This window comes from Equus quagga, chromosome 11 (assembly GCF_021613505.1).
Source record: "Equus quagga isolate Etosha38 chromosome 11, UCLA_HA_Equagga_1.0, whole genome shotgun sequence".
Classification (NCBI taxonomy): domain Eukaryota; kingdom Metazoa; phylum Chordata; class Mammalia; order Perissodactyla; family Equidae; genus Equus; species Equus quagga.
In genome coordinates this window covers 76,181,323-76,299,247 of record NC_060277.1, presented here as the reverse complement: position 1 = coordinate 76,299,247, position 117,925 = coordinate 76,181,323, and the positions used below count along the sequence as shown (strand labels likewise).

Here is a 117,925-nt window from a genome sequence, read left to right as displayed (position 1 = left end):
TAGCTTATTTGTATCTGCGAAGACTCTTCCCAAATAAGGTCATTGTCGCAGGTTCCAGGTTGTGGACGTATCTTTTTGTGGGCCTCCCTTCAACCTCATACAGTGGTGTTTGATGGAGCAGGGTGGTGATTGGCCAAAAGTTTCTGTCCTGCTAGGCTGCCCTTTTCCTGGTGCTTTGGCTGGAGAGGGCAGGCTTTTGTTGGGGCTTTTTTTTGGTCTGTGCCTGTTGGCATTTCCAGGTTGCTGGCTTCTTCAGGCCCAAGTCTGGGATACACAAGACAAAAAGAGAACCCAAGGAATGCACAGTGGTGAGTTCCTTGGGTTTCGAGGTCTCCAGCCAGTTGGCCCTCTTTCAGAATCTTCTTATGTTTGTTTTATATATATTTTCCAGGGTTTTTAGTTGTACTTAGTAGGAGGAATAGGGAAAATACACTAGTCCATCTTCTCAGAAGCATAAATTCTGAAGCTATATAATAGGTTTTAATATCAAAACATAAAAATAGAAGAAGTAGAAGAGACCAAAAGTAAATACAGCTCTTATAAGGAGTTAGCCTGTAGAGGGGAGCAGAGTAAGCATCTGGGTCCTCTGTAAATACGAAGGATTTAGTCCAAGATCAAGAAGTGAGACTTACTCAGTTATTGTTAGCAATAAGCTATTGTGACAACTATTTTTGACAGCAGCACAGTCATTTAGGTCCCTCCTGACGTGGTTCAGAACTCTCCACACGCATATAAATCCATCAGTGCCAGAAGGTGTCGTTCGCTCTGCTCAGATGCAGTGTTGCATTTCGTGTTTCCTGTATCCCGTGTCTCCCGCTTTCTTAGATTGTTCATTTAGTGGAGCGCTTCCTCCATTTCCTAGGAAAGGGTGCCCACGAGGTAAAGTTGTTGAGAAATAGAGGGCTGAAAATCTCTTTATTCCACCTTGCGCTTGGTTGTGACCGGTTAAGAATTCTAGGTTGGAGATCATTTCCCCTCAGATCTGCACGTGTTGCTCTGTTCTAGCTTCTGGTGTTGGAAAGCCGGCTGAGGCCTGTTGATTGGTGTGTTGTGCGTCTTTTCTCCTTGGGAGACTGTGATAGCTTCTCTTTATTCTCCGTCTTCCTCAGTTGGTGTAATACTCCGCTGTGGAACTCACTTAACTGCTGACCCTGTGGGTGTTTGAGGTCGTGACACTGCTTTAAACCCAGTGGATTATGAATTCCCTGAGGTTTTGTATCTTCCATAGCGATTGTTCTCAGCCCTGGCTGTACATTAGAATTTCCTGGAGAGCTTTTAAACACAGCAAAGATTCTGATTTAATTGGTATCAGTGGAGCTCAGGCTCTTTTATTTTCCTTTCAAGACATGAAATGATTCTATTCTAAAGGCAGATTTGGGAGTAACTGCTCCAAAGTAACTAAACGTTGGTCTCCATAGTCATTTTTTGTAAATCTAAATTTATTTTATTTAAAAGACTATCCTGAAATTATCCTTCTTCCTCTTTTTGTACTGTCTGTTTTTTTTTTGAGATTGGCACCTGAGCTAACATCTGTTGCCAATCTTCTTTTTTTTCCTCCTCTTCTCCCCAAAGTCCCCCCAGTACGTAGTTGTGTATTTAGTTGTGAGAGCCTCTGGTTGTGCTGTGTGGGACACCGCCTCAACATGGCCTAATGAGTGGTGCCATGTCCACGCCCAGGATCCAAACCGGTGAAACCCTGGGCTGCCGAAGCAGAGCACGTGAACTTAACCACTCGGCCACAGGGCCGGCCTCTTGTCAGTCCTTTTATAAAATGAGAATGACAGTAGATATTAGGTTTGCTTGTTTTATTTGTAAATCTTCTTATCTGACAAAATAAAAAGTCATAAATTTTTAAAATCTATATTACTGGTGTGGGAAATCCAAAAGTCTGAGATCTCCTTATCCCCCTACATTTCCTGATAGATGGGCATCTGACAAACACTTTTTTTGTTTAAAGATTTTTTTTTTTCCTTTTTCTCCCCAAAGCCCCCCCGTACATAGTTGTATATTCTTCGTTGTGGGTCCTTCTAGTTGTAGCATGTGGGACGCTGCCTCAGCATGGTTTGATGAGCAGTGCCATGTCCGTGCCCAGGATTTGCACCAACGAAACACTGGGCCGCCTGCAGCAGAGAGCACAGACCTAACCACTCGGCCATGGGGCCAGCTCCCTGACAAATACTTTTGAACCAAGTAGTATTTTTCTTTTTAAAAAACAAAAACCATATTCAGTAAAATAAAACTAATTTCTCTCACAAAAGCTTTTATCCCATGAAATTTAATGTTGATTAAAACAAAATTGACCTTTCTGTCTCCCTTCTATTCTAAGGCAATGTTAGCAAACTTGTAGTTTCGTGGGAGAATTAGACTCTGTTAATATAATCTCAGGAGACTTCCATGTTCTTAAAACAGCTCGTGGAAGGAGGAGCGAGCTTATACAATCTAGCTTGTACTTTTTGTCTTCGGAGATGGGAGCGGAGGATTGAAGGTGGCAAAACCGTGTGGTTGCAGGAAGGAGACAGGGATGCTAACCCGGGGTGGGTTACTGTGCCAGGTACCTTGTTGAAGGAGGCGTTTTCATCCCCTTGTACGAAACACGGGAAACAAAATCAGTGTGGTTAAGTGACTTTCTGAGTTTTGAAGCTGCAAAAGCACCAAAGTTGGCCTTCAAACCAGGTCTGTGAACTATCAATTCGTCCATCTCACAACCCTGTGTCCACGCTGCCCTCTGTCCCCAGAACACTAATTTGGGATTAGACACTTTGAAACGTGGTTTCCTGAAACATGAGTGTCTCCCTTTCTGGAGTTTAAAATTCACAAGGACAGGAACAATGTCTGGCTCATTCATCTTTGCATCTTCATGCCTAACTAAGGCAAAAGCCATAGTGGGTACTCAGTAAGTATCTAATAAATAAATAAGGCTCCGTAAGCCGAATTACCCACAGGGCAACCACAGTCCTTCTCCTGAAAGTCCTCACAGAAGAACCAGCTCCCCAAATAAAAAGAGAAATAGGACTAACTTAGAATCCGCCCCGAAGAAAACCTCCGTTGGATTAGTGAAGAAGGAGGGAGCTAAGATTTATGGGACCGCTGTTACATTCCAGCTACTGTACTGGGTGCTTCATAAAGTTAAGTGTCAAGATATAAAAAACTTTTATTGTGATACCTGTATAACTCCATCCTTTCTCTGGAGTAAGAAGCCATAAATCTACCGCAGAGACACATGCCTGTTTAGGGACAGGAGAAGGAAGAAGTAAAGTGACCGTGTTTTGACCCAGGAGGCTTGAGAGAATCCTTGAAACAAGATCTGAGTCTTACCCAACTTCCATCCCTGGTGCTTCGGACGAGTGCTGGCACGTACTCAGTAGATGATCGAATGGCTGCTCGTGGTAGCGTGCTACAAGAGCAGGTGGAAGCTTATTGCATTCTGAAAAAGGATGGGGTAGCTTGGACACAAATAGGATTCCAGGGGATGGTGTGCCTGCAGCTGGCTAAAGCTTTGCCATGTGGTAGGATGGTAGTCAGAAATGGGGACGACAGTAGATAAAATACAGCAGTCCGGGAGATATCAATCTTGTTCCCTAGGACCAGCTTCATAAAGTGATTCATCCCAATCTTAACGTTTGTCTAAGAATGTAGTTGAGTGAATTTTTATCCCTTAAAAATCAACTTTACACTTGTAGGATATAGTACATAGGAACAGAAGATGCTCCAGAAATTGCACTGTAGACTCCATACTGAGAGCACCAGAGTGTACGGGGCGTACTTAAGTGCTGCTGTGCCCGGTACTCCACTTGGCTGGGAAGGAGAATGCATACATGAGAGGTAAGACTGGAAGGATAGATGAAGATCAAGGAGGAAGAGCATGAGTTTTACTCTTGTCAACAATGGGGAACCATTAGTGATAAGATCTCTGCTTTAATATGGTACTTGGTGTAATTAACAAAACCTCATGTATTTCCTCTTTTCTAGGAACAGCATGCTAATTAGATTACTTTAACAAAGAGAAGATATAAATTGAATGTTTTTGAAACTATTTTTGACAGTGAACTTCCTTTTTTTACTTAATTCAGTACAAATTTACTGTGTTCCAAGTTCTGTGCTGGGCACTTAGCCATTCTACCAGGTTCCCAGTGAGAAATCATCTCTTTGAACTCCCTTTTCTATTTTTTTAGATTTAATTTTTGAATCTAAGAACTACAAAAACAAAAAATAGGTAGTACATTTAGACGTTTCAAAATAGCAGTGAAAATCCTCTTCCTCATCATCCTTTTCTTTAGCTATCTCCGGAAAGCAGTTGTTTCTGTGTATCCTTTTAGACATATCCTATTACCCAAGCAAATAGGGCACATACTAGGGGACCAGCCCCGTTGCCTAGTGGTTAAGTGCTGCATGCTCTGCTTCAGCAGCCCAGGTTCATTTGCTAGGTGCAGACCTAAACCACTCGTTGGTGGCCATGCTGTGGCAGCAACCCACATACAAAATAGAGGAAGACTGGCACAAATGTTAGCTCGGGGCAAATCTTCAGCAAAAAAAAAGAGGGCACATATTAATTTTTTAAATTTTTTTAAAAAATGGAAGCACACTAGAAACTGTTCTCTACCTTTTAAGTTATATCTTGGCATTTGTTCCACAAAAACACCTTCCTGATCTCTTTTTCATGGCTGCATAGTATTCTACTTACATGGATGTAAAATTACTTATATAACCAGTCACCTACTGATGACTTGCATCTAATGTGCTATTTTCAACACTGGTAACAATTGTCATTTTACACATTTCAGTTTATCTGTAGAGAAATTCCTAAAGATGGAATTGTTAGGGTAAAGGTTAAATGCATAGTGATTTTAATAGGAAGCACTACATTACTCTCTTTAGAGTCGTACCAACTTATTTTCCCACTAGAAACGTCAAGTGCCCATTTCCCTATTTCTTGCCACCAGTGTTACTAGCAAACTTTCATCTTTAGCAGGTTACATCTGTGTTCTTGATCTCATTCCTTCCTTTTTTTGCTAACTTTTGGCTTTGGTCTTCTCTCTCCTCGTCCTCTCAGTTCACAATCATGCTCAACCTTCACATCCACTCCACAGAATTCTTCCTTTTACTGTCTCCCTCTTGCCCCATTTTCCGCATACTCTTTGTGATAAACTTCTCCAACTCATTTTCCTTTTACTAAATGCATTAAACCTGTTTTCTATCACCTAACTCCCTTGAAGTTGCCATCTTATTCATTTCCATTGTGTTATGGGACTACTACTTCCTGTTTGAAACTCCTCTTGGCTTCTCACTCTGCATATTAGTTCATTTTTATTCCTTTGTACTGCATCACCAGCCAACAGTTACTTCTCAGGCACTGACTTCACAACAGGCAGTTTTCTAGTGGTTGATCTTTCACCTGCACTATTACAGTAGCTTCCCAGTGTAGGGCTTCTCCCCTCCCAAATTCTTAAGAGCCCTGGCTCACGTGAAACAGTTATTTTGTGTCATCTGTGCAGTAAATCTCCAAATGCTTCCTAGAGCCTAAAATCCAAACCCTTAGCATGGCACATAGAGCTCTCAGTTCATGTCATCATGTCACCAAATATCTGAGCACCAACTAAGGCCATTAGGCAGTACTAAGGTCAGTGAGACTGACTTAGCAGTCTAATGAAAAGGTGACGAGTGCTTGAAAGAAATCCTTATAGCGAACTTGGGAAGCAAAGAGGGGCACTCAATTAAAAGCAACATGTGTAGAGGCAACAAGCTATTACTAATAAATAAAGCAAGAACAACTGAATTGTCAACTCTTCTGTAGTGTTTTCCCCAACTCTTCTAGACTTAACTTCAACAACTACTGACCTCATAGAATGTAGTATGTAATTTTATTATACAATATACCATTTTACTTTATAGTTTTCATAGCCCACTCTAGTCTATGAGGTTTTTTTTTTTCGGTGATGAAGATTAGCCCTGAGCTAACATCTGTGCCAGTCTTCCTCTATTCTTTGTATGTGGGATGCCTCCACAGCATGGCTGATGAGTGGAGTAGGTCCACACAGGATCCGAACCCCGGGAACCTGGGCCACCAAAGTAGAGTCCACAGAACTTAAACCACTTGGCCATGGGGCCAGCCCCTAGTCTATGAGCTTTGTAAAGGCCAAGATAAATTCTTTTTCATTAAAAAGAAAAAATCCACAACCAAAGATGTGTAGGTATTAGGCTAACTAATATTGACATTACTCTGAACTATAAACTGAAAAATATTTTTTCTGTATTACCACAAATAATATACTAGTTGCAGCTGATGTTACTAGAAGCAAAGCAGGAGTTCACGTGAACTTTCTTCTCAGTTTCTGGGAGCTCTGCCCGATGGGTGTACTCTTCTGGCTCTTCATCCTAGCCAAGCCAAAGGTTTACTGCATGGATTAACAATGCATCATAATATTAATAAAAACAAAACAATACAGCTTTTATATTATTGAACTTTATGTACAAAATCATTTGATTTCAAATAAACATTTAATGTAAAAACAAACGTTCTTTTAAACTGAATTTTTTTTTTACATCTACTGTACCATTCAAATGTTTTACCATCTTACATGATTTCTTCAAAATCTCTTATCAAGGGTACATATAGAAAAGCATTTTTTTATAAATAGAAACAAAGGGATTTTTTCAGCTTTTATTATAAGATGACATAAAAAGTTTACTCAACAGAAGTAATTTCATTACTATTTGGGGGAGGGAATCACCAACTTTTTGTGCAAACGATGCTAGCCTTCTTTTAAGCATTAAGAGCATAGCTGCTTAAGAAATGACATAAGCAATAATTCTACCCTACATCTCCCCTAAAATAATCTATTTGTACATATGTGCACAGCTTTAGCAAATTAAAGCCCGAGAGAAATGCTCGAGGTCCACTGTCCAGAGGCATGATCCGAGTTCACTGTAACTCTGCATTTGGAGAGCTCACCAATCAAGGAGTCTGTAATGAAAGCTGCAGTTTCCCTCCTTCCTATTTTTTAACACAAAAATCAATGACTAAGAACTTAATACTGGATGACAAATCACATCCACACTATTAGTTAAATAGCCTCACAGTTAAACACATCTTAAAGACCAATCAAATCAGTATTTACATTTTATAAATTTCTGAAGACACCATTAGAAAGCTTATATATCCCTTCATTAAACAAAATAGGGAACTGCATCTGATGGTGGTGGAATGAAATAAAAAAATTAAAAATACCTGTATTTACAGCAGCATTGATCCTTTATAAATAAAGAATATGAAAATGCAATTATCTTTAAGGAGAATAAAAAATCGAGGTGATGTTGCTCAACCACAGTGCTTGGAGCTGGAATAGAAACCTATTGGTGCTTGTTAATGTGCCAGTAGTGAAACCACTTTCTGTTGGAGAAAATCCAACTGCAAATATGTGCAGAAAACACATAACACAGGGCAAAATTGCTCAAAACGATTCAAGTCAGCTTATCTGTATTGGATATTCTAATCATGAAATACATTACAAAGACATCCTTGCAAAGAAAAAAAGTTCCAACATTTTCTGGTTCATTTTTATAGAACATTTCCTCCCTCAAAGTGGCATCTTGAAAATCTCAAACTCATTCTTCCCTTGGTTTACAATCCTAATGAAAAGATGTGGACAGCTGAATTTTCCATGTGATTACCTAATTGATAAAACAAAAACAGCAAAATGTTCAAGTTTAAAAAATATACTGGGTGAGCAATGCACTAAAATTATCCACATAAAAACAAATGGTCAGTAACCTTATAGACCAACATGACACTTCACTGTTGACAATTTGAAAAATTAACATCTTCTCAAACAGGCCTAAGATGAAGAAGTGCTATTTTAAAATTGTAAAATGAACTTATATAATGCAAAATATCTTACATTGTAATTTTTCATTCCAAATTGATAAAATGATTTCAAAATCAAGGATCAAGGTTTGATTGCAAATAATAATGCAACATAATTTCACAAAAAATCTTCAATTTTTAAAAAAGGGAATCACATTCCAATTTTCCCTCCCCAAGAAAATGTCTCACAATTACAAAGTAGAAAAACGGCCAGTCACAATGCAAAAAACATAATTTAAATATATGAAATAACTTCCAGATTATCAATTCAATATATTTCATAAGACAACTGTTGAAGTTAAAAATACTTTCTTTGAAGTATTGCTTTTCATGCTCAAACTAGAGAATGTTTTAATGACATCAATAAAACTGATATATATCTAATCTGCATAATGAAGTGAAGTAGAACCCTGATAAAAATATCCTTGTTGAAATCATTTACTTCATCTAACAGTGCCTGTTTGGAACTTATGATGAAAAACAGAAACAAAACTCTTCCTAGAGGCTGAATTCCCTAGAATGCAATTTCAGTGTTTGTCCATAACATGGGGTTAGGCCTTTTCTTTTCAGAGTTTTTGCTTTTTGCTCTGTTTTGAAACCCCTGAGACACCGTCTGTTTCCAAAGCTTTCTCTTTTGAGTTAATGTCACTAAATCCGTTTGCTGTCCCATTTTGTTCTTCAGTGATTTCTTCATTTGCAGGGGAAGCAGATTCTCCTTTTTCTAATTTTTGCTGCATTTCACGGAGCTTGGTAACAGCTTTATCTATTGACATTATGCTAATAAGATTAAAGTCATGCATGCTGACTAGATGAAGCATGAAGTTTCGACATAAATTCTTCTTAATTATTTTCTGTCCATAGTTTTCTACAAACAGCATACAGGCATGATTCATTTGATTGTCAGCAATAAACCTATTTAATAAAAACAACACAAAACATCAATAGCGATACAAACCATTTTTGTCAAATGCAACAGTGATAACTATTATAGAACAGGAGGACTATACCCAAATCCAGTAAGTGATGATTTAACAAGTAGTAAACTATGGTGACTCTGAGATTCAATCACCTGCGTGAGCTCACCATTTTAGAAATTTAAAGAGATTTAATTTAACCAGAGCTTAAACAGATGTCATTTCTGTTTTTCCTAACGAAATTACATACAGCAGTATTAAAGTATAAAATATTTTCTCTTGCCAGCACCACTTTCATTAACATTTTACACACACCCTAACTATCCCCTTTATTCTCTCCTGTAATCTTGACAATAATTTCCTATTTCAGAAGCAGTGTTTCTCTACATTTTCAGCTCATGGTAAATCTTTGAAAAAATGAAGATGTCACATCAAATGTGGTACAGTGTAGCTGTGTTGGTGGAAAGCGAGTAGAGTGCATATACAGTGCATAAAATTTGAGAACCAAATAGGAGAATGGCTGCTTAGTTACCCACTGAAACTGAGAGTCCAACAGAGTCCATAGGCCTGCCTGCAGATTTTTAGAAACACAAATAGCTTACCCAACTACCTGCCACTTTATAATGCCAGTACATAATGAACCTCAATAGTTGTTATGCTAACAGATTTGGATCAAGGAATTAAAACGAAACTCAATGAAGTAATTTGACCAAAATTCTATCTTGAAACTGGCATGTCAGGACAAAAAGAAAAATAGATTTAACCCAAGTCTCTACATACATACTTTACCATAACTGAGGTTTAATGACTAGATCAGGGACCAGGCGAACGTTTCTATAAAAGGCTAGACAGTAAATATTTTAGGCTTTGCAATATTTAGGCTTTGCAAGTCTATGTGATCTCTGTCATCTTCCTCTTTTTTCTTTTTTACAACCCACTAAAAATGTGAACGCTATTCTTAGCTCAAGGCAGTATACAAAAAAAAGCTTAGGGGCCATGCACCCAGCCATCTGGACTAGAACTTCTGCACCAACTCCTCTTTACTCTCCAAGAGTTAGGAAACAAAAGTGTCCCCTCCCATTTATTTTACTTATCTATAAATGAAAAAACCTTGGATGCTTGTGCTATGGAAGAAGACCTTACATAAGGATCTAATAATAAGGTAGAGAAGAAAAAGTATGTGTATTGACAAGTAAATAGTTCATACAGGGAAGGAGACAGACCTGAGGAAAAACAATGCTTTCGAGCATACTTTTAGCCACAAAGGCACGAGAACTAAGGATTGTTCTATCTTGACCTCTATGAAACAGTAACAAGAAATCAGAAAAGCTACTTATATTTTATTCTGAATAATTATGCAATTTAAAAAAATTGTGGTAGTAACTGTGATAAGTAATTTTCAGGATTTCTAGCATGTAGCACATAGCATATTATTTTTGTATTCCCTGGCAATAAAAAGAATGAAAACTGGGGTCCAGCCCAGTGGCACAGTGGTTAAGTTCGTGCGCTCTGCTTTAGCAGCCCAGAGTTGACTGATTTGGATCCCAGGCACAGACCTAGCACCACTCGTCAAGCCACACTGGCAGCATCCCACATAAAATAGAGGAAGACTGGCACAGATGTTAGCGACAATCTTCCTCAAGCAAAAAAGAGCAAGATTGGCAATGGATATTAGCTCAGGGCCAATCTTCCTCTCACACACACAAAAATAAAAATAAAAAAAAAAAAGAATGAAAACTGGGGCCAGCCCAGTGGTCATAGTGGTGAAGTTCATGCACTCCGCTTCGGTGGTCCAGGGTTCATAGGTTTGGATCCTGGGCGTGGACCTAGCACCGCTTGGTAAGCCATGCTGTCGTGGCATCTCACATAAAATGGAGGAAGACTGGCACAGATGTTAGCTCAGCAACAATCTTCCTCACAAAAAAAAGTAAAGAAAACTGGGTCATTAAAAAGAAAAAAGACTTATTTTAAAAATAAAAACCTGCTATTAGATGGAACTTGCACCTTGCTTACACATTCTTTGAACATTATCATTTTCCTTTCTGCAATTATAATAATTTGGATTAGGATAACTCTTAGGACAGACTTTAACAGAATTTTAAATACATTTGAACACGGGTAGATTTATAGAATGTGAAGCAGCAAAAAGAGCATAAAAGGAAATGCAGTATTTAAATTTAGAAATACCCTACCCATGCTTCATGACATGGAGATTCCATAGTTTCATCACTTCTTTCTCTCCTTCATTAACATCAGAAAATTCCTCAATTTGCTAAAAACGAAAAAAAGAAAAAATATCTATTAAATGCAGAATAAATACAATTGGTATTTCTAAGAAAAAATGTAATAATGCCAAAAAGAGAATTTTTTGTAACTAAAAATAACTTATTTATACAGCAAAGTGGCAATGTTTCTTAAAAACAACTTCTATTTTAGTACTTTTAAAAGGGAAATCCTAAGTTATGAAACAGTTACCAATGAATAAAATGAAAAAGAAAAATACAGTATCATAAGAAGAAAATCTGTATTTCCATTACGTGGTAATTATTTAAGTGACACATTACAAACATTGTGGATTCTTGGGGCTGGCCCCATGGCCAAGTGGTTAAGTTCGCAAGCTCAGCTGCAGCAGCCCAGGGTTTCGCCGGTTCGGCAACTGGCACAGATGTTAGTGACAATCTTCCTCAAGCAAAAAAGAGCAAGATTGGCAATGGATATTAGTTCAGGGCCAATCTTCCTCTCACACACACAAAAATAAAATAAAGATTAAAAAAAAAAAATGAAAACTGGGCGCAGACATGGCACCGCTCATCAGGCCATGCTGAGGCAGCATCCCGCATGTCACAAGTAGAAGGACCCACACTAAAAGTACACAACTATGTACAGGGGTGCTTTGGGGAGAAAAAGGAAAAATAAAATCTTTAAAAAAAAAAAATTTGTGGATTCTTGAATTTCTTAATTTAGAAAAAACTCCTTTACACTAAGTCAAAAGTTTAATTCATATGAAACAAGTTTTCAAATAGAAATCATTTAATCATAAAATTCTAAAGTCACTGTCAATAAAGATAATAATAATTACTGTAATCGTTTTTTCTCTTAGCCATTCAGGATCTTTTTCATCTTCACTATCTACTTCCATTTCTTGTGGACGGAGAGGTAAACAAGTATCACTATGGAAATACAGACGATTGTGTCCACTACTGTATGTTCGTTGCTGTTCCACTTCTCCATCTTCGGATTCGAGAAATTCAGACATGCTTGCTTTTGTTCGTTTTGGCCTAATGAAAAGAAATGCTGATGTAATATTAAGTGACAAGAATACGGTTCTTTATATTTCACACCAGCCAAATAGAGTATATTCCTTTCTTACAAGTTTTTACCTAGATATGCACACACAAACTTCCACTGGAGAGTTCTTTAATCCCCCTCCTGCAGCAGTAATGACATTAACATGTAAAACACAAGGAAAAGCTACAAAAAGGAAGTGAGAAAACCCCTGTAGAAAGAGGAGCTGGGGAGGGTTATAAAGCAGTATACCCCCCAGAGACTTAGCTAATACTGAAATAACGATTCCCACCTAAATAGTGGCTTTGTCTGGCTCCCTTTTGTTCCTCCAACATCATCAATAAAAGTCAGAGAATAAACTTTTGTTGTCTGACCTTTATACTTACCTGCACACTAGAATGTGTGTGATAGGCGTTCTCTTTACTGGTCCATTACGACTAAAAGCAAATCCCGGCTGGCGGTGAATATCCTGAGGATTTCCTGCATAGGAGCCATCGTAACACTCGTTGATAGAAACATCTATCCTAGCACCTTTTGGATGATACTGTAACAAAAATGGCAAGGTGTTTAGGAAATAAAAATATTAATTATCCTACCCCAAATACCTATCCCTCCAATTTAATTAATTAAAAAGTACTTGTGGGTTCTTAATGTTTTGAAAACTAAAATGAGCCAGGAATACTGGCATGGTGCAGAGGAAGTCAGAAGACCTGGAGTCAAAAAGATTTGTGTTAAAATCCTGGCTGTGCCATTTACTGGCTTGGTAACTTTGTACAAATTATTCTTGTCTGAGCAAGAATAAGGAAACTGCAACTTAATTCAAAGAGTTGGTCTGGGGATTATGTGAGTATCTATATAGGTATACTATGCAAATGTATGTAAACTTTGAATCATTCATTGTAGTTCATGCGTATAGCATCCATCTAATGCAGAAATTTTGGTATTTTGTACAAAGTACAATTTTTGAAAGTCAGACTGTTATAATGTATAGTATATTATTGTTAAGAAAAAAATGAAAAGTTACTTACAACATAATTGAAGATAAATCTGCTATGGCAGAGTTTAAGATGCTTGAGTAAACTATAAAGTTTGCGGCAGTTCAGAGTGCACCAAGGGCAATGAAGGTCATCTCTTGCTTCAGTTTGTTGTCTTGTATTGTTGTTATAAAGGAACTTTAAAATAACAAAAAGCAAAAAAAGCAAATCTCCAATTTACACATCTCAACATATTTTATTTTCAATATCACCTTTTAAAAATAGTTAAAACAATTTAAAAGGAAAATCAAATTAGAGACATTCTTCTTATTTAAATATGCCAAAATATTTCAGATGTAACATGCAAAACAAAGGCATTTCATGATTACTTAAAAAAGAAGAGTCAGCTTTGTTTACCTGATAAAATATTCTTAATTTTTGTCGGTTTTCATTTGAAGTATCTTTTTCTTTTCTTGTTTGTAGATCTGTAGTCAATGATTCTTTAACAGCTGAAAATAAATACTTTTATATTTAATACAAATACTTCCTTCTAAAAAGTGAAATAACAGATCTTGCGAAAATAATTAAACATTGAAAGTTTCACAGAATTCTACTTGTGGTATTTAATAGAATCTTTGTCTCACTCTCAACTGATGATCATGGGAACGATCCTTAATCAGCACCTCTAATCAGATATTAAGGTTTGAATATCAGCAGGAGCCATTTTTTTCCTTTAAAAACCTCTTCTGTCCTAAACCATTATAAAAGCAACCCCAAGTAATTCCACGCAGTCACTATATGTCACTTTATACTGTTTCAAGCACTCTGAGGTCAGTGTGTAGTTGTGATTGGTCTTTGTATTCCCAGTGCACAACTGTAAGCAGAGATCCACTAAGTGTTTAACAGAAATTAAATTAAAAATTATTGTATTGCTATCACTCCAAATCCAAAAGATAGTTACTGTTAATAATTTTAGTATATTTCTTTACACATCATATAATTTTATACATAACTTTTTTTCTCAGTTTCTTTGAAACTCTTTTACCTATTTGACTTGCTGCAGAGTATTCTGAGAAGTGCCCAGACCACAATTTATTTGGGAAATCTTTCCCCTGATGGAGGCCATTTCTTTCTCTTTAATCTTACTCTTACAGTGACTTGCACACAAGGAATGGACATGAGTGGTCAATGTCAAAGACAGCTGTCTTAAGCCTTCTGCCTTCTTTAAACAGACTTAGATAAAAACACATGGATGCTTTCAGGTCAAGAGCAGTGTTCCTATCAGGCAGATACAAAATGACAGAACACTGCAACCAGGGCCTTAAATCAGCAGAGCTAACTACATCTGTCAATGTTTTTTCACTTAAAAGTTTACTGTGAAATTTAACCTGGTAAAATTCAGGTTATGATGATCCTCTTCCAGCCCTAAAATTGTAAAAACCCTCTGAAATACTGAATTCAGTTCTACAACATACACAAATTTTTATGTGAATTATAAAAAGCACACAGTGCAAAAGCCCTTAATACCTGCAATTCCAAAATCTAAAAAGCTCTGAAAACCAATTGTTTTCTCATGAGTTTGAGGCAAATTTATTTAGTAGAAAAAGTTGTCTTAAATTGGCATGCGGCTATCTAGAGACCTCATTTGGAAGTGTTATATGATACATAGCATATATGCTATCTTCTATATCACGCTTCTAAAATTGAAAAAAAACCAAAAAATTCCCAGACACATCTGGCACAGAGGTTTTGGATAATGGACTGCTGATCAGTACTTCAACACAAAACTTTACATTTAATATAGGAGAATGTTAATTTACCATTGCTCATAATTTGTCTGTCTTAATAAGTCAATATTTCCCAAAGAATTATTATTGGAGCAAAAGACAAACAAATTAATCTAAAGCCTAAGTCCTAACTCTGCAGAGCATTACTTTGACAGCAATGTTTTCTCACCAATAGTTTGAGTAGGTTTAACTGAACCAGGCTTGTTTTCTTGATGGAGACTCTCTGAATTTCTAGTGGCAAGAGGCTTGGCAATAGGAGCTGTGGATTTATCATTGGTCTCTCCTGTCCAACGAAGAGTGAACTGCAACGTAGGTCCCTGAGAAAATGTTTCAAATGGAGGCAGCCTCTGAAAAAGAAAAGACATGAAAAGAGTGAAGATTTCATAGAATGAATTGAAAGAAACTGTAGGAATAAAAAAATACATGTTTATTATGATAAGTTAGTGTGGATTTGATCTAAATCAACAGATTTTTTCCTTGAAAACCCAAAACACCTCCAGGGATGGCCAGGCAAGTAAGGTCAATGTATGGCACAGACGAGCCTGTAGTACTGGAGAGCTCAGGCTGTCGAAGAGAGGCAGCAGCTAATCAGCAATTGTGATATGTGCAAACACAGGCCCAGTACAGCCAGATTTTCAGATTTTTCAAAAGAAGTCAGAAACCCAAGTTCTCATGGGAAATGTTCCCATTGTTATATATTGGTAACCAACTAAAAAGTGTCTTGAGAAACAACAAAACACAAAAACCCAAAGCCTGCCACCTTGCAACCTCTCTTGGATGACCAATACACTTTCTTTGTGTAAACTGAACAGTTATAGCAATTAGTAATTTTCCTTGATTTCTCTCAGCTTCATTGACGACTGCTGAACTATCTTGGCTTTCCTCCTTCACCTATCATCACTTAAAAGATAACTCTTCTTTTGGTCTCCTTAATTCCTAGCTAACATTTAGCTATCTGCCCCACTCGCTCACTCATCCTCAAGGACTTACCTATTAGGCTGATGATCCCAAATTGATTCTCCATTCTTTATACTAAGCTCTAAACCTGTATATCTCCCAACTGTCTCTTGGACAAAGCCACTTGAATGATATCAATGTCCCTTGAACTAAAATATCTTAAATGTGCATCTATTCTTTTCTTTCCTTCCCAGGTACAATTATTTTTGTTTCCAGCATTATCATTCTAGTAGTGACCCTCAGTTAAAAATTTTAGAATTACATCTGACCCCTATTTTTCCCTTTGTTTCTCTTATATAATCACCTAGTAAAGATCCTTACTACCTTATTACTACAGTATCCCAGCTGCTCTCCCTGCTTCCAGTTTTCACTTCTCAATCCATATACAGGAGACTAAATTATCTCCTTAAAGACTGCTTTCATGCTAGCCTTTTTTATAGAAACCTTCAATGGGCTCCTGTTTACTGCCATACAAGCTGAAATTCCTTCTACATCTTTATTATAAATAATCCTCTTCAAACTATAATTTTAGACTGGAATGAGGTAAAAGTGTGATCATATAAACTGGTTTTGACGCAATAAGTCCATATTTAGGAATTTATCTTATAAAAATACTTGCAATTCAAAAAGATACATGTACGTGTATATTCACTACAACATTTTTGAAAATGTAAAAAAGATTAAAATAACAATTATCCATTAAAAGTGGCATTGGTTTAGTTAGTTGAGACATTTATTTAAAAGAATACCAGAGCTTTTAAAAAGAAGCAAATCTAGGGGCAAGCCTGGGAGTGTAGTGGTTAAGTTCACACACTCCGCTTCGGCAGCCCGGGGTTGGCAGGTTCAGATCCTAGCAGCAGACCTACACAACCGCTTATCAAGCCATGCTGTGGGAGGCACCCCACATACAAAATAGAGGAAGATGGGCACAGATGTTAGCTCAGGGCCAGTCTTCCTCACCAAAAAAAGGAGGATTGGTGGTGGATGTTAGCTCAGGACTAATCTTCCTCACAAAAACATTAAAAAAAATAAAAAGAAGCAAATATATATGATCTGATTTAAAAGGATGCCCATTTCATATTGCCTCAAACAATTTCTTGTGAAAAACCAACAACTCATATATATAATCCTTATTGTTTCATGGATAAACTTTAAATAAGAAATTTAAAACATAAAGATAATAAATACCTGCAGAAAATTCAAACACTATAGATAAGTATAAAGAAATAAAAATTATTTGAAATCCCATCACCGGGAGATAACCCCTATTATTAATTTTAGAAAAAGTAGGAGTATGTATACTATTATATAAAAATTAAATGATGGAAATCTTCTCGTCACAGTATTGTCCTTTTTAAAAACGGCTATCTTTTTAGATTTAAGGTGTTTCCAATTTTTCATTATTTAAAAAATTTTTACAAGACCTGTTACCTACATTTTTTCAGTTAACCAGGTACTACCTTGTGAGAAAACTGTAGAACTGGAATTAACTGTTAATGACTATATACACAATTTAAATTTTTACCCACATTGCCAGTCTGCCCTCGAGTAAGGCTGTACCAAGTTATTCCCAGACTGAAGCATTATTTGGGAGTGTGTCCTCACATCTCCAAATAGAAACCGTCAATCTTTTCAACTGTTGTCAAGCTAGCAGTCAAAAGTAGCATCTCTAATTTTGTTTGCATGTTGAATACTAATAAGGCTTATCATCTTTTTAAAAGGTTGCTGGCAATCTATATTTGCTGCTTTACTCACTTTTCTAATTAGATTATTTTTTCTTATTGGTTTATAAAACTACATATTCATATTAGCCTTTTGTATGTTACAAATATTTTCCCCAGTCCATCATTTGCTTTTAACTTTAGATTTTTGCAGTAAAAAAACGATTCACTTTAATCAGTCATTTTAATTTTTTTAATTTTTTTTGAGGAAGATTAGCCCTGAGCTAACTACTGCCAGTCGTCCTCTTTTTTGCTGAGGAAGCCTGGCCCTGAGCTAACATCCGTGCCCATCTTCCTCTACTTTATACGTGGGACGCCTACCACAGCATGGTGTGCCAAGCGGTGCCATGTCCGCACGGGGGATCCGAACCAGCGAACCCCGGGCTGCTGAGAAGCGGAACGTGTGAACTTAACCACTGCACCACCGGGCTGGCCCCTAATCAGTCATTTTTATTTTATGCTTTCTAGCTTTTGCATCATACTCAGAAGGTCTTTTCTCATAGCAAGATTATATTACTTTTCACCTACATTTTTCACTGAAGTTATGTTAATTTTTACATTTATGTTTATGAGCCTTCTGGAATTCATCAGGTCTAAGTTTATTTCCAGATGGCTACAGACCAGTTCTGTTACAATTAATGAACAGTTAGTCCATCTTTCCCACACAGATCTGACACCAATTCTAAACTCCAAATGTACATGAAACTATTTCAGGACTATGCTTCAGTGATCTACTTATCTATTCCTATGCTTATACCATGCAATTTAAGTTCTTTTAACTTTACAGTATGTTCTACTATCTGGTAAGTAAAGGTTCTTAGAAATTTTCCATAATTTTCCTTCATATTGTTACATATCCCGGGTTAACTGAGACTAATGTTAAAGCTTAAAGAAATCCTTTTGGGATTTTGCTTGTGATGGTACACTGACCAAATATATTTAGAAATAAATGTCAATGTTATTCTGTTGAGTCTGCCTATCCAAGAAATATACACATGCCTATTTATTCTTTTAAGTCTCTTAGAAGAGTTATTTAAGTATGCTTCATCTAAGTTCTGCAGATTTCTTGATAAATTTATTACTAGTCATCATGTTACCTGCTGTTAGTATGAATGGGATTTAAAAGAGCAGTTAACATTTATTGAGCACTTATTTTATGCCAGGCATGGTGCTAAGCATATTTCATTAATTATTTCATTTTATCCATCAATTCTATGCCTCGTTTTAAGAATGAGAAAACTGAGACACAAAAATTTAAGTCACCTGCCAGATGCCACATAGCTAGGAGTAGAGATTTGAACCTGGCAGTCTGGCTCCAAGGACGATGACTTCCATTATATACTATGACTAGGTAATTTTTACTTTACTTTTTCAAAGTATAAAAACAAAGGACTCTTTACTTCCAACATGAATTTGCAATTGGGGAAGAAAACATCAATAAAAAATGGGAGTTCATAACTACAACGTGCTCAACCTTCTAAGTAGTCCATACCTTCCCATCAAGAATAGTCTCCCATGTTGCTCTTTTCTTGCTTATTGGACATTCTTCCATTTCCTGCATGGCTACTTCATATTCCCCATCTAAAAGCTGTAAGCGCCTGTTAGACAAACACATACACTTTAAAGTAACCTGTGTATTATTGTAAGTATACAAACTCTGCATCTTTAGATTGATACTAAAAAGCATTTATTAAATTTATAAACTAACTTATATACCCAACAAGATTTTCTACACTCCATTCCTGATAAAAGCAATTTTAATGATTTGCACTAATAACTATTATTATTAGAAAATTATTTCATCACTGTAGCTACTCAGATATAACTTTAAACATTTAATGTATAATATGTCTAAGATCTCAAACTTGGTAAGTTTTAAACATTAAGTATAAAGCATGTGTTCAGGCTTTATATTTTTAAAAATAGGATAAAAACAGTGTTACAATACTTGCCTTAGGGAACCACTAAGAATTACACCTGTTATTTTTAACTATTGTAAATATTTGAACTAGAATTCTTGACTTTTATACTTGACCAGGAAACTAACTGATGATTATAAAGATGACTCTGATAAGTACAAGATCCTGGGGGCACCTGGCACATATAGGTGCTCAATAAACATTTCACGGATGAATGAATAAATGAAATACTGGTTGAATCAAAGAATCAATTAAATTATACCCATACTCACTGTATAGTTTAAATGTGTATGTACATATGTGTGTGTGTATATATAGTTTATATTATTTCTTTCATACTTTTAAACACTGGTAACATTACTATCCTAAACACGATTCTTCAACAATGCTCAATAATTAATTGTATATAGCAAGAAACTGGCTTCTCTTCATCAGTTTTGGAGAAATTCTGTGAGGTGATAATAGCTAACATTTATTGAGTGCTTACTATGTGCCAGGCACTATTTTAAAGATTTTACATGGTTCATTTAATCTTCCCAACAACTCTATGAAGTAGATGCCTTTACTTCTTTTTCAGAAGAGGAAACTGAGGCCAGAGAAGTTAACTAACTTGTCTTAAGACAACACAGTAAAGAGCCAGAGCTAGCAGCTGAATCCAGGTAGTCTGTCTCCCAAGTCTGGCTCAACAACAAATGATTCTGAGACTTAAGAATTTTTATCGTGATGCTGTGCTACTTGAATTTATTCTATTTCGACAGCACATCAGCAAAGTTATTCAACTTAATATTTTAAAAAGCTGATTGCTTTCCTTATGTATCTGGCTACATAATACTCTATTTTATGGTCGTACATTTGATAGCTACAATCCAATTAACTTTCCTACCTGTAATGGATGAGGAGGCTCTTTTTCCCCACAGCCTCATCAACAGTTATTTATCTAGTTTTTGATCTCTGCTAAACCAGTAAGTGAATAAATGACATCTCAGTATACTTTTATATTCAGATGTCTTATCTTTTAACTGATTAAGAATTATATATACATATATTTTCTTTTTTTATAAACATTTTTATTATCCCTTGCTGATTATATTGGGCTGTGGTGTTTTTCTTTTTAATTAGTATGACCTTTTTGTATTAGAGGAATGAGAAATCTATCTATAGTAGGAATTGAAATTAATTTCCCCCCAACTTGTCATTTTTATTTTCACTTGGCTTATGATGGCTTTTTTGTTTTCAGAAGAAGGTTTTTATTTTGCTCAACATTTCATTCTTTTTCTATATTGCTTTTGAATTTTGGTCATTCTTTAAAGAGATTTTAACTTTTCTGTGATCATAAAAAAGAATTTTTACAAATCTAACTCTCAGATCTTGGCTTGCAAATACTTTCCCTCTACTAAAAGGAACCAAGACTCTTTGAAGAAATGGCCAATTCCAGAGCAAAGGGAAGAAAAGGAGAGTGTGAGCCTGGAATATTTTACTATTCCAGACAATAAGGAAAAATAAATAAATAAATAAAAATAGGCCAGGCTCCTCCTGACCAAATTTGGGACAATTTGATCATTAAAATGAATAACAACATCAACAGATTAAAACAGACTGAATAAAAATGGAATTCATTAATCCATATTGATTAAAAAAAAGCTGAGGGAAGGAATGCTCTTTACAGCAAAATGCCAATAAATGTGGAAGAAATGACAGAAAGTTGCCATTTGGCAACTGTTATAGGAATAATTTATTTAAGTAAGAATCACCAATGGATGCTAAACTATTGGGTATAAGGCTGTTGGAGGAAAAAGGACATTTACCCAGTTTCATGTATTACCACAGAGATTACATATTAATTAATTGAAAGGAAAAGGTGCTGTTACGATGAACAAACATGATGAATACCACACTTTAACCAAGTGGTCAAACCTAGTATCACCTGTGCCTGTGATGTACACAAAGAACAGATCACCATTAGTGTTCCTGTCCAACAGTTAATCTGACTCTAATCATAAGGAAACAATCACAAAAGTCCAAATTGAGGGACATTCTGCACAACTACAGGCCTGTACTTAAAAAAAAGTGTCATAAAAGGCAAAAGGCAAAAAAAAAAAAAAAAAAGCTGAAGTATTCCAAATTGAAGGAGACCGAACAGATGTGGCAACTGACAACTAGCAACAGATCAAAATCCTTGAGGGAGGTGGGAAACACCTGTAGAGGATATTATTGGGGAAAGAGTACTGTATATGTCGTAGTATGTTAAATTTCCTGTGAATGATGGGTGTGTTGAGGTTACACAGGGCCATGTCCTTGTTCTTAGGAGATACATGCTGAAGTGCTTAGGAGTGAGGAATGAAGTAACATGTCAAAATCTAACTTTCAAATGGCTCATCAGAAAAATACACACAAATAAAGCAAATGTGGTAAAATGTTAACTGATGAATCTAGGTGAAGGGTAGGTATTAATTACCTGTATTGTTCTTTCAACTTTTTTATAGGTTTGGAAATTTTCAAAGTAAGTTGGAGGAACATTCTCCCATGGTTTCTTCTTGGTACTTTTTTCATTAAATAAAAAGCAATATTTCATACATACAAGGAATATACTAATATATATGTAAGGCAGAAATAATTTAAAAAAGAACACAATGTACTCCCTCATGTTGCCTAAAAAAGCACATTGACAAACCCTGATGAAGCCTAGTGTGCCGCATCCTAACTGCCTCTCCCACAGACATAGCCACTATCTCCTGGTACATTTGTTTCTGTTGTTCTCCATTTAAATCTTTGATCCACATTCAAATTTCTAACTTTAAAAAGACAGTATATTGGTTTCTCCCAGTAATATTAAGTGACAATAAGTGATATATTCTAAGACAATATGGTAGCCAAAATCTATGCTACTATTTCTAATCACCTTCACTTTCCTTTTAAATACCTTGTACATTTCTCTACCTGGTGGCTAACAGGTGATTACATTAAAGTAACAATCTAGTACTTTTTAAAGAGTAGAAGAAATGCGCTCGTTGCTCTTCTTGGCTCTTTCTCCTATACCTGACACAGTGAACTGTGTTAACTACCTGTGAGCAGCCTAGAACAAGAAATCATGGCATCTTACAGGTTTCATCCTCCAATCCGGTCAAAAAAGAATGCGGCATTTGCTTCCTAGATCTTTTACTGGCACTAAGATGCTTCGTTCCCAAATGAAAACTATAGAGATAATTATAAATCCAAGTGTTCTTTGCTACCCTGTGCCAAATGCACACAGAGCCACACAATGATGATTCACACAATTTTCTTCCTTAACTTTAGTAAATACATAATCTCAAGATTTGTACAGGGTCCACTTCATTCAGGTCTCTGCTCAAATATCACTTTCTCCCAGAGGCTGTCTCTATAAAGCAACCATTTATTCTCTTTATTTTTCTTCATAGCACTCACCACTAAGTGACATCAGTTGGTATAATTTTTGAGGTTTGTTATCTGTTTTCTCCACTAGAAGCTAAGCTCACGCAGGCAGGAATTTTATTGCGTTCTCACTGCCTACGACAGTGTCTGACACAGCAGACGTTCAGAAAATACTTGCCAAATACACAATCTTAACTAAGCCATTCAAAGAGTTCCTCATCTGTGTTTGTTGCTTTCTATGTGATAAAGAGAAATGAGACAAATTACAAATTTGTTTTTTCATTCATAAGGATAAAGAGAAACAAAGGCAAAAAAATATCATCACCACTATACTCTGCTTCAGAATAAAAACATGTCTAGAACATTATGGGAGCCTCATTCGTTCGTCAACATTACCTGTTTTTATCAAATACTGTCATTTGTGCAACAAATGTCTTTTCCCCATCTTCACGATTTCGTTTTCTTCTAGCTGGAAGTTCTTCATTGACATCTGAATTTGACAAACATTTCTCATAAATCAAATATTCAAGCAAAAATGTCATATTTATGACCTAGGGTCCCTTAATATAACATACTACATTTGTACCAAATAAGATACAAATTACACTTAAATTGCAATATCCAGACTTGACTGTTCAATTTTATGTTTTTACTATATGTGTATGTTCCTTACTTTGTGACATTCGTTGACACTAACCCTACATTCTTGCAAATGTTATTTTCTGTTTAAAATGATCTTCCTTGCTAGGCAAGGAGAAAAAAATCCTCCTCATTCAGTTACTTTTCAAGAACTTCAAAGGATACTTCGAGACTCTTTTTTTCTTCCAAGGTCCTTTTCCACTGAAGTTCACATAGACTTCTATTATACCACCCATCGTTTTGCTGCAATTATTTATTCTATGCCTATCTCCATATTCTAGGTTGTGAGCCTTTGGAAGACAGGACTGAATGTTTTGATCATTCTTTGTATCCTCAGCACCTATATGCTGGTTGAATGATTACCTCAAAAGCAGAATCAAAACTGTTGGGAGGATAGAGGGACAGATATGTGTTAAGCTGGAATAATAAAAAGTTAAGTGTAGAATCTAAGAGATAGGCACGCACTATAAAATTCTTTCAACTGTTCTGTTATGTATGAAATTTTTTACAATAAATTGTTGGGGGAGTGAATTTATTGTTTGCTGAGAGACTAGCTTGAAATATCAGTCTTTTCCATCCACTGTTCAATATATTCTTTTACTATATCATCATGTAATAATAAGAACTTTACAAAGTAAATATGTAGTACAGCACAACAGCCGATAGTCTAAGAGCCACAGCAACCTACTATAAAATTATCTAATTAGATTATAAGAGATTCGTACCATTTTATTCCTTGGAAAGGCAAAAGTTTTAAATAAGTTACTAAAATAACTCGAAAAGAAATACTTTGTACACATTTATGAATACTATGAAAATATACCAGTTCACTCACTTTCGTTGACTGCCTTAATCTCCAATGACAAAATCTAGTAACATTATTAAAATAAAAATTACCAATATTTTCATTGGTTTCTCCATTAATCATTCCATTAAACTCTCTTCTTCCCGGACGAGTCACTCTAAATAGCAATGAGTAAGACTTCACCATATGGCTGTTACTAGGTTCAAATTCATTACTGGAAACTGCAAGGGACGGGAAATTTCCAGGTTTTGTTTGATTGAGGTCAGGATTCAAAGGCACCTGCTTTTTACCTGTAGGAACTTGCCTTATTGGACAACTTACATCCTGCAAAGGAAAAGATTATTAAATTACATTTACTTATGCATATGCAATTATAAGAATTACAATAAAATTTCTAATCACAAAAAATTTAAAAAATTAAAAAATTTCTAATCACAGTTATAGGAAACATGGTGTAGGCCATGATTACCAAATGGCATGCTAAAATTCTAACCATACTTCTGAAAATTGAGATGAAACAAAAAGAAAATTTAAAATAACTATATTCCAAATATTAACACAATTGAGGATATCTCCAATATACTGAAAAGAATGATACAGTATATCCAATATTTAGCTGATCATCTGAAAGAGTTTTAAATTAGAAATATGGAATTAAAGCCATGCTTAAAATGTTAAACTCATGTAAATTAATCTTTTCCCTTAAATTTTCTACTTAAACAAAATAGTTGATGGGACCATTAGACATGAAAAAAATGCTTATAATAACTGCATGGTCAACATTATGAAACAGTAAATTCATATACTTAAATATGTTGTTTAATAGTAGCAATATCAATCATCTTATGAGTAATGTTCTGTAGGTACAGTCACGCGTTGCTGAACGACAGGGACACGTTCTGAGAAATGCGTCGTTAGGCAGTTTCGTCACTGTGCAAACATCACAGAGTGTACTCACACAAATCTAGATGGTATAGCCTTCTACACACCTAGGTTATATGGTACTAATCTTATGGGACCACTGTCACATATGCAATCCACCATGGACTGAAATGTCATTATGTGGTGCATGACGGTACAGACCTAGAGTTATACTGAAAGAGCACATGAAAAACTGGAAGATGCAGAAGACCTTCCTAACAAGAAAATACAGTACATATTTTATGGTAGCTTCTTTTTTAAAATAAACAGAATACATGCTTAAGGTCTAAAACAAAATTCTACTCTATAAAACAGTATAAAATGAGAGAGTCTCCCCTACCCCCCAGGTCTTACACTCCAGAGAAGACTGATATTAGCAGCTGGTTGTATATCTCCTCCCAAGAAAATGTTTACACCTTTTATTTTTTTTAAACACAAAAAGGATCATACTACAGTTATATTTTTTTGCCTAAATTATAATATATTTTGAAGAACTGTCACGTCACTGCTTGTCATGTGTGGGGGTTGGGTGGGAGTGATATTTCTTAACTTTAAAGTTTTTAATATATATTAACTTTAATATATACTTACACAGCTGTCTCCTGTAACCTTAGTCCACTCCACACCAATGCTCTAGCACAGTTTTCAAGCCTGTATCACCTTACTATAATTTGGGGAGAACATCAGCAATAGGAATCTCTATACAGGTGATTCCTACTCTTAACATACCCACCAACTTGAAGCTACTAAAAGTATTTCTGTTGGCTTCGGTTGGGTGCCCATGAAATTTAACTACCATAACACTTGTTTCTATGGTGAAATGATTTCATCTTATAAATAAAAATTTGAAGCAATGTATCAGTAAGTTAATGCTGATAATGCTGGCAACAGAACTTCTTTGCCTGAAAGTAGTGTTATGAGATAACCCTTTTGGGAAAAACTCTCTCTTAGCCCCATTTAAAAATTTCAATTGGAACAAATAGCTAAGAGACTGAAGTGGTAGGGAAGAAACTGAACTTCTGTCCTAAGATGCTAAAACACAGGCTCTTCCCTTCACTGTCAGACTCCTATAGGAGAGAGTTTTATGCAGATACCTACAGCCAGACTAGAAAAAACAGGAAGACCCAGGAGGTTGGGAAGAAGAGGTTATCAGTTTTATAAACCACCATCAACATATTTAAAAGCTTTGAAGGTTTAAAAACACAATATATATGTACGAATATATTCAATTTAAAAATTATTCCACTTAATCTACCAGAATCACTTTACATGTTACCTTTCTTTTTTTGTGGCAAACTTTCACAAGCAGGACTTCCAGGGTAACAGAATTTTGTTCATTTTCTGAGTTTTGTGATGGCTTATCTAAAGAGAAAATGAATCAATACTTTAAGATGTATTTTTAAAAACATATAAATATAGTACTCATTTTCCTAAGAAGTCTAGGAATGTCAACAAAAACAAGACTTCCTGTAATGAAGCCTTCTTAGAAGTTTACTCATTCTTTTTTCCCAAATTCAGTTCCAAATATGTAGTGAACTTTTTTGGGGGGGCTTTTTCTCCCCAAATTCCCCAGTACATAGTTGTATATTATAGTTGTGGGTCCTTCCAGTTGTGGCATGTGGGATGCCACCTCAACATGGCCTAATGAGTGGTGCTATGTCCGCACCCAGGATCCGAACTGGCAAAACCTGGGCCACTGAAGCAGAGTGTGGGAACTCAACCACTTGACCATGGGGTTTAAAGAAGGCTTTATATATATATATAAAGTCATTTAAATAAACCCCTCACAAGAAAATTACCATTATCTTCCTACATATTGTGATTTTCTTTTAATTCAAATAAGATGGCTCACTTTAATTAAAACTAAAAATTTTACTCATTATTTCTGCCATAAAGATTTAACATTTATCATAATAAAAGAATATAATAAACTGCCAGTCAAAAGTATTTTTGACAAATACAGTTAAAGCTTCTTGGCAGAAAGCACAAACGAAATAGTTCAGAAGAGATAACCACACACAAAATACACATTTTTAATTTTTTTCCTTCTCCCAAAATCTATTATTAGAAAAATTACTTAGTTTAAGATACATTTAAATTGAACTAGTTACTATTATACACATTTGATTTTGAACACACAGAGATGTTAAACTGACAAGTTCTTTAATTTGACTAGGACTTGTGACCATAGGAATAAAAAAATGGATTTCAAAAAATATTAAACATTATACAAATTATATAACATAAACATTATATTATCATTTCACAAAAAAGATAGCTATTTTTTTGCCTTTTCTCCAGAATTTCTCTAAAGCCTAAATGGAATAACAAAAATCAAGATATCACTCACTACCTAGGGAAATTTCTTGGTTTACCAAGTTTAGGGATTTTAATTTTAAATAACAGTCTATATTCTCTAAATCAATTAACTAACCAAAGGCTTTTGCAAATCAGGGTTCCAGAGTACTTCTTTATAAGTTACTTGTCTTTAATCTCAAGGCATTAATAGTTCAAACTTAAATATTTAATCATTCATTCATCCTTACATTTCAATAATATGTAGAACTACTATAATAGATGGATCCATAAACATACAGAAATAAAGTAAATTTTGTTCTGAGATGTCGGACAACATTTTTTCCTACTTAAAAACATTCTTCTTATGCAGGATGTGTGCATAAAATACATTTGAATGAATCAGTTTCTCTGTAAGTTGTATCCAGGACACACTTTAATATAGCAAAAAATAATCTGATGTCTAAAATGCAATGACAAAAATACTCTCTGAAAAATACTCACCATGAAAATAGTACCCTAATAATCTTTATGTATTCATTCTAAACAGTTTCAAGTAGTAATTGCTAAACAAAAGTCTTCATTTAAAAACAAAAGAAAAAGTCATCAGATTTTAGGGATCTTGATGTGGGTTTTCTATCCTAGTTTCTTAAAAATATTAAAAAAATAAAAAACTACAAATATACCTTGAATAGACAAGAAAGGCAATAATATCTGCTTCTTCCCAACTTCCACTAATTTCAAAGTTATAATAGGAAATTATTTTCTGGAAACAGAAGTATCAACAGAATTTACTTTTTTATTTACTTCAGTAACATCAAGAAAAAATAAAAACTTCAAGTGAATTTGAGCAATTTTTGAACTTTATGCATTTTGTCATTGTAGACAGGAAAAAAGTTTAATCTGACTACTTTCCAATTAATTCCAACTAATTAATTCAAGTAAAATTAATTAAATTCAATTAATATTAATAAATAATAGTAATTTATTAATATTAGTAAATGTTATTATATTAATATCCATCACTAATTTTAGTGACGGATAATTTATATGTTTTGTATAAATCCATGGGGACAAAGTGCTAACAAACCTATAAAATTCAAATTATAATATTCTACAGTATTAGAGTCCACGTACTTTTAGAATTACCAAAGAAAACCAAGTATGATGAATGATTAGAAATAAGGACTCTGTGAGATGATTATAAATGATTTAGGAAAAAAGAACATAAAAATGCTACTCAGGTTACTTCTATATAAAAGATAGACCAGATCTAAGGCAAAACTAGTAGTAAAGTTACATTAGCTGCTATTACAGATACGATCAGATTTCAAATTTCTTAGATAAAAATGCTGACTAGTCACAAAACCTTTCTAAAATAAACATTTTATTATTAAACTTTATCTCTTACTAAACAGCACCAAGGATGACTAACTTGACATGTTTCTTATAAAGGTTTTATTATATCACATGATAACGGATACACACACAAATTTAAGATAGACAAGCTGAGAAGCATTTTATCCATCTGAAACCAACTGAAACTTTACCCAGCATGCTTTCACCTCTTTTAATGAAGTAACATTTAAGACTATATAATATTCTTTGTATAATATCTAGCATATCAATATATCCCATTGCTGGTAGTGGCTGTTTCAGTTGTTTCATTGCTGTATTTTTAAAAAAATACGATGCGATAACATCAACTCAAAATGTTTCTACAGAAAGGGCTCTACACAGAAAGATTCTTCACCTAATTCCAGGTTCTAAGGCAATTAATTAAAATTTTCATCATTAGTCTTTACAATTTAAAGTTTAAAAAACATTGGAAATAAAAAAATGGCAAAATCTAAGAAATGTAATTTTATCAAAACATCTTCCCATTATCTTCTACTTATGATCTTTGGAAAGATGATGGCTCTGAGTTGGGTAAGATAATGTTATACAGCTTTTTTTAAATAGCAACACTTAGAGCCCCAAAAAATATTGTTTAGAGATAAGAGCTGGAATTTCATCTATTTAGATATGAGCCAGATGAAGCTGACATTCACCTTCAAGAATGATCACACACAGCAGTGATTAATTTAACAATTTCAAAATCTAGTTAGAATTTAAATGGATACCAGGAAAGCAGCAAGGAAACCAGGCTACGAACAAGAGCTTACGTATAGGGCCGGCCTAGAAATTTTAAAAGCTTTTAACACCTAGTTTCTTAACATTTGTTCCTCAGACAACCTACTTCTGAATTATCTTAGGGCCTTACTAAAATATAGGCTCCTAAGCTCCACCAAAACCCTAATAGATCTGAGTCTATTGTAGGGTTCAGGTATACGTATTTTAAACAAACCGTCAAAATGTTTCTACACGCACAACAATTTAAGAACTACTACTACTTTTTTTTGGAGGAAGATTAGCCCTGAGCTAACTACTGCCAATCCTTCTCTTTTTGCTGAGGAGGACTGGCCCTGAGGTAACATCTATGCCCATCTTCCTCTACTTTATATATGTGAAACGCCTACCACAGCATGGCATGCCATGTGGTGCCATGTCCATACTGGGGATCTGAACTGGCAAACCTCAGGCCGCCAAAGTGGAACGTGTGCACTTAACCACTGTGCCACTGGGCTGGCCCAGAACTACTACTTTTAAAGTTCAAAGAATTGTAAGTTACATCCTCTATATCTCATTACTGACCACACAAAGAAATAACTGAAATCGTTGAGGTCAACTAAAGAGAAATAATGATCAGAATTAACATCTTTTCCATTTAAAGTATAATTTTATAAATTTAAACACACAAAAAATTAAGAGTTTACACTCACAAAGGTGTTTTGTTGTTAGAATGCTAATTTGTTTATTTTTAAGTACATACCATTTTTGTGGAAGAAACCAGTAAATGTAAGCTGCAGATGAGCTGACAAGCTAAACAAAACAAACAAAAAATTTTATCACTTTAATGCTGCATAATAAAAACAGCCTAGACTTTAAAATATAACATTGAAATCAAAGCTACTTCAGCTAACTTATAAATATTTGATTTTCTTATTCTTAACTCTATTTAAGCCCATGGCTCCATGCTTTCCCTATTAAGTATGATGTATGACATCCAAAATAATGTGTCTATACACATAAAAACAAAAACTCACAAAATACAAAAATAAAAACAAAAACACCAAAGGAATAAGGCAGAAAAAAACAAACCCCGAATGAGAGGCAAGAGAATTTGCTGTGCTTCAGTGTTCTAATGAGGACAGGCTTCCCTTCCCACCCCTCAAAACGGAAATTTTCATACGGGTAGCTGAACCCATGCAAAAGTGTTTAAAGATTTTAAAGCTATGGAGATTCAACCTCCTGACAAATGATGCAGAACTATCACTTTCTACTTCAATTAGGGATGAAATACACAATTACAAATCTGCTATAGATTTGTAATTTACTGTTTCAACATGTCATTTTCACTTTTAGTTTTAGAAGCAACGCAAAAGAAAAAAGAAATAATAAACTATAATGACCCTTTTGTTTTGAAAAATATCTACTAACAATGGAAAAACTATTAAGATGGGAAAGACTAAACAGAAATATCAACAGGCATTTGTAGTACGTTTAAACTACAAAAGAGAGCAATCTCTTTGTTGATCAGGAGCCATTTGTAACTTTCCAGAACACAGCTTCTGTTGTGTGATACAGGCTCCAGATTACAGAGGGCCACAGAGACCAGATGTTGGGAAAGGGGAAGCAGTACTGATCCCTTACTCGAGAAATTTATTAGTGTAAAGAATGAAAGTAAATAGTAGTTAAAGGGCAATAAGGATCAATAAAGGGCATGTTTTTGTTTTTTTCAAAATGATGGTGACAATCTAGGCATTCTTATAATCAGAGGGGAAAGAGTTATGTAAAGACATTGAGGCAAGAGAGTATTAAGGAGCAAGTAATGACTGCAAATGAGGACATATTATAAAGAGGTGAGCCTTATAACTTTCCCTGGGGCGCCTCTTTTTCTTAGAGATATTTCAACAGAAGATGTGAGGATGTCTCTATCTGCTTAGTGAGGTAAGCCACGAAACTGTATGCTAAAAAACTACAAGGTAGGGGTCTCAAAGGGTATTTCTAGAACAGTACTAAGAAAAGTATGCTAGGATATCAGTGGAGGACAAAATGGCTATGGAAGGATAGAAGTCTAAGAGTCCAAGCAGAATTAGAAAGCATAAACATGAGGGGAAAACTAATAACAACTATAACTTGTGTCAACAAAATAAAAGTGGTATACAATGGGATTTTTGAAAACAGGTAACTTATGTATATTACTCACTTTCTGACATGAATCAGAAACATTTTTAAAATACATCGGGAGTGAGGAGTAGGAGGACCGACTATAAAACGGGCATGAGGGAATTTTTAGGGCTCTTTATCTTGATTGCAGTGGTTGTTACCTGTCTGTCTGCATTTGTCAAAACTCAGAACTATAGACCAACAAGAGTGAATGTGACTGTATATAATTCATACCTCAAAAAAAAAGTACATTAATAGGATCAACCGTAAAGGGGCCCAAAGGAATTTTTCAAGGTGGTAGAAATGTTCTATATCTTGATTGTGGTTATGGTTATGCAAGTGTATACATCTGTCACAACTCAAACTATATATTTAAGGTGGGTGTATTTTATTGAATGTTAATTATAACCAAAGTGATTTTTAAAAAGTATATCCACCATCTACACCCCATCTACAAAATGTACACACCATTTTACTAAAAAATAACTAGCATTTTCCTGTAAAAACAGTTCCATAAACATCACCTTACAAAGCAGAATTAGCAAAACTCCAAAACATAACTGAAAGACAGAGAAAATATTCTATAATTTCCACGTTAGACAATAATCCATCAGTCACAACCAATCTATGCTATTCTTAGTTGCTTCAGTTAAACCTACATACTAAAGCCAGGTTAATTTTCTTAAAATATCACTTTGTATGTATCATTCCTTTGTCTAAATTTTCTAATGAATCCCCAACTGCCAGATCTTTTGTCTTACAGCTGTCTATAATATGGCTCTCATTTCTTTTTATTTCCACTAAAGCGTTATATAGGCAAATACAAAAGAATAATAAAATAGAGACAAAAAATCCAAGTTTAAGTTCTGGCTCCAGTTATTAGCTGAGACCTGATAGCTACAAAATGAGGAAATACACTCTCTCAAGAGTGTGAGTCTTGCATAAAAGAATAAAATAGCCATCAGAGTATTCCCTCTCTCTTCTACAAAGACCCCACCCCCAGTCAGCCCAGAGCTTAATTTCTTTTATAAGCACTTGTATTTACCACTTTTTTGTCACTATTTTTTCACATACATTCTCTTTTGACAATCTTTTTATTGTAACCCTAGCACCCAGCAGTGTCTTACAGAAAGGCACTCAACAAATACTTTTCATAAGATAAGGATGTCTTCCTAAAGTAACAAGATTTTTAAAGTCAGGGATCATGACCTATAGTACTTAAAGTATTATTTACATTGTTTTTAGTGGGAAATGTGATTCTAACTTCCAACTTTAAAATGACAGAAACATCTTGCATTGATCCAATCACAAAAATATTTTACTTTCTTTTATTTATTTATTTTTTTGGTGAGGAAGACTGTCCCTGAGCTAACATCTGTTGCCAATCTTCCTCTTTTTTTTTTTTTTCTCCCCAAGCCCCAGCACATAGTTGTATATCATAGTTGTTAAGTCCTTCTAGTTCTTCTGTTTGGCATGCTGCCATAGCACGGCTTGATGAACAGTGCGTAGGTCCGCACACAGGACCCAAAAGCAGCAAAGCACAGGCCGCCAAAGCACAGTGTGCGAACTTAACTACTACGCCACTGGGCCAGCCCCCACAAAAATATTTTGAATTAGTGTTATTCAAATCGTGGTCTGCAAAGTGAGGTCACTGGGGAAACTGTTACCATTCTACAACAAGGAAAGAAATTGAGAATAAAATTTAAAAACTTTTACAGAAACTTAACAGTGCCATAACATCCAAGCATGTGATCAGTATATTTATAAAAGCAGCCATCTATAAAAGATTAGAAATTAAAAACAAAAAGGTCCTTCACCACAGATGGTTTGAGACACAGTTTTAAATGGTAAATTCTAAGTTAAATGAGGTAGCAAGCACATTCAGCCATCATTATAACAGTTTCTTAGATAAAAGGAATTCCAAATTTCAATTAATCAACTTAAAAAATAACTTGTGATTTGCTATGCGCAATTTCCCTTCCTCCTTCCCCTCCTAAAAGTAAACACTGTGATATGTACCTAGAATAAAATGTAACAATGAAGCCTAGTTGATCCCTTCTCATAGGTGGCTTCATCCAAGGAAAAAGGGCAGTCTTCTTTCCCTTCCTGATTTACCCTCTTCCCTCTCTTGTGGCTACGGTATCCACATCTTAGTTGGTTAAGCTGGATCAGAAGAAGGGAAGGAAAAGACACATGTAGAATTGGTGAGGCCTATTTGGTTTTAAGCTGTACAGGATCTCACTTAGATGATCAGGATAAGCTATCAGGTAAAGATTCGATTCATCTTTCTGATGTGTTCCCGATCTGCATCTTCTGAGGAAGCAGGAAATATGGCATTAGGAAACTAGACAGGGAATTTGAAACTTTGGGATAAGATTCCAAGCACAAACAACTGACAATTCTAAAGCAGTCTGCAGAATGACGTTAAGTAAATTTGAATTCAAAATGGACTAACATTTTGAGATGAAATTCCCATAGGCAACTCAAACTTTAAGAACAGCCAGATCCCACAGAAAGACCAAAATTTCTATGCTAGAAAGAGACCAAGATTAGTGCCTCTAATTTGTACACATCAATCTGACAGTGATAGGTCTAAGGCTTCACTAGGGTCACGGCTGTATTACCTCAAAACAGGACAAGTTTGACCACACACTATTTGGCATCTATATTGTTAGATGGGACTCAACTCCTTTTAACGCTATGATGCATAAAGCTGAGAACTGGTGATTACATCAAGCCCATTATTCTAGAATCCAGTGTCTCTTTTGAGGTTCAGATACAAGGATGGGAACACTTTCTAGTGAGAAGCAAAGTCAAACAAGAGGAGGAAGTTCATTACACATAAATGAATAACCTCCCAGAAGTTCTGCAGACAAAACATAAAGAAATTACTGTAAACCCAAAGATTATACAAGGAGGCACGTTAAAAAAAATTTGTTCTTAAACACTTAGATTTTAAGAACCAGATATGTTCAGTGGCAATTCACAAGGCACCTTCAGGAGTAGGAATGTAAAAAGAAATGTATGGCCCAGGTTCTGAAAAAGGAACTAAAGCCATGAAAAATGATGATCCGAAAACAAGTTCAAAACATAGTCAAGACAGGATTGTTAAAAAAAGAGGAAGAAAAGAGGAGCAAGACATCAAATGTTATTAATGTTGGAAAAGACACAATCAACTTAGGAAGCAACCTGAAGTTTTAAAAATGCAGGTAAGTCTACAAAAGAGAGGGGTAGGGAAACATCATTAAGGGACTATATCTATTTAAAATAACATATGGCTTTCTTAGGATAAAGACCAACATTCTAAAATAGCCTACAAGGCTCTGCTTTATCTGGCCAAGGCCATCTGCTCATCTAATGCCACTCTCCCTACTCTTGTCTCGTCTGCTACTTTGGCCTCAAATGACATATGAATAATATTCCCTTTATCTAGAATTACCTATCTGCTCACCCTCTCACCCCATTTTACTCCTATATTCATGTTTCAAATCTCAGCTCATTTCTTCAGAGAAACTCTCTCCTGATCATCACTATTCCCAAATCCAACACCGCAAACAAGAGCTGGTTCTCCTGCTTTACACACTCATAGTTTGCCTATACTTTTCTTTCCCAGCACTTATTTTATAATTATATTTATTATACAAGTACATCTTTGTTCCCTAAATGCCAATAAGCTCTATAAGGCAGGGTCTTCATCTGTTTTGCTCACCATTATATCCCCCAGGACTTAGTATAGTGTCTGGGACATGATACACTAAGGAAATGGGAATCCCAGAAAAAAAAAGATCCAGACCTTGTTATAGTACAAAAAGATGCTTAGAAAAGGAAGATTACTAATTCAAAAGCTTAGGTTATAACAACAACAACAACAACAACAACAAGTGATGAAAGGCACTTTACCCTATGAACCTACTAAAAATACAAGCTTAAAAATATCCCTAGTAAAAGTTCTACTTCAGGTATCTTTCAGGGGATTTCTCCAGCTATTAACAGCAGACCAGGACTGGAAGATGATTAAGGAGAAGAGAGAGGACATATTTTGATTTTCACTTGGCCCCAGGAAATACTTTTGGAAGCAACTCCAATTTGGAAATCTTTTCATGCTACCTTTCAGTCAATGAAGATGTACTTTTTAGAAGTCAGGACTTATGACTAGAGAATTCCAAAATTGGTACGATTAATAGCACAAGAGACCCCTGGGATCCTGCTACGATGGAAAACTACAGAAAGACCAGAGATTTATTCCAATAAGTCATATAGTACTTGATCAAAACCCACAATAAATTAGAGTGCCAGAAACAAGAGCTGGAGAAGATAGGATATAAGGCATAATATCAGACATTCTAAAAAGAAAATAAAGATGTTTTAAATAAACATAATCACACCACAAAAGCAAGGAGAAACATCAGGAAGAACCTGGAGACTAGAGGTGCGACCACTATGAATTTCTAAAATTTGCTAATTGCTATGGCACTTTCAGAAGCCATTCTTCGAGAAAAGAAAGAATCTTCACAGATGGTGGGCTTTATTACTGACTTTTAAGGTTACAAATGACAATTCTGGTCTACTGTTGTGAACTGAATGAGGCCTTAAAGAAGTAAAAACCATGAAATGTCCCATGTGTTTCTTTTTTCTATCGGCTACTTCTGCTGCTAAGTTTCTGCCATTATCTGTGACTAGTAAGGTAACTGTAGATCTAGAGTATAAAATACATAAAAGATCCTGGAACATCAACTTCATTTTGCACAGATAATGCTAGGAATTTGGTTTGGTTTATAAGTCACTACAAATGTCATAAAAGGTCAGGCATTTGATTGTTCTAACTTTTGGGCTGTTGTACTATGGTATTTTTGTGTGTCTTGATATTCCCCTGGAACTTTGGAGAATGAAATACATTGGGTTTGGGAGTGGAGACATTACAACTGTGGAAGTGCTGAATGAACTTGAGTTCTACTGGAAGACTCCCAAACTACCGCTGTTGAACAGATCCAGGATCCAATTAAACTGAACAAGATTTCTATGTCTGAGATGGTACAGAATAAAAATATAGATGTAAGAGAGAGACATTTTTGTATATGATTTAAGATTTTAATTTTTACTAATTAATGTTATGGAACAACAAAGATTTATTTTGTTCTCTTGTAAGAGAATTAGACCACAGATTTTACAAGCAAAGTTTTATGGAGCTAGCATAACATACTAGTGTCTAGGGAACTTCTTACAATCCTATGTGATAAGTTTAGGAGAACAAAAGGATTATGCATAATCTGAGGTGAGAAATACACTGAAGTAATTTAATAATATAGGGCCTTGGGGGTAAACTTAAAATGAAGCAATTTCCCAATTCATTTTAGTGACTCTGGGAACAACACTGAGACATTCATAAAGATCTTAGGGGCTGAAGCATCCAGCACAGTAACTCAATACCACCTGGGCCTCAAGTGCCTTGGTGGGTATTAAGCATGGTCAGCTCCAACATACAGTTAGGTCTGTCAAATAAAAACAAAAAAAACATCTTGGGGGGTTGAAATAGTCAACTCACTGCTCCCAGATGGATCCTAAAGATTGAAAAAGTTGTTTTTCAAAATTACAAGCAGGAATTCTATGCAACCCTCTGATGTTTCTGTGCACTGGTTAACAACACCTCTGTTATAGCCTGGCCTAGCCGTTGAACTCACTGGGTCAAAAGGAACAAAATTATTGGGTGAGCGATTTTTCAGAGAACTGCCCAGCATAATCTATCTCCCTCACAACACACACTCTAAGCGAAGCTCTCTAATATTTACCAAAGCCAATGTCAAAATGAGAGAGTAATAGGGTTTAGCAGTGATGAAGGTAGACCGTTGATGGGGAAGATGAAGTAAAGAGTCAAGTTTTCTTCTTCTTGGTTCATTCCTCCTTTTTACATGAACCCTGAAAGACCTGGAGGGCAAACTATTAATGTATTTAGGAGAAAAGAAACAAGGAGGTCAGATCAGGCTCTGACTACAGCTTACACTTTAAGTAAAAAAGGCCCTGAGGATCCCACAAGCTCTGTCCAGCATAGGCGACCAGACAAAGATCTGAAATAGAAATTCAAGCAAAGAAGAAAGTATGCATGCAGCGAGAATATTCTCGGTCCTATATTATAAGCACTCTTTGGGCAGTAATAGATAGATTAAGGTAAAGATTTCGGTTACCAGCTGCTAGAATGGACTATCAAAGCTTATTTACAAGTAAGAATTGCCTGGATATGAAAACATAAATTACAGTCCTACAAGGTTGCAAGATATAAAATAAAAAAATGTGATTTTACAATTCAAGCAACAAAATAACATAATTCCAAAAACCAAACTTAAAATATCAGCAGCAACTGCAAAAATGACATCTTATACCAGGTCACTATAACGAGAAACCATAAATGAAGCATCATTAAAGTCAGCGTCTATCTTATCTAAATTGGTAAGATATGACTTAAAACTTTAAGAGAAAAAGAAAAATGCATTGTGGCAATTTTTCCAACTCTATTTTTAAAAAATCTAGTACTTTTAGTTCTGCATTCTCCCTAAAAGTAGTCAACGAGTAAACAAATACCACTCAAATTCCTGTTTCTCTTTAGAATAGTATTCAACTTTCTTTAGTTTACATATAAAAGAACAAATGCAAGCATACTGTCTAGCCTAGGCAGATATTAGGCTAGTCAGAACATGTAGGGACTAGTTCTGGGTACCACATTTGAAAACATATAATCAGACTCTGTCCAAAGGGTCCAGTTTCTGAAACTATCATGTGATAAATGTATTTCAAATATAAAATAAAGTTAGGAATATTTTGCCTGAAAGACGTAAAAAGGGGAAAGGATACAATGGAAAAAAAGAGAGCCTCTCTCAGATGTGAAGATGACTACTTAGAAGAGATGTGATGTTGTGAAGCACCTGGCATAGCACCTAGCAAATAGTAAGTAAACCATAAATATGAGTCTCCAGCCCTCCTTAGATGAAGTATAGAATTAACACTAACTGTAGAAGTTACAGAAAGTTTGACTCAAAATGCAAGTAAACTGGTAATAGAGATAAACAATAATGAACACAACTGTCGTAGAAAAGAGTGAGTTCCCAGCATTGGAGGTTATTTAAGACAAAGCTTAAGGATTCTCTGCCAGGGATGCTATAGATGAAGTAATTCCTGATTTGTGTATGAATTTGGACCAACTGACCTCTAAGGTTCCTTCTACCTCCTTACAATATTGAGGTGATCACTAGGGAAATGATCACTATAATTTTTCCTCTTTCCTCAAATATGCCACTTAATGTACACTGATAGGTTATCTTACCTATGAGATTCTTGCTCTCCTTTCATTTTCTCTACTTTTGATAACATATCATCAACTTTAAATGTTTTCCTGGAAGAAACAGATAAACAAAATAATCACTTCTCAACTGGGAAAAACAAACAGATTACACTTTATTGTCACTACAATAGGCAAGTTGGAAATCTGATTTTGATTATTTTTAATAAGATAAATTATGGATGGTTAGCCATAACAATGAATACTTTTGAGACAGTGTATGTTATAATACAGCAGACAAGCCTTCAAGTCCCAACTCAAATGCTAACTTTTCCAAGAAACCTTTTGTAATTATTCCCAAACCAGAGAGATTCTCCTTACCTAGGGCACTTGGTTTATATTTCTTTTGACATTTTGCCTCCTAAATGTGAAACCTGCATAAATACTCTTTCTCCTACTAGATTATAAGGTCCTGAAGGGCAGAGACTGCTTTTCTCCAAGGAAAGCCACCTAGTACCTGGCATAGTGCCTTATATTTAGTAGGTATTCAAGCATCTGTTGGACTGAACCAAAGAAATGCAAATTATGTATGTTTGAAACAGTCATAGTTCTATTAAGTAACCTGACAAATATGCGCTAGCACTATCACATAAAAATGGAGATTCTATAAAACATATCTGAAGTTAATTAAACATCCTCCAAGATGTTAGCGATAGTTCAAGTTAAATGATATGTCTTATTAAAGAGATGGTTGTTTTTCACCATCATCAAAAATTTTGAAGTACAGGGGACATACCCATCAAATCATAATAAAATTACTAGCTTTTAATGTGACAAGTTTAAGAGAAAAAAGCAATTTTTCCATAAAATAGAAACTTAAGAATAACACCCCCAAGCAATTTAAGAATGAACGGGTTCTCAAATAAGCCTCATCTTAGTTCTTAAGGTGGTCTATTATATGTGACCTTGAGATAGGGGCTACAAATCTAGACCCATATATATTTGTTAATTGGAAACAAATATTTCTCTTTATATTCAAATATACTCTTCAAATTTAGGACTTGGAAAAACTTAAGGTATCCTGCATTATTCTGTAAAGCTTGAATTCAGATACTAGAAATTACTAATATGCTCATTCCTCAAAAACAACAATTATACTCAACTACTATCATAAAAATTCTCATTCCTCAAAAACAATGATTATACTCAACTACTATCATAAAAATTCTCGGCAGAGAAATGTTAATGTAAATATATTGCAGTAAAATACTGATAGGAAGAGTGGAGTCGATACAATCTGTATTTCAGGTGAATAAATAGCCTCCATTAACAAAAGATCTTTTTAAAAAAAGCTTCTCTCCTTACCTTTAGTTACTGAAAACTTAAATATTAAAATTTCATCCAATAGAGCATAGTAAGAAGTACTTTATGAGGATGGCAATATTTTTTCAATCTCCACAGATAAGAGAGAAGAAAGAAGAAAAATGTGGGATTCTTTTAGGCTAATTACAAATAACTTTTCAGTATAACTACTGAAATGTACTACTGAGGAGCAAAGTTACTGGAAACTTTTAAGAATAATATGTTTATCTTTAGGTAATAATTAAGAAGAAATCCTGTCTGCAGGAAGAAAGGTTAAGACTGTATGTCACAAGGTTCATCTCTTCCAACATTACGCAGTCGTGCATAGGAGAAGTGCATAGGAGAATTAAGTATTAACAACCATTTGAAATAGGTAAGATCATAAGGGCAACTCAGCCTTTCTTAGGAAAAAACAAAACAAACCACATAAGCAACTATACAAAAGCAGCCCTACCTTCCAACACCAAATATTTCTGGTTCTTTAGAAAGATACTGCCACTGAAGTTCAGATTTAACAAAGGAAATAGTTATCAAAAGGTCATCAAAAAGGAGAATATTTCTGAAATTTTCTTGGGAGGATTCAGAAACAGCTTACATGAAACCTAGTAAAATGAATTTAATAAAAGATGCCCTTCTCCTCACCAGTATTTCCAGTGTGTCAGTGTAGTGTTAGCCCATAGAGTCTGAATACCTCTATCAAGTGAGTCTAAAGTACAAGGCGAGCTTAACAAATATACCAGAATTAATATTACAACCGAGTGTATGACTTCAAAGGGAATGATACGTTTATTCCAACAATGGATATTATGTCATTCTAAGAGTCAAAAAAGGAGTTTCAAAAACATTCTGAGCAAAGACCACAATCACTGGGCTAAATTCACCACCTTCCAAAGTCACCAACTACTTTGAAAAGGACAGCACTCACTTGAAGATATAATATGTCGTATTAATTTGTTAAAAAATTAGTCACAATGTCTTCTATACCCACGTACATTACAAAAGAATTAAGTGATTCCTAATGCATATTTTTTGAGGAGGAGGATGAGTCCTGAGTTAACATCTGCCACCAATCTTCCTCGTTTTGCTGAGGAAGAGTGGCCCTGAGCTAACATCCGTGTCCATCTTCCTCTAGTTCACACATGGGACGCCTGCCACAGCATGGCTTGATAAGCCAGGCGTAGATCCACACCCGGAACCCGCACTGGCAAACCCCGGGCTGCCAAAGTGGAGCGTGCAAACTTAACCGCTGCACCACCAGGGCCTGCCCCCCTAATGCATTTTTGTATGGAAATAAACTAAGTAGAATTCATGTTTTTTGGCTGGTAAATTGCTTCAAAACTCCCCCAAAAGACATTTTTTTTTACAGAAAGGGCAATAAATTAAGAAAATTAGTTTGTACTACCAAGCTCTTAAAGTTGCCTCCACCCATTAGCAGACAACAGAAACGCATCCCACAATGAGACAGTCAAATAATCTAATAAACAAACATGACAGGAAAATGATGAACTTAGATTTTTAATGTATATATTTTTTATCCATTTATGGATTAACTCAAATTTAGTTTGAAAAAATTCAATCCCTTTTAAATTAAAATCACTTTTAAATTAAAAACATCTTAGATGGTAACTCAACTGATCTTCCATATTAAAAATACTAAAGGAAAAGTTTACTACTACTTAACCAAATTCTCCTATTTTTGCAGAATAAATCAGAGGCCAGCAAACTATGGACCATGTGCCAAATCCAATCTACTGTCTGTTTCTGCACAGCCCATGAGCTAATAATGGTTTTCACAGATAAATATTTGCAATTGATTTGATAATAGAGAACACTAACTCTAAACCCCAATTAAGCTAAATGTTACCTCCCTCCACCCTGAAAAAATTTAAAAATCCCACACTTCTCACCAGTAGGCCTGTATTACAAAACATTGTACCCAATTAGTATATTTTGAATTACATCAACAAAACATTTGTGGACGTTTTCTCTCTTTTTGTATAAGTACCTACATCCTACCTAATATCCTTGATTCCGCCTCCTGGATCACAAAGCCTAAAATATTTACTATCTGGCCCTTTACAGAAAAAGTTTGCTGAACCCTGGCATGGATCAAACAACAGAGTAGACAGGTAAAGACCTAACAAATTTAATTCTGTTGCCGAATCCATCACTTTCTTCCTAGTTATTTAGACACTTGGCAAGTTTTCCCTATTAAATTCAATGTTTGCTGGCTTGTACTTTCTCTCTTTCTCTCTCTTGATTCAGAAAGATTACCAAAAGAAAAATAGTTTTAATATTTCAATCCTTCAAAATACACCTAGATATAACTACAAAGATAAACTATGTCTTGGTATAGAAAACATGATGCTTACTTAGCAACCAGTAGGCATCTCCAAAGGAGTTTAGTTTCAAAGTCTACTGAGATAGTTTAATGGTTTTACCAAGTCAAGACTATAACAACACTAAATGCTTAGTAGACGCTCTCTCCTATTTTAAGTGGCTCACTTGATATGCTCAATAAACAAAATTGCACACAGGATGAGAAACTAACATTCCATAATCTTATATAATTAAACAGTAATGTTACAAAGCAAATTAAGCTCTGCCGGACACCTCCAGACTCCACCTTAAGACTAGATGATTAAGACTTCTTGTTTCTAAGGACATTCATCCTATTGACTTCAAAAGTATTTCCCCTTTAGTAAGAACATCACCAAAGATATAAAATGAGACTTTCTGAACTTATCATTATAGAAGCAAATTCTTTATTGTCAGAAAATTTAAGAAATATTTAAACATTAACTGTTAAATTTATGTATCAAAGATAGTATGCCTGAGCCCTTTAGTAAATATTTAAATCCTCAACTTTCATCAAACTCAAAAATAAGTAGTAGCACAAAGTAAAAACATTTGTTAGGAAAATCACTTCATTCACTTCACTACTAAATCATTTCTATTAGCAAAAAACTGGTAATAAATTGGGATTTACAAAAATGATACTATGAAAAATCATCCTGCAACCTATTCAACCAGTCCCTCTTTCAGTTCAGTTTTCACATTTAATCTTTAATTGGAAATAGTACTTTAAAACAAAACTTTAACACGGTTTGATCAACTTGAAATAAGATTAATAAAACGTACCTTTTGATGTTTGTTCTGGAGTTTCGGTGAGACATGTAAGTAAGAGTTCTGTGCAAAAATATTGGCTATAAAAAAAGTTTAAAAATATTAAGATGAAATAGGGGAAATTCTAAGAAAAAAAAATATTGATGAATTTTGTTGATTACTTACCGCTATAAGATTTCGAGTTCGAAGAAATCTATAGATCTGTGTTGGTTCTAGGTAACAAGAAACAAAATCCAAACATTATCTAAATTTACTTATTACTTAAGTTGTCAAGAAAATACCAACCCAGCCCGTGTTATAACCAATATAAACCAATCATGTTATGGAAATCCTAAACTAAATATTTACATCAAAAAAATTACTACACACAGTAAGATCAAAAGACATTCAATCTATAGCATACATTCACAAAACGCATCTACATTTATTTTAAATTTAAGGTTCTTTACAATCTTATCCTTAAGCCTTACATTTCTAAGGTAGCTACTTTCTAGACTAGTCTGTCTGCAGAATTGAAGAGTAGTAGTTATATTCATTTAATTCAGCTAATTTAAACTATTTATAACCCATCTCCGTCCAAAAAGTAGCTGAAATGAGGTAGTTGGATTCAGCAAAGGTGCTAGCGATTGATGCCAAACAACAAAAAGAAATTTTCACTTTTTAAGTGGTCTTTTAAAAAATTTGTATGGTAGGCAGCCAAAAGGGAATACAGCCATTTCCTAGATGTCCTAAAACAGGTATGAAAGTCAGTTAACATGGAAAGAAATTTGAGGCACAAATTATAGCTAAAATTTTCAGTGCATATTTCTAGTTCTTTATCTATTTTGCTCAACGTAAATATTACCTCAATACGTAACTACTACCTCAACATAAATTTTTAAAGTAACCAACAGATTCTTAAAGTTTTTTTAAAGCTGAATTTAGTTAAAACTTAACTTGTTATAAAGGACTTAGATTACAGATAGAAAATATTTTATTTACAAATACCATAAGACCAGTTACATTAATGATCTATTAGTATAACGTTTCTTTAAACAAACCAGTATCAAAATAAACTAAATATAACGATACTGGCAAACACATCAAAGCATTTAAACTTTTCAGAAACTAAGATATTAGAAAAGAAGTTGTTTTGTGACCAAATCTAGCTCTTACTGACAGTTCACTTCTCCAAGGTAGACTCATCAGAAAGCAAAGCAGCTAAAACTTTCTTGGAGGATTTGTCTTCTCATAACATTTAGAAAGAATTTTTTAAATTTCCACTTAATCTTCAGTTAGTTTAGTTTTTGGTTTCAAATACAGTAAAAGGAGATGAGATGTTTCAGAAGTATAAAACACATATGTTTATTGTCATCGCTGTGTTTCAGTTCTCCACCATATTTCCAATTTAAAGCCTCTCTAGATTTTTTTAAGTATATTAAGCAAAAGTAAGAATAACGTGAATCTCTCTCCAGCAGGTTCAATAGGTTTCAACGAAAACTGAAATTCCCTATATTAAACTCCAATTAGAATTTCATGAAGCACTAACTACAGAGAATGAAAGAAGGGTATTAAACAATGTAATATGTCTTTCCAAGCACAGCTGATACCATGCCCTTAACATACGCTATGGTAAAATTGTAAATAAAGACATTCGGCAGCGGAGCCGAGTTTATTCAAGTTTCTCTAAGATCTTTAGGTATCAGAGATCATGCAATTATAACATCCACAAAAAGGCAAAAAAGCAGAACAATCACGACATAATATTAACTAAAGAACAGCTGAGATTATTCATAGCCATGATTTTTATAAATTCTATTGTTTGTTTCCCGACACCTTGCCCCCCATTCCAAATTAAGTTGTAGTTTTGCCCTGGAAACAGACCTTAAAAACAGAAATTGACATAAGAAAACGTTCCAGAATTAAGTAGTAGTACACCGGCAGAATTCCGAGATCGTCTCGAGAGAAGAAGATGCTTGAACTCTACCTGTCCCTACGCATCCATGAAATGGGGGGATAGCTCTGAAGGGTTTAAAGCATCCCAAGGTGCCATGTTAACGTGCAGCACCAAGTTGGTGCGAAGGCGTTTCAGACTAATGACAATTTGGTCGATTTCACTGCACTCGTGTCTTCGCAGGCTTCATTTTGCTCCTCAAAACCGACAACCCAAACCCTTGGACTTTTCGAGTGCGAAAGGCAGGAAAGAAAGCAAGAACTGGTCTCAGGATCTGACTGCGGGTCTAACCGTACGGATCCACAGCCCGACTGTACCCTCCCCATCTCAAAGACGCCTGCTCCTAGCGTGGGGCCCCACTGCCTACCCTCCGGCGTAAACCTTCGGGGAGTCAAGAACCTCACCTGGATCCCCGATTCCACCTCCCCCAACGGCCACAGCCTTCGGGCCCCCTGGAGCCGCAATCCCCGAAGGGGGACAGCCCCCTCCATTGCTCCCTCCACTCCCAAATCAAGTCGACTCCCGACGAGGCAGGGGGGCCCAGCACGCGTGTCCCGGCCCCCCAATGCTGGGAGAGCGGGGATGCCTGCCCTCGGAGCCTCAGACACACTCACTCTCAAAGGCCTGGAGGAAAAGCTCGTGGTCAGCCTGGACGTGCTCCATTTTCGGCTTCTTCACCGGTAACACCGCTGCCCCCGCCGCTGCCGCCGCGGAGGAGGAGGAGGAGGCCGAGTAACTGCCGCCGCCTCCGCAGCCCCCGCCGCCGGATTTGCCGCCCGACGCCGTCGCCGCCGCCACCGCCGCCGAACCCCCGAAGCCGCCTCCCCCGGACCCCGCGCTGGGCCCCGAGCCGCCCCCTCCCCCACCGCCGTGCTTCTGAGGCGCCATCGCGGTTCCTGCCTCCTCCCCCCGCCAGCTACCCGCCGGGCGGCCCCGGAGAGTAAGCGCCTGCTCTACCAACCGCTCGCCCCAGCAGGCTCCGGCGGACCGAGGGGGGAAGGAGGAGAGAGGGGAGGAGAGGGGAAGGGAAGGGAGGAGGAGAGGAGGGAAGGAGGGAGGAAAAAAAAGTGTCTCCTCCTGAGAGCCCCGCTCCGCTCCGGAGGCCGCTCACCCTAGCCTGGCCTCGCTCCGCCCACTTCCCCCGCCCGGCGTTCTGATTGGCCGGCGGGAGCGCGCGCCGCCCGGCCGCCCAGCCCGTTGGCCCGCGGATTCCCCCGTCAGTCACGCGGAGGCGCTTCTCGCGGAGGCGCGGCTTGGTTGGCCCGTGCGCGCTGCCGATCGCGGGCCCGGCCGCCTCTTTGAACTGAATTCGCGGGAAAATTAGGGGTCGGAGCGGCCTTCCTGCTGGCCCCGGTGCATTGTGGGGAGAGAGGGACCCGGCGAGCGGCTTAGGGAGCCGTTTCTCGCCTTCTGAGCGTCGTCAGTCACCGCCCCCAGGGGGGTACAGAACCCCTGAAGAGAGGCGGGCCTCTGCGGGACTGGGAGCGAGGGGCCTGTTAAGTGAACTGAAATCCATTACCGATCATCGAGTCTCTAACTTGCCAGGAACGGCCCTGCCTAGGGCTTGGTCAGGTCGCTTCTCGTATGAGGGGCTCCCGGGGCAGAGATCGCGCCCCCTGTCCCCTCGGCACCACGTGCCTCAAGCCGCCCATGGCCGAATCCCACCCAGCAAAGCCCTTGAGAGAACGGGGGGCAGCCAAGGGGTTGCAGCGGCTGCTCTCGGACGCGACTGGGCTCCACCAAAGGGAGCGATTTATATGTGACCGGAATGTCCTGTAAGACGAGGAAAACTATTTTCTGTAGGTGCTGTGAAGGCTTCAGGATCCTTACTGAGAGAGGCGGTTTCTCAACGTGTTGGAATCAAAACCTGGATATTTGATCGCTCCCGCCGCCCCCAGACACCATAGGAGTGGACAGAGGGGTGAATGGGATGATTTCTTAGAAATACGTGCGCCCTGTTGAGAACCTATGCATTCCGCGCTGGAAAACTTGCGAGGGAACCCGGTGTTTTGCGGGTCTTGCCTAAAAAGATAGATGCATAGGCCCGATTCAGTCTTCTGGGTTGGAGTGGAGCTAATACCCTTAAAGATTTGAATTTCAGGTTGGACAAGATGATCTCTAAGGATGTTCTTCCAGTTCAAATGTGTGATCTTATATTACATTAAAATGAAACATTATCTTCAAAAATCCCAATCTGTAAACACAGAACTATTTCATACTTTCAATTACATTTTTCAAATGTCTGCCTGGGTCCTTTATAGTTAACTTCAAAACACTGTTTACAAAATAAGTATCTTTGGAATGATTCTTCAAGTTGTTTATAAAACCAGTATCTTTGGAATGGTTACTTAAATATCCGAAGTACTGATTTTATCAAAGCATTTGCTACTTAAGAAAGTGAGCTCTACAAATGATGCGTTTGATATAAAATTTGGCATTTCGGGAACACATCTGAAACTGGGTATACCTGTTGCTGATTTTTAAATACAGCCTATATTTTTAGTCAGACAAAAAGTTTAGAATGCTCTCTTGTTTATTATACTATTCTGTGCTCTTATTTTTTAATTCCCCCCCCACCAAAAAGAGGTTTTTTTTTCTTTTTTAGATTTCTGAGATAAGCTTTCTATGATTAATGCCACCCCACAGAGGCTTGTGGGTTTTAGATCTTGGTAAACTGCTCATCTTTAGCTTTAGTGGGTTAGAACATGAAGTTTCATCAATTCTGTCAGGATCTGGAGAATTAAATCACACTAAGCAAATCACAAAATATCAAGTTATAAACCAGAATGCTAATTTATTAATTAACAGTAAATATAACTGGCAAAATTACCAGTCTTCATCGTTTATGCAAGGTTCTCCCTCTTGGAGGGGAGGGTGGGGGATAGGTACAAGCAGAGAAAAAGACCAAGTCACAGGTTATCATAAATCTTTGATGAACAGAGAAATGAAGCGAAGGGAGTTGAGATGTTCTTAAAGGGCATTTTCCTTAAGAACGCTGTGATAATGTTCTAGGCTTCAGCATGAGCATAGTTTTAATGTACAGTACTGGCAGTGAGAATCAAAACCACCCATGCTATGGGAGAGACATAGAAACACATTCTCACTATTCCCCTTTAACATCTAGAATGTTACGTAAAACACTCAAAAAAAAAAAACACCTCATATTACCTTAGACAAGTTAGAATTAATTCAGCGGTTATCTTGGTTATATTATATTCTTAAGCAGATTTTGTTCTATAGGTAAAACGTTTACAGATCATCTCAAGGTTGGTCCGTTCTGTGGCCAGCTTATTTATTTTGTGTGTTTTTTCTGTTTGGCATCGCAACTGTTCTTTGAGACCTAGGACAGCCAATTGACTGTCAATGACTCATATATGTTTAGTCCCCTACCTCACACTGAATTTGAATTGCTTTTTAGGGTTTTGTTTGTTTTCGCCTTCATGCCATATCTGCAATTGGTAAACTCCTAAAAAGCAAAGGCCATTGTCCATTTCTTTTATATTTCCTAGCACAGGACCAGATGTGTGTGCAAGGAAAGAAGAATAGCAATATTTTAACCTTTATAACAATCAACATGCTTTTATGTATATTATCTCACTTTTTCATAATGATCCTATGAAACTGGCATTATTTTCATTTTATAGACGAGAAAATAGGCTCAGAGAGGTTAACTGACTTGTTCACTTTAGCTACAGAGCTGTGACTTGAACCCAGGTTTTTTAACTCTAATTTCTATACACTTTTGCAGTCAGAACCAAATTATCAAGTTGATGTTCTGTTTGTTTTAAAAAATGAGGATGACCTGGTTTCTCTTGCCAAAAAAAAAAATTTGTGTTCCTTCCTATTGTGCACTCTTTGTCTAGTTCCTTAGTGCTCCCACTTTGCTTTACACAGACTTTTGTTAACCTTTCTCATGCCACGGACCCCTTTGGCAGTCTGATGTAGCCTACGGACCCTTTTTTTTAAAAAATGCACAAATATAAAATTTATTGGATTATAAAGGAAACCAATTATAATAAAGTATCATTACCAAAATAGCAAAAAATAGTTGTTATGTAGTATTATAGGTGCTTCCTTTTGAAGGTACTCAGTAAGATCTAGTGGCAGGTCAGTCTGTTAACTATCATAATTTCAAAGTAGTGATGAGGGAAATAACATTTTGAGACACTTGCAAAAACTGTAATTTGATGTGGAAATATCTATGATTTCTCTTGGAAACAAAGCCATGGGCACTGCTTACACTACTGTGATTTGTCACCTATATTAACAGTTAAAGGAAATGCTAAATTTCAGTTAGAGGTTAATATAAAGATTAACTTTTTTTCTCATCTAAGTTCATGGACTCGCTGAATCTGATTCAGTTAACAACCGAGTCTTTTTCTTTCTACTCTCACTGTAAGCTCTTGGGGGCGAGGATGATGGGTGATTTGTCTTAGTGAGTGAAGTATCTGTCACTGTGCCTGGCATAGAAGAGGGGCTCACCCAATGAGTTTTGATGACTAAGGATGGACACCAGTGCACAAATATAAATAATGACAATAATGATTGAGTGCTTACTATGTGCCAGACAGTATTTTAAGTTTTTAAAGTCTTATAACTCATTCAATTCTCACACCAACCCTCTAATGTAGGTAATTCTTGTTATCCCCATTTGATAGATGAGGAAACAAAGGCAAGACTTGTTCAGTAACTTGCACAAGTGATGGAGCTGGTATTCCAACCTAGACAGTCTGTCTCCAGAGCCCTCACTCTTGACCACAATGCCATGAAACTAGAGAGTTTTAGAGATATAAGATATTGCGCATGTCGTTTCTAGGTCAAGGAAGATCAGTAAATATTGCCTCTAATGCGCTGGAATGAATAGTTACCAATATTGAATGTATTTGCTGAAAAATAACCTAGATATCAATTTTCCTTTTTACTTGTACAGTGTCTTTCTATCCTCCATCCACTCTCATCACTTTAAGATTGAGGGCTGACGGGGCCGGCCCAGTGGCGCAGCGCTTAAGTTCGCCCATTCCACTTCTCAGCGGCCCTGGGTTCAGCGGCTTGGATCCCGGGTGCAGACATGGCACCGCTTGGCAAGCCATGCTGTGGCAGGTGTCCCACATATAAAGAAGAGGAAGATGGGCGTGGATGTTAGCTCAGGGCCAGCCTTCCTCAGCAAAAAGAGGAGGATTGGTTGCAGTCAGCTCAGGGCTGATCCTCCTCAAAAAAAAAAAAAAAAAAGGTTGAGGGCGAGAATACTAGAAAAACCCAACAAACGCTATTTCAGAAAAAAAAAGTCTTTCTTTGAGGAAACGGAAAGGTTATATTTGCTGATAAGTTCTGAGAGAAATATAATCAAATTTGATTTTTAAAAAGGAATGGCCTCCAAAGCAAAAATAGTAATAACCTTCCTAATAAAAGTTAGCATGAAGGGACAATTTTAACAATTCCATTTGAAATCTAAAATCAAAAGTTTACACATTTTTGTTGTCTTTGTCTAGAAAAGAAAAACATGAGACTGATGGAACATTCACTGCGCATTATGAGGTTTTTGTAATAAACCACTGATCTGTGTGTGTGTTTATCTAGACTTAACTAGATAGAATAAGGATGGTAGTGAGGCATAGTTAGAACCTCTGGGACAGGAAGAAACTTGATACTAATAACCTGAGGGAGGAAAAAACCACCTGAGACAAATTGGAAATATCTAGAACTAAATTTCGGGAGGCCTACATCTGGAGACAGCTGCTATGCCCATCTTTTAAACTGTGGGACAAGTTGTTTTATGTTTAATTTTAAACAAAAGCAGAAGCGAATTGATATTTATTGAGCATCCTATCCATACAACAATCAAACACTAATGTTAGTTACTATTGTTAACCTCTCACACACGTGTAACTGAATCTCAAAGAGATTAAGTAACTCTCTCACCATCCCACAGCTTGTAAGGGGGCGAGCTGAGATTTGAACCTAGTTTCAGGGGACTCAAAACCCCAGATGTTTTTCAGTGCAACCAAGGTATCCAGGCTGCCATCCTGGAGGCCCCAGAGTTTCAAGGAGGTATCTCGGGGAAATGGCGAGGCTGCAATATGGTGGGCTCTGCATCCCCGTTCTCTTTCAATCAGAGCTGTTCTGCTTTTACCTGTTTTATAACAGATTTATGAATTTATAACAGGTTTATAAGTCTGTTTGTTTGAAGATAATGGTTCTACCTACTAAAAAAATTGAAAATCACCACATTACACTCTGTTGCTTTCCCAAGCCTGACTATGAGGAACAATGAGCTTGAATGGCACAATTAATGTATTCCGGGCTATACTAATCTCAAAATTTGACAGCATTAAAAACTAACCTATGCTAAGAGTAATAAAGACCACCTTGTTTCATAGGAATGAAATATAGATGAAAAAATCAGTCTGTATATGTCTTGTGCATGGCCTGCCCAGAAAAAAATTTACTATTACCATTGTTACCTCTTATCTTCATGTGACCTATTATTTCCAAAATAAATGTTTCCTTCGTTTTCTGAAGGAAAAGGAGTATTACTATGTCGCTGTCCTTCGTAAATCATGTCAACATAACTAAGTATTATACCACTTCCATAGTACTCCTATAGTCTAGATTTCCATTTAAAGTTTGTAAATTCACCTTCACTTCACAATTGCTAATTACAACTGTTAATCAAAATAAATTTAAGAGATACAAGCCTTTATTTTTAGCTGGTTGTTGTTATTACAAATATTGTTCTTATTTCCATGATATAATTTTTGTTTGAAGGATATATTTAGCAATTACTGTTTAGAAATTAATTTATTATATGGAAACAAATTTTATAGCTAGAGGGAACTTAGATAGTATCTAGTTTCAGCCTCTTTTCATACACCTGAGGAAACTGAGTCCCAGAGTTTACTTTGCCAAGATCATAAAGGCAGTTTCGGTATACGTTGAGAGAGAATCTGTAGGGCTGAACATTTATGGCAGCATTGTCTCTTACCTTATAAATTCAGTGTTCTGCAGACTGTTTCATGTACTTCATACAAAAAATGTCCTCATTCACCTTACCCTACTCAGGATTTTATTTCTGCTTGCACACTATTCAGTGGAACTAGTTCCTGGGGAAACGTTGCTATTATTCCTGGTCAAACTACTTTTTTTCCTTCATACTCATGGTTTCTTATCTCTTAACTTTAATCTGTAGAAAAATTTTTCCCTCGGACCCTGTAACAATTTGAAATTTGCTGTGAATCTATGGAAAGGCATTGTCATTCCATATTCCCTGCCATTATTAGGACTGTAACTTAATTTGGGGCATGGAAGATTCTAACAGTAACTTACTCCTGTGACTGGCTTGAGAAGGTTGCCACCTTCATGGTTGAGCTGAATAGGAGAGGTGTCCTGAAGAGACCACAGTATGACTTAGCAGCTGTTTTTGATAGAACAGCACAGGGCTTACATATTGCCACTAGGATAGTATGATCTCTCCGTGCCTGAAAGAAACTCCTTGAGATTATGAAAGCATCCAACAATAGCATTTAGAATTCTGTAACCATTTTCTATCACAGAGGAACTCTAAAGAGAATGACTGGGGGAGTAGGACTTCTACTTTATGTCAAGATAAATTAAGTTTCTGCACTATTTTGTGTATCAGGATCAAATTCGCATATAGAGGCCAAGGAATTTTAATTTGGTTGGGGTTTCTTCAGAGAGCACTCTGAAGAGAGTTCTCTTAGGAGAGAAATGCTTCTGGCTCTATTTCTATTTCCAAAGTCTGGTTCTTCCTCAAGTTCCACTTTGCAACAAATTTAGGAGAAAGAACACTATATTATGAATCAAGACTTGACTTGGTCATTATTTACAGTGTGAGTTTGAGAAAGTTATTTAACATCTCTGGTCTCAGTTTTCTTTTTTTTGAAGATTGGCACCTGAGCTAACATCTGTTGCCAATCTTTTTTCTCCTTCTTCTTCTCCTTCTTCTTCTTCTTCTTCTTCTTCTTCTTCTTCTTCTTCTTCTTCTTCTTCTCCTTCTCCTTCTCCTTCTCCTTCTCCTTCTCCTTCTCCTTCTCCTTCTCCTTCTCCTTCTTCTTCTTCTTCTTCTCCTCCTCCTCCTCCTCCTCCTTCTCCTTCTTCTTCTTTCTTCTTCTTCTTCTTCTTCTCCCCAAAGCCCCCCCAGTACATAGTTGTATATTTGAGTTGTAGGTCCTTCTAGTTGAGCTATGTGGGACACCGCCTCAGCATGGCTTGATGAGCAGTGCTAGGTCCATGCCCAGGATCTGAACCGGTGAAACTCTGGGCCACCGAAGTACACTGTGCAAACTTAACCACTCGGCCACGGGGCCGGCCCCCTCAGTTTTCTTAAATATTTCTTAAATTGAAGTTTGATTTAGACCGGTGTTTTTTTTTTTTTAAAGATTGGCACCGGCTCTAACATCTGTTGCCAATCTTTTTTTCTTTTTCTTCTCCCCAAAGCCCCGCACCCGGTACATAGTTGTATATTCTAGTTGTGAGTGCCTCTGGTTGTGCTATATGGGACACCACCTCAACATGACCTGATGAGCGGTGCCATGTCCACACCCAGGATCCGAACCGGCGAAACCCTGGGCCACCGAAGTGGAGCGCAAGAACTTAACCACTTGGCCACGGGGCTGGCCCCTAGGCCAGTGATTTTTGACTGTAACAGAATCCTTGGAAGTCGAGGGTGGGTCATGTGTAATTTGGTAAATCATATTCAACATTATAATTTTATTTTTAAAAAGCAAAAGTAAAGTTATCTGCAGTTTTTACACTATAATCATTGAAAATAAAGCTCTTCATCAGTGGATATGTGAAGAGAGAAACAGTCTTCCATAAATCAGTGTTCTTAAGGCATATCTCCCTAGAGAGCTAACCATGGATTTTAGGGGTAGGGAAATAGGAATTTTTAAAAAATCAAATTAGATATCGAGAAACAAGTTAAAAAGATCAAGAAACATTGATCTAAGTTGCTGTTAAAGTTATCCTAGTTCTTTAATTCTAAGAAAATCACAGAAATCACCTTCCAGTGTTCTATGCCAAAGTTAAAATTATACTAATGTTCCTTTTCTATAAAATTATAAAGCTCAGGTTCCATTTTTGGTTCCTAAATCATCAATAAACAAAAGGGAAATAGTGTTATCTTTTCTCCAATGGGGCAAAAAGGGATCACAAATTCAGCACAAAACATGTCAAATGATGTAGAAGAGTGCTCAGTAAGAAGGTGAGCTGTACAATATTTAGGATGAGATATAAAGTCAAAAAGGAAAGTTTACATTGCACTTATCATGCAAGAATCTAAAAATCCTCTTTCATAAACCAAGACAAAAATATCTGAAAAATACTGGGAGTACAAAAACACCCGAGCAGTCTGAATAAAATTACCCACAGACAGTCAGGTTAAAAAATAAAGTTGTCTGGGGCGGCCGGTGGTGCAGTGGTTAAGGTCGAACACTGGGCTTCAACTGCTGAGGTTTGAGGGCCGGAATCCCAGGCCCCGACCTACACATTGGTCATCAAGCCATTCTGTGGCAGCGTCCCACATAGAAATTAGAGGAAGATTGACATAGATATTAGCTCAGGGCCAATCTTCCTCACCAAAAAAAATAATAATAAAAAATAAAATGAATAAAGTTGTTAGGCCTTTTTTTTTTTGATGTTCCATAATTGATTCAACCAATCTCCTATTAATTCTGTGTTGCACTATGGTAAGAAGAAAAAAAAACCTGTGTAATTTCTGTTTTTGGAAATTTGCTTTTTTTTTTCAGGGCCTAAAATGGTCAATTATTTTTAATGTCCCATGGATGTTGAAATAATATGTATATTATCTGTTGGGTGCAAAGTTAACTGTCTATGTCTATCTACCTATCTATCCATCTCTCATCCAGGATACTACATTTCTTTTAGTCCTCATGATTCCTTTGTCTTCTCTGGTCTGTGACCTGTGACAGTTTCTCAGGCTTTCCTTGTTTTTGATGACCTTGACAGTTTGAAAGAGTACTGGTCAGATATTTTATAGAATGTTCCTCAATTTGGGTCTGTCTGATGTTTTTCTAACAGTTAGAGCAGGGTTATGGGTTTTTGGGAGGAGGATCACAGAGGCGACGGGCCATTCTCATCACCTCATATCCAGGGTACATCCTATCAACATGATTGTCATTGATCAGGTTGACCTTAAGCACAGACCAACTTAGTATTTGACAGGCTTCTCCTCTGGAAAGGTACTTTTTCTCCCCTTTCCATACTGTGCTCTTTGAAAGCAAGTCCCCAAGTATAGCCCACACTCAGGTGTGGTGATGGTGAATGTGGGGGTGAATTAAGCTCCACCTCCTTGACAGGGGTGGGGGCGGGGAGTAGCTATGTAAATTTTTTCCAATTCTTCTGTACAGGAGATTTTTCTCTTCTCCCTCATTTCTGTATTCATTAAATCATTTATTTGTGTCAGTACAGGTTCATGGATATTTATTTGACACTTTGGGCTATATCCAATACTATATTCTTTATTTTGCTGTTGAAATTGTTCCTGCTTTGGTCATTGGAAGATCTTTTAGTTGGCTCCTCTGTTCCCTTGACACGGCCTCACCATTGTGATTTTTTTTTTTTCTATTAGCAATGCCTTACTTTCTCTTACTATAAGAAGTGTCGGCCTCGTTTTGTATATTTCCTACCTAAATCAGCCATTTCTCCAAGGAAACCCGGTTCCTTTTATTATGATAAAATGATGGTGAAACTAAGATGTGGGTGCTGGATATGCTCATAGCTTCTGACATGTCATTGCTTCTAGGCCCTCCCAGTCGACAGAGCTAGGAAATATGTGTATATATGCTAACACATGCATTCACACAAATCTATAATTATTTCTGTATCTATCCATCTCTATCTATATTAAGCTAAACACGAGTTCATACTGGTGTCTCTGACTCTAATCCTTTTTTTCCTTTGTTTCATTTTTTTTTAAGATTGGCACCTGAGCTAACAACTGTTGCCAATCTTTTTTTTTTTTTTCTTCCCAAAGCCCCCCAGTACATAGTTGCATACTCTAGTTATGAGTGCCTCTGGCTGTGCTATGAGGGACGCCGCCTCAGCGTGGCCCAATGAGTGGTGCCATGTCCACGCCCAGGATCCGAACTGGTGACACCCTGAGCCGCCAACGGGGAGCGTGCAACTTTAACCACTCAGCCACCGGGCCGGCCCCTACTTTGTTTCTTAAAGAGAGTAGTCATGCTCTTTACAATCTCTCTCTTTCTTTCCTGAGCACTTACTCCAAGGAGCCCCAATTGGTGCTGTTAATAGAATTACTTATGTGTTTAACAAGTGTCATGTTTTAGTGAGAAAGAACTAATTTCGTTTTCCCAGGAACCTTGAGATGTCAGGGAGGAGGGGGATGACAACCAGATCCCTGGGTTGAAGGAACTGTGGCTCTGCTCGTTGCCCCTCCCAGCAAATGCTGGTGGGAGAAAGAGGCAACAGGGGCAGCCAAAGAGTTGAAGGGCTACTTAGCCGTGGTTCCTCTTCGTTAGTGGCAGAGCTCACTCCCCAGACTGGGACTTCCTCTTTACTCAAACTCGAGTCCCCATCATACGAGGTGTGTTTCGGGTTTCTGAACCTCCTGCACTTGGTGGACATCAGAGCTTGCCCCTAGGTAATGAGGACTTTAAGGGCTCCTGGAAATTTGTAATATCAATTATATTACTATGATTCTAATTAAGTTGCTTATATACTCAATTAAAGCAGAGTTCCTTTTTTTTCTTATTTGAAGCTACTTTTCAGTCTTAGAAATCTAAAATTTTACTAAAGTGTCTGAGCAGAAGCAGGGAGGAAAAATCGTATCATGAACAGAGCAAATGAGTTCACCATAAAACTCCCAAACAGAGTTGGGGAACTTGTTTTATTCTGGGCTAAATGTTTCCTGGCACTGTGAGTTCAGGAGAATTTCAGAGAGAAGTATGGCATATAACAAGTAGTTTGGAAAGCCATGAGTCTCGAAGACTCTTTCAAGAGCCTAAGCTACTGACTGGTGCTTCAAACAATACTATGATAGAGCCTTTTACAAAGTTAATAAGCATCTCTAATTTCTCAGGTAAAGGTCTTGCAAAATCAGAGTCCTTCCTACTTTCTTATCTCATCTCTTTCTATTCCTGACCATACTGCCTGCTCTCCAGTCATACTAGTTTCAGAATTATTTCATGAACACTTCCACACTGTCTTAATACATTTGGAATGTCTTCCCTCATTTCCTCATCAAAGTTCTATACATTCGTCACTATCTCAGATGTCATCTCTGACATGAAAATATCCCCCAGTCTTCCCAGATAGAATAAATTACCCGTAGTGTATGTGCTTGTCGACCCTATTAGCTAATGTCTAATTCATCTGTGCATCCCTGAAGCCTATTGTAGAATAGGCATTCAATAAATGTTTGTTGAACTCATTAACAAAGGAATGAACATATCGACATAAACTTGCTCCAGTGCTGCTGGGTGGATATCAGAGCTTGCCCGTAGATAAACACTGAAAGTATTGAGAGGAAAAGACACCCTGAAGTGAGAGTTAAGACACCTAGCTTCTCCAATCCCAGCTCAGTCAACATCTAGATGGCCTTGGAAAAGTCACTTCAACTTTCTGGGCCTATTTCTCTATACAATGAGAAGACTCTACTAGATCAATTATTCTCAGTCTGGAATGGGATTATAGCCTCAAATATTTGGGGTCAGAAAAATCTTGTGCTCCTCTGATGATTGCTAATCCTATGAAATCCTATATATATGATTTCTGGGAAGCTTATGGCTCAGTTACAACTTCCAAGTATATTTCATCCCCTGTCATATATTCTTTTACTTTCATTTATGTTTCACATTATTTCCATGACATTTCTTCTATTCATACTTGTACATATACTCCAGACACTTAGCAGCACATACTTTAATATTCCTACCTTTCCCATGCATTGATAGCTTGAAGAGATTCTTTACTGGTTCAGTCTAAAATTTTTCACTTAACTGAATAAACCAGAAGTTTATTTTGAGGACATCACTTATAGCTTAAAAAAAAATAGATTAGCAGTCTTCAAAATGAACACTACACTTTACTTTTAGGGCTTATGATGAAAAAAATATATAATGTTTAATAAAACAAAAAAACTCAACCCACTATAGACCTGAGAGACAAGGAAAGACATGCTGAGTTTTTCCTTGGCAGATCCCCCAGGCTGAATTAGTCATTTTCTAGGCATTTCTATAGTACTTTGTGCAAACCCCTTTATGGTACTTGTCATATTTAATAGTGTATATTTAAGTTTTTGCTTCTCTTACTACACTGTGAGTACCTCAAGAAAGGAAATGTAAATTCTTCATCCTTGTATCCTCAGCCTCAGCCAAGCCTTAAGACCTTGCCTATAGCAGATACCTGATCAATATTTGTTTGATGAACACGTAAGAATGGTGGAATGTGAACTGAACTTTGATTGTTGAGGGCTTCAGTAGGCAGAAAAGTAATAAAGAGTTTCATTCAAGGGAGTGACGTGATCAGAACTGCACTTGGAAGATTACTCTGATTTAATTTTATTCTGTTAGAGGCTATGATTTTTTGTTTTAAAGCAGTAGTTTGCAGGAGCTAGCTCATACCAGCTTGCAAGAGCCAACTGTTGAATTTTCAGGAATTTTGCAAGCCATTTGTTAAACAGAGTCATTGTTAAAAATTAGATTTTATAAAGTTATAGTGCAACACACTATATTAAAAACTAAAGTAATACGTAAAACTCATCACTTCCAAATTGTTTTCCTACTTTTTGTTATTACCTATGCTCTGGAGATTATTTGTTTCTTGTATCAATGTGGTAGAAATATTAATATGATATACTACTGTGCATCTCTTCCCAACTCTGCGTTCAGTGATAGAATGGTGGCAGCTTGAAATCAGCCATGGTGGAAATATTTACACTACGGAAATAGGCAAACATTACCAATCAAGGCTTCTGCATCCCTCCCTTCGGAGAGTTAGTTATTAGACATTTACTAGCACATCATTGTTTAGAAGCCAAAACTGACAAAGAGGCAATGAAAAATTTGGAAATTAGAGTTGAGGAAATTTGCATACAGTAGGGGGAAAAAAAAGACGTGAGAAGTGGAAGAGAAAAGATGAGAGGGTTAGGATTATTGGGAGATTGCAATATACAAATAACAGGAATTTGAGAAAGTAAGAACAGAGAAGATAGATGGGGATAGAGTAGGGCAGAGTACGTGTATTTGGAAGAGAGAGATCTAATGAGCAATACAGAAAAAAAAAAAAGTAATACAAGAGATTTTCCAGAACTGTAGGGCAAGAGTTCCTAAGTTGAAAGGGCCCTTGAGTGTCTAGCACAATGAATGCACATCAAGGCATATCATTGTGAATTTTTAAAACATTGAAAATAGAGGATAATCAAAGCTTCCAGATATAATAACAAAAACAGAGTAATACATGAAGGTATATGGGTCATGTACAAAAGTAAGAATTTCATTAGACTTCTGAGCAATAACATTGGAAGCTAGAAGACAATTCACAGTCCTATGGAAAAGTGAATTCCAACCTAGAATTATATACCCAGACAAATTATCACATCGATCAGGTGAAAGGGTCAAATAAAGATATTTTCAGCCATGCAAGATCTCAAGAAAAATTTACCTCCGTTACAAGCTTTCTCCAAAGCCACTGAAAGACGTGCTGTACTAAAATAAGGAAGAAAAACAAGACATGGAATGCAGGACACAGGAGGCTCACTGAAAGAAGTAAGGAAAATTCCCAGGATGGTGATGAAGGAAAATCCCAGAGCAACGAGCTGTGCAGTTGGCTTAGCGAGCAACAGTTAAGATTGGAATGGGGGGGGGGGATATTTCTGAGAAAAAACAAAACAGATGTATTACCTGATGAGTTTGGAGACTTACAGTTTTGGCAGAACATTTGGGAAAAAATTAATGATAGGTAGGTACAAAGCTTAACACAGCATCAAGACAATGATTAACCCCAGAGAAAAGAAAAAAGTCTGACAAGAGAGGAAATATAATCATAGTATACTACACGGACCCACTGTGAAAAGCATTTTCAAATTCATAATAACATAAATTACAGATGGATTTAACCCACAGGTGTGATGACAGTTTGGGGAGGACGAGTGTGTGTGGAGGGAGAGGACAGGGTTGATGAAAAGGGGATAAGAGGGTACTGTATTTAGTAGGAAACGGACAGCTGCCCCCTCCATAAACAAAGCAAATTTCCCTCCGAAACCGCTCAGGTCTTGGATCTCCTCAGCCTAATAAAGGACCTTTTAGAAAGGAGGTCAGTAGGGAAAATTGGAGGGGACTGGTGCAGCGGTTTCCTTGCAGCAATGCTGCGGTCCTGTGGACCCCGGATCCCTTGGAGAAAGGGGCAGAGGGTGCTACCCTCGACCCCAAGCCTCGGGAGGGGCCTGCGGCGCGGGTCGGGCGAGCGGGGAAACTTGAAGCCCGGTGCCCGCCCCACGCCGGGGAAGGCCGGCCGCTCCCTGGCCCGCCTCCCGCCGGGATCGTGGCCGCCGAGGCCGCCCCGGGAGGGACCGGGCTGTCGAGCCGGGCTGGGGCTGCCGGCGCCGCGCGGCCGCACGGGCGAGGGTCTTGCGGGTCGACGCCCCCTCCGCCGAGCTGCGGCCGCCCGGTCGAGGGCCCGCAGGAACCCTCCGCAAGGCCGCCGCGGCCACGGCGGCGAAGCGCCCGCGCCCGTCCCCTGCCGGCCCTGAGCCCCGGGCATCGGCTCCACCAGGACCGGCCCGGCGCGGCCCCCAGCTGCCTCCCCCGCCGCCCCGAGCCTGGCCCGCGACCCCCGACCCGGGCCCTTCACCCCAACGCTGACCCTCGCCCCTCGACTGCGACCCTGGCCTGCAACCTCGGCCCTCCCCTCAGATCCTGGCCCTCGCCCCCATCCTCGCTCTCAGCCCTGACCCGGCCGGGGCTCCGACCCGCAGCCCGCAAGGAGGCTGGGGTGGGGCCGGGAGCCGAGGGCGGGCCGGGCCAGGTGTGGTGGCCTCTCGGCCCCGCCAGCCAGTTCCCAACGCGGTCGTGCCCGAGGCTCCGAGGGCAGGGAGAGGGGATCGGCCGCCCGAGTTTCCAGCCTGGGCAGGGAGAGGGCATGAAGTATAAAGGGACAGAGAGGTGACAGCAGAGTGGCGTTTGATTAATCTGTGCAACACACCGGTCATACGTGTTAATTAGAAATATGGCGGTAAACCGGGAGACGTAGCTTAAAAATTCCACGCGGTTGCGTAGGAGAGTTATCATAGGAGAGAGGGGACTGGTGGGGCAGCAGAATCCTCTTTTACTTTGCAAGTTTTAGAGTACTATTTGGCTTTTAAAGCCACTTAATTAAAAAAAGAAAAGAAAAGAAAAAGGAGAACCCTTAGTGACCCTTAGTAACTGGGAAGCCGAGATTTCTCAGCAGGCTTCCCCACTTACTAGCTGTGTGATCTTGGGCAAGTCACTCCATCCTCTGAAACGCTGGTTTACTCATCTGTTAAAGGAAGCTTCACCCACCCACTGAGTTGCTGTAAGGTTTGGTGACAAGGTAAGCAAAAGTGCTTTGTCAGAGGCAGCGATGGGCACAAACTAGTTGTTCAATGAACCCCATGAATGAAGTTATTTTAGAATGAATAAAGCAGTTTCTAGCCAAAAGCGGCCTCTCTCCCACAATACCTGTGTGCTCAAGGGCCGGAGTGGATGTGATCCAATTTGAATGTGGGTTTTTGAGCAGACCAAGGCTGTAAAGGAGAGAGCAATAATAGAGCTGCTTGTGTGAACAACTTGAGGTCTTTTTAAATGTTAATTTGTACCTGGACAGCTCCCAGGTTGTGGAGGCTTGGGGTGAGATGGGGAGAAAAGGGAGTGGGATTTGCGAAAGAGACAAAATATGCCCTATTTATCACGGGTATCTTAGTAGCAAGCAGATAAGTGAGGGAGTGAAAGTATTCACCTTACAATACGTGTTCCTCACATGAAAAACGGATCCCAAGTCCCTTAAGGCAGAATTTTCTCTGGTATTTAAAAACAACAATGTATAAAATAAAAGCTGAGGTATTTTGAGCGATTGCTGTGAAGTGTGGATCACAAGGTAAGATAAAGCAGCTTTTCATTTTAATATCCCAGCTAACCCCGAAAAGATGATGGAGCTAGGATTTGAACCAGAGTTTGGTTCTGAAGCCTGTTCTTTCATTTTTCTTTTCTGTCTATTAAAGTGTTTTATCTAAATTATAAATTACAAAAATAATATACTTTGTTATATTACTCAACAATAGAGCAAGGTATAAAGTCCCCATTCTACTTCTCAAAGGTAACCAGTGTGTGAATGGTTTGATGGGCAATCCTCCAAGCATTTTTTCTTTTTGCTCATAACACACACATACACACATTTAAAATGGATTGTACAATAACTACTGTTCTGCAACTTGCCTTTTTTAGATTTAACAATGTATAATAGGCCTATTTCCATCTCATTACATACACACACTCCTCACTCTCTTTAATAGTTGCATAGTATGCCATTGTATGGATGTACTGTAATTTATTTAACTCACTTCCCTGGTAGACCATTTAGGATCTTTCCAATGTTTTGCTGTTACAAACATTGCTTCACTGACCCTCCTTATACGTGTATGTGTGTGCACTTTTGTTAGGATTTCTGTAAGATACATTTGTAGATGCCAGAATTGCTGGGCCTTAAGGCATGTATGTTTAAAATTTTGGAGGTACTGCCAAAACATACTCAGAATAAAGCTGGTGGTCTTATCTGTTATGCCCCACTTCCCCTTGAGCAAAATAGCTAGTGCATTTTGAAATAGCTGGCTCTCTGTGGCAGTGGCAGCTGTGTGGACCCATAGAGGAAGGTTACTAATAGAGAAGGGAAAGGAGAAAGATTGTGACTAAGTCTCGGAAGCAGAAAGCCCTTTTCCTTAGGTGCTTTGTGTTTACTGAGGCCACTGGCATTCACTGAAACGTAGCAGGGGAATTTTAGGTTTGCGCTCTCTTGTGGTTCATAAATCCTCACTATTTAAAAGAACATAGCATTTGAATTTCTAACAGTATATTACTTTTGTAATAAAATAAATAAATAAGATTGTTAAAAGTGACCAAGTAATAATCTATTGCTATAAATCCAGAGTTTCAAATTTGTTTAAAGCAAGGTACATTCACCCTACAAGTGGATTCTAGCTTGCCATAGGAGTGTGGCTTTAAGAGAAACCAAATGGCTCCAAAGAGGACATTCCTGCCTGTGCTTCCTAATAAATGTTCAGAGCTCCAAGGGTCAATTGCCTAAGGCTTTGAAGAACATCTCAAATGGATCATTTGGTAGGAAATATGAAAATGCAATATCCTCACTCTTTTACATGTGACAGCAAATGTATGAACCAAAAATGGTATTTTAGTTAGGGTTGCGGGTTGTGAAGAACAGGGACAATCTCTTAAGGCAGCTCAAACAATTGGGCGCTATTGTAAATTGACACAAGGAAGAAGGGGCACAGAGCTTCACGACAACTAGATTCAGAACAGTTCAAAATAGGACTTCAATTGCGGGAGTTTGTGAATGCCCACTCCAGGGTGCTCTTATAAATGTGATACAGTGACTCTCCTCTTCTCTTAGCTACTGTTCCCTGCCTCCCACCCCCACTTTACTCTGAATACCTTTTGTTTTGTTTTGTTTGTTTTTTTGTGGAACGTTAGCCCTTAGCTAACATCCACCACCAATCCTCCTCTTTTTTGCTGAGGAAGAGTGGCCCTGAGATAATATCTCTCTGTTCATCTTCCTCTACTTTATATGTGGGACGCCTGCCACAGCATGGCTTGATAAGTGGTGTGTAGGTCCGCACCCTGGATCTGGCCGGCGAACCCTGGGCTGCCAAAGCAAAGCACGGGACTGTAACCGTTAGGCTCCTGGCCGGCCCCTCTGTATACCGTTTTTTAATTTCACCATTTCATAGTTTCTCCTTCCTTGCAGCTTTGCCTTGCCAAGCTCCTCAAACTCCTATCTCTAACTCATGGATTCTCTTTGGTTTTTACTCGTATGTTCCCAACATGTAATTCTCTTTTTTTCTTCTTAATTCAGAGTCTAAGGAGGGCGAGTTAAGTTAGTTCATCTTTTCATACCAAGGTATATTATAGGTTTTTTGCCAGCCAATGAATTAGTTGTCCTTGAGTCAGGAGCTGACTTGTGGCCTGATCAGTAGTGGCAAGTTGCCCAGGGTCAGGTGGTAAGAAAAAAGTAGCTGTGGGTAGATCTCTTTCCTTTAGGAAGGGTTTTAGGCATATTAAACCCTGTCCATGGCTTTTATGCATAATGTAGAGTTGTTTCTTTTCAGTGAATGTTTACTGAGTGCCTTGTATCTTCCAATGCTAGGTTCTAGGGACTTCAAAGATAAATAATATACCAGTTCTCTCTCTCCTGGAAGTCACAGTGTTATGAAGGGTAGATCTATAGATTAAAGAAATAAATTACAATACAAACTAAGTAGTACAACTATACAAATATTCATACATTTATTCAACAATATGGAATGAGCACTGAACTATGTGCCCAGCTCTGGAGATTGAGCAGCAAACAAGTTCAGGTCTACGGAGCTTATGTTTCAGTGTGCATGTGAGGAGAGGAGAGACAAATAATAAACCCTACTGTAAAGTTAGATGGTGATCAGTGATACGGAGGAAAAAAGCAAAATGTAGAATAAGGATGGTTGAGGGTAAGGGCTGCAATTTTAAATATGAAAGGCCTCCCTGAGAGTGACATTTGAGAAAGATCTGAAGGAGGTGAGGGAATGAGCCATGAAACTGTCTGGGGAAGAGAATTCCAGGGAGAGAGAATAGCCAGTGCAAAGGCCCTACGTTGTCATATTGAGGGGATACCAAGGAGGCTAATGTATCTGGAGTGGAGGAGACAAGGGAGGAGTGGAAAGTAAGGTCAGACAGGTAGGGAAAGGCGGGGCACCAGATCGTATGGGGCTTTGTAGGTAAATGAAAGGATTTTAGTTTTTACTCTGAGTCAAGAAGCCATTGTAGGGTTTTGAGCAGAGAAATGATATGATCTGGCTTTTATTTTAACAAAATAGCTTTGACTGCTGTTAAGAAGAGATACCTATTAAGAAAAGACTCAAGAGGGCCAAGGTGAAAACAAGGAGACCAGTTGGAGGCTATAGCGATAATCCAGGTGAGAGCTAATGGCTTGCACTGGATGATAGCAATAGCAATGAAGGGGAGAGGTCATGCTCTGGCTCTATTTCGTAGAACAGAGAGGACTGCTGGCCAATTAGATGTGGAGTCTGGGACAACTCCCAGGCTTTTGGCTTGAGAAACTGGAAGTATGGAACTGCCATTAACCAAGATGAAGAAGATTATAGCAAGAGTAGATTTTGGGCGAGAACATCAGCAGCTTGGTTTTGAAATCCTGATTTTGAACTGCCTGGAAGAGCTCCGAGTGGATATGTTGAGTAGGCAGTTGGACATGCTGGCATGAGTCTGGGGTTCAGGGGACAGTTATGGCTTGGTGCCATACATTTGGAAGTCAGATAGATCAGTGCAGTCCAGAGTGGCAGCCACTGGCTATGTGTGGCCATTTAAATTTAAATTAATCAAATGAAATAAAAAAATTCAGTTTCTCAGTTGCTCTAACCACATTTCAAGTACTCAATAGCCACATGGGGCTTGTGGCTACCATACTGGACAGTGCAGATATAGACCGTTTCCAGCATCACAGAAAGTTCTATTGGACAGGACTGATGGGTGACTTTTGATGTTATGGGCCTGGATAAGATCATACAGAGAATTAGTGAAAGGAAAAAAAAGAGATTCAAAGACTGAGCCCTTTATATAAATGTATATAGGTATACGAATTGATGGTGATGGTGGGATGGTGGGGCATTAAGGGTGGGTTTCCTTTTTTTTTTTTCCCTGAACTAAATTTGCTAAATGGATAAGGGAACAAAAGACCTTCCAGGTGCGGGGAGTAATATGGCAGTAATAGAAGTATAAAATAGCATGGTATGGTTGGGGAACTATAAGAAAGCTGGCATTTCTGGAGTAAGGCCATATTATTTTAGTATAGAAAACACACAACACAACTCCAAACCTCTTCTCTGCTTAAACAATTTGGGACTGAGCATGTGGTGCTGAGGCTAATCAGTCTAGGTCTAATTGGAGGGCAGAGCAAGAAGGGGAAAAAGAATTTTCCTCCTCACTTGTAAATTGTGAATGGGAATGGATGTAAGAATTAAATGGAGAGAAATGGATACTACCTCACAACAGACTACCTGTTTCTTGCAGTGAAAAAAATTAAATGTGATATTCATTTTAAATTTTTTGAAGCTTTTCTCAAAAAAGATCTGCAAGTTGCTTAAGCAGAGACTGGGTTTCTGTCTGAATTGGGGGCAATCTGAAAAAAAGTTGACGTAGCTAATCAGCTATGGCTTTGATGAAATGTATTCATACACAAACAATTGCCAGGCCCCATCCTGGAAACCAATCATTTCAGAACATGTTTTTTCAAGATGTCAGTTTGTTTTAAGAGTAGGTTGTTATCCCCAAACTACCATATTCTTGGTTTTCTTTCTTTTATTTTTGAATTTGCAAAAAGCAATAACTTAAGCCACAGGGGGAAAAAAACCACAAAAATGCTTTTCACCAATTAAAAAAAAACTCTTTCCATTTACATGTGTTTTGAACTAGAATAATCTAAGATTTTTTTAAAAGTTTCATTAGAATAAAAAAACTTTTAAAAGTAGCATCTATGAGAATCTCACGTTGTCATTCTATGCTCCTGCAGTTAAAGACCGTGTCATTATTTCCATTATACTTACCTCCTAATTTTCAGGGCTTATTAGCCCAGCTGTAAAAACTTGCTCCAGTTGAAATTTGGCAAGCTGACAAGGCTGCGTGCCAGAAGTAATTTACTATCCAATGTGGTTTGCAAAGTAAAAGAAGCTATATATAATAGAAAAAGAAATGAAAAGTTCTTGGTTCCAAATATTTTAATGCGTGTAGTGTGTGTCACCTCAAACTTTTCAGCTTTTGTTGTTAGCAATGTGAGATAACATGAAAGGTTTGAAAAGTACAGATGCTTTGCATTCGCATCAAACTGAGGGCTCCGATGTGCTTAGGCATCAAAGACCAGTCTGTGTCTATCACTTCTGCTCTGACTTTGAAGTCTACTGGAGCTCTCTGTGTGGGAGAAGCAGGCAGGGGACTTCGAACAAGGTAGGGGGATGACATTCCAGGTGTCTCACCTCTCATTATCACTGAAATTAGGTCCTTCGCTTTACCAAGTAATAATAATAATTTAAAAAGATGGATGTTTCTTTCTCTGCTGTTTTTAACCACTGAACTGTCTGTGAACTTAATCTTCAGATATGACAATGAAGACTCTAAGGAAAAGTTCAAGTTTTCTTTGAATTTTACATTTAAGTACTTTGAAGTGAAGAGTAGAAGTTTTAATGTGATTTGCAAACATCTGGCTACTGTTCAGCTCTCAGACTCCCCAAGAGAGCGTCTCAGGACCCTGGAGCTTCTCTTTGCTCTTTCCCAAACTGGTTCATGAGCACCACAATGGGGCCAAGTGTTTCTCCAACATGGGTGAGCAAGGTACATCTTTCTGGGATTAATTTTACTTGACAATCTAGAAAAAAAAATCACAATAATTTATATTAAAGAAAATACTAATATATTGTGGGCTACAATGCAAAATTCGCATGAACTCTTTCGGAGAGGGAGAAGGCTTTTGTCATTGTTGTTTTTTTTGGTGAGGAAGACTGGCCCTGAGCCAACATCTGTGCCCATCTTCTTCTAATTTATAGGTGGGACGCCTGCCACAGCACGGCTTGATAAGCAGTGCATAGGTCCGCGTCTAGGATCTGAACCTGTGAACCCTGGGCCAGTGAAGCAGAGCCTGCAAACTTAACCACCGCACCACTAGGCTGGCCCCTGATTTTTAAAAATACTTGTGATAGGAGTAGGTGAGTTAATATGTAAAGAACTTACAACAGTGCACATAGTAGCTGAGCACGTAGTAAGTCCTACATAAGTGACAGCTATTATGAGATGCAGAAGAGACAAAAGAAGGCTTTGCCATTATCATTATAATAATTCTTAGAGCAAGAGAAACAGAGGAGCTAAATTTGAAAATAAGGGAGGAGAGTATTTATAGTTGGGTTGATTTAAAAATCATAGTTACCTATCAAATTTGCCTTGGAATGAAAGATTACAATCTCTCAGAGCTTGCTGACTCCCTTATACCTAAAGAAATTTAGCAAGTGTCTTTTCTTATTCTGTCATGCAGTTATTGAGTGCTTATTATATTCTAGGCGCTGTTCTAGGCTCCCAGGTATCCAGGGAACAAAACAAAAATCCCCTGCCCATATGGAGCTTACTAGTTCATGGCATCCCCACTCTTACTGCTAACACAGGCCGCAGAGGTTTTACTATTATGAAGAAATTTCATCTTTGTTTTACATCCATGATTTCCTTCCACTTCCCTCATGTCTTACAGCTGAGGGAATCAAAAAGTAACAAAGCCAACCTTTCTCAATTCTGAGACCAGTGGGATAAAATGTGAAAGGAAAAGAAAGGCACAGAGGTGGAACGTGGTTAATTGCTAAGCCTATTCCCCTTTCGTAAATCACACAGAGGATCAGGGCGCTAATGCAGATGTTGAAATAAACAGGTCTAGCAAGAACTCCTGCTTTGGTTTTTTATCATCTTCCAGAACTTAAAAGAACTGAGCGTGTAGTTATTATTTTAGATTTAGTAATTACGCCAACAATGTTGCTTCCAAGCTGGGTTGTCTGATGGTTCTCTTAGAAATGCTAAGTTGCTTGGGCAATGGTTTAAGGAGAGTCTCTATCTTACTGATTTATTTCTGTAACTCTTAAACTTTTCAATACCCAAATCCCTTTTTCTAAAAACAACATAGTTTCTTTTTTTAAAAAAATATGGTTCCTTTACCCACTCAGGGCCATGTGTTTTGAAAGATCTTGTCTACAAAGCCAGGATAATTATTTTTACATAATAAAAATGTTTCCCCATTTTAAAATTAATCAGCCAATTAGACATTCTAATTGGCACGTGAAAACCCAGTGTTATCACACTGGCTCACTCAATCCAGCCGAAAGCAAAGACATAGTGTTTTGGATAGCCTGGTCAGTTACAGCGCCCCTTAGGACTTTCATTACAGACTTTTTGAAATGTTTACTGTAATTATACAATATCCTCTATCCTTCCCCTTTGCTTTTTTTTTTTCCTGGTTCTTGGTGTTGGAAAGCGAGGACTTGCGATGGGAGCAGAACAAAAGCAGACAGTATCCTGCAGAAAAGGCATTTCACACCCCTTCCAGGTAACCCCTCTGGACCCGGAGGCGCTTTTTCCGATCCCCGCTCCTGTCTAGCCTCGCGCTCATTTAGCCCCGCCCCTCCACGCTGGTCCCAGCGAGTCCTCCTGCGAGGGAGGAGTCCTCGCGGCAACCCCACAGCCAGCCACACGGAGGCGCCAGCGGCCGCGGGAGCCCCAGGGCGCTCTCCACCGGCGGGGGCGGCGGAAGCGGAAAAGGCGGGATCCCGTGCGCGCGTTACGTCAGCACGTGCGAGCCGCGGGGTAGGATCTCCGGACCAGAAGGGGTGCGCTTCTTGCGCGTGTGGGCCGGGGCCTGGCTCTCTCGGCGTTCTAGAGGTCGGACCTCATGGCGGAGATCATTCAGGAGCGCATAGAAGATCGACTCCCCGAGTTGGAACAGCTGGAGCGCATTGGGCTGTTCAGTCGTGCGGAGATTAAGTGAGAGCGCTGAGGAAGGGGACGAGCTGCGGCGGGCTGAGGGGAGGTGGGGGCGTGTGTGTGGCGGGGGCAGGGCTGTGGGCACTTGAGTTGTGTTTACTTTCCGTAACACGGCGGGAGCCCATTGCCAGATTTGGGTGATGCCCAGAACTAATTTCTCATTCATTGCAAGGTGATCCGTGCATTTACCCACCAAACAACAACTCTTCATGGAGCCGGGTCTTGGGGCTAGAAGGGGATAAAACCAGGATCCCTGCCCATCAGGAGCTGACTGCCGCGTGTGTGTGTGTGTGTGTGTGTGTGTGTGTGTGTGGTGGGGGAGACGGACAAGTGAACATTTTGATTGCAGTGTAGTGTACTGCTAAGTCGATTGTAGTAGATTGTGCTGCTCTAGAGATGCGAGCAGAGTGCCGTGGGAGCCCAGGAGGAGTAGATAAGTGTTTCTAACAAGATCTAAAGATGGGGACCATTTAATTCAATTTCGTATTATACCCCAGGGTTTCGCCATCAACATCTGGCATATAGTTGGCGTTCACTAATTTGTTAAAATAATAGTGTTTAACGGCTTTCTGTGGCTATTTCTTCATTTTACAGTGACTGTGAATGTAGTAATGTGACTATAGGAGCTTTAAAGTAAACAATTGTTAATAGAACGCAACACAGCAGTGTGAACTCTTAATAAGCACCCAGGAAATGTTATTGTTGCCATTAACTAGAGACAATTATTAGTCTTGCACATCTTACATTAAATTCTCCTAATACACACATGTTGTGTGTTCACTCCTTAGCTCAGTGACTCTCCTCCGGTAAGTCCTTTATAGTGATGATAAACCTTTCTAGGCAGAGACAATCTAGGTTTTTTTTTTTTAATCTGCCTGGAAAGAAATTTGGTTATTATTAAAACCTAAGTGACCTGAGTGTGGAGGAAAAGAAGTCTTTACTAATAGTGCGTATAAATAATGTAAAGTAGTTCACATTTTTTACTTTGCGGATGGGAATGTCAGCGGTCCTGGTGATTGATGAAGGTGATTTTCAGGAAAGTTTTGAGATATATCCTGGTGCCCGTAAGATCTTGGGAGTAATCATGTAAGAGAATACTTGCTTACCAAGGATAATTATTTGGGAATTAAATGTTTTGGTAATTATGTTTTAAATATATTAAAAGTAAAGAAACTTCAAAAAACCCCAAAGTTATTTAACTTTTGCTCTTTTCAAGTGTTACGTTTTGAATAACTTTCTCCTCAGGGCTATCATTAAGAAGGCTTCGGATCTAGAGTACAGGATACAACGAAGAGCTCTTTTCAAGGAAGACTTTATCAATTATGTTCAAGTAAGTGAATAATTTCACTACTTTTTAATCTTAGAAATTTTAAATCAATTATTGAATGATCAGCTTGATGTCAATTTTCTACAAAATTCTAGAATCAGTGATTAGACAGGTAATTTTTTAACAGGAATAGAGGTGGTTTGGGAATAGCATTGCTCCATTAAGGCTTTAGTCCTTGGCAGGTGAAACTGTTTTTTTCTTCTATACGGGTTAATAGATCAGAGACTGCCAGAGACACAGTGTATCAGGATTTCAGCAAGAGATTTGAAAGACTCTCTTGTGGGGAAAAATAAAGGAGAGTCAGTTTGATGATAGTAAATATTTGGAAAGTTAATACTTAACTTGTCTATAAGTGTGTTCAACTTAGAGAGAGGTATGCTGCAAGATTCTTCAATCCTGTAAATGAATGGAAGATTTGAGTGAAGGTAAAATATATGTGCTAGACCAACTTTCAGATGGGGGAGAACGGGTAACATGTTGGATGACGGAATCAGGATTCAGAAAGAACCCAATAACAGGATGAAATATTTAAGACTAAAGGTTCTGGGCTTAGATTGAAACAAAACAAAAAAACCCACGCAACTGAACAAATGATATATAAGACCTGGCTAAGAATCTTATATTTGGAAGAGGTCCTAAGGCTCATAGTAGATTGCTGACTCAAAATGAGCCAAGAGCGTATTATGTCAAGAAATATAATCTAATTAACTACATTAACAAAAGTAGAGTGTTGAGTAAGTTAGCTGAGCAGAGGACATTGCAGACAGTAGGCACTCAGAGATATTGGTTTGAGGAAAAGTGTTTTGTACTTATCAGACCACGTCTGGAGCATTGTGTTATGCTCAAGGCTACATTTTAAGAAAGACTTGGAAAGATTGGTTGGAAGGCAGCCAGGATGGAAACCTTGTTCCAGGAGGAATCATTGAAGGAAATAGAGAAGTTTAACCTTAAGGAGACTTTAGAAGTGGCAAATAATTTCGTTCTTCAGCTATTTGAAGAGCTATGTGTAGATTAGGTTGATTAGTTTTGGAGAGCATAACTGAAATAAGTAAGTAGGTTAAACACACACATACAAACACACAAACTGTTGCATATCCCTCCCCCCTTATAAACTTGGCTATGAGACATAAATGGCATTTTAAATCAGTGAGGTTCTGGTTATCTACATTGAAAAAATAAAATTAGAGCCCTGCCTTGCATAGGACGCAAAAATAAATTCCTGCTGAATAGAAAAGCTAAATGTGGGGGGAAAACTTAAATCTTCTACAAAAAATATGAAGGAATGACTTCAGCTGGGGAAAGATTTCTAAAAATAAATGAGACTGTGAAAGCACAAACCATGAAGGGAAGATGGACTTGAGTAGATTAAAAATTTCTGTGCAAAAACACCATAAATAATGTAAAAAGACAAGTCACAAAATGGGAGAAAATATTTGCAACACATATAATTGGAATCTAGGATACATAAAGAACTACAAACCAGAAAGAAAATGACAAAAAACTGGAAAGAAAATGAAAACAACTGGAAAAATATGAACGTGCAAATCACAAAGGGGAAACGTCATTCATTGATAAACTTAGGGAAAGATGTTAGTCTCATTAGTAATCAGGTAAATATAGATTAAAACCAGGGTGCACTACTACTTTGCATTCATCATATTAGCCAACGTTTTAAAGACTGACATCAGTGTATGATTGGTACAACCACTTTGAAGAACAATTTGGTATAAAGTTGAAAATTTGTGTACTCTGTGACCCAGCAATTTCATTCATTCTGTTATAGAGTAAATATTGGATACCTGCTGTGTACATGCACTGATTTCGATCTAGTGGGGTACAATAATAAATTAAGCAGACAAAAATCATTGCCTTGAGGAGCTTATATATTAGTGGTGGAAGGGGGTACACACTCTGGAAGCGTTCCTGAATATGTCTACAAGAAGATACGTACAAGAAGATTAATTACAGCTTTTTGTAATGGAAAAATTGGAAATAAATATGCATCAGCAGGAGAAAGGATAGGTAAATTGTTTATTCATACAATGAAATACTATACAGTAGTTAAAATGAATGGGCTTGAATTGCATGTGTCAACAGGGATATATCTAAAGACATAATGTTAAGTAAAAATGTGGAGCGATGGGTACAGTATGATACCATTTGTATACAGTTTAAAGGCATTCAAGACGGCATTATAATAAAATCTGGAGTCATGCTTGGGAGTGATAAGCGACAGTGTCAAGATGGTCATTTCTTCTGGGGAAGTTAGAGGGCTTCACCTTTATTTGAAATGTTTTATTGTTAAAAAAGATTTGAAGCAAATAGAGTCAAGTGTAGGCTTTAATGTAGCTGTGTGGTAGCTGCATGGGTGTTCTGTGTGCTTGAAATAGTTCATCAAAGTTTAAAATGAAGCATGCAATTTTGTGAGGTCCTGAGTTTTCTGTCTCTAAGAGTCTTCAAGCTGAGGCTTAGAGAGGAATTGTATGGTAGTGATTTTTAGATAGTTTTAGAGGTTCTGAGTGGTCCTTTAGAGGGGAGGGTAGGGAGAGCGAGTTAGGCACCCTGTTTCAGCTTGTTCTACTCTAATTTATTTGCTTGTGCATCAGCTAAAATTTTTGAGTGGTTAATTTACTAAAAGTTCGAACACGCTTGTAGACTAGAAAGTTAGATATTGTAAATCTTATGGTCTTACGGTTTTAGTAACATGCTTCCTTTCTATCTAATATGTTTATATGCTTGCTAATGTATGTATTTGTGAGTTTTGCAGATGTGAGGTGAATTTTTAGTGAATGCTAGACATTAACTGTAAATTATGCTTCTTGATAGTGAATTATCTCCTGTTTTATATTCTTGATTTTTGTTTATGATTACAACTAAATGCATTTCCTGTATTTAAAAAGTTATAATTTTTCTCGTTTTCTCTTTTTTTGGTGTGTTTTTCTTACGTAGTATGAAATTAATCTTTTGGAGCTGATCCAGAGAAGAAGAGCTGTAAGTAGATCATTTTCTGGAAGTTGGAAAAATATAGAATGAAGTAGAGTGGTTCTATAGCTGGAACTTGGGTTTGGGAAGTAGTTGGCATTGATAAATGTGTGGCGATGTGCTCATAATGGATATTTGTGATTATTTGCGTTCTCTGTCAGTACTGTTGGATGATCGGGTAGGAATGCTGCTTTGGATTAATGTGATTAAACTGAGGCTTAGTTTTCGTGTGTCCCTTTTTAGCGCATTGGGTATTCATTTAAGAAGGATGAGATTGAGAATTCTATTGTACACCGGGTCCAGGGTGTCTTCCGACGTGCTTCAGCAAAGTGGAAAGTAAGTGATCAGAGCGGCCTTAACTGTAAGGGATGGGAAGATGTGTATTATCGTGTTGTGACTCTGATATTCACATGTATTGTTGTCTCCTCTTATCTTGTGTGTCTCAATACTTATTCTAATGTTGGTGTCATTACTTGAAACCACTTATCAAACCGTTGAGAAAACTGGTCTCATTACTTTGTGGTTATTCTGTAAGGATGGTGATGAAAACAGTGGATTTGATACATAATTAAGGGTCAGCAGATTGTCTGGGTCTTGTTTGGATCTGTCTTGAAGTATAGCATACCAAAGACTTGAAGGTGGAAGATAATGGTTAGAGTAGAGGCAGCGCCTCAGTAACTTGATTTTCTTCAAGTTTGGCTCTGGGACTGGGACATGTTGTATGGGAAGTACCTTGGATTCCTGGGAATGACACATTTTGGGTGGCTACCCCTGATGGAGACCATTTAATAAGCAGTGCACTGAGCGTATTGGATAGACAACAGATTTTGCCTTGGAGTGTGGCAGGTGGGAGTAGGGGGCTGGATTGAATTATCATGGCTGAGAGACCTAACGTCTCCATGAGGGAGAGCCTAATATGCTGAGGGGTGTGGTAACACATTGGAGTTTCGAAAATCTGCCTCTCCTTCTAACAAAATTAAGTATTGCAAAGATGTGTTATATATAGAGTTCGAATTCAGGCAGCTTACTACGTTGCTTTTCTTGCAGGATGATGTTCAACTTTGGCTATCCTATGTAGTCTTTTGTAAGAAGTGGGTGAGTATTGGGCAGCTGTGTCTTGCTCCCTCTCTCCATCTTTTGGTTAGTCTGCCTTTGAAGTCCCATACTTAATGACTGAACTCCATGTTTTCTCCAAAAATGTAGAGTTAGCAAAAGGGAAAAATGCAAGAAGACTGAACTTCAGTGTAACAGTATTGCATGTCTGAATGACTATACACATGGCGTCCAAGTTGGTTAAAAAAAAAAAAAAGATCTTTGTGTGTGGGCTGGCCCCATGGCCTAATGGTTAAGTTCAGCATGCTCACATATGAAATAGAGGAAGATCGGTACGAATGTTAGCTCAGGGCTAATCTTCCTCAGCAAAAATAAAAAAGAAAGAAAGAAAAAGATCTTTATGTGTATTTGTTCAGTAAAGTTGAAATTTTTCTTTTAGATATTTAGAGTGTTTACATATAGCGGTTTAGGTAGAAGAAAACTCTGGGTCTGTCTGTGTTTGCTTATGTGTCCCAGCAGTAGCAGATCTTGCCCCGTTAGGTTTTATAAGGTGAGAGTACAGTGAGATCACTCAGAGATTAAAAACAGTGATTTTGCCGTGTAGTGAGTAGAATTTTTTGCTTTCTCTTTTATAGGCTGCCAAAGCTCAACTTAGCAAGGTATTCTCTGCCATGTTGGCTATTCATTCGAACAAGCCAGGTACGTTGAAATCCTTGTCAGTTCTTTTTCTACCTTTTCTGTAGACTCAGGCTGATTTGGAATTTATTTTGCTTGATAACCCTAAAAGAAATTATTTTGAGAACTTGAGCACAGGCCCTTGGCCTCAGCAGGTTTGGTTCCCAGGTCGCCTGCCTCTTAGTTCATCCCTGCCTGTGTGTACTGGTTGGGGTGTCAGGTATTGTGTCTGTGGGCAAGAAGGTCTATGTTTCTTTTTAGTTAACGGTAAAAGAAACTCTTTGGTTTTTTGAGGGACATTCTCTTCAGAGGCAGTCGTATTTAAGGGATTTCAAAAACTTCAAAGGGGAAAACATTAATACAGATTTTACAGGAGACTGACATAGAGTAGGTACTTCTGTTTTGTAAGGGAAGGATTTCTCTTGTGGCTACTGTGTAAGTGGTACATTATTTTATAAGGGAGGTGCTCCAGCGCCTAGTCTCAAGTATTAGGCTCAACCAGACAGACATTTTACACTACACAAGACCCAAATAGGCTACATTTGGTGCCAGTTTATTCAGAAGGGTACAGCAGAACAGCGTTCGGTGTGTTTCTTCAGTGGAGTACTCTTAGCAATTCAGTGGCTAGAGTCTAGTCCCCAAGGGGACCATTCAGGTGTGAGGGGACGAGACCACATGAGTGGGTAGAGGTGCCACTCTGGCTTAGAAGGCCCACGGAAGGGTGTAGCTTCCAGGGATCCTAGAAAGGGCTGTGCTCAATTTCAGGCGTTACATGCTCCAGACAGCCCAAAGCAGTGGCTCCCTACCGCTCCCAGCCTTCCTAGTCCAGGTGTGGTTGCCACCCGTGGGTCGCTTTTACCAAAGCACTCTTGACTGGTGACATAGCCGGTCTTTATTACGTTTCTAGGGAGATAGCTAGAATGTTAACTCAAGGATTATTTCTCATCTAGAAGGACAAAGTTGGTTTTTTTTAAAGCCTTTGTTCCCAAAAGGTATGATGATAAATTTGTTTTTAAAATTGTGAGCCGTTTAAAAAAGTTATGAAATATTTTATTTATTTATTTACTCATTTATTTATTTGTTTGTTTCGATGAGGAAGATTGGTCCTGAGCTAACATTTATTGCCAGTCTTCCACTTTTTGCTTGAGGAAGATTGTCCTGGAGCTAACATCTGTGCCGATCTTCCTCTGTTTTGTATGTGGGATGCCACCATGGCATGGCTTGATAAGTGGTGTGTAGGTCTGCGCCTGGGACCTGAACCTGCAAACCTGGGCTGCCGAAACGGAGCTTGTGAACTTAACTACTATGCAACCGGGTCAGCCCCTGAAATATTTTAAGTATAGAGAAAAAGCAAAATAATTTTATTTCATTGATTCTCAGATGCACAATTTTTTCTATCATTTTAAGACTTATAAATTTGTATGAGACTTCCAATGATGTTGACCTTAGATCTAATGAAATAGAGTGACAGGCACATGAGTCCCCACAGATGTTAACATTTACCTATTTGCTTCAGGATACTCTAATTTTAGATAAAACAACAATACTTTACAATAGCTGTTAGAAATTCCCTCTCTCCATCCCCTTTCTCTTTTGGTAAGATTTTTTTTTAAAAGTTCTTTGAGTATTAAAATTGGAGCCTTGGTCTTTTTTTGCCTGACTTGATTAATTTGTTGAAGTGAGGTCTGGTGTTTTTCATTCATAGCTTTGTGGATCATGGCCGCAAAGTGGGAAATGGAAGATCGCTTGTCCTCTGAAAGTGCAAGACAGCTGTTTCTTCGAGCCCTGCGCTTTCATCCGGAGTGCCCAAAACTCTATCAGGAAGTGAGTGTGTGTGCACATAAGATGAGAGAGTGATGCCTCAGTGTGGTCCCTTGGAGACATGTATTCTTTAAGAAAGACTCCAGTTTACGGAGGTTAGGCAGAAGCAGGGGAGCTGCTGGGGAAGGGGAGCTGGGAGGGTATCTCTTGGCCAGTGGTAGGTGTTGACCGTGCGCCTCTTCCAGGTTGTTAGTGAGAGGTTGGAACTCCTACCTACCCTTTATGGTTGGGAGGGATAGAAAACTGGACCCTACCTTTTTTAGTTGTGGGAGCCATGGGTCAGCCATCTTTATACCTTTGTCCTTATGTTTTTTCTTGCATCTTTCTCACTCTCCTTTTCTTTTCTTTCTCTCTCTCTCTCTTCTTTTGGCTTCTCTCCCTCTCTTTTCCAATTTCTTTTTGTTCTCTTCGTCTCTTTAAATTACTGAGGACCCCTCTTGGTGGGGTGCACTAGAACAATGATGGCCAGACTTTTGATTAAAAAAGCAACAAAAGTGCGATATCGCGCATTATTGGAAACTGTACTCTTTTCTCCGGTGTTTGTCAGCATAAGGGAGAAACTGCTGTGTAGTCTTCAAGTGAAAATTAAGCCTTGTGTGATGAGGGGAAAACGATAATGGGTCTTTGTGCTAATAGATTTTATGGGTGTCCCAGCTGTGTTTTGATCTTCTAGTAATTTAATGATGCTTTGTATTGTAGTCTAGCATCCTTTCGCTTTTCATATTCTGTTAGACATTCCTTTGCTGCCTTTATTATTTTTATTGAGAAGCTCTTGTAAGAATCAGTCGTTCCTGCTCTTGGAGGGTTATTGTTTGGTATTATTATTTATGTTTTTGGAGGCTTTCGTAAATGCCTATACTTATATTTTCCAAAATGGAAATAGATTTATTGCTTATCCTTATCAAAAGTAATTAGAATTTGTTTGTTATAAATAGTTCAGAGAAAATAGTTTTATAAAAAAAACAGAAAAAGAAATCATACCTTTATGCATACCATCCATACCTTTATGCATATTACAGATATTTAAAACAGATTTTATTTCTGAAAAGTGGGATTCTACTAGATATTCTTGTGTTCTGTATTTTACCTAATACATTGTGCATATAGTTCCATATGTATTGATCTATATCGGTGGTATGCAAACTTTTTGATCTTAGGACCTTTACAATCTTAAATTACTGAGGACCCCCAAAGATCTTTTGTTTATATGGGTTACTTCCATCAGTTTTTGTTGTATTGAAAATTAAAACCAAGAAATCTAAAAATATTCATATAAAACTACTAAACATATTACCTGAATATAGATTACTTATTTTTAAATGCAAGTAACTCTTGTAAAACAAATTTAAAGAGAAGAATGGCATTATTTTACATTTTGCTAATCTCTTGAATATTTGACTTAATGGAAGATAGCTGGATTCTCATACCTGCTTTTGCATTCAGTCTGAGTGATAGCACCCATCATATGGCATTGAAAAACTGTAAGCTCTTGACAGAATAAGAGCAAAAGAGGCAAATAACATGTTAGTATTACTATGAAAATAATTTTGACCTTGCAGACCCCATGAAAGGATGTCAGGAACCCCCATATATCCCCAAGTCACATTTTGAGAACCTCTCATGTACATTATCTGTTTTAATAGTTGCATTTTTTAAAAAACCCTGAAGTTTATTTTTTATTTTACACTGCAGTCATGTGCCACTTAACAATGGGGATACGTTCTGAGAAATGTGTCGTTAGGCCATTTTGGCGTTGTGCAAACATCGTAGAGTATACTTAACACAAACCTAGATGGTATAGCCTACTACACACCTAGGCTATATGGCACTAATCTTATTATTAGTCTTATGTGGTCTGTCATTGACTGAGGTTGTTGTGTGGCACATGGCTGTATAAAAGTAATATGTATTGATAGGAAATCTTGGAGGACAAAATCAGAAAAGCAAAAGCACAGAAGAGGAAAAAAGTTTGACCAGTTGAGGACAAATGCTATTAACAATATGGTGCATTTCTTTTTTTTCTGTGCACGTTTCTCACATAGTGGTTGATTGTGTTACATGTAAAATTTTGTAGCCAGCTTTAAAAACAAGGTAGAATAATGTTATAATTGTAGTGCACCATTACTAAATTATTGTAATGATTTTCTGGCTGCATCAGCAGGCTGCTTCTTTTATAATCTATTTCAGTTCCCCTATTGTTGGGCACTTAGGTTGTTTCCAGTATTTGCTCTTACAGCTTTGTGTATGAAACTTTTAGGTGTGTATTTAGGATTATTTCCTTATGATAGGTTCCTTGAAGTGGAATTACTGGTTTAAAGGGTATAAACTTTTTTTTAACTTGTCATTTTAATATGTCTTGTAACATGGACTTGAAAGTATTAAAAATTCTGGACAAGTCCAACTTTACAGTACATGTTAATCGTGCATTAGTTTTCTTCATATAGCTTGACATTATGTATTTGCCATAGATTTTTATTTTTAAATAAGTGTAGATTGACAGGAAGTAACAAAGATAGTACAGTGAGATCCTGTGTACTATTTACTCAGTTACCCTCGATAGTTAGATTTTATAAAATTATAGTATATTAAGACCAGGAATTGGACATTGGTATAATGTGTGCATATGGTTCTGTGTCATTTTTTTCACTTGTGTACATTTGTGTAACCACCACTGCACTCAAAATACAGAACTGTTTCACGACTGCAAAGATCTCCCTGTTTGTTAATGGTGGCTAGTTTCATAACAAAATAAAATAGGATGCTCTCCTCAGATTTTTTCAGAACTGATATTTGTGGGTAAAAAATGGCATATTATGTATTTCTAATTTAAAAAATTATCTCCGAAGATTTTTTGGTTCATTGGTTCCTGTCTGTAGTACTTTAGGATGGAGCTGATGCATGCTGAGAAATTGAGGAAGGAAAAGCAAGAATTTGAAAAAGCCAAAATGGATGTGGTAAGATCCTAATATGTTGTCACTGGTTAACAATTTAGCGTGTTTTGCGCCTGCTTAGGAGTAAGAGAAAATCTTTGGAATGTGTATTTCTTTCCAATTTACTGTCATTTTGAAAGTTTAAGATGAGTCTAGAGTTCATTTAATTAAATGGGCTTAGTCATAAAAAAGGAATTTTGTGCTTTAAAAATAGACATTTGGATGAATTGAAGTGGTCCTCAAAATTATTACTGATGGAATGGCCAAATGCTATTCTTTATGATTTCATTAAATGACATATTAATGGGTTGAAGGAACTTGAGAAAGGTTGTGAAATGTGTGCTTCCTAGCTGCCTTTCTTTTCCTTTTTGTATAATTTTTTTATGTGACAATAATTTTAGAGAAAGAAGTTTTAGAATGTTAGAGCTGAAAAAGAAACTTTACTATTGTTGGTTATTGTGGTTTCCAACTCTGAACTTTTTGCATTTATTTAATTTTATTTACTTATTTTTCTTTTTTTGGTGAGGAAGATTCAATCTGAAGATTCACATCTGTTGCCACTCCTCCTCTGTTTTTGCTTGAGGAAGATTAGCCCTGAGCTAACATCTGTGCCAGTCGTCCTCTGTTTTCTATGTGGGTCACTGCCGCAGCATGGCTGATGAGTGGTGGTCTGCACCCGGAATTCAAACCTGTGAACCCAGGCTGCTGAAGCAGAGTGCCATGGTCTTAACCACTATGCCATGGGCTGGCCCTCTGAATTTCTTTATCCAAATACAGTCTTACACAGAAGGGTAATGAAGACTTGTAAAACCTGACCTATTCTGGTCTAAATGGACAGTGAGGCCTTAAGCCGTGTGGTCTTGCTGCCACTCCAGGCGCCTGAGAGAACACAGTTGGAAGATCAATGGTCTTGTTCAAGCTGCACATTTTACAAGTGAGGGAAGTGACCCAGAGAGAGACGTGATTTGCTAGAGATCATATGGCACGGGTAGTCTAGGACTGTTAATTTTCATCCTGGTGCTTTTTCTACTTACTGGCACTGCCTCTTATGTTCGATATAACACTCTTTAGGGGGCTCTTGATTATCCTGAAGAAATCCTTAAGGGCGAGTTGGCACGGATCATCTACAAAAATTCTCTTAGCATCATTAAAGGTAGGTATGTTTTGAAAATTTAATTAAAGTGGGAAGGCGAAACATTCTGTTTATAATGAGGAAGACCTTTTGCTGATTTTGAAAATTTCTGTAAGAAACTCTGCTAGAATATGTATAAAACTCTGATTGTAGGAATAATGTCCTGTTTCTTTCAGGAAAGGCATATTGCCCCTTAGGATATACTTGAACATTTCAATAAGTTTTTATTGGGTATTAATTATGTGGGGAGTTGAAAAGAAATAGATGATTTAATACATTCCTTTATGCCCTTAAGTTTAGAATAAAAGTTAGAAGTAATTGTGAATACCCCAAAATATTAATAGCTTTGCTTGTGTGGTGGGATTATGAGGTTTTTTTTCTGTGTGACCTATTTCCCAATTTAAAAAAACAAAAGAGCTAACTCCAGTACATCAAGAAAGTGATACTCTTAAGAGTAAAGTGATGCTTTAGATTCTTACTCCCCTCCCTTGCTTTTTAAATTTTAGGTGCAGAATTTCACGTGTCACTGCTTTCAATTGCACAGCTATTCGACTTTGCCAAAGATCTTCAAAAAGAAATTTATGATGAGTAAGTAAAATAGTGGAAAGCTGAATATGTTTATTTCTGATCTTGTGGTAAGGATTTGAGGTTGTGGATATGTAGAAAGGGGGAAAGAAGATACCACACTAAATCCTTGGAAGGATGCTAAGTTTTAGGACCATTGTAGCATAGTAAATCATATCAAAAATATCTTTCTGGAGAAGTTGTTTGACTCACTTATTGGTTTCCCTTGGGAAATAGTTTGCCTTTATTCAGTAACAAATATATAATATGGCTTATGTAAAAATCTGTCTTTCTGCTTTCCTGGCATGTCTTTTGTCCCTAAAATGTGAGTAGTAGTCATGAATGTTTACAGTTGAGTGCTGCAGGTAATTTTATTTTTTCACGTCTGATTGTACGGTTTGAGAATTATTTGTAGCCTGCCTTGTGGGTGCTTCACTCAGACACAGCACCCTTGCTTTCACAGGAGAGGAAGTGGAACTTGGATCAATCTGCTCTTTGGGTATCTTCAGGGTTTTGGTAGAGGGTTAGGTTGTGTGCTTTTTCTCAGCCTCTATTATAGAAAATCAAGATCCTGGATGTACCAAGGTTCTCCAGGTCTCCAGGGTATTTGTCTTGTCACACATAACCTGCTGATATGACTTTGAGAGCTAACTTGACAGTTAACATTTGTGAATGATGTCTGAACCCTTCTGAAGCCCAGTCAGTGTGTGACGCTTCTGATCCATTGACAGCATTTGTAGATGAGGGAAGGTACCTGGCGAGCCTGTTGGGAAGTGGCTCTTACGGTATGCAGTTGTTGAAGGGATGTCCTGGGTCCATCTTTAGAGCGCAGGGAACTGTCTCTCTGGTTGATGTTCTGAGTTAGTCTCGTGTCATAAGGCTGATGCCAGTAAACTGTATTTTTTTCCAGCCTTCAGGCTCTGCACACAGATGACCCCCTCACTTGGGATTATGTGGCACGGCGAGAATTAGAGATCGAGTCGCAGCCAGGAGAAGAGCAGCCTACGACAAAACAAGCCAAAGCAGTGGAGGTGTGCCGGAAGGAGGAGAGGTGCTGTGCTGTATATGAAGAGGCAGTAAAGACTCTCCCTACAGGTGATCTTCGCCAAGCCATGGTGTGGTGTAGAAGTAAGAGTGTTCATGAATGTGAAACGGAAGCTCCATTCCCACTGCCAGAATCGATTGCAGGAGTCTCTTTGTGACAGTTTACAGTGTGCCTGGCTTTCCAGTTTGTTCTTTCTTTGGTGGTGAAAGATGGAGCTTTTATGACCTTTCTTGACGGTAGTGGTATTTATGTTCACGTATTTGGGAGAAATGACACTTAGGAAATGATAATTCAGAAGATTGTTTAATTATTCCTTAATTATCTTTTGTTATAGATTTACTTTTTAACTTTGTAATATTGGAGAATAAAGGTAAAGAAAATATATAACATGCTTGATAAGGCTTTTAACTTTTATATTTATGTCATTGCTCAGTCCCGTTCCCCACCCGCGCCAGTATTTGAGATATTTGATTGGCTGTAGTCAGGATAACTGTTTTTTTCATCAGACTACTTTTAAGTCTTCTTCAGAGGAGTTTTCCCATCAAAGGAAAGATGTGTCATGATTGTTAAACTGAGAGAATTGGTGATCTGATAGCGTAATCTTTCTGACCGTTTTAGAGGCCATGTGGAAGTGTTACATCAACTTTTGCTTGGAAAGGTTTGCTAAGAAGACCAACAGTCAGTTCCTCAGAGAGAAGGTAATGATTTATGTTCCATGGTTATAGAGCTGACCAGAAAGTGACTGTTGTCTGAAGGAAGAACTTACAGCTCTTTTGGGGTCTGGGACAGCTTCCAAGAACTTCGTTCTTACCCACTTTCTCCTGTGAGGACCTGTCGTTCTGAAGGTCCGAGTCTGCTTTGCCCTTATACTGGCCACCAGGTTGGGAGTTGCTGTCTGACTGGGCTGTGCTTGGTGCAGCTGCCCAGCTCTTTTAATCATAAGTGTAACCACCTCAGTCCCTTCTCTCAAGTCTCAGAAATGAGCAAAAGTGCCGTTGGTTCCTGTCGGAAGCAAAAGGCTCCTGCTGGGATCTTTGTAATGAATTGATAGATTTTTCTGATTTCAGAGGCTGGAAAGAACCATGATTGCATTCAGGAAGGCGCATGAACTCAAACTTCTACTGGAATTCCAGTATAAGCAGTGGGTAAGGATATGGAGAACACATTCATTCTCTGCCAACTACGTGTACTTAATTATGGTTGGTTTGTGCTGGTGTCATGTGTTTTAATATGTATATAGTTTTATGACAGCCCATTTGGAAGTTTGCTGTGGTAGTTGTAAAGAGTGTTTCTGTTTGGCTGTCAGTATTTGGTGTGTGCCAGAAATGAAATCTGTACCAGGAAAGGGTGGAAGTTTACATCGTGGAAAACACTCAGTACAAAGAGTCACAATTTTGGTTTGTTTGTCTACCCATCTGTCTTCTACTGAACATCCTGAATAGACCTGGCCCAGAATAACCATTTGTATAATCAAGACAAATTAGCTATGTTCCTGTGTTTTAGAAGCTGACATAGTAAGAGACATGTTAACCTGTCCCTGCCCTCTGGGGTGGGTAAGGATTGTTAGAGAGACCAGAATACTGTGTGTGGGAATACACACGTCTGGACTGGGTTTTGCCACTTAATAGCTAGGTGATGGGCAAACCACTTAACCTTTCTGAGTTTGTCTGCTTGATTTTAAAATAGTGAAAGTGGTCCTTATTTTGCCACCTCACAAAGTTGTTGAGAGCATTACATGAGATGATGAATGTGTTAATGTATTTACATACCTTTGTAGGGGAGAAAAGGACAGAAATTTTTATATTTATTGAGTGCCTTTATTTATCTAACTCTTAGCTTGTTTTTTTTTTTAATTTGCATGTCTGTATTTTTATTTTGTTTTATTTTCTGCTTGAGGAAGATTGCCCCTGAGCTAACATCTGTGCCACTCTTCTTCTGTGTTATATGGGAGGCTGCCGCAGTGTGGCTTGATGAGCCGTGTGTAGGTCCACGCCCATGATACATACCCGTGAACCCCAGGCTGCTGAAGCAGAGCATGTGAACTTAACCACCATGCCAGCAGGTGGCCCCTACTCTTGCCTCTTTTGATTCATATCTTTATGCAGGTTTTACTAGCTGCAGTTAATGTCTTGCTGTTTTGTATTGTATTCTTTTTTTTTAAAGATTTTATTTTTCCTTTTTCTCCCCAAAGCCCCCGGGTATGTAGTTGTGTATTTTTAGTTGTGGGTCCTTCTAGTTGTGGCATGTGGGATGCTGCCTCAGCATGACTTGATGAGCGGTGCCGTGTCTGCGCCCAGGATCCGAACTGGCGAACCCCTGAGCCGCTGAAGCAGAGCTTGCGAACTTAACTGCTCGGCCACGGGGCCAGCCCCTGTATTCTACTATTTTTATATTAATTTTTTCTGTACTTTTAACATATATCTACGTAAACTATATAGTAGCCTACTGTGTTATACCATGACTGAGGTACCCCTCTCCCATTATGGCATCTGTCTGTGAAATATCTGAGGCCTGGATGAGTTCAACTTCTCCTGTTTGAGCTGTTGAATGCTGGCAAGACAGTCGCACCACATCAGTTCAGATGGGCTTTGCTTTGGGTACTGCCTTGGCAGTCCTGCTCTCTTTCCATTATTGTTTCTTTTGCCATTCACCACTCCGGCTCTTTCAAAGATCCTCTGCTCCTCACATTTCTGGTGCTGCCCTTCTAAGCCTACCACTTCATCACTCAGTTGGCAACCTTGCCTTAGTGAGAGTTCCTCAGCATACTGCCTCTAAACTTAAAAGGCTTAGCTGATTCTATACCCATCCTTTCTCCAGATTATTCTTCACAGAGTGGTCTTTTAGAGTTGATTATCAGATTATTCTGTAGCTTCCCATTTGGATAAAGCTGCCCGTTCACCTTAATTTGGCCCCTGCCTGTGTTTCCAGGCTCTCCTGCCAGGGCTCTAGTTTACATCCCACCCTCCAGCCGTTCTGAACGTGCATTTCCTTGTATATGTCCTTGGATTTCCCAGCTGTCTCTCATCTTCAGCCTCTTACATGTGCTGGTTGGGAGAGTCTTCTGTTTTCCTGGGGATCTCTGCTTTCACCTGACTAATGCTTGCTTTTCCTTCAGTTTTCATGGTAAATGGTGCTTCCTTTCTGGGAGCCCTTTCTCATCACTGCCGTAGACCCTTTTGGGTGCTCCTGCTTCGTAGTCCTGTAGCATGTGATTTTTTCACTGTTGTGGCACGTGTCCGACTGTCTCTGCTGCTAGACTGGAGGCTCTATGGGCGGTGGGGAACGTACCTGGTTTCCTCTTTATTGATAAGCATGTATGGTATGCAATAAAAACGCTTGCTGAATGGATGGATTATATACTGCCTTTTGCTGGCTTTTTCACAATTTTATAAAACTGGATTAGTTTTAAACTTTATTTTTCCTGTTAAAATAGTGTGGATAGAAGCATTTTGAACAGATAAGATTTCTTCTGTTCATCTATTTGTGGGGTCATAGTTGTTAGGGTAAAATTCCCAAGTTTAAGATATGAACACTTTCATAACTCTTATTACATGGTGTTAAATTGCATTTGAGAAAAATTGTACTGGTTGACAGTGTGCCCAACTCTGTTTGAATAAACTTGTTTCCTTACCACTCCGCAAATATTGGTTTTATCTTTGCTGATTTTTATTTTCTATTTGGCGGGTGTGAGTTTTATTATAGTGAGCTATTTTGTTAAGCACTTTACTTTCAGTCTAAATTATTCAGGCCCTCTCCTTTTTACCTCTTCCCTGTTTTTTGATAGCCCTTGGGGATGGGAGCTGGGAATGGAGGAAGAATTCCAAATCCTTCATGTTGTGCCTGTTTGGCAGCCATGGTAAAAGGTTTAGCGAAAGGCTGTTGAATCTGTTGCCTCAAATGAGGTCTTTGCTTGTCTCCGTTCACAAAGATAATTGAGCTTTCAGTAGTTACTTTTCCAATGATCCTTTGTCTTATCTAGATTGAGTTGTTGCTGCACCATGACTTCATTAAGGAGGCTCTGGAGGTGGTAGTGGCCGGGACCGAATTGTTTCGAGACTCTGTGACAATGTGGCAGATGAAGCTGCAGGTGCTGATTGACTCCAAGAGCCCTGATGTGGCCGCGCTTTTTGAAGAAGCCTTTGTGCACCTGAAACCCCAGGTCTGTGAGTCGGGTCTTTTGTATTTCATTCTATTTGGGAAGACTGCACCCAAAGCTCATTTGGAGCGTACTTGTCTGATGAGAGCTGGCTCTGGAGTGCATTTTTTATTAAGTAGTGATGGTTCAAGGGTTAAGAGAAGAAGAATTTTCTTCCATTTATAGCCTATTTCTAATTCTTTATTTGAAAATTGACTACATTATTTAAAATTTTCTATTTGACTTAGGTACCTTACAAGGGAGAAATATTAATAGAATGTTATTCTCACTTCCTTCCAAAGCTGAACTTAAGCCCGAGTTTAAACACACATATATTTCTAAACCTTAATGTTTAAAAGACTAAACTTTAAACCTTTACAGTGAATCTTTCATATTACTAGGAAAAAAGTATTCCAGAAGGTGAAGTGAGAGCACAATCTTAACTACTTTCTTGCTCATTTGTGTGTGTGCCTCTGGGACGTGAGTGATCAGATGGTTCAGCCTGGATGAGTTAGTACTTGAGTTGTGGGTCCTGGACAGCAGAGACAATGACCTGGGTAGCTATAGGTCTTACTAGCCATGGACTGTTAGTTGCTTAATTAACTAATAGATAATTAATGATAATAACTATAGGCAGTATTCCCCAACAGAAGGGAACCAGAATTAGCAGAAGAATATCGCTGTGGGTGATGTGGTGAGAACGCTGTCTGTATCCTGGCATACCATTACTGCCGGGCACTGAGTAACGGACAGACTGGGAATGAATCCATATTTCAAATATTGATTATCTTAGGAGGAACCTGTCTTTATAGTGACTAGTTTTCAGAGCACAGTGGTAAGCTATCATTTTCTAACACTTTTTATTGTGAGCAGGTTTGTCTGCCATTGTGGATTTCTTGGGCAGAGTGGAGTGAAGGTGCCCAAAGCCAAGAAGACACTGAAGCAGTCTTTAAGGTCTGGCTCCACGTTCTGAGTCCATGGGGTGTGGGGAAGGAGTGTGCAGGGTCACTAGCTGGCCAGCTTTAGGGTGATGTCTAAAGCACGTGCTCCTAGCGCACTATTAATTGAGTGGCCTGGGGTGTTCTGGGAAAATTTGTTCTGCTATTTAGAACTTTCCTCACGCAGCTTGTTTCTTTTTTCTTTTAAATTGTAGAAAGCTATCTTAGCTGTCAGAGGTTCTGACTCAGTCACTCTGAAGAATAAGTACCTGGATTGGGCTTATCGAAGTGCTGGCTACAAAAAGGCCAGAGCTGTGTTTAAAAGGTACTCAACGCTACTGGTCTCTCCACCCTGTGCTCAGCCCCTCATGCCGAGATGATGTGTATCACAGATAGTATCTGAGGAATAAATCCCGGAGCCCTTTTCAAAGTTTCTGTTTCTTTTTTTGAACAATAAAAGCAGTTCATCAGTAACAATCCTTCATAAATATCATTTATTAAAAATAGCTGTATGATATACTGCTCTGTGGGTGTGCCATAATTTATTTGGCCACAGTAATACTGCTTTGATGAACATTTCTGCACAAATATTATTTGTCTGTATTGGAAATTATTTCCTTAGAATATATTCTTAGAAATGGAATTAATATTCTCCTTGAGAAAGACCTTGAGATATAATAGAGAACTTAGAACTCTAAAAGTAAGAAAGAAGAGAACAGGAAGAAAACTAGGAAAGAGTTGGGTGGTTGTGAAGAGTCAGTCGTTGGAGGTTGAAAGCACTGAGTGACTGGGGGCAGGTCAGTGCCTGCATTGAACTGCAGCCAGGTCTTTGTTAAACCGTGTGTTGTGGGGGCACTGGCACAGATATTTATATATACGGGCAGTAAGAGGCTTTCTGTCATTGTGGGAGATAACAGTCCCCCCCTTCCTTTTAGTTTACAGGAAAGCCGTCCATTTTCAGTTGATTTTTTCAGGAAAATAATCCAGTTTGAAAAGGAGCAAGTAAGTGTTCTGTCTATGCATTTCTTGTCTGGGAAAATGTATTAGTGGTTACTAATCTATGGCAGCATCTTGTTGTTTAAAAAGCTCTGATCACAATGCAGTATAAATTTCTGGTCCCTTTATCCAACTCTTTTTTCATAGAGACAGTTTAGGAATGATTGATAGTCAAACAAAGAAGAGAAAGTCCATGTCTGAAAAACAGAAAGCTCAGATGTTAGCTCTTGGAAGCACCCTGCCAGGCTGGGTGAGCTGCTGCTTGTCTGCCTCCTCAGCATCCTCTTTGTCTCTTGTATTGGGTTGTGAGGTAGAGAGTAGGCACTTAGTAACTGTTTCTGGTGTCTTTCTTTTTTTTTGAGGGAGATTAGCCCTGAGCTAACATCTGCCTCCAATCTTCCTGTTTTTGCTGAGGAAGATTGGCCCTGAGCTAACATCTGCCTCCAATCTTCCTGTTTTTGCTGAAGAAGATTGGCCCTGAGCTAACATCCATCCCCATTTTCCTCTATTTTATATGTGGGACGCCTGCCACATCATGGCTTGATAAGTGGTTTGTGGGTCTGCACCCAGAATCCAAACTGGTGGACCCTGGGCCGCCAAAGTGGAGTATGTGAACTTACCCACTGCACCACCGGGCTGGCCCCTGTTTCTGGTGTTTTTAACTGAACTTGTGAGTGAGGAAAAATACAGGAAGTCTCAGTTAAAAAAATAATGCACAAAAATCCAAATGTGTCTGTAATCTCATCACAGTGACACAACTAACCGTATTTATTTTTACTGTTTTCTTTAATTTTTTGTTTACATATATACACCGTTTTGTACTGTTTTATTTCTGACATATGTCTCACATGGAAGTTTTCTCTTTTTTCTTTCTTTTTTAATATATGTATATGTATTTTTTTTGCTGAGGAAGATTGGCCCTGAGCTGATATCTGTTGCCAGTCTTCCTCTTTTTTATATGTGGGTTGCTGCCACAGCACGGCTGATGAGTGGTGTAGGTTGGTGCTTGGGATCTGAACCCATAAACCTGGGCCACTGAAGCAGAGTGTGCTGAACTTAACCGCTGTGCCACGGGGCTGACCTCTCTCTTTTTGTCTTTTACTTAACATTATTTTGTAAATGCATGCCTGTGTTTTCACATGGTTATCATTTTTAATGGTTGTGGTTTTATTCTTAAACCCATAGTTTTCTTAACTATTCCATTACATGTAGGTTGTTTCCAGATTTTTAAAGATTTTATTTTTTTATTTTTCCTCCTTCTCCCCAAAGCCCCCCAGTATATGGTTGCATATTTTAATTCTGGGTCCTTCTAGTTGTGGCATGTGGGATGTCGCCTCAGCATGGACTGATGAGCAGTGCCATGTCTGCGCCCAGGATCCGAACCAACAAAACCCTGGGCTGCTGAAGCAGAGCATGTGAACTTAACCATTCGGCCATGGGGCCAGCCCCAGATTTTTGATACTGAAAACAAGGACTGCTGCAAGCGTTTTGTTTATGTGGCATTTTTTTTCTTTTGAATTGTTTTCTTGAGATAAATTTCTAGGACTGGAGATAGGAGTTTTTTTATGGTTGTTTATATATTGCCAGATAGTCCTCGAAAAGAATTGTACTTATTTATGGTGATAATCAGCAGATAGATCAGGATGCCTATTTCCTCACACCTCCTTCAAGCATTGTTTTGCTTTTTCTCCTTTATTTTGCTATTTTGATTGCTGTTTATTATTTTTATTTGAATTTTGAAAAATCATTAGGTTGAAGTCTCATTTTCATAGTTTTGATCATTGTATGGATCAATTATCTGTTCTAATCCTACAGTATGAGAGATAGTATAGCATAATAATTAATAGCCAGGGCTTGGATTAATAACATAATAGTCATGTGCCTTGAGCAAGTCACTTAATTCTAAGGCTTGTGGTCCTCATCTGTAAAGGAGGTCATAATGCCTGTTTCAGGGGTGTGAGGGTTGTAAGGCCGGAGGACATAGTGGGTAGGAAGGACTGCATGGTGCCGCGCATGCACATCATGAGCCCCTAAGAAGGTGTGCTTCTGTTTTTCATGTGTGTGTAAGCTGTGAGGTTAAATTGACTTCCTATGTAATAATACAGTCTCAGGGAAGAGAAATTTGAATGAGGAAATAGTTATTTGACTGTACAGAAAGATTTTTAAACTGAAGATAATCTGCTTTGAAAATGAAACAAAAGAGAACACATTTAAACAGAAGGAGAGGTCAAGAATTAACATTTGATTGTAAAGTTAATATCGGCTACTCTGCTAGGTGCATAATGAATCAGCATTTTAATTTAACCTTCACAGTTTCTATAAGATATATCATTATCCTTGTTTCATGGGTGAGGAAACTTTTAAGGTCAGAGGGTTAAAAAACTTGTTGAAGGGGGCCCTTCCAGTTTGGTGAACACGTGCGGATGTGGGGAGGGTGGCGCGCCTGCAGAGGGCGAGGAGGCCCCTGCCCCTTCCTCGTCCCTTGCCTGCGTCTCTTGCATCTGGCTGTTGCCGAATTGTGTCGTTTTATAATAAACCAGGAATCTAGTGAATAAAAAAACTTGCTAAAGGTCAAATAACTAGTACTTATATATACTTTGCCGTGATATAAAAAGTTCTGAGGTGGACATAGCTTACTATGTGCCAGAGCCCAGATACTCAAGAGGAAGAAGTTCCCAGCTATAGGGAGTGGAACTGTCCCCGTTTATTTATTTAAATCCTACTCCTCCCTCAGGGTTTTAAAATCTATTTTCCTGTGAAGCTGCCTGTGTTCCTCCAACTGAGAATTAATTAGGCTTTTTCCATGCTACCATAGCAAAGTGCTTTTATCACTGCTTGACGTTTACTTCACTCTGGTGAGCAGTGCATTTGACTTTTCCCTGGATGAGATGACGGCCAGACTGTGTTCATCTTAAATTCTGACCCTTCTTCCCTTCAGATACCTAGTAGATGGTAGCTATGTCATAGTGTGGTTGAAATGAATTTGTGACATGATAAATTGGGCCATTGAGGCAAGATTGTCTGATTATTTTTATTAGGAATCCTGCAAGATGGCGAACTTAAGAGAATATTATGAGAGGGCTTTGAGAGAGTTTGGATCTGTAGATTCTGGTAAGTAAACTTCAGTTATAGACACACGAGTCTGTTTGCATCTGTCATCTGAAACCTATCAGGATGGTTAGAAGAGCGTTTCTTAACTTTTTTGGAGTCCTGGCCCTCTTTGAGAATACAACTTGAATCCTTCCCCTGCCTCCTCCCTCGCTTTGTGCATAGATACTTGCAGACAATTTTGTTCATAATTTCAAATTTACAAGCTGAAGAGTCCATGGGTGTTCTATTAAGAACTCGGGATTAGAGAAAGATCTGTTTGGTTTGGTTCTCTTAAAACAGTGTGATATTTGTAAGAGAAAGGTTAATGTAGGTCGGAACAAAAAGGAGGAGGAGTTGATAGTAAAGAGGTAGTGGGATGCTAATTGACATTCGTTGTCATTGGCTGTTGCCACATTGTCCTCATTGATAGAATTTGTAGAACGTACTTCTGGGTATAGGTATGTCATGTAAAATTTGTTTACTTACGAACTCAAAAGTGACATGTATAGTTGTTAAACTCACATTTAAAAAATACATTAGCTCTTACAAGGTTTCAACAGATCTCCTCCTGGTGAAATGAATGACACTAGCACTTTCACTAACACATGCAAGTTTTGTTAAGCGTGGTGACAGGGTTATAGTGAACTCAGTGAGGTCAGTTGCACCTTGAAAGAGACTCAGCAAAATCCTCCCTCTGAAATATTTAGTTTTTTTGAGTTTATGAAATACATAGACTGTCCTGATTAAAGTGAAGTTTTCTGTTCAAAAAAAAAAAAAAAGTTTTGACATACCTTAGTATAAAGAAGCTAAGAGAGGTATTGTTTCACATAGGGTTCTGGGGAACTAATAGCAAGAAGTTAAGGTTCTTAGAAATCTTGCATGGGATCGATATTATATAATTAAGTTTACCTAGTAAGGCTTTGTCAGTTATCTAATTGCATGTTTGCTTCTCTTTAAAGATCTTTGGATGGATTACATCAAAGAAGAATTGAACCACCCCCTTGGTAAACCTGAGAACTGCGGACAGATCTACTGGCGAGCCATGAAAATGTTGCAGGGAGAGTCAGCAGAGGTGTTTGTAGCTAAACATGCCATGCATCAGGCCGGCCATTTGTGAAAAGAGGAGGAGCACAGCCGGCTTGTCAGATAGTATTGTGAGCCCTCCAGGCAGATTTGTAATAAGAGTTCATCTGCAGTTTGCTTAGAGCTGGCAGACAGGTGGCTGTCTGATTTTGAGACATGCTTTACTTTTGTTAATGCGTTAATCTTTAGTTCCAGAAAAGAAAAGAGAACTGCCGTTTAGTGGCCAGAGGCTGTTTGTTGAGGCTGGACCTACTGTAGGTCTTAAATGTTTTCCAAAATACATGGAAATCATGCAACTGAGTTTCCTTTATTACCTCTGGTAAAGCATGAGTATTTCTAATCTAGGCCTAATGGCCAGTTAAAATGGAGGAGAAAGTATAGTTAAGTGTGTTTATTTGCTCCTTCTTATAAAAATATACATGGTATACATTTGTTGTAGAAGAAGAACGTGGAGAAGAAAATAAAAGCATCCTGTAATCCCATCATCTGGAGTTAAATTTAGTAATTTGATTTCCTTTCTCAGAGTTGGATTTATACTGTTAGATCATTTACTCATTCATTCATTCATTCAGTGCCCATCACAAGCAGGAAGGAAGGGAAGCTTTTTGGGATGGAAGTAGAGGTTGGAGGAACAGCTGGATATCCTGAGAGAGCTGGTTGAAGCAGCAAAAGGATTCTGGGTATGGGGGGAAAAGTTATCTTTTAAGAAGATTAAGACGTTATAAAAATGTCTTCTGTCTCTGGGACTGATCTGTTTGCAGTGGGAAGGCCGGCAGCAAAAGAAGGGCAGGGGTAAGGAGTAGATTAGAGCAGCACAGAAGGGCTTCCAAGCAAGGATGGAAGATGGCTTGGGGCAGAGAAGGCATTCTGGGAGCAGGGGAGGCAACTGTTTGAATTTTATATCCTTTAACTTAACATTGTGATGTCACTGGGAGAAGCATTCAGTGAAGTGTTAATGTTTCACTTAATACTATGTTATTTTTCTGTGTCATTAAATAGCCTTAGAAACATTGAATGAATTCATAACATTCCATTGTACAGATGAGCCAGGACTTATTTTTCTAATCCCTTGTGGTTGGATCTTGTCATTTCTGATATTTTCTTACTATAAATGCTGTTGATGAAGATTTTTATAAATCTTTGTTCACATCTCTGGTTCTTTTTTGGTTTTTTTTCCTGCTTTTTGTCCCCCAAATCCCGCAGTACATACTTGTATATTTTAGTTGTGGCTCCTTCCAGTTGTGGCATGTGGGATGCTGCCTCAGCGTGGCCTGATGAGCGGTGCCATGTCCGTGCCCAGGATCCGAACTGGCGAAACCCTGGGCTGCCGAAGAGGAGGGCGTGAACTTAACCACTCGGCCACGGGGCCAGCCCTCTGGTTATTTTTATAAGAGATTGACATCTGACAGTAGAATTATTGGATTTAAGGATATAACTATTTTAAAGAATATGTATTGCCAATTTGCAATGTATGAAAATATTTTCAAGCAATGTATGAAAATGTTGACACCTTTACCTGCAGTGGGTATTATATTGATTTTTATCATTTTAATAGGTGAAAAGTGATATATTATTATTTTAGTGTGCATTTCTTTGATGTTAGTGAATTCTGTCTTTTCATGTTCTTGGACTATTTTTTGAACTTTGTGTGTGTGTGTGAGAGAGGAAGATTGGCTCTGAGCTAGCATCTGTGCCAATCTTCCTCTATTTTATGTGGGATGCTGCCACAGTGTGGCTTGATGAGTGGTGCTGTGTCGGCGCCCAGGATCTGAACCTGTGAACCCCGGGCCGCCTAAGTAGAGCACATGAACTTAACCCCTATGCCACCGGGTCTGCCCTTGAACTTTTTTTCTTACTAATTTATAAGAGTTTTTTATATATTAAGAATATTAATTTTTAGTTCGTCTCTCCTTTATTGCAGATATTTACCCCCAGCTTTTTTTGTGTGTGTGGTGTTTTTTTTTTTTGATGTCCAGAGATTGTGTGTGTGTGTGTGTGTGTGTGTGTGTGTGTGTGAGTGTGTGATTTCTCTTGCTGAAAACGTTTCCTCTTGCTGAGGTTGACAACTCAGGTTTTCCCCAAGTGGTTAACTAAATTTTCCACAGCACCATTTGTGGCTCGTAATTAATTTCTCTCTGTTGATTTGTGATACTGCCTTTATTATATATTAAATTCCTTTGAATAGTAAAGTCTGTTTTAGGGCATTTTTATTTTAAATGTTTGGCTTCTAAATGTTGTTTGCTTGTTATTTGTTTTAAAATAAAAATTTCCTCTTTCCTCTCTCCATTAAGTCCTGGGAAGTTTAACATTCTAAATCCTTACATGGCATTTTTATTTTAGGAAAGAGATGCATATTACACATAAGAGATGAGAGCAAAGAGAGTGATGGTTGACTCCTTAAAGCAAGGCTGTGAGTGTGTGTCACCCTGGGGTCATCACAACCCTGTGTCTGGATCTCACCATTGCAAGTTAAGGAGATACATCTTGCTAGTTCACCTGAAGCTGCACTGTCAGATATCATAGCTTCTAGCTACGTGTGGCAATTTAAATGTATTGAAATTAAATAATTCAGTTTTTCATTTACACTGGCCACATTTCAAGTGCTCACTAGCTGCATATTTACCATATTGAACAGCACAGATAATAGAACTTATTTCCACCGTTGCAGAAGGTTATTGGACAGTGTTGACCTAGATCCAATTAGATTTGGGGAAACTGACTCATGGGCAAAATAGGGCACACATTAGTTGGTCACATTCCCTTTCTTGTAGGAAAGTCCACATAGAGGAAAAAAAGACTATCAACTGTTATGTTAAATTTTTTCAAATGCTTTATGTAGTTTATAAACAACACGTTCTTTGAGGGAGATGAAAGAATAGTCTCTAAATGTCACGAAAGATTGTCGTAAGGTGGCCTGGTGAGCAAGGAATCCCAGCTCCCAGCTTTCCTGCTCCCTAAACGTGAATGTGATTCTCCCACCGTGACCAGGTCTGTTAGGGTTTAGTCAGTGCGACGCGACGCTGTGAAGGCTGTTGGGAGAGCTGGGTTTGTCCCTAGCTCGGGCCCTGCGTATCTTTTGCTCCTTTTGCAGGTTGTAGAGGGCCAGACTTTGAGCATTGAGCGAGAGCCAGGTCAGACTGTGCCGTCACAGCACAGGATGGTTAGGGTTACTGTGACTGAGTGCCGGACGGTGTCTGCACGTTCTAAGAGTTTGCTTTGCTCGTCTATCCTGGTTTCTAATGGATTCAATTTAAGAACTATCATTAGCTCAAGGTGGAGAAGGACCGGGCTGCTGAGTTGTCTCGTCCATTTGTGGGTGAGTTACATCCCAGCCTGAGTTCTAGAGAAAGCTGGGAAGTGAGAGAGTGAAATGTGGTTGGAGCTACAACTGCATTAAAAGTTTTGAGAGCTGAGCTTTATACACTGTCAGGTAGACTCCGGTAATTGTTTTAACAGGAATTCGAGGTTTTGAAGCTGAAGCATATCCGGTGTGGTTGGGCAGGGATAACACCTGACATTCTAAACCCAGCTGGTCGTCCAGCCCTGGCATCTGCGCCGGCAGGAGCTACAAAAATCACAAAAACCGGATTCTGGGACCTCTGGGGGGGCTTTCGCTGTGGGGCGCGCCCCGCCCCTCCTGCGCCTCCCTTCTCGCCCCGCCCCCGGCTTCCTCGTGACCCCAGCGCTCCGCCCCCGCCGGCCGGGAGCACCCCCGGCTGATTGGCCCCTCCGCGGCGTATCCTCGGGCTGGCAGCCAGGCCGGCGCGTCACGTGGCCGAGCAGCTAGCGTCCAGGGCGCCGGGCGGCGGGCCGCCGGGCATGGACCCTCAAGCAGCCAGGGCCCCGGTGCTGGGGGCCGCGGAGCCGCCTCGGGGGCCGCCGCTGCCGAGCGCGCAGGAGGCGCCCCGCAGCTCGGGGGTGAGCGCGGCCACCACCTGCGGCCCGGGGCGGGAAGTTGCGGGGCTCGCGGGGCCCGGCCGGGCGGGGGCACGGAGCCTGGGAAGCGCCTCTGGCTGCCCCGCGAACGTGGAGCGCCGTTTGGGCGCGCGCTCGAGCTGGAAACGGCCGGACCGAGGGGCCGCTGGGCTGCGGGGCGGGGCACCCGAGGGCGTGGGTGGGCGCACTGGGCGCCGAGGGTGGGCTGTGGGCTCCTCTGCGTACTTGCCAAATGAGAGGTGATGCGGCTGCCCGAGAGCCGGGGGCCCCTGCTGGCCTGGACAGGGGCCAGGTGAGGGCGGCGGGGAGAGGGACTCTGCCTGAAGGACCTGTGCCCATTGGTGGGGATGCTCAGCTCACCCTGAGCGCCAGATGATGTCTCATGCGCTCTCTCCTTTTCTGTTTACTGAGACCAAAAGGCCCGGTTTGACGCAGGTTTTCCAGAAACTTGTTTTCATTTGCGCGCCACACAGCTCCTGGGTTTTCAAAGACCGTTATTGCTGCTATCACCTGCCCTTGTTTACAGTCAATAATCTCTGCTAGATGGTGAGCTCCCCGAGGGAAGGAGCCCTCTGTTTAGTGCTGTTACCCCGGCGCCTAGCATAGTGCCTGGCACGACAGACACGCCTGTTAATTGGATGGAGAGATGGAATGCTTGCTTAGGCATCAAACATAGTACTTCACCAGAATAGGGTATGAAAAACGTAGTGATAGACTTAAAAGAAAATTGCTTTGGAGTGCGGATAGGACGAGACTGACTTTGTCCTGCTTTGGCATAGCAGGAAGGGATGTGCGCGTCCTCTCCAAGGTGAGAGGGTGGCGGTGCCTGCAGACGTGTGGAGATGAGGAAGGCAGGGCAAAAATGCAAGGCAAATGGTTGGGAGATCGGGTCGTAAAGCCTGAGCGAGAACTGTGCTCAACAGGTGGATGGGGATGAGGGGAAGGGGGTGTGAGGGCTGTGGCTAGTTGTGCCCTCTGGTCGTGAGGGGTCGTTGAAGATTTTTGAGCAGAGAAGTGATTAACACTGAGTAGGCTGGGCAGGATGGGTGAATGGGGAGGCAGTTAGGGGGCTGTGGCAATGGTCCAGGTGAGAGGTCCCACCAGCTGGCCTGCAGTAGTGACCAAGGGTTGTCACTGACTACAGGAGGTGAGCTTGGCTCCTTAAATCCAGGTGTGACAAGATCATGAGCTAATGGGGCTGGCGCCAAGTGCTGTTTAGATGTAGGCGCAAAGGAAGTGGATTTAAATTCAACAAATGTCGCTTTTCTGCTTCGTGCTAGGTGTTTTCATAAATAATATTTCATTGTAAGCCCCCAGCAAGGTCAGAAAAATCATCTTAAATACCAGACGATGAAACCCAGGCAGGGTGGTTGAAGTGATGTGTCCAAGGTCACACTGAATGAGTGGCAGAGTTGGGCTTGCAGTCAGGTCTTCTCATGCAGGCTGTGAACATTTCTTGTTCCATGTAGAAGAGGTCTTGGAGGCGATAGGATTCCAGGAACTCTTGAGTGATGGGAGCAGAGAAGCGTATGGTTGGCTGTGGGGGAAGATTTCCCTTCAGCAAGGCAGAGGAACTGCAGCTCTGTTGCCCTCGTGTATCCGTCAGGAGACCAAGAATTTGATAGAGCTGTTAACTAGATAAAAAGTTAAGTAACTGAGAAGGTAAAAATTAACATGGAGGTAGCAACTGCAAGAGACAGCTTCCAGCCCTAGGGCTGAGGGAACAAAGAGACAAGATTGGAATGATTAAAATGTACAAGCTCAGAGGAGAGGCTTTGCGGAGCTGAAATTGTGACCTCTGAGGAGGGGGCGCTGCTCCTGCTAGTGCTGGAGCCTCTGAGCTCGGAGGAGGGGTCCTGAGGACCTGGGACTCAGACCTCTGAAGAGAGGGCCCAGTGATGCAGCTGATTCTGCAAGTCTGGGCATCAGTGGCCGCTATAGGAAGGCACTCCTGCCTCCAGGGGCGAAGAGCCAGGGGTGAAGAAGTGTCACTGGGGTGATGCCTACAGAATATGAAGGAACAAGGCCCTTCTCCCTCCAGCCTTGCGAGTCTAGTAGGGCAGAGCGGAAATGTGGGTTGCAGAGTCCCAGCCCTAGCCTCACAAAGGAGAGTCTGGAAGAGGGGGTTTGGGGCTGAGAGAGGAGAGCTCAGTGCTGGGGATCCCCCAGATATCCGAGTCCCGGGTAATTGTTTCTTCTTCCCGCAGGTGGGCCTTGCCCCAGGGGAGCACTCTGGTCAGGGGAGAGAGACTGAGAAGGCCACGGATCGACTAGGCAAGTAGATGGCGGGGTGGGGTGGGGGTGGGATAGGGTGGGGAGGGGAAGGTCAGGAGAGAGCCAGGAGGCTCCAGGAAGGACAGCCTCTCTGTCTTGTTTACCTTCTCTTTCTAGCCGGTTCTCCAGAGTTGCCTTTTCTGCTTAGTGTTTCAACAGTGCCCTTGTTTGGAAGCCCTGCTGGGGCTTCTTGAAGGGACGTCCTGGACTTGTGCTAGACCCATCCCCTCTCCTGAGAGCGACAGCTTAGGACAGCGGGCATGGAAAGAGTGTGGGCTTTGGAGCCGGGCAAAATGGTTCTCACGTTCGGCCCCGGGTCAGAGTTCTGGGGAGATTTGTGACCTTAGGTAAATCCCGTATCCTTTCCCCATCTTTCAAATGGAGCTAATGCCTACCTCAGAGGGTCGTTTTGAAGATTGCGTGACAGGATCTAGGACTGTAATAGTCATGAGCTACCCGTGCTATTTAAATTTAATTGTAATTAAATAAAGTGAAAGAGTCAGTGCCTTAGTCGTACTAGCCACATTTCAAGTGCTCAGTAGCCACACGTGGACAGCACGGATTATAAAACATTGCTATCATTACAGAAAGTTCTGTTGGGTGTAGTGGTCTAGATAAGGCACCAAGCTCGGAACTAGATACAGGCATAGCAACTAACACTTCCTGAGGACTCGCTGTGTGCCTGGCACAATTCTAAGTGTTCCTTTTTTTTTTCCCCCAACTCACAACAATCCTGTCTGCATTTTACAGATGAAGAAACTGAGGCACAGTAAACATTTTTTTAAATTGTGATAGAAGACACAACATAAAATTTACCATTTAGCAGTTTGAAAGTGTACAGTGCAGTGACGTTTAGCACAATCACAATGGTGTGCAGCCACCACCAGTATTTAGTTCCAGAACATTTCATCACCCTAAAAGGAAATGCAACCCATTTAGTCATGCCCCATTCCTCTTCCTTGAGCTACCACTAATCTGCTTTCTGTCTCTGTGAGTTTACCTGTTCTGGACAGGCAAATATGAGTTGCTTGTAAATAGACTCACACACTGTGTGGCCTGTTATGTCTGACTTCCTTCACTCAGCATAATATTTTCAGGGATCATTCATGTAGCATGTGTCAGTGCTTCATTCTCTTTTTGTGGCTGAACAATTCCGTTATATGGATATACCACATGTAGTTTCCCCATTCATGGGTTGATAGGCGTTTGGATGGTTTCCACCCTTTGGTGATTGTGAATAGTGCTGCTATGAACATTCTTGAAATGTGGTGTTTGAATACCTGTTTTCACTTCTTTTGGGCATACATTTAGGAGGGGAGTTGCTAGGTTGTGTGGTAATTCTCTGTTCAAGTTACTGAGGAATCGGTTGAGTAGATTTCAGCTCAGTTACACATTTGGTAATTGGCAGAACTGGGATTTGAACCCTGGCAGTTAGGCTTCAGAACTCATGCCTTGAATTATTACTTTTTTGCTTATAGCTGTCATTAGTATTACAATGTTAATAGCGTGGCTGGTTTTAGGCTGATTCTTTTCCCACCTCTGACCTGGCGTCAGCATAGCACTATGTACCTGGAGGTCCGTTAGCCTTCCCCAGACTTTTTTCCATTATTTTCAGGTCTTTTGGAATATATCTTCCTGAATCCAGAGGAAGAGACATGATGGCTGTTCGTTGTGACTGACCAGTTCTGTCCTCCTTCTGCCTGCTTTCCTCCTCCTTGCCCCTCGTCCTCACCTCTGCATACTCTCTGAGGATGAATGGAGGAATAGAAGAGCAAACATTCAAATCAAGCTCATATTGTAAAAGCTGATCATTTGCCAGTGGCTCTTTGCCTCAATGACGTGTAAACTACCTGAAAATACAAACTGCCTGACTCGCAGTGTGGATTATGAGCCCTGGCAATGAATGGCCCTGCTTGAGGCAAAAATGTCTTATTAAAAATAAATGATCAACCTTACTTCTAAAAATGTAAACAGAGCAACATTATTTTGAGTGCTCAGGCGGCCAGAGAACTCTCTATACTTGTTTTACTGCTGTCCTCTTAGTAAGGCTGCCCCAGATTTTCCAAGCCCACGAGCAGGTCCTATCTGGTCTGCCAGTGGTTTTAATACCTTCTTCCTTTTGTCGATTTCTTAGCCAGTGGAGCACAGAGCATCCCTAATGACAGTCCTACCCATGGCGAGGGCACCCACTCTGAAGAGGAAGGCTTCGCCATGGATGAGGAGGATTCTGATGGGGAAGTGAATACCTGGGAGCTCTCAGAAGGGCTGTCTGGCTGTCCGCCCAAGGAACAGGCTGCTGATCTTTTTAACGAGGACTGGGACCTGGAGTTGAAAGCAGATCAAGGGAATCCATACGGTAGGTGCGGAGTTTCTGGGGTCCTAGGCCAGGGTTCTGAGACGCTCTTACCAGATTACCGTTAAAGGCAGACAATTTGGAAGAGGGACCCCCATCTGTGAGTTAGCCTAATGTCTGTTACAGGTCTGAAATTTCTGTGAGAGCTTCTCCTTCATATTGAAATAAAAAAAAATGCAAATTTTGCATTTGAGTCCATAATGTATCGGTTGGTTTTAACATTGAAACAATGTTCCTCTCTCCAAGTATCTTTGTGTGAATTGAGCAGCCGCAGACAGAAGCGCTCTGTTAGCCAGTTGCTTCCTCTGCGCTGCTAAGAACTCTTGGCTGAGAAGCACAACTATGGGTTGCCTTAGAATGAACAAGCTTGCAATTCTTCAGCAGAGGAAGACTGTGGTATGTGTGTGTGAGCGCTTGTGCACACGTGAGTGTTTTTAAACAAAGTGCAAGTGTCTGTCCCCTAGACAATTTTTGGCTATTTTCGGCCGCCTTCCTTCCTTTAATCTGTCTTTTTAAAACTGCCTGCAGATGCTGACGACATCCAGGGTTGCCTTTCTCAAGAGGTCAAACCCTGGGTGTGCTGTGCCGCGCAAGGAGACATGATCTACGACCCCAGCTGGCACCACCCTCCTCCTCTGATACCCCATTATTCCAAGATGGTCTTTGAAACGGGACAGTTTGATGATGCCGAGGACTGAGTGTGCCTGGTGGTGGGTGGCCGGCCCTTCAGATCGAGGTCTCCTTTCTTTGAGGCGGGATGTCGGATCTGAGGAAACATTCGCAGTGATCCCCGAGTCGGGCGCACACCCTGGTGCCCGCCGTCCCCCAGTTCTGTTGTCAGTGTTGTTTTTAGTGAGCTCCTCCTTGGAATGTGTGAGTGTTGGTGTCTGTGTCAGGAGGGGGAGTTGTGTTCTTTATAAATAAATGTTGGAAAAAACCAGTATGCTTTTGTCTACTATTTTTCCCCTTTTAATTAGATACTTCAGAACAAAGCCTTACGCCTTCGTTTAAAGCCCCTGACTTACATTTTAGGGATTGAAATACTTGGAGACTTGAAACTACTCTGCGAAAGAAAACAAGTTTTTGGTGTTCCTTCTGTCCATCTGGCACTACCGGCCAGGGATTGGAATCTAAGAGACGTTGGTGACTCTGTGGCTGATTTCTATTCCTATTGATGGAAAATTGAACATTTGCTGAGTTAACAAGGACTTTCTGTAGGCTGGAAAACTAAATGGCAAATTAGTTAAACCGGCAACTATATAATCCTAAATTGGCATGAAACGATTTTAAACTCTATTTTCCATTTAATCTTTTAATCCTTACAATTACTTATATGACGTCACTATTTTTTTTTTTTAATTTCATTTTAGACATGAGAAAAATAAGACTGAAAATGTTTTGACTTCTCCAGAATCACACAGCCAGGAAATGGCAGAACTGGGACCTAAACCCATGCGTGACTCTGAAGTGTGTTCTCTTGGTTGCCCCTGGGTGTGTGAGAGCCCAGAGGTGGGAGCTGGGGCCGTGTCTTGGCAGGTCCTTGATGCACCAGGCTAAGGCGCTTTTACTTCTTTGGCAGACTGAGGGATTGCTTCTGACCTCCCTGTCTCCTTGTTGAGGCTGAATCAAGGAAGTTTCACATCTGACATCAGAGGCAACTGCATAGCAGTTAAATGAACACTTAACTATTTAAGCTATTTTTCAGAGGCCCCAAAGTGTGTGAAGAAGGCAGAACCTTATGAGAGAAGGCAGTGGCTTTGGCTGTGAGGGGCCTCATGGCCAAGGTTGTCTTAGGGAGAAAAAATACCCCTTCCACTGTCTTTGCTGACAGGGGAGTCATAGACCATGTCACCCCACGGCTCGCTCTGTCTTCCTCCCAGTGCCATAGCTGATCGGGCTAGTGTGAGGATGAGTACGTCTGGTGTGATGAGATGAGCTTGGGAAACTGAGCCAAGAAATGGGGGCTGGAGGAGCATAGCGGAATTGCCAAAGGGAAAGGTTGTGTGGGGGAGGGGTTATGTCGGCCCATGTGTAAGCTGCACTTAGAAGGCAGCTGGAACTGTGAGTAAAAGCAGAAGTTGTGAGGTGGGGAGAGTACACATGTCAGAGGGAGGGAAGAACATCAATCGTTTGGAGAGCACATGTGCATGAGTGTCTGAGCAAGACTGTTCACAGGCTGCGGCTGCTGTGATCTGTGGAGCGGTGAAATCTAGGATCCTTGCTGTGTAGAAGTTGTTCTTTGCCGTTCCTCCTTCTGGTTACTTCCAGCAAAGCAGGTAGGAGGGAAATAGGGTCTACTGGAGCAAGGATGTAGAAAACAACATTCTCTTAAAGACATTAGAGTGGGTTTTGTGGCTGAAGATTGGGTATGTCAAGAGAATGGCGGGGGGTAGGGTAGTCAATTGTTCTGATTTAAATATCATTCCGCTGCCCCCCACAGGACGATTCAAGCATAGAGAAAGATATAGAAGGGTAACTCCCCAGGCTGAGAACGTTGGTTATCTCAAAGGGGAGGGGGGGTGAGTAAGGAAAAAAAGTAGTGAAATGGAGAAATCCTAGTGATGTAAGTAAAGATATAGACTATAAAACTACTCTGATAATGTTATAAATATGAAAAAATTGCATACATATGCAAGTGATAAGGAGTAAGACAGACAAATGGAAACAATTTGATTAGATGATGACATGTAGCGATTTGCTGTTACATTGTTGTTATTTTAATATAGATTTTGTAAGTAGGTATTTGAAATAAAGACAAGATGTTCTAAAACAAAGTTGCCTCCCCTGCTGATCTTCCCTCCTCTGTGACAGACATCGCGCCACCTGCTCACTCTGCTGCCATCGCTGGCTTACAGGTGGGCCTCCCTCTTTAGGGTGAGAGGTCTTTGAGGGCAAGACCATGTCTTACTCCTCAGCATCCGCGTTTCATAGCATGGAGCCCAGCATGAAGATGTTCAGTAAATACCGGCGCAAATTCTCCTATCTTCAGTAATGGTGTCGCCTTTGCCTTGGCTGTGTTTAGGGTTGACTGATGACATCCCAGGCCGGTCGTGAAGGAAGAACAAGGTATTTGAAGAACCTTTAAAAAGTCTTTGTGTTCAATTGGATTAGGATTTACTTAGGATTCCTTTTCTGTTAACTTATTTTTTAAGACAGGGTATAGGGATAGAAAAGAGAGAAATGTCCAGAACCAGAGAGCTTTGCAACTGTGCTTTAATCTGAAAGCATTCAATCTATGACCAAGTAAATCTTGCTCTCGAAAAACTAGAGTGTGTCAATGTCAAGACAAATGGATTTGTAATGCCAATTATTTGGTAAACGACAAATCATGGTTATTTTAAAAAATAACTGAATAACGAGGACATATCACAGTGATTTCTAACCAGTGTCCTGTAATGAAGAATGGTAATTTTAGATACTCAACAAAATGAAGGAAAAAAACCCAAAGGAACTATATATCCGAGTCTCTGAATGTTGAGCTGAGAAGTGTCCATCTCAGAATAGGGAGAGAACATGGATGTTGCATAGTTTGGCCTGGTACTATGTGCAGGAATCCTCTCTGCCCACTTCTAGTCACGGGGAGCTCACTACCTCAGAAGGAGCCCATTCATTGCTGGCTGGTGCTGTTTGTCAGAAAATTTCCCCTTGTATTGAATTAAAATCTATCCATTTGCTCCTGGTCTGCTCTGTGGTCCTGACACTTTTTTTCAAATATAGGAAATTAGTGATCTTAGCTTCTCTCTGGCTTTTTGTTTTCCTGGCTAAACAGTCAACAGCCCGTTGCAAATATGTGTCTGAGATCAGGGAGGGAGAGAAAAAGGGGAGGGGGAAGAAGGGGGAGGAAAAGGGGATGTTTGGGGAATTTTTGAGGTTTCGGTAGGCGTTGCAGCACTGAGGTTGAGATGATTCAGTGAGGGCGGCTAGAGTGCGAGGGCGGCGAAGGACAGGACCTTGGGCAGCATTAGCGGTTAAAGGGTGGATGGAAGGATCAGATCCCGAGGGCAGCTGTGGCAGTGGAGGAGGAGGAAGACCAGGGGAGCATAGGTGCTGCTCAATCCAGATCTAAGAAGGAGGAGAGTTGTAAGGAAGAAGGAGTGTCCATCTTTTATAGAGAGAGGCTGAGTAAGATGAAAGCTGAAGAGGGCATTTTGGGATGGAGAAATCAGAAAGTGCTCAGATGACGTAGTGACTTGGGGCAGGGGCAGGTGCAGGGGTGGGACGTGGGCATTGCAGGCTAAAACATTTTGGGGGATGCCGCCTGAACCTCTGGCACTGTTGCTTCTCTTGACTGGGGGGCAATGGTGACTTCTGGCCAGCTTCTCTCAGGCCAGGCTGAGAAGAGGCAATGATGGGAGAGAAAAGGAGGGAATGCGGAGAGGGAGAGAAGTGGACAGAGGCTGCTGGAGAAGTCCAGGTACTAAGGGAGTGTTAAGAGGGACAAAAGAGAAACTTTTATCTTGACATTTCTTTCACTCAATATCATTTGCCATGAAAGAAACCACAACCAACCACAGCAAAAATCTTGGGTGATGAAAAGGGGAGTGAAAATGTGTTTATCATGTGGCTGGATGACCTTTGAGACAGGCGCTTGTCTCTCTCAAGCCCTCTCTCCCTGCAAGCAGGCAGTTGGCCCTCTGCTTACTGCCTTAGTGGAGGCATGTGATGGGGTCGAAAACAGCCAAGAAAGTTTTCTAGCTTTTGTTTAAAAAAAAGGGATTTAAAAAAATTGAAAAAAAAATTTTAAGTTTTGGTAAGGAGGCAAGCGGATTTAGGGCCAACAGACTATGTGTCTTGAAGAAATTTGGAGGGAAAAAATTTTCCCCAGGCCAGAAAAAAAAAAAAAAAATAACCCCTGGGTTGTGAGAAGAAAGAGGAGGAGAAGAAAGAGAGACCTGAGGATGCTGAGAGCAGATGGAACATGAGCCCTGCTTCCTGGGGTGTCCCTGGGGAGTTAGGTCCTCAGAGAATGATGAGTGAGGACCATCTTGCAAAAGATGCCGGGGCCTGGAGCGTGCAGAGAACCTGACGGACCCAGAGGGGCGGTGGGACAGGGAGGACCTTTGAAGACGGATACTGGATGACCCGATACATTGCACGAGGAAGCGAGGAGATCCCCAGAAGGCCCGGATGGAAGCTCAGGATCGGAAATCAACATGGTCAAAGAGATTGACAGTTTGGCTTCTTGAACCCCCAAGATACGGGAGATGCAAAGTTAACCGAAGCCTGCCGGGGGGTTGGGGACAGATCATCAGGTGGGTGGAGAACGCTTATTTAAGCTATCATCATGGGTTGATTGATACCAGAGTGCTGATAATTTTTTCTTTGTTTTTATTTTCTATCTGGGTGAAAAACTTGCAATTTTTGTATGGTGGCAGAACAGACAGGACTGTGCCGATCACAATTTTTGTAGGTAATTTTGTCTATTTTTGATGGCCCCAGCGTGTTTCTGTCTACCTTTCTTCCCTTTGGGAAAATCTGGGGGGAATATACCCTTTAACCCCACCCTGAAATTAGTTTGGTGCTGTGTTTACAGTGGGGACAGACTGGTCATCCTGAGACCCCAGGAGGGTCTGGTGGGCGATGCTTCGCCAAGCTCTGCTCTCAGATGCCTGGGTGCTGGGTGGAGTGACTGGAGGGCTGCAGAGACCCTGCTCTTTATGTGCAGAGGCGACTGGCTGGACTCAGCACAGCTTCACGGCTCTGAGGAAATCTGAGACTGCCTGCCAGGGAGATGGAAACACAGCCATTGGCTGAGTAAATGTCTTGGCCCTGCACTGCTCTTGGTTTTCCGGAGTTTGCATTCTTGGGCCCAATTTTTCACGGGATGGTTGGAATATGGAGAAAGAGAAAAAAAAAAAAAACACAACCCTGGCTATAGCCCATCTGGATTCTGCCTCCCAGTTCTCCCAGAGCAGATTCCCACCCAGATAACCAAGAAAGCTGGATCTGGAGGACTCTGTGTGTGTGTGTGCGCGCACACGTGCATGCACATGTGTGTGGTGTGAGCGTGGCAGGCCGGGGAGAAGTTGGAGGGTGTGTAACAGGAAGGCAAGCGGCAGGGCTGGCTCTCGCTTTGTTGACTTAGCGAGCCTGGCTGCAAAGCCAAGGCCTTTGGAAAGAATGGCCTCCCTGCTTCCCGCAGTTTCTACCAAGCTGGTTCTGGGTCTGAGCTATGTCCTGCAGGTGTTTATGGGTAGGAGGACAGTTCAGTTGGGTTCCAGGGCACCAAGATGGGGAGAATTCCACCAGGATCAGTACTTGCTAATGGCTTAGGGGGTAAACCACAGCCAAAGTTTCTGCAGAAGATATTTTTCTCAACCTTCAGGGTTCCCTGGTCCTCCCCTTTGAGTCAGAGAAATTTCCCCGGGAGGCACGCTTCCTTCCACTTTCCGACCATGGCAAGGTGCAGTGGTTTTTCTTTTCTTTTTCCTTCTTCTTTTTTCTGGTGAAGTGATTTGGATTTCAAAAGCAATTTCCTCCGACAGTTCTCATTAGCTCTTGAACAAATTTGGCAGATAGAGGTTAGGGCCATGTGTTTGGCAACACAAGGCAGGCGCTCGAGTTCCTCCTGGCTGCAGCCTGTGGCCTTACTCCACTCCTCCAGCAGGTGGCAGTAAAGACCCGTTGGCTCGCTGTCTCCAGCGTGACCCCGGGGAAAGTGAGGGGCCCTGGAGGAGAGGCTGAGCTGCCTCCGGGTTACCTCCCTGTTAGTGGGCTTCCTCTCGATTTTATAGATGAGTTTTCTCCGAAAAGGTTACTGTGAAATCTAGGGTACGCGTCATCATCGTTACCCCCCAACACCTACCCCAGAGTCTGTTGTATAGTAAGTGCTTAGTACGGGCTTGCGGACTTCAACCAAAGTGTGTGCATACGCAGAGAAAGTCAAATGCATTGTGCTGCATCCCTCTGCCTGATGATATGGTCGGTGGTTTTTCTTATGAAGTAAGGCTTATAATTCTCATTTTACGGAAAGAGAAACTGAGGCTCAGGGAGGTGAAATAACTGGCCAAAAGGTCACAAAGATAGGATGTGACCCAAGTCATTTGACTCCAAGCTTCTGGGCTTGTGTGCTTACTCTACTGAGATGGGAAACATCTAGATTGAGTCTAAGATGAATTTTGTTTCAGAAATAGCAGGGGAATCCATCCAGTGTAGGTTTGATCTCTATTCATCAATTTGTTTCTGAACATCTGCTACATACTGCGTTCTCAGGATGGAGAGGTAGAGGACCTGGTTCCCATTGGCAGGGAGGTCGGAGTCTAGGGGGAAGGTCCTGGCACATAAACAGACCATTACAGCACCACAGGAGGGGGACATGAGCCCAGGGTCCCACGGGGACCCAGAAGAAGAGGTGGGAGGTCCAGGAGCCCCCTCAAAGAAGACAGCCTTGAAGCTGAGTCCTGGAGGACTTGGCCAGGCAAGTGGTGGTGGGGATCATCCAGGCAGAGGGAGCTGTGTGTGCAAAGGCCCCGCATGTGAGAGGACTTGCCCAGTGGGGGAACTGATGAGGGACGTGGTGAGGGGTGCAGTCAGGGGAGCAATGCGCCTTGAAAGGGGCTGTGCCAAGGGGCTTGGAAGTTTGGTAGCAGGAATGTGACATGGGCAGATTTTCATTTTCAGAAGATCCTTCTAGTTCCTGCTGGAGAATGGTGGGAGGAGGCTGAGACTGACAGCAAGGAGGCCAGTCTGGGGGCCTGTAATCCAGCAAGAGAGGCTGGTGACCTACACCAGGGTAACAGCCGTGGAGATGGAGGGAGGCGGGGGACGGACTGGAACTGTTTACAGAAGGTAGAGCTGACAGCGCTGGGCACAGATTGTCTGTGAGGAAAGAGTCTGCGGTGACCCTGAGTCCTGGCTTGGCAACCGGGTGGATGGAATGGTGCGTGATCCTTAGACTTCATCAGCACTTTCACATCTACCATTTCAGAAGGAAGGCGCTCCGTGTTCCAGACATTCCGCCTTGTTCTCGGAGTCTGGAGGGCTCCCCTGCACCTTGGACATGTGAAGGCCGTGCCTCTAGGGTACCTTTCTCTTTCCTGCGCTCTTCTCTGTCTCAGAGAGCAGATGCTCAGGAGAGGGGACCTTTGCTGCATAGGGTGTCTGGGGGGGGACATTCTGCTTGTCTTCCCAACATCCATTCCCCTCCTCTTGGTGACCATACTTTTTCATGCAGCCCGTGGACTTTGGGGAAAGCTAACCCCATGCCTGGACGTAGGGGCGGGATGTGGAGTTCAGGCCTAAGCTAACCTGTATAATTGAATTTCTTGGCTTGTGTCTTAGTCTTCTAGGCCAGATGATTACCTCACAAATTACCGTGAACTTGGTTGCTTAAGACAACAGAAATTGATTTTCTCACAGTTCTGGAGTCCAGAAATTCAAAGTCAAGTTACCAGCAGGACTGTGCTCCCTCCAGAGGCCCCAGGGGAGGTTCCGTGCCTTGACTCTTTCAGCTTCTGCTGGCTGCCAGCACTCCTTGGGTTGCAGCTGCTCACTCTGACCCCTGCCTCATCTTCACGTGGCTTTCCTCTCCATGTCTGTCTTCTCCTCTTCTTCCTTTTCCTTTTTTTTTTTTGGAGATTTTATTTTTCCTTTTTCTCCCCAAAGCCCCCGGTACATAGTTGCACATTTTAGTTGTGGGTCCTTCTAGTTGCGGCATGTGGGACGCTGCCTCATGTTGGCGTCATAAGCGGTGCCGTGTCCGCGCCCAGGATCCGAACCGGTGAAATCCTGGGCCTCTGAAGCGGAGCGTGTGAACTTAACCACTTGGCCACGGGGCCAGCCCCTGTCTTCTCCTCTTCTGCCTCTTATAAGGATACATGTCATTGGATTTAGGGCCCACCTGGATAATCAAGGGTGATTCCCCTCTCAAGATCCTTAACTTAATTGCATCCACAAAGACCCTTTTTCCAAATAAGGTCACATTCACAGGTTCCAGGGGTTAGGAGGGAGACGCCTTTTTTTGGGGTTGCCATTCAACCCACTACAGCCCCTGTGGATGGCATGATGGAAATCGCGAGCATGATGACATCAGGGAGCTCGTGTCAACCAACCCAGAAGCCTGCCTGTTTTAGGACTTCCAGTTCTGTAATCCAATAAATCCTCCATATTGCTTTAAGCGAATTTGACACGGTTTTTTCCGTGTCGCTTGCTACTGAACGCGCCCTGATATGTGTGTGCATCTGGAGTCCTGCACGCGGGCAGTTGGGTGTGGGGGAGAGCTCGTGGCAATCAGAATCCTCCTCTGCTGGGCCCTAGTGCTGATACTCTGTGTGACCTTGAGCAAGCCGCAGCCTTGCTGACCATTGGTTTGCATATATAAATGGGGCCCTTGTCCCTGCATAAGGCTCTTCAAAATGGAAGCCACTGTGGTTTGTGTTGTTATGGCCGCTGCATTCCAAGAAAGACGTAATAGAAGTGGAAGAGGGCCAACAGAGTGATGAAGGGCTTTTACCACGAGGGCATGCTCCACCGTTAGAATCATTCGGCCCGGAAAGACGGAGGCTGAGGAGGGGCCGTAATTGAAGTCCTTTATATATGTGATAAGGCACATCGACAAGGCAGAACAGACTTGTTCATCAAATCCCAGGTGCCTTAGAAGCCCAGCAGAAGTTGTTTCAGGGCAAACAATAGAAAGTGCTCCCTTACACGGTGGAGAGGTGAACTTGAGGCACTTGGCCAGCTTGGCGTCAGGCACCTGGAGTTGGGGAGCTCTGGGTTCCTCTCCTGGCCCCAGCTGTGTGATTGCGAGCAATCCTCTTTTCTCCCCGAGTCTCAGATTGCTTGTTGATAAATGAGGGACAATAAACCTGGTAATAAACAAGGAGTGAACTTCCGCAGACTAACCACTGCTCTGCCCACTCACCAGCACTGACACCCATGTGATCACTTCCTGCTTGCTTCCACAGGTGGACTAACTGCAGATCCCCTGCTCCTGCACTCGATCTCATCTGCTCTCCCTTGCTCAAGGACCACTTAAGCAATCCTCTCCTACCTTTCCTGCGTCATCATCTATTTCTCCCTGGCCGCAAGATCATTCTCATGTGCAGAAAAACCACTGTCATTTCTCCATCTGAAAACAACCCTCCCTTGACCTGCCTTCGTCCTCTGGCTCCTGCCCACTTTCTCAGCTCCACCTTGCAGCAAAACTCCTTGCAAGAATTGTCTATACTTATTTCTTCTAGCTCAACTAATCCTTACAAAATGAGCACATTCATATCTCTACCATCTAGGTTTACAAAAAAAGAACAAGGAATATGACCAGCACCCCAGAAGCCTTGTCCTCCTCCCAGTCACCCACCCCTCTCTCTCTCCACCCCAAAGTAACCACTGTCCTGACTTACAACACCATAGGTTTGTTTTTTCCTTTTTATTTTATTGTGGTGAAATACATACAACATAAAATTTACCATTTTAAAGCATACAATTCAGTGCATTTAGTATACTCACAATGTTGTGCAACCATTGCCATTAATTAGTTCCAGAATATTTTCATCACTTCAAAAGGAAACCCCATACCTGATCGCCGTCCCTCCCCATTCCCCATCCTCCTCAGCCCCTGGCACCCACGAATATGCCTTTTGTCTCTATGGAGTTGCCTATTTTGGACATTTCGTATGAATGGAATCATGCAATATATGGCCTTTTGTGACTGGCCTCTCTCACTTAGCATAATGTCTTCAAGCTGCATCCATGTTGTAGCATGTATCAGAACTTTGTTCTTTTTTATGGCTTTATAATATTTCATGGTGTGGCTATACCACACTTCTTCACCCATTCCTCAGCTGATGGACACTGGGTTGTTTCCATCTTTGGCTGCTATGAACATTTGTGTACGAGTTTTTGTTTGAACACCACTTTTATCTATTTTTAAACTTTAAATTAGCCATGTGATTTATTCATTTTCTGTCCGACTTTATACTCAAGATTATATTCTATAATGTGAGATTCATCCACATTATTGCATAGCAGTAGCTTGCTTATTTGCCTTACTGGACAATATGTCATTATGTGACTGTGTCACCATTTATCTCATCTATTTTTGATGGGTTATGTCCAGTTATGGGTTATTGTGAGGAATGCTGCCATGGATGTTTTCATTCATGTCCTTTGGTGAATACACCTACATACAGATTGCTGTTAGACATGTATGTAGGAATGGAATCGCAGGGTCATAAATGATGCACGTTTAGCTTTAGGAGATAATGCCAAAGGGTTTTCCAAGATTATTCCAATTTCACTCCCCAGGAGTGGAGCACCCTGGTTACTCCACATCCTCACCAACCCTTGACATTTCCCCATGAATGTTCAAGAGATGTCTCAAACTCAGCAAGTCCCAAACTTAGCATCTTATGTTCTCCTGTAGTAAACCTGTTCGCTAGTCAGTGGATGGCACCTTTGTCCTTCCAATTGCTCAGGAACTTATTTGGCTCTTCCTCCCAACACACCCAAAATATGACCTCATCCCTTATCCTGCTCCCATCCTTGCTGGAGCCACTACTGTTTTTCACCTAGATTGCTGGAATGGCTTCCTATTTGGTCTTCCAGCCTCCATTCTGCACAGTCTTACCACAGCAGCCAGGGTGATTTTTTTTTTTTAATTGTGGTAAAATAGAGGCTGGCCCAGTGGCATAGTGATTAAGTTTGTGTGCTCTGTTTTGGCGGCCTGGGGTTCAGGGGTTCAGATCCCAGGCACAGACCTACACACCGCTAATCAAGCCATGCTGTGGAAATGTCCGCATATAAAGTAGAGGAAGACAGATGTTAGCTCAGTGACAATCTTCCTCAAGCAAAAAGAGGAAGATTGGCAACAGATGTGCACTCAGGGCCAATCTTCCTCACACACACACACACAAATTGTGGCAAAATATATGTAACATCAAATTTACCATTTTAATGTGTACAGTTCAGTGGCATTAAGTACATTCACACTCTTGTACAACCATCACCACAGGGTGATCTTTCAATACGTAAGTCAGATCATCTTACTGCTCTGCTCCAACTCCTCCAGTGGCTCTGGGTTTCAGAGGAAGTGTTCAGGGTTTCACAATAGCACACCGGGCCTTGTCCAGTCTGGTCTCCTGTTACTTCTGTGACTTCATCTCCTTCTACTTCAGGTTGGCTGCTTCCACTCCAGCCCCTTCGGCCTTCTTGTGCTCCTGGAACAAGCTAGGCAAGACCCTGCCTTAGGGCCTCTGAGTTGGCTCTTGCCTCTGCTTGCCTGGAATGCTCTGCCCCCAGATAATCTTCTGGCTAATTCTCTTGCCCCCTTAAAGCTTTGCTCAATTGGCTTGAGGACTTTTGCCCACTATCTGTGAATTTAAATATAAGAGCTGGCTTGTGGTTAAAGATTTCTTAGGGTAGAAGGTTTTTCTTTCCACCCACTTCCAATGTTTAATGTGAGCGATTTTCCTTGCTCCTCCACCTTGTCCGGGCCAGGGTCTGTCTCCTCTGTCATGCTGTCTATGAGGCCTTAGAAACTGAGTCAAGATCACTTGGCTCTGGGTATTTCCTCAGGGAGAAAGCCAGCTTCCACATCCTCTCCGGGTTCCTCCTTTCCTTTCCTTTTTGGCCTATGACTTCTTAACCCTTTCGACCAGCTCACCTGATGCCTTTAAAGGACTGAAAACATCTTCTCCCGCATTTTTAACGTTTCAGCAGGAAGTAGTTCAGAGTGTCTAGTCTGGTCTATTGCCAGAAACAGAAGTCCATGCAGTAGCAGCTTTAGGAAGGCAGCACGTTATGGGAGATAAGACCGGAGTTTGGGAATCCTTGGTCCCAGTCCCAGCCCTGCCTTCAACCAGCTGCGATGTGGACACGTCGCACAGACCCTCTGGGCCTCAGCTTCTTACCTGGTAAAAATAAGGGCTTAGGGGTGGGCGGCCTCAAAGATGGTGATTCCACATGACTGAAGACTGTCTCTAATGGAGCTCATGACCATGAGGGGTGAAGGCTCCCATTTCAAACGGCCTCTCTGTATTCTCCCAGTGATCTGCCAGGCCCTGAGTCTGGTTCAGAAGAAGGGATGGCAAACGTAGAATGTCAATGGTAACAAATATGAGGTAAAGAGCAATTAGTCAATTCCTCAACGATCTGGGAGGCGGCAGGGAAGAGGCTGACATTACACATAGGATAAGGGTCTCTGTTTCTGGGTAGGTGGGTGGGACAAGAGCATGGCCATGGTAAGTCTGTGGGTGAGGATCTGCCGTTGTGCTGGTAACTTGGGGCCCCCTGAAAAGAAGGCCCTGAAGATAGAGGCTTCGGACCTGGCCAACATCCCCCTCCCTCCTCCTCCCCTCCTTGCCTCCTTCTTTCAGTCCCTAAGTCCCTTTTAGCTTTTGTTTTATATATGTGTGTGTATATATATATATATATAAAATTTTATATTTTGTAATTTTATGTGTAATTATATGTATTTTCTTTTTACTGTATTTTTTATATATAATTTTAACTAAAAGACTTTCTTTTTAGATTTCCAGAAAAATTGAGAAGATAGTACAGAGAGTTCTCATATACCCCACACCTAGCTCCCCCATTAACATCTTACATTGTACGATACATTTGTTATAATTAATGAAGCAATATCGATACACGATGATTAACTAAAGTCTATAGTTTATTTAGATTTCCTTAGGTTTTACATAATGTCTCTGTCTTTTCCAGGATCCCGTCAGGATACCACATTTATATTTAACTGTCATTTTTAGGATCCTCTTGGCTGCTGCGGCAGTTTCTGAGAATTTTCTTGTCTTTTTTTGGTTTGACTTTTTAAGATTGTGGTAAAACATAAAATTTACCATGTTAACCTTTTTTAAGTGCACATTCCAGTGGCATCACTGTCATTTTGTTGTATAATCATCACCACTGTCATCTTCAGAATTTTTTCATCCTCCTAAACGGAAGCTCTGTACCCATTAAATGACAAGTCCCCGTTTCCCCTCCCCCAGCCCCTGGTAACCTCCATCCTACTTTCTCTGTGAGTTTGACTATTCTAGGCACCTCATATAGGTGGACTCATACCGTACTTGTCCTTTAGTGACTTTTCTTGTTTTTGTTGACCTTGACAGTTTGGAGGAGTACTGTAGGAATTCTGTAGGGTGGGCTGCTATTGGAATCTGTCTCATGTTTTTCTCCTGATAAGACTGGGTAGTTGATGTTTATTTGTTATTCTATGCCAAACAAGATGCTCGGCGCGGAGGACTCAGAGAGAAAAGTATATGCTATTTTACAGATGACACTGAATCTCAGAGAATTTTAATTTCTCGCCCAGGGTCATACAGTCAGTCCGTGGCAAAGATGGGATTGGAACGCATCCTTTGGACTTCAGACCTGCAGTTTCTCCTCCACACTCCCTTTCTCTGGGCCAACCAGAGCCTGTGCCCCTACCTTCTTCTTGGGGCGTTCACCATCAGTGGGGCTTGCTCAGAGCTGGGCAGGCGGCCAGGTGCTGGGCAAGCTCCACTTAACAAGCAGCAGCTCCCCACTCCGATTTTTCTCAAAATTTTTTTAATTGAAATATTTTATATATATACACGTATATACACGAGTGTCTATAATGCATGGAGTCAGTTTAAAGAATTATAATAAAAATGAATACCCACATACCCAGCACCTAACTTCACAATGCTTTCAATACTTTTAAACCCCCCGTGTGCCTCCTTCAAATCCCACCCTTTCCCCTCGCCCTTTGCAGAAATCACCATCCTGAATTTCGTGTTTGTCATTCCCTTGCTTGTATAGTTTTACCACAGAGGCATACGTCCCTAATCAACATGTTGTTTAGTCTGGAGTGTTTTCTGGACTTCTGTTAAATGAAATCACGCAATATGTGTTAGATTGTGACTTGCTCTATTTGTTCAACATTTTGTTTAGGGGATTCACTCATGAAGGTGTAGCTTATCCATTTTTACGGCCATATAGTATTCCATTGTACGAATAGAGTATATATTTTTAAATCCATTTTCACATCCATGGGTGTTGGGGCTATTTGCAGTTTTTGTTTTTACGAACAGTGCTGCTATGGACATTGTGGGGCGCACGTGGTGGGAGAGTTTCTCTGAGACGTTACGACAGTAGAATTACCAGGTCACAGAGGATGTGCTGACTGGCTAACGCCAAACCGTTTTCCAGGGACTGGGGTCCAGCAGGATATGAGGGTTCCCAACACTCCATACCCCCAGAGCTCTCTTTGGTGCTGGTCTGTCCTCCCCTCGGCTTTGTCCGCGTCTCAGAGGCCCCTTGGCTATGCTCGGGCCTCTCTTGGCCTCTTGCCTGAGTACCTCTGGTTTGGTCACCCCAGGCTGACCTGGACTTCCTGCTTCCCTGAGAGTTTGAGCCCTTGCTCATATTGTTGGCTCAGCCTCTGGCTCC

General features: G+C 39.9%; 3 protein-coding genes across 4 annotated transcripts; 2 read left to right on the top strand and 1 right to left on the bottom strand.

Annotated features, from left to right (window-relative positions):
- Nucleotides 1-6,444: 6,444 nt before the first annotated feature.
- Nucleotides 6,445-46,540, bottom strand: SUZ12 (SUZ12 polycomb repressive complex 2 subunit). Of its 2 annotated transcripts, XM_046676913.1 has the most exons (16): nt 46,040-46,540; nt 43,658-43,704; nt 43,508-43,572; nt 39,050-39,118; nt 30,341-30,390; nt 26,450-26,535; nt 24,345-24,576; nt 23,205-23,298; nt 18,992-19,097; nt 14,991-15,168; nt 13,452-13,543; nt 13,089-13,232; nt 12,447-12,604; nt 11,855-12,053; nt 10,968-11,047; nt 6,445-8,773 (listed from the first exon to the last, which is right to left on the bottom strand). In XM_046676913.1, the coding sequence occupies exons 1-16, from the start codon at nt 46,311-46,313 to the stop codon at nt 8,428-8,430; spliced, it is 2,220 nt and encodes a 739-aa protein (XP_046532869.1). In that variant the 5' UTR covers nt 46,314-46,540; the 3' UTR covers nt 6,445-8,427. The 2 variants fall into 2 exon arrangements, with proteins under 2 accessions (XP_046532869.1, XP_046532870.1); XM_046676914.1 differs by lacking the exon at nt 39,050-39,118.
- Nucleotides 46,541-70,048: 23,508 nt separating this feature from the next.
- Nucleotides 70,049-94,444, top strand: UTP6 (UTP6 small subunit processome component). Its single transcript, XM_046676613.1, has 19 exons — nt 70,049-70,225; nt 71,471-71,555; nt 74,502-74,543; nt 74,778-74,870; nt 75,582-75,629; nt 76,223-76,286; nt 77,968-78,086; nt 80,960-81,037; nt 82,085-82,166; nt 82,652-82,733; nt 83,620-83,804; nt 84,373-84,452; nt 84,822-84,899; nt 87,734-87,913; nt 88,763-88,843; nt 89,043-89,152; nt 89,763-89,829; nt 92,862-92,934; nt 93,873-94,444. Exons 1-19 carry the CDS (start codon nt 70,134-70,136, stop codon nt 94,028-94,030), a joined length of 1,797 nt encoding a protein of 598 aa, XP_046532569.1. The 5' UTR covers nt 70,049-70,133; the 3' UTR covers nt 94,031-94,444.
- A 3,318-nt stretch (nt 94,445-97,762) lies between these two features.
- On the top strand, nt 97,763-103,499 carry COPRS (coordinator of PRMT5 and differentiation stimulator). Its single transcript, XM_046676167.1, has 4 exons — nt 97,763-97,914; nt 100,140-100,206; nt 102,341-102,562; nt 103,088-103,499. Exons 1-4 carry the CDS (start codon nt 97,816-97,818, stop codon nt 103,255-103,257), a joined length of 558 nt encoding a protein of 185 aa, XP_046532123.1. The 5' UTR covers nt 97,763-97,815; the 3' UTR covers nt 103,258-103,499.
- The last annotated feature ends 14,426 nt before the right edge of the window (nt 103,500-117,925 follow it).

Bases quoted from the DNA above. Each gene is read 5' to 3' on its own strand.
- SUZ12 (XM_046676913.1), bottom strand. From the start codon at position 46,313: ATGGCGCCTCAGAAGCACGGCGGTGGGGGAGGGGGCGGCTCGGGGCCC. The intron at 30,391-39,049 runs GTAAGATAACCT...TGTTTTGTTTAG, and splicing joins GGAGAGCAAGAATCTCATAG to CTTGTCAGCTCATCTGCAGC. The intron at 11,048-11,854 runs GTAATTATTATT...TTTCGTTTTTAG, and splicing joins TAAGAGAAAAAACGATTACA to CAAATTGAGGAATTTTCTGA.
- UTP6 (XM_046676613.1), top strand. From the start codon at position 70,134: ATGGCGGAGATCATTCAGGAGCGCATAGAAGATCGACTCCCCGAGTTG. The intron at 70,226-71,470 runs GTGAGAGCGCTG...CTTTCTCCTCAG, and splicing joins TTCAGTCGTGCGGAGATTAA to GGCTATCATTAAGAAGGCTT. The intron at 76,287-77,967 runs GTACGTTGAAAT...TTTCATTCATAG, and splicing joins TATTCATTCGAACAAGCCAG to CTTTGTGGATCATGGCCGCA.
- COPRS (XM_046676167.1), top strand. From the start codon at position 97,816: ATGGACCCTCAAGCAGCCAGGGCCCCGGTGCTGGGGGCCGCGGAGCCG. The intron at 97,915-100,139 runs GTGAGCGCGGCC...TTCTTCCCGCAG, and splicing joins AGGCGCCCCGCAGCTCGGGG to GTGGGCCTTGCCCCAGGGGA. The intron at 102,563-103,087 runs GTAGGTGCGGAG...AACTGCCTGCAG, and splicing joins AGATCAAGGGAATCCATACG to ATGCTGACGACATCCAGGGT.